The sequence below is a fragment of the Ictidomys tridecemlineatus genome, chromosome 4, assembly GCF_052094955.1.
Source record: "Ictidomys tridecemlineatus isolate mIctTri1 chromosome 4, mIctTri1.hap1, whole genome shotgun sequence".
Lineage (NCBI taxonomy): Eukaryota > Metazoa > Chordata > Mammalia > Rodentia > Sciuridae > Ictidomys > Ictidomys tridecemlineatus.
The window spans coordinates 466,077-597,645 of record NC_135480.1 but is presented as its reverse complement, the minus strand read 5'-3'; the positions used below and the strand labels follow the sequence as shown (position 1 = coordinate 597,645).

Below are 131,569 nucleotides of genomic sequence, written 5' to 3'. Positions count from 1 at the left end.
AGAGTTGGGGGTGTAGCTCAGGTAGAGCATCTGCCCAGCATGGAAGAGGCCCTGGGTTCAATCTCCAGCACTGCAAACCACCAACAACAATAAAGCCAGGCATAGTGGCGCAGGCCTGTAATCCCAGTGGCTCTGGAGGCTGAGACAGGAGGATCACGAGTTCAAAGCCAGCCTCAGCAATGGCAAGGCACTAAGCAACTCAGTGAGACCCTGTTTCTAAATAAAATAAAAAAGTGGGGCTGAGGATATAGCTCACTTGGTAGAGTGCTTGCCTCACATGCATGAGGTCCTGGGTTCAATTCCCAGCACCAAAAAAAAAGAAAAGAAAAGAAAAAGAAAAAAAATTCCCATGGATAGAGCTCAATGACAGAATGTATGCTTAGTACATATGGTACTCTAGCTTGATTCCAGGGCTTGCAAAACAAGCCAAGATTTACAGAGGTCAACAGATGGATTTCAGGGCCCAGGGACCCTCAGGGTGGACATTAACTGAAGGGCAAGTTGTTCTGGGAAGGGCAGCATCTTTCACTGAATTTAGAAGCCTGTGTCCAGAGGAGCCAAGACCTTCAATCATAAAATACAGATCTCAAACATGATGTTCTATTTACAATTACATACTTCTGAACCTACACTATCAATGAATGAATGTTTAAATAAAATTGTTAATATTCACTCATTTTAGGGCTGGGGTTGTGGCTCAGTGGTAGAGTGCTCACCTAGCATGCATGAGGCACTGAGTTTGATCCTCAGCACCACATAAATGTAAAATAAAGATATTGTATCCATCTAAAACTTAATATATATATATATATACACACACACACACATATATATATATATATATATATTTTTTTTAAAAACTCATTTAAAAAAGACAGTGCTTGGTTTAGAGATTTCTAAAAATAACTTCCCAGATCCCTCCTGGTGTTGCCTGAGGGAAACCCCTGCTCTACCTGGAAGGAGAGCAGGGAGTGTTGCAGATAAGGGCTCTGTCCATTGAGCAAATACTGCAAATTATTATCAATGCTAAGAAGGGAAACAGCAGAGGAGCAAAAACAGAAATAGCACTTTGAAGGCACTCTCAAGGGACCTGGGCTACAGGACAGGGAAGAAACTCCAACTGGATCTCTTGAAATCCTCTAGCAGAGCACGGAACTCTGTCAGAGGAATCTGGTGTACGCAGCCAGACCCCAAGCCAGTCGCTAAGTCCATGCTTTATATTTAAGCAGCCAAATATGCCTAATCACTCTCCAAGGCTCAGCTAGATAAACAATGCGCTTACTCAGTTAACAAGAGGAATTAAAGCCTGTTTCTCAAGTCACCATGAGAAAGCAGAAAAGAGGAAGGTGCTTTGGTATTGGGTGCTTACATCAGTGGAACATTTCATAATTGTCCTCAGTCTTATTGTTCACAGTGAACCTGAGGACCCAGAGTAAGATGACTGTGAACCCAAGTTCTCTCCAAGCCTAGACAATCTCAATTCTAACAACAGACCCTTTGCTTTGTTCGGTGCATGGTTCTGACCCACCAGGCTCAGCTGGGGAGGATGTCCATTTAAGTCCAGCACCTGCCACAAGTCACCAGCTACACACAGGAAGGCGAGAGCAACAGGCTGAAGGCAGGTGTCCAGCCAGTGGTCCTGAACCTGCACCAGACCCAAGAGCTATGCCTGTGCTATCAAACGCTGAACTCCTGGGATCAGTGATCAGTCCACCCACTGACAGACATTTCACAAGGGGCTCCTGGTGTCGTGGAAGCTCCCAGACTGGTATGGGGTCCTGCAGACCTTGCTGCTGAGGAAGGGATGCAGTCCCACCTCCATCTGGAGGCTGGGGAGGACTACTCCTGGGACTCAAGAGTCCACGGAGGATCTTCCCTAACAGCCAGCCTGCTCTTCCTTGACACACTCTTCCCAGACCCTCACCCTTGATCCCCAGGCCCTCTGGCGGGACTCCCTGGCGCCAGTCTTCCCTCATCCCTAGTCCCCTCTTCCCTGGCCCCGTCCCAGACTCCGCCCCTGACCCCAGACCCGGCCCCGGTCCTTCACCCTGGCTTCCAGTCCCCTCTGGCCCGACTCGCAGCCCCGCTCTTCCCGGACCCTTGATCTTTAGCTCCCTCTGGCCCGCTGACCTCCGAGTCTGAGCCCCCGGCTCCTCGGGCCCGACCCCTGACCCAGCCCCTGACCTCCGGCCCCGGCGTCCGCCAGGCCCCGCCCCGGGAGCCACCATCTGGGTCCGCGGCCCGGAACTGGGGACGCCGTGGCCGGCCAAGGGCGCGCGCACCGCGCGGCCCGCCTCGTGTCCCTCACCGTGGAAGTCGCCTGTGTCGGCCACCACGGTGGTGAACTGCTTCAGCTGGTCCAGCGCGGACTCCATCCTCTGGCGCTTCACCGGGGAGCCCGACATGGCGAGGCGCGGGCAGCGACGGCCAGGCGGGGGAGGGCGTCGGCCCACAATGCTCCGCGAGCCCCGGCCAATCGGAGACGGCGCCCCGCCCCAGAGGGAGGAGCGAAGAGGCCCCGCCCCCAGGCCGCAGGCGGGATCCCGGCGTGCCCGAGGTCCGTGGGGCGGGGTCGCTCGCCGCCCCTTTCTCAGCGAGGAGCTTGGCTGTGTTGCCCAAGCTGGCCTAGAACTGCTGGGCTCCAGCGACCCTCCTGCTTCAGCTTCCCGCGTGCTGGGACCCAGGGGCGTCGGTGCGACCCGACAGGTGCATTCCTTCCCGGGAGGCTGCTGTTTCCCGAGTCCGCGTTCTACGGGCGGGGACGGCGGGAGCGGGCGGGAAGCAGAGGCTGTCCCTGGCCAGGCTCACAGCACCGCCCTGAGGCAGCATAAACTGGAGGCACGTCAGAGGGGGACCGCGGGGCATCTGCCAGTGTGAACAGGTCTCCCTTGTGAAGGGCCTGGGGTGAAAGAAGAACCTGCCATGGCCGCATTGCTCACCTACACCAGCTCCAGTTCAGTGGGCCTGGAGCCCCAGTTTAGCTGGGGCCCTCAAAACCAAGGACCCTGAAGAAATTTTCTGGGTTGATGGAATGTTCCCCATCCTGACCAGCAGCATCACCCGCTACTCGCACCCAGAACTTGTGAATGTCCCTTCCATGACCTCCCCCAGGCTCCCTGAGTTGCAAAGCGGATGGATCCAGACAAGCTAGAGTTGTTCCGCGCTGTCTCTCTGGGGTAGGGGTCACTAGGGGCATATCTGTCAACACTCTTCCAACTGTACATTTTATCATGTGTACATTTTACCTGAAAACCCCTACAATCAAAAACGACACCACTGTCCTGGCATCCTTGGGCGGAAGATGATGGAGACATAGAAAAGTGCCTGCCCCAGTCAGGCCTGGTGGCACCTGTGATCCAACCACTCGGGAGTCTGAGGAGGAACGTGTCAAGTTGGAGGCCAGCTTGGACAACTCAGCAAGACCTTAACTCAAACTAATAAAAAATAAAGGGCTGGGGGTGTATCTCAAAGCTCTGTGTTCCATCCTCCCCAAAACACCCTCAGGACAGGGGCAAGTTTATACCAACAGGCACAGGGTGCCGGCTGGGCAGAGGGCAGCTGCTCGATCCTCTCTCTGTTTGCATTTCCCCATTATGCCCTAATTCTGTCCGAGAAGTAGAATGAGAAACCCCTGGGGAGGGGGGAAGCACTGGTCACCCTTCCTGCCTGTGGCAGATAATGTCCACCCACTTGAGATTTTCTCCCCCTTCACTTCATATCCCCAACAGCAGGGCCCAACACACTTTCCATCTGTGTGGGGTGAGCAGAGCCAACAGGTGGGTGTGTCCAGCACAGTTCCTTTTTGCAGATGGAGAAAGAACCACTGGGTCAGGAAGGGAGGAGGGACCCTGCTGGGCCAGGCTCCAGGAGCCAGGTCCTCTGTGGCTTGGAAACTTGCTTGACTGGGCTGGGCTGAAGAAAGAGGTGTCCAGGGACTTTGCACCTGAACTTCATGCTGACTCAGGGAACCGCCCAAGTTGTTTCTTTCTTCCAGCCCTGCATGAAGGGGCTGTGTTGCCCCCTAGGCCTCTGGGGGCCAAGCCAGTCACACCTTTGCTACTCGGGCATGTGACACCTGGGTTAAATAAGGTGGGTGTGTCTTGAACAGTGAAGACTGAGCTTCCCTGGCCTTGCTTGGCAAAGGCAGCCCTGTCACCCGGCCAGACCAGTTCTGCCCACTGAGAGTGCCTGCGAACACAACTGCTTGCCAGGCAGCCAGCTGGAGATGGAGAGCAGGCTTCAAATCCACCTCCCCAAGGACGGGGCCTAGGGGCATGGGTGGGATAAAGAACAGGGTGGGCCAGGGCATGGGGAAGGGTGGTGGGCAGTAAGGGAAAGTGGTCACTGTGGTCTGCAATCAAACTCGGTGGCTCCCTCAGGACACACATTCAGAACGTGTACGTGGCTGCTCCAGGGGTGGAGTTTGGGCCATCTGAGGTCAGAAGGCCACCCGTGCCCACGTGAGGGGTCGGTGGTTTCAGAAGGTTTGGGATAGACAAAAGTGGCCCCTAAGCTTCTGAGGAACCACTTGGGCAGTGTTGCCACGGGGGCCCACCAGCCAGAAGGGGTGTCTGCACAGCTGGTGGAGTGTGCTGCTTGGAAACACAACCTCTGAGATCTGCGGTCCACGCAGCCGAGCGGCAGGTCTGTCCGGGTTTCCCCTGTTTCCACCTCAAGCCACTATGTGCTACTGACAAAGCTGTTCACGGAATGGGAACTCAGGGATAGGGCAAGCTTCAAGGCAGGGGTACCAGAGTGCTGGTGAGACAGGGTCCCCACGGTCTCAGGCCTCAGGAGAATCCCAGACCAGCTGACAACTGGTGGTTGTCAATGCCCAAGGGGCACTCCAGTGCCAGCCTGAGAATTAAGTCTTGGAGGTGTCAGAGGGCAAACTTACAAGAACTTAATTTATTTATTTGCACCCCTGTTTGAACCCAAAGCTGCTTTTACTTACTGAACCACAGCCCTAGTCCTCTTTAATTTTTGAGACAAGATCTCATTAAGTTGCTTAGGGTCTTCCTGAGTTGCCCAGGCTGGCTGTGAACTTGCAATCCTCCTACCTCAACCTGCCATGTCACTGGGATGATAGGAAAGTGCCACCACAAATTCTGTCAAGAACTTAGTTTTACAGATTTTTAAAAAATATTTTGTTTATTTAGTTGTAGCTGGACACAATACTTTTATTTTATTTTTACGTGGTGCTGAGGATCGAACCCAGGGCCTCGCACATGCCAGGCGAGCCCTCAACCGCTGAGCCACACCCCCAGCCCAGGTTCACAGATCTCAATGGGCTTTATTTTCAATATCAGAGCTGGGCAACACTTCATTCTGTAAGCCAGAATTCATGTGCCAAGAGGCTGAGCAGGACAGGTGGGCTTCACAGACAGGGAAGAGCTGAGGGAAGCAGAGACAGCTGGGTCATTGGGAGGTTCCTGTCCTTGCGGGGACCCATGGGAGGCAGCAATGGGGAAATGCCTGCTGGGTTAGCATGGGTTTCATGTTTGTGTCGGGTGAGCTTTGTCATGCCATAGGAGCTGGCCTGCTTGGGAAGGTGGCGTAATCTCTCTGCCCCTGATCCCAAGAAGGTCAGATAACAGCTGGGTTTAGCCTGGCCATGTGGAACTTTCACTGAGTGGCCTCCTTTTGGTGTTCAGACTGGTTTCTGGGGGCCCAGAACAGCACCTTGGTCCTGAACAATGGCCTCCTGTAACTAGTGTTCTGGGCTTTTTTGTGGCACTGGGGATTGAACGTAGGGCCCATGTGCTAGGCCGGCATTCTCTGCTGAGCTACACCCCAGCTCTGTAACCAGGAGCAGGAGACAGAGCCAGGTTTCCGTGCGGGAAGCAGTGGAGGAGGGGGAGGAGGAGGAGGAAAGCACAGGAGCCGTGGAGGGTGGCAGCCAAGGACCTGCCAAGGACTTGTAAGTGGGCCTGGTGCTCCACAGTTGCCGTGCTTAGCTGGGCCACTTGGCCCATCTTGCTCAGTGTCCACATGCACAGCTCCTCCCAGGATGCCCTCAATGTCCCAACCCTGGTATATGGGGCAGAGCAGGTCATGGGCAGCCGGAACCACTCTCTCCAAGGAGCCCAGCAGGAGCTCCCATCCTATTGGGAATGGGTTGGGCACCGTTCGTGGGAGGGCCACCTGGGAAAGCCATCTGAAGAAGGCCCTGGGGCAGTGTCCACATACTGGGCATGCGTAGGGAGGGTCTGGGACTGCTGTGCCAGCCAGACCACGACCACCACAAGGCCCTGGCAGGCCACATCAGGGAGTCAAAGAAGGGGACAGAAAATGGGACACATAGCTGAGGGGATGGCAAGTCCAGGATCACTACCACATCCACCTCTTTGCTCAGCAAATGGCCAGGCACTGTGCTGGGCTAACGGTGGAAAAGGCCAGTGTGTCAGTTACCTGTGGCTGCTTAACCAGTGACCCCAAGACAGGCAGAGAACAGCAGCAAGCATTTCTTTCCTCTTTTTTTTTTTTTTTGTGATACTTGGGGATGAACCCCGAGTGCTCTACCACTGAGCTAGGTCTCTAGCCCCTTTTATTCTATTTATTTATCGGAGTCAGGGTTTCACTAAGTTGCAGAGGCTGGCCTGGAACTTGCAATCCTTCTGCCTCGGCCTCCCAGGTAGCCAGCATTACAGATAGGTGTGCACTCCCACACCTGGCAGCGACAATCATTTCTTACCTCTCAGTTTCTGCAGGTCAATAGCCCAGGAGCAAGAGGACACAATGATACACACCTGTAATCCCAGAGACCCAGGAGGCTGAGGCAGGAGGATCACAAGTTCAAGGCCAGCCTGGCCAACTTCAGTTGAGAACTTGTCTCAAAAAAAAGAAAAAGAAAAAGAAAACGGGGGAGACTATGGATGTAGCTCAGTAGTAGAGTGCCCTGGGTTCAATCTCCAGTACCAAAATAAATAAGTAAATAAAAAGGAAGAAAATTGTGGGTGACACAGACTCTAACACAGATCACTTTGGACACCATGCTGAGTGAAGAAAGCCAGCATGGAAGGACAAACACCGTGTGGTCCTGCCTGCTTGAGACCCCTCGAGCAGCAACCAGAGAGCAGGCTGGAGCACGAGGTTTGAGGAGCACGGGAATCAGCATCTGCTGTGGACAGGGTCAGTTTGGGGAGTGAATGTGGTGAGTGCCGCAGACTGTGTACCTGAGAATGGCCGAGAGTACGAATTCACTTGTGTGCATTTTACCACAGTGCGTAAGACGAGCAGCCAGGCCCCAGAACTTATTCTCTTGTTGTTCTGGGCGGTGCTGTGGATCGAACCCAGAGCCTCCTGCAAGCTCTGGGAGCCACACCCGTCCCCTCCTTGTGGTGAGAACCAAGGCGAAGCTCTTTGCTGCTGGTCTGCACCCTGCCCACACCGTGGTCTGCTGACAGCCAGCCCTGAGGTCTTCCTCCTTCCTTCAAGATGTTCTATACACACACACACACACACACACACTCACGTCACACCAGGGGTTCTGGGCTCACGCTGCTGTGAGGCAGCACATGCAGAGCCTTTCCCCAGCAGCCCCTCCCCAGAGGGACCCCCTGGTGCCAGCAGCGCCACCCCAGGGAACAGGTGCCCCCCCACCGTGCTGGGGCATCTTGCCACCTGTGCTGTTCCCCTAACCTCCCTGGCGACCATTTTGCATTTTCTACCAAGTTCGGGGGAGCCCTCTGGGAAGAGTGTGGGAAGCATTCTGGGTGGCCCAGTAGGCCTGAGGGGGGGATGGACAGCCACGGCCACAAAGACACACTTGTTCCCAGACACAGGCAGGCCTTGTCTGTGGAGCTGTTTGCTGGTGGCACAGCTGGGGCACAGAGATGGCCCCTGGCCATCCCATCCACAAAAGGGTGCTGCTGGGTGCGTGACTGGAGGCCCCTCCCCCTGCAGATCTGGGATCAGAATGTTGCCCAGTGTGCGTGACCCCTCCCCTCCTCCTTGATGGGATCCTCTGCCTGGGCCCCACGGGGGCTGGCACGGCCAGACACCCCCTCCTTCCTGTTGGCCTGTAGGGGAGGGGAGGCCAGTGCGGTGAGGGGTTAAGGATGAGCCTGTTGGACTGAGGGAAATTGCATTTGAATCCCAGTTAGGTAACCTGGTTCCCCTGTGTCTTGCGCTTGGTCCAGGCTGGCATCTCAGGGTGCTGCTAAGTCCACCCGAATGCTATGGCCAGTGTTTTGTGTGTGGTTATAAATGCACCCTCGGGGGCTGGGGCTGGGGCTCAGCGGCAGAGCGCTGGCCTAGCAGGCATGAGGCACTGGGTTTGATCCTCAGTCCCACATGAAAATACACAAATAAAATAAAGGCCTTCTGTCCATCTACAACTACAAGAAAAAATTTAAAAATAAATAAATGGTCACCCTCTAGTTTGCAGACCCTGGAGAGTGACAGCCTCACATTTAGGGTCAGCAGCCAAGGGAACGTGCAGGGCCAACTGCCCTAACACTGTATGATCTTTGACCCACTCCTGGGCGGATGGGGTCAGTGGCTCTGTCCTGCTCTTGAGGAGGGTCATGTAAAGTGGTGGAAAGTCCCTTGGGAAACACAGGGACAGGGCTGCAGTTGTGGCTCAGAAGTAGAGTACTTGTCTACCATGTGTGAAGCCCTGAGTTCGATCCTCAGCACCACATATAAATAAATAAAATAAAGATTTTTTAAAAAAATCTTAACATTAAAAAAAAGAAAACACTGGGACGAATCCGGGAGCCCAGGGGCCTAAGCCTGCAGGTCAAGCCAGGCCACCTCCAGACCAGCTGCTCCTGAGTGGGGGCTGGCTTAGGCCTCTGGGTCTGGTGCTCAGGGCCTCCTCCGCTGCTCAGGGGGCAGCATGGGGAGGGAGCTTCTGAGGAAGCAGGTGTAAGTCCTGCGGGGGGGTGCTGTGACCCAGCCTGGAGACAGCAGCCAGAACCCCTCCCAGGCTGGTGCAGGACGAGCCCTGCTGGTACAGGTGGGTGGGAGATCCTGCCGAGTGGCTGCCAGGGCCTGGTGGTTTCCAGCCAACCCCCAAGGTCAAGCCTCCCTAGTCCCACAGAGGTCTCTTTGGAGCAGGTGGAGTCCAGGGCCCCACCATCTCTTGAAGGAGCAGTCTGCCAAGCAGGAAACCCGGCCCTAACCCACTGCCTGTTAGGCCCAGCTCCCTATCTCTGGGGTTGTAGCCCAGGCAAAAGCCACCTCTGCTGGCCTTGGAGGGAGGTGACTGCCACATCCAGTTCATAGTTCAAAGGACCTGGGACGTCCCCAGTTCCCTTTGGCCATATCCTGCAGGAAACACTGGGCTCAAGGTGCCTGCCTGGGACGTGAGGCCGAGCTTTGGAGGCCCAGGGGCCAGGCCTCTACTCAACCAGCAGAGGACACAGCCTCTGCAGCTCAGCTCCACAGGTGCAACCCGCTCCCTGTAGTTAGCCCCACTCATTGCACTGGGATCCCTGATGGGGTCCAAGGCCACTGCACCCCAGGATTGGGTCCCCAAGCTTCCGGACACAGGGTCACTTCCCTCAACCAAGTCCGGTGCTGGGGCAACCTCTGGCAGCCACCTCGTGCAGCACACAGAGCCACCAGCAGAGGGTGCCAAAGGCTTCCAGGGGAATATTGGCCAGGCAGGCAGTACCCACTGCAGAGAGGGGCAGGAAAAACCATGGATACCACCAGCTGATGGTGAGCTGGGACTCACAGGTTCTAGGCTCTCTTTCCGATGCCTCTCTCAGCTTGAGCCTCACTTGTGACACACCCCTCCTGGGCAGACCTGGCAAACCTGGCTCACTCCCACCTGGCATGTGCCCCACGAAGGCCAGACTGGGTGATGGGCTTTGGGCCTTCTGGACATGTGGCCTGGGATGATGCAGTGAGCAGAGCGGGTAGGTGTTGCGGGGGACAGCTTCCTGGGCCCCTCGCCTCTCAGAAATGTCCCCTCCGCTGGGGGCCTTTTTGAATGGGTATAGAGGTGAGGGGTCTTCCTTGACAGGTTCCACCCACCTGGCCATGGCCAGCCCTCTGCCTGACAGCTCATAAAGAGGTGCAGATTCCTGTGTCTCTAATAAAATGTGAAATTGGCTGGGGATGTGCTCAGTGATTGACTGCCTCTGAGTTCAATCCCTAGTTCCCTCCCCGCCAAAAAAAAAAAAAAACCAGAGATGCAGCTTCAGGAGGCTCTAGGAGACAGACAGGTGGCTTCCAGGAGAAACTGGTTTAATAATGTGGCCTTAGAGCCCCCACCCTCATTTCTGGATGTGAGGCTCTGCCCAGGGCTCTAAGATCACCAGTCACCAGCATGCAGTGCTTAGCTGGCCTGAGATGTGGTCAGAGAAAGTTCCTGTCTGGGCTCTGCTGGATGGGAGTGGGTGTCTACAGCCCTCGCGCCTTGGTCTTTGAAAGGGTGAGGGCACAGCATGCCCCTAACCGGTGGGGCAACCGTGGCTTCCTGTCCTGGAGCCCCTGCAGGCCATTTTTTGGGGACAGCATCCTGTGGGGGACAAACCTGGAGTCCAGGTCACCAGCCTAAGCAGCCTGGAGCTCTGGCCCACCTGAGACAGGTGGGAACACCTGGGAGCAGGTGCATATGAAATCAAGCAGCAGGTGGTGAGTGTCAAACTCCAGAGGCCAGGAGCCGACATCAGCACAGGGAGGCCAGAGAGGCCCTGCCCACCTGGGGGGTCCTGTGGCCTAGGGCTGATGGATGGAGGCTGGCACTGCTAGGTGGCAGGTTTGGCTGGGAGAGGCCTTGGTTTGGGTGGGTGAGTGGCTTGCAGCTGAGAGGCCATCCATGGACCTGGCCCAGCCTGAAGATAAGCCAACCGCCTAGAGGCAGATGAGCACCCCATCCAGCCCATGTGAGTCCTCAGTATAAAATAATACACATATAAAATAATACTCCGTGCACTGGGAGCGGGCCCACCACCCGTGCTGCCTCCCTCTGCAGCAAGGGTGGCAACAGTCCACCAGGTCTAGCTGTCCTCCACCCTCCTCTGGTTCTTGGAATGAAACTTGTTCATGAGTTCTTCCAACTCCGACCCACTTTGCTGCTTCTAGGGAGAAGGGATGAGGAGCTCAGACAAGGGGCCAGAGGCCACGACCCCACTCCTTCCCAGCACCCCAGGAGCAGGTAGGTGGGTGTACTGTGAAAGAGGCACCGGAGCGGAGCGCTCACCTCCAGCATCGCCTTCTGCACTGTGAGTTGGCTGTACACGCGGATGCCCTCCTCCCCGCACACCCTCTTCAGCTCATCTTTGTTGAGGGAGAAGAGCTGGGGTCCAGTCAGGATACCCAGGTTCTCCACGATCCTGGGGGTGGTAGAGAGTCAGGGCGCAGGGGTGGGCATGGCGGCTGCGTGCACTGGCGTGCACTTGCTCAAACCCGCAGCCCTTCCGCTCACCGGCCGCTGAAGGCCTTGGCTTCTAGCCAGGCCCGGACTTCATCCGGGCCGGACTCAAAGGTGAGTGGCAGGTGCACTGGCTGGGTGCGCTCCACGCGGAAGTGCCTCTGCGGCTGCGCCTTGATGTGGCTAATTTTCTTCATGAGCTCATCGTTGACTTCATCCATGTGGTGGATCAGCTCTGCAGGAGCGGGTGCTAAGCCGTGGACCCGCGCAGGCCCTGGCTTCCCCCTGCCCTCCCAGGCCGCCCCGCACCTCCTTGCTCCCTCTCCATGTAAGCGCCCTCTCACCATCTTTGTTCCCTGCGAAGATAGGGGGCAGTTTATGCATCGGGCTGGCGGGACCCCAGTATTTCTGGCTGGCCTGCAGGGGCAGGTGGTGAGGTGGGTGCTCTGAAGACCTGCCCAGACCCCTACCTGACTTGTGGGCCGGCCCTTCCTTCCCTGGGCCAAGACAGAGGAAGGAGCCTCTGCACAGGCTCTGGCCCAGGGCTGGGGTGCAGCGGTATTCCCAGGCTGAGACTCAGCTGTCCCCCCAACCCCACCCAGGGCAAACGACTGTGTTGTGAGGGTGGGGAAGAACAGAGCCGGGCACCTGCTCCAGGGGGGCACCAATGTCCTCTGGCCGAACCTCATCCAGGATGTTGCAGGGCACATAGCCAGACTGGCCACTTCGGCTGCGAAGCTTCCACCACTGCCGGCCATCCTCCAGGACCTGCCGTGTCCCGGGGCCATCAGGTCTACCGTTTTTCCTGCCCTTCGACCCCCACCCTCCCCAGCCACGGGCACTAGTGTGGTTGCTGGGACTACTCACATGAGCCACACTTTGCAGAGAGGCAGAGAGTGCCCCAAGTCTCCCCTGAGCTCAGCCCTCAGGCCACTGTGCATCCTGGCCCCAGGCTTCAGTCCTGGCTGGGGGGGGGGCTACCCCTGCCTGGCCTTAGCAGGGTCCTGGAGGGAGGATGCTTCCTGGCCTCATTGTGGATGTAAACCACACCCTGCCCCAGCCTGCTCCACTTTCTGTCCCTCAGTGAGTGGCCTGGATTCAGGTTTGGCACAGTGGCTACAGGGGAAGGCTCCCGGGTGGCCATGAGTGTCAAGCCCCTTCTCTGTTCACTGGAGGGCCCCCCACTTGGCAAAGTGACTGCCCAGCATACACGGGTTCCGCACACCCTCGGGAATCCCCCAGACCTGGAGGGCCCTCGGCAAGGCCGTGCTGGGAGTAGGGGAGATCCTGCCCACGGACCCAGCTGGAACCCAGAGCTGGGGACCCTAGGGAAATAGGCTGTGCCCATCTCGTGGTTCCACAGTTGGGTCACCTTCCCTGGTCAGGCTGACCCCTCACCTCTAGGACCTCATCCTTGAGCACCGACAGCTCGTTGGCATTGCGGGCTGTGAAGTCGTAGAGAATCTTCACGTACTTGGCCGGGGCTGATGTTGGCTGGTGGCCCCTACAAGGACCCAGAGGGACTGGTGCAGCAGCTTCCCAGGCACGCAGCTGCCTGGCTCTGCTGCCCAGGTTGCAGTGGAGGAGGGGCTGTCGCTCACAGCCCGGAAGGGAAACTGTGACAGCCCTGGAGGTGGAGTGGACGGGAGGGCAAGATGCAGGGCCTGGCCCACCAGAGCTGCAGCTGGGTGCCTGGGGGTGACAGGGTCATGGGGCCAGGACATTTTCAGAGCCACAGGCCCTGGGTGCTGCACAGGGCACCGGCCTGCAGGCTCTCTGGAGGTCTGGACCTACATCCCCAGGGGCATGGGTGGAGCTGTTGGTGCAGAACAGGACTGCTCCCTGTCCCACTGCACTGGGAGGAGCAGGGTAGAGGCCGCCAGGGTGAACAGACAGCTGCTGAAAACACTTCTGTGTAGCTCCACCTGGGGGCTGGAGCTGTGGCTCAGCGGGAGAGCACTTGCTTCCCAGGTGTGAGGTCCTGGGTTCGATCCTCCTCACCACACAAATAAAATAAAGGTACTGAAGTTCTCCTGGGGACCACAGGCCCAATGTGGGCCAAGAGGATGGGCTTGTTTGGAATACGGATTTGCAGCCCCTTCCCTCCTGAAACAAGATTCTGGGACCTTGCAGGTTGCAAGTGTCCCAGGCAGACCCTGGGCCGGGAGTGAGGATACAGAAGTGGGGGGGCAAAGAGGGGTTCGCCCCTGGGTCCATTCTTTTTGTATGGTGCTAGGGATGGAACCCAGGGGTGTTCTACCATTGAGCTCCACCCCCAACTCTTCTGATTTTTTATTTTGAAATCTGGTCTCCCTAAGTTGTCCAGGCAGTTCTGAGAGTGAAAAGCAGCTTCTCATCTGGAAGAGGCATTTTAAGCCACTTGAAGGAGGTGTTTGCCACCACCTGGTGGCAGCACACCCCAGTCCATGCTGTGGAGGGCGTCACACCACCTCCCTGCAATGGGGCTTACCTGTGAGAATGTGGGGAGCTGACTGGTGGGAAGACGTCCCCCTGGGGTGTGGACTCAGAGGAGAGACTGTGTTTCGGGGAGTTTCTTATGGAGAGTCGGCTCACAGGGGTGGGCTGTGGGGAAAGCAGGGCTTGATGTCGGTGGAGGCCAGGCAGTGCCAGGCAGGGGCCCAGGACAAAGGGCACAAGGCAGACTTGGTGAATGACTGTGACCTGGCAGGCCGGGCAGGGGGCAGCCCCAGCTGTGGCTCCAGGAGTGGCAAGGGCAGCGGTTGGCAGCGGTTGGGGAGGCAAACTGCAGAGGGGTGGGGTCTGACCTGGTCATCGGGGCCAGAGGCCAGTCCTTCCATCTCCCAGGGAGCCTCCTGCAGCACATCCAGAGGCGGTTCCCAGCCACTGTGGAACTTGGGCACGTACAGGGGCACCTGTGGCTCCTTCGGCCACTCAGAGCTGGGGTGGGCAGTGCCGGGGTCAGCCAAGACTCCTCCTGGAGCTGGCCCACCCAGGACCCCATCCTGGTCCAGGCCCTGCCCTCACCCTGTCCATACCGGGGCCGGGTCCAGGTGTCCCCCAGGGACTCCCACAGTGACATCTCCTTTGGGACCAGGTGGCCACGTAGGAAGGCCACAGCCTCCTGGGACAGCAGCGGGCTGAAGACGGAGCGTGCCATGTCTGGGCCTCCGCAGGTGTTGACGATCTGGGGGATGGCGTGGCTCAGAGGGGCGACCCAGCCTGCAGCTGCACAGGGGCCACCCTGGGTCCCCGCCCCCATCCGCCCCACCTGCCCCAGCCCCAGCACCAGGTCCAGAGGCCCGAAGAGGAAGTGCACCAGCTCAGCCGCACTGGGGTTCTGGATGTGCTTCTGCAGCTTGGCCTGGAGGGAGCGGGCAGGTGACAGGTGGCAGGGAGAGGGCAGGTGACAGATGGTGTGGGGGAACCTCCACCCTCACCACCAGCACAGGGCAGGCCTGGACTCACCAGCAGATTGATGGCCAGCTTGGTTTTCTGGAAACAGTCGACAAACTCACCCTCAGAGGGGGGCCGGGCACGCAGCGTGAGGACACCCTCTGGCACAGGGTGGAGGCCGTGAGCCGGCTGGCCGGCCCGGCCTCGTGGGCCCTGCCTGCTGTCCGATGTTGAGCCCCCCCAGGCCAGCCGTCCCCAGCTCGGGGCCCTGCGCCGCCCTCCACGCACCTGCCGGCCCCTTCTTGCCCTTCTTCTTCCCTTTCTTCCGCTGGTTCAGCTGCTTGAAGGCCTCGGCCGCCTTCTGTAGCCGGGCCACGAACCACTCGATGTCATCCAGGGCGCAGTTGAGGATTTGCTGGGGTCAGAAGAGCAGGGGTGAGCTTCAGACCTCCACCCACTCTGGGGCTGCTCTACAGGCAACAGGCCGTCTGGGCCCATTGCAGGGGAGGCCGGGAGGGCCCAGCGGGGGGTGGGAGGGCACCCACCGTCTCCTTCTCTATCCTCTGAGCCAGCACCGCCCGAGGCTCCTCATCCTGCGATTCCCGGCGGCGGTAGCCTGGTGGGGACAGAGCAGCTGCCCAGGGGCCCTGCAGACCCTCCAGGGAACCCCGACCTAGCCCTGGGCCTACCTGGCTCTGTGACGGGTGCTGGCAGGCCCACGCGGTTCTTGGCCTGAGGAGAGTCCCCAGCCTGGCGCTGAAAGGGGATGGGAGCTGGGCTCTGGGGAGGCGGCAGGATGGACTGCCGCTGCCGGATCTTCTCCTGGTGCCCCCTGGAGGGGACAGGAAGGCCTGCTCAGCTGGCCACCACCCCAGTCCTGGGCAGCTGCCTCCTTGGTGCCCTCCCTGCCCTGGTGAGAGCCCAGCTCCCCGGGTCCCCAGGGCCCTACTTCAGGGTCTGTGGCCGCAACTTCTTCCCCATCCGGCAGTCGGCCAGCGCGCTCTGGATGTCCTCCTGCACCAGCTCCGCCTGGGGGACAGGGGCATCAGGCTGGCTCAGCGGGTGCCTCACCCGCCCCTGTCAGCTGCCTCACCTCCACCTCGTCGCAGTGGAAGAAGTGCACGTCGGGCCGGCTCTGCTCCGAGTCCTGGCACACCAGCAGCAGCACCGAGGGGTAGCGCAGCTGGTTCAGCACCGTCTGGCTGCGCAGCACGGTGGGCAGCGGGAAGTTCTCCAGCTCTTCCTGGGGACAGAGGGCAGGCGGTGACGTGGCCTCAGCCGGCCCTGGACACAGATGTGGGCCATGGCCACAGGCAGGGAATGGACCACAGAAGTGGCCGAGAAAGGGACCAGTGCCCTGCCAGAGGCGTGATGGAGCAGCATGTGCTCTTGGGACACAGACGTGGCAGGAACTTGCAGGGGCAGGACGGACCAAGTCCAGGGACAGGACTGACACTGCTCACACTGCAGACACATCTTGAGTACAGACCCCAGGGACACAGCCAGGCCTGCTGACTGCAGCCTGTGAGCCTCTCGCAACTGGACACAGCCTGGCCCCAGTGCAGGTTGCTGCCTGGGCTCTGGCCAGGTTGATCCTGCTGGCCCTTGGCCTCGTCCTCTTCCACATGCTCACCCCAGAGACCCGGCACCCATGGGAGCCCAGTAGACAACAGCCTGCTCTACCGCCTGACCTGGTTCTCAACGTCCAGCAGCCGCAGGGCCTTGTCGTCCACCTGCAGCAGCACCTCCTGCGCCCAGACCTTCTCCTTGGCACTGAGCTGCACCAGCTTCCGGATGGCGTCGTCCACAGATGTGATGGCCTCGCTCTTGTCCATGATGAATGTGGCCAAGTGCTGGGGGCAACAGTCACGACTGGGTTCAGCCGGGTTTGTGCCCAGGCCCAGGCCCAGGGCTGGGGGCCCCCGCCCACCCAGGGGGTCCCGCAGGGCCACAGCTTTATCTCAGGTGGAGGCGCCCCCATTCTGCCCTGGTTGACATCTTTGGGGTCACAGTGGTGCACTGATAAAACCTGAAAGCATTCCTGGCTGCCCGCCACCTTGGGCACTCCTCTGCCCTCCCCACCTCTTGCTGCTAGGCCCTTCTCCTCTCTCAGGACCTCACACTGCATCTGTGTGCTGGGCCCGAGGCCGGTCCTGCCCTCAGGATGCCCTCACCCAGAGCAGTGGGATCCGGGATTGGCTCCTCGGGGACATGGGTGGAAAGAGCGCATCGGGGGCTCTTCCGCAGCCTGGCCTGGCCTGCCCCAGTGAGCTGCCCTCTACCTCATCAGCAAAACCCTCCCACAGAGCTTCAGGCTTCCGTAAACAGTGCTGGGCCAGGTGGGTAAACTAGCTAGGCCATCAGACAACCCACAGCCACAAAAGCACTAGAGAAATCAGACGGTGATTTCTCACCACGTCTAAGGGAACTTTCTCCACGGGCACCTTGCCCAGCAAGGGGGAAAACACGCGAGCTCCGAAGAAGAGACTAACCAATCTGACAATAAAAAAAAGATTTCTGACTGGGTATCGCTCAGCCATGTAGTGCTTCCTAGCATGCACAGGCCCTGGTTCAATCCCTAGCACCAAAAAATAAAAAACAGCCAGATGCAGTTCAAGGCCAGCCTCAGTAATTTAGGGACACTTTCTCTGAACAAACCACACAATAAAAAGAAATAAAAAGGGCTGAGGATGTAGCTTAGTGGTGGAGCTCTCCCAGATTCAGCCCAGTATCCCCCGCCACACACGCAAATAAAGGATATTGATAATAAGTAAGTAAACAAATAAATACTTAAGTCAGAACACAATAACACTGCATCAGAAAATTGCCAAAGGATATGAGCACAAAGAAAACAAATATGAATAACTTTTTTTTAGTTGTACATGGGCATAATACCTTTATTTTATCTATTTATTTTTGTGCGGTGCTGAGGATCAAATGCAGTGCCTCGCAGGTGCTGGGCAAGCGCTCTCCTGCGGAGGTACAACCCCAGCCCTGTGACTTTTTAATACAGAAAATCATATGTAAATCTTATTGAATAAAAGAACCACACATTGAAACTCTGAGCCTTTATTATTTTAGCAATAAGTCACTGTCTCTTTCACCTATTCTACTGTCCAACCCTCAAAGTCACTAGGGTACATCGTGGTTCAGATGTGGAGACAGGCAATGTCACCTAGCACCTGCCAGCCTCCCATGCAGAGGCTGGTGACAGCTGTAAAGGCACACATCTTCCCTCCCAGCTCTGCTGCAGGTGGCCTGTGCAGGTGCAGTGTGGCGCTGGGCCAGGCTGCTCCCTGCAAAGCCACTTGCAATAACAAAGCCTGGGTGCGACTCACGTGGCCATCAGCCAGAGGAAGAGTGAGTGGGCGAAAACACACAGCAGAATCCCAGGGGGTTGTGTGGGGCGGAGGAAGCCCTGAAATGCACGCTGTTAGCACCACACAGAACAACCCACCACATGAAACCAAGCTGCCAGGCCACCAGCGAGCTTAGGACATCTCCCACGGCTGAGACCACACAGGGGACGCTCTTGGACCATAATGAAACTAAAGTCAGATGAATAGCCAAAAGTTAGATAGAAAATCCTCAAATGTTTGGAGATCAAGCTACATAGCTCTAAATAACCCATGGGTCAAAACTGAAGTCACGAGGAAAAGTGAAATATATTCTGGGGTTGGGGAGATATATCTGTGTATATATCTTGTGTTCTGTCCCCAGCACCACAAGAAAATTCTGAAGTATAATAAAAACAGGCATAATATATCACGATTGGTGGACTACAACTACAACTGCTGGCTCTCCCACCCCCGACTCCCCAGTGCTAGGACTGAACCCAGGAGTGCTCTAGCAGTGATCTGTATCCTCAGCCCTTTTATATATATATATATTTTTGAATTCAGGATTTTTTGGAGGAGGGGAGGGGAGTACCAGGGATTGAACTCAGGGGCACTCTACCACTGAGCCACATCTCTAGTCCTATTTTGTATTTTATTTAGAGACAGTCTCACTGAGTTGCTTAGTGCCTTGCCATTGCTGAGGCTGGCTCTGGACTCGTGATCCTCCCTCTCAGCCTCCCCAGCTGCTGGGAGGACAGGCACATGACACAGAGCCCAGATGAATTCAGGATCATGATAAGTTGCCTGGACTGGTCTTGGTCCTCCTGCCTCGGCCTGCTGAATAGTTGGGATTACAGGTGTGCGCCACCACACCCAGCTAAGGCAGTGCACTGAGGGAAATTTATAGTTTCTGATGACGATGTTAGGCAAAAAGTTAAGACTTAGGATCAGTGACCTAAACTTTCAGCTTAAGAAGCTAGAAAAACGTGCTGGGGTGTGGCTCAGTGGTAAGCACTTGCCCGGCATGCAAGGGCCTGGGCCCAACCCCCAGTACCACAGGGAAGAAAGCTACAAAAACACAATAAAACAGACCCCAGAGAGAGTGGAAAGAAGTGAATTAAAAGTAAAAATCAATAGAGAAGCCGGGCGCAGTGGTGCAGGCCTGTAATCCAGTGGCTCCAGAGGCTGAGGCAGGAGGATCACAAGTTCAAAGCCAGCCTCAGCAAAAGTGAGGTGCTAGCAACTCAGTGAGACTCTGTCTCTAAATAAAATACAAAATAGGGCTGGGGATGTGGCTTAGCGGTCGAGTGCCCCTGAGTTCAATCCCTGATACCCACCCCCCAATAAACAATCAATAGGGAAAAATCCAACAAAGTTAGTTATGAAAGAAATGTTAACATTGATAAATCCCCAGCAAGAGCGATCAAGAAAAATGCTAGAGACAATCCCTTCAAAACCAAGAGGACAGAGGGTACATGTCTACACTACCCCAGGCACCCACAGTCTGGCAATCCCACAGAGGCGGCCCAGCACTCAGCCTCACTGGCAAATCACCAGTATCGAAGGAAGAAACGACCAGAAGCTTCACAAACTTTCTGAAAACCGAGGTGAGAACTCTTCCCTCCTGCCCTGTGAGGTCGGCATAACCCTGACCCCCAACCTGCCATCAGCACTGTATGAGAAAGTTGCAGATCAATGTCTCTGGGAGACATTGACACAAAAACCCCTCAACAAAATATTAGCAAATTAGCCCATCAGCACATAAAAAGGGCAGTAGAGCCAGGCGCAGTGACACATGCCTGCCATGTGTCAGGACTCAGGAGGCTGAGGCAGAAAGATGGCAAGTTCAAGGACAGCCAGGCCCTGTCTCAACATAAAAACAAAAAACCAGCTGAGGACGCAGCTCAGTGGTAGAGGTTCCCTGAGTATGGGGGGGGGGGAAGTAGTATACCTTGAAGAAAATGAAGTTATCCCAGAAATGCAAGGTTGGTTCAACACACATAAAAGCCAACCAGGGAGCCAGGCACCATGGCTTACACCTGTGATCCCGGCTACTCAGGAGGCTGAGGCAGGAGGGTCACAACTTAGAGGTCAGCCTGGGAAACTGAGCAAGACCCTGTCCCCAAATAAAAATAAAAAGGGATGGGGGTGCAGCTCAGTGGTAGAGCACTTGCCTAGCATGAAGGGGCCCCAGACTCAATCCTAGCACCACCAAGAAAAAAAAAAAAAATCAGTCAAGCCAGGCACAGTGGTGCATACCTGTAATCCCAGCGGCTAGGGAGGCTGAGGCAGGAAGCTTGCAAGTTCAAAGCCAGCCTCAGCAACGGCAAGGCCCTAAACAACTCAGTGAGACCCTATCTCTAAATTAAATACAAAATAGGGCTGGGGATGTGGCTCAGTGGTTGCATGCCCCTGAGTTCAGTCCCTGGTAAAAACAAAACAAAACAAAAAACCCTCAGCCAATGTAGTTCACTACACCAGCAGTGGCCAATAAACCTCAATAGATTTGGGGAAAGTATCTAACAAAATCCAACACCCATCATGATCAAAAACTCAGCAAAAGAAATCGGAACTTCTCACATTAATAATAGGTATCCACAAAAACAGGCATCAGTAGGACACTGGACGCTCTCTCCAAGACTGGACCTCTGCAGACCCATCTTCATCTAGCATTGTACTTTAAACAGGGAGATGGGGCAAAAAACTAAATGAGTGATATGAAGACGGGAAATGAAGAGTGGTCTTTATTTTCTAGCAATCTGATGTGTATCTAGAAAATCCAAGCATTTCACAAGTCAATCACAAGTAATTTGCAAATGACTTGATTCACCAGTCTCAGGACACTTGATCGTCATACCAAAGTTCAACTGTGTTTCTATAGGCTAACAGCAGACAACTGTTAAAAAGAATACCATTTGTTTTTCATTAATGGGCATTGAATCCAGGGGTGCTCTACCACTGAGCCACATCCCCAGCTCTCTCTCTCTCTTTTTTTTTTTTTTTTTTAATTTAGAGACAGGGTCAGCATTGAATTGCTAAATGCTTCCTAAGTTGCTGAGGCTGGCTTTGAACTTGCAATCCTCCTGCCTCAGCCTCCTGAGCCACTGAGACTACAGGCATGCACCACTGCACCTGCACCATTTGTAATAACATATAAAAATCAAATGCCTAAGCAATAATTTAACAAAGGATATATGCAAGCTTCCTATAATGAAGACCACAAAACACTGATGAGAAATTAAAGAATACCTATTAATGGAAAGGTATCCCATGTTCGTGGATGGAAAGACACAATGTTGTTCAAGTGTCAACTCTTTCTAAAGTGATTCAGAGATTTGACTTGATGCCAATCAAAATTCTAACAGCATCTTTCAGGAGGAGAAACACACAAGTTGATTCTAAAATTCAGATGCAAGTATAAGGAACTCAAGCCAATCTTAGTTGGGCTTGGTGGTACACATCAGTAATCCAAGTTACTCAGAAGGCTGAGACAGGAGGGTTATTTAAGCCTAGAAGTTTGGGACCAGCTGGGCAACATAGCAAAACCCCATTTCTAAAACACAAGAGTGGGGGGAGAGACATAGGATATTTTGAAGATAAAGAACAAGGCTGTGGGACTCACAGGGCCTGAGTTCACGACTCATAAAGCCACAATGAGTTGAAGCTTGTACACAGGCTTATAGACGATTCCAGAAACAGGCCTGTCCAGATGTGGCTAATCAATTCCAGGAGGGGAGGAGAGCCTTTTCACTGTGGCTGGACATGCACACAAGAGAAAAGAAGCCTGGATCCCCACGCCACACCATGCCCCCAAAAACACCTGGATGCCAAGGCCACACTACAGACATCCAAAGGCAACAAAGGCACAGTTCCTCAGGAGGCAAAAAGCCCCCACAGAAGGAAAAAAAGGTGGTCTGATTAGACGTCACCAAGATGTCACATTTGTGTCCCTCGAAAGACAGTGATGCTTATGAGTGAACAAGCCACAGACAGTCGGGAGAAGGTGGTGCTGACCCTCACACCTGACTGCACGTATGAAGACGTCCACATGGATCAGAAGCACCTCCACCTGTATGTGGGCAGAAGCAGCATCAGGGGAGAGGCCTGGGGCCAGGTGGCTGGCAAAGATGCCCTCGCAGCCCGGGGCGGGCACAGTCATCCTCTGCCACGCCTTCTTAAAGTCAGTTCAGGAAGCTGAGGAGGCTGTAAACTACAGGGTCCTGTCGACAGAGACAGGGAGGTGGGGCTGCGACCTCAAAGGGTCTGGCAGGGGCTTGGGGTGACAGAGCCAGGCTGGGTGCCGCCGATGTGGTAACAGGACTGCACGCCCCACCACATTTACTGTACGGAAAGTTAGCAGCAAAAACACAGGCTTTGGCACCCTGCCTCGGCTCCACCTTGCTGAGGTAGGTCTCTGATCCTTTCTCTGGGAGGGGTGGGAAAACCTCATGTCCTCCCACACCCTCTCTGGCCCCTGCAACAGCTGGGATGAGCCAGGCCAGCTGCGACCAAAGTCCAGGGGCCAGGCTGGGTCCTCACTGAGGAGAGCAAAGTCCCACCCCTGAGAAAGGTGGTGGAGCTGCTGCGGAGGGGGCTGGCTGACCAGCCCACACTGACAGCTCTGCCTTGGGAAACTGCGTCGCAGTGGTCACTGCACAATGGCCCAGCCTGCCCAGAACACTGGTCATCCCAACACACTGGACCCCAGAGCCTCAGGTCCTTTGGATTCATCCTGAGGAAACAGGCTTAGACAGTGACTTCCTCAGCCCTGGGCCCAGTGAGGCCCACGGTGGGTGGCCCCAGAGAGCAGCAGCACTGTGGGCCTGAAGCTGCAGCTGGCTCTGCTCGCCCCTTACCTGCCTCCCCCTCACTCCTCCCCCAGGCCTGGATCTCGGCCAGGAGCCCGGCCAGCTCGCAGGCATGGAAGGCCCATCTGTAAAGTGTGTCTCCTGACTTCTAGGGGTAGGACAAAGCCCTCCCAGGCTGGCGGCCGGTCCAAAGGGCGCCGGGTGGCAGGGTACGCAGGGTAGCTCCCAGGCAGCACGGCCACCTGAAGCTCCCGCAGTGCTCCATAAAGAGTGTCTTTGTTTCAGCTTCTCCCGCTAATCCAGTTCCTTGTTTTGGGGCCAGGATGAGGACTTCCTTCCCAGAGGCTCCGGTGCACAGCCCCAGGGGGCCTCCCCCCTCAGCACCAAGTCCCCAGGGAAGGCTCCCAGACTGAAGGGCTTGACCCCACTGTGGCTCGGCCCGGGACCCGTGGGGGGCAGTCCCTGGCTCTGGTCTCCCCACCTGTCCCCGGGCCTCAGTTTCTCCACCTGCCCATGCACCCCGAAGCACAGGGTCTCACCTGGACATGGTACTGGGAGGTCTCGTGCATGATGACATTGGAGTTGGAGTACTTCTTCCTCTGCTCTGGACGGGGAGATGGTGGCCACTCAGCCCAGATCTCAGGACCGCCAGCCCCCAGTTCAGGTGGGACTGGACCCCAGGGGCGCGCAAGGGAGGGTGGAGTCAAGGTAAGGGGTGCTTCTCTTGGGCCCCTCATGAACACCAAGGATCGAGGTGTGAGACCCTCGAGGACCCTGCTCAGACCACGAGGACCCTCAGGAAGCCCTCTGCTCCATCCAGCCCAGGCTCAGCCCAGGGGGACACCCATGGCTCCGAGAGGGAGGGCAGCCAGAGGCTATGGGACTTGTCCTGGGGGACTGGAGGCTCAGCCTCACCGGAGGCTGGCCAACCCCGGAGCCCACCTTCCCAGGGGAGAGGTCTAGGCCAGGGCTTGCCACCCTCAGAGCCACCACCAGAATCCTCCTTTCTAGGGCTTCTTGCTGTCCAGACGGTGGGTGGCTGCAGCCTCCAAAGGCACAAGTGAGGGCTGCGGCCAGCCGGGAGGGCAGCCTGGCTCCCTCCTGGAGAGACACCTGGCCACCGGCCACCTGCCCGATCGAGTTGCAGAGACGCCCAGGGGAATCAATACTGTTGCTCTCTGAATTATTTGTAAAGGGCTCTCCCCTTACTGCTGGGGGAGGGGTGTTCTGTGCCAGGAACTTTGGGGACAGACCTCACAAGCTGTCAGAGGCCTCCTCCAGGTACCCAGGGCTGACCAAGCCTGAGGTCCTCTGGGCCAGGGCCAGGCAGTCCCCTACTTCCCCAGCCTGGCCCCAGCTCCAGCTTCACTCACCAAACAGATCCTTCGCGCTCATCTTAGCCACACCATCGGACCGGCCCAGGCTGCCACTGTGGGGGGGGGCAGGTGAGGGGGGCCACCACGCCCTCCCCGGGGGCCCTCCCCGGGGGCTGCCTGTGGGCAGTGAGGGTGGGCATGGGGCTCACTTGGCAGCACCAGGGCAGCAGCTCATGGCTCCTGACTGGCTCATGGTGTCCTTGGTGGCGGCCCGCAGCTGGGAGGGCAGAACTCAATGCCTGGCCCACACCTGAGAGGACAGAGGAACTGAGCTGACACCTTCTCTGGTCCTGGCCAGTGGCCCTGTTATTCCCAGGACAGGGCCTCCTCTCTCTACCCCGGGTCCAGGGCAGGAATTCAGTGACTTGACCAGATTCCACAGGGGTCCTCAGGAAGCAGAGCTCCCTGCCCTGCAACCCAGCTAGTGGCCACTGAGCCCCATTTTGCCTCAGACCTTCAGACTGCATAGGGTTCCCCCCCCAAGAGGCTGCCTAGGAGGCTCTGAAGAGGGTGATGGGGGGAAAGCATCTTCTCAGCAGAGTTCAAGTAGGTTCAAAGGCCCTGGGGCAGGTAGCAGCCAGCAGGAGTGGAGGGCAGGGGCATGAGGCTGGAGCCTGGGGAGGGGCACACAGTGCAGAGGGAGCTCTGGCTCCCGCCTTCCAGTCCTGCCCCACCCCAGGCACCTACCCCACAGGGGCCTCTGCACCCTGTGGTGAACACATAGCCCACACCTGTCCACCCTTGGCTCTCTTTGGGCCCTTGGAGAGCAAGCAGGGAAGCCCTGTGGTAGGGAATCCTGGGGTCCCTGGTGCTTAAGGGGTAGTCTCACCCTGATGAGAAGGCAAAATGGGGAAACCAGGGTAGGACCCTTGGCAGCAGGAGCCGGCCCAAGAAAGGACCTGGGGAGGTGGGCACAGGGTGGGGGTTCAGAGGGATGGGTGGTGTCCCAGCCTCCCTGTAGCAGATTCCCAGGCCTGACCACTGTCCAGCTGCACTCTGGGGAAGAGGACAGGTGGCTAAAGTGAACAGGGTCTGATCTGGGTTGGACCTTCCTGGGAGGGAAGCAAACCCTGGGGGCTTAGGTGGGGAGAATGCCCTGGGGGGACCACCAGTGCAGAACTGCCCCCAGGTCCCAGGTGGGACAGGTGGACAGCACCTCTGTGGCGGCTCCCTGGGGGGTCCTGGGTCCACTCAGGAAGCCATCCTCCTGACTTCAGTGTTTGGGTCTACAGGGTGGGGCCAGCAGCCTGGGTGCTGGTATGGAGAGCTGAGGGCAGGCTGGGCACCCCAGGACTTTCTGGTTTGACTAGGTCCTGCTGGGGAGCACTCCCAGGAGATGTGGGAGCCTGGGGGCTTTGGTCACTGCCTCATCCTGGCTCCTGCTCTGCCCCGCCCACATGCCACAGGGGCTTGGCCAGATTGCCCTGTCCACCTATCCGTGGAGAATGTTTGGAATGCTCGTGACCTCAGAGGGTGAGTCTGAGTGTTTGCTTATGGGGATTCCTGGCAGGCTGAACCAAGGGCACTGGGCACGTGGGCCCAGGTACACACACCTGGGCAAAAACAACCTCCAGACCCAGGCCTGCAGGCACGCAGACACACAGGCTGGGCTGCACAGCCCTCCCCTCAGCAGTGGGGGAGCGGGGGCCACTTAGAGGCCTGGGTGAAGCCTGCTCCCAGTGGGCTTCAGCTGGGGGTGGGGAAGCCATGTAACTCAGAATAGGTGGAGATGGATGCCCAGCCCTGGCCCTGGCCCCTGGGCTTCAGGCTGTACTTTAGTTTTATGGAGGCCATTTTCCGGGTATGAAGGGAGGACCCAGTATGTCTGGGGCCAGGCGAGTGGACAGTGGAGGGAGGAGGCCCCAGTAGGGCAGAGAGGGTGGAGGAACTGGCTCCAAGTTCAAATTCCAGCTCCACATGCTGAGTGACCTTGGGGAGGGGTCAGCTTAGTCATCAGGGCTCCTAGCTGCCCTCATGGGAGTCGGGTGGGGCCCTGGAACAGGGCAGTCCCTCAGGCCCTTCTGAGACCTGAGGAAAGAGCTCTGTCCAGGTAGGGGGGAGGAAGAGACAACTTGGAAACTTCTAGGGGGGAGGGTGGATACACTTGAGGAGACCTGGGCAAGCACAGGGTGCTGAAGTCTGGCTGGATGGAAGCACTGGGCCCACAGGGCCTGGGTACTGGGCAGGTCCAACAGAGGCCTGGGCATAGGATGGCAGTGCAGATGGGCTATCCCCACCAGGGGCCCCCTCCTTGCACAGCAAGGATTGTGCACTGGAATAGGGGCAGAGGTGGTCTGTAGGGTGTGCCTACTTCCGCCCCTGCAGGGGGGGGGGGAGACACTCTCACACAAAGGGGCAGTTCTAGAGCAGCCCTGCCCAGGGACCAGGAACCTGAAATGGCCAGATTGGATTCCCACAGGTCCTGGTAGCTCACCCTCCAGGATGGGCCAGGCAGGGCTCCTGCAGCCACACCCCCAGCCTTCCTCCCTTTCAGACTCCACACCTCACCTCTGACCAGCAGCCTGACCCAACCTGATGCCATCCTGGCCCAACCCTCCAGAGAGTTCCAGGGCCTGGGCTGTGTGCCCACCTTCAGGGTCCTACCATGGAGGAGGCCCCAGCCTCCTCCAGGGGATGAGAAGCCCCTTCTCCGGATGCAGGGATTCCTCCACCTAGCCCCAGGGCTGGGAGGGCATGGGACCTGCATGGGTGAGTCACCGACCACTGGCTTAAAAATATCCCTGCACGCGGGCCGCGCCCCGGACACTGGCAGACCGGGCCGCAGTGGACGGGTTCTTGGGCCAAGAGCCCCCAAACCTCCTGCGCCCCCGCGCCCGGCCACCCCGGTCCAGCTATCCCCAGCGCCCCAAGCGCCCAGCTGCCTCCCGCACCCGGCCCCGCCAGAGCCCCGCGTCCCATCGCCGCTGAGGAAACTGAGGCCCAGACGGATGAGCTCCTTCCTCGCCCTCACCTGCTCCCGGCAACTGCGTCCTCGCTGTGGCCAGTCCCCCGTCCGTGTGTCCGCCAGTGTGTCCGCGCCTTGGCCACCGCACTAGGTCTCCGCTGGCGGGCGGGTCGCTTCGCGGGGCGGGGCGGGGCGGGGCGGGGCGGCGAGAGGACGAACCTGAGCGACAGGTTACCGAGTCACCGGGGAGCGGGCGCGCGGGGGAGGCAGGGGCGGGCCCGGGACGCCCCGCCCCCGCCCGCCTGGCCCGGCTTTGCGCACGGAGTTCCTGGCGGTCCCAGCTCACTGGGGCGCTGCGCGGCCGCCCCAGCCCTCCCCGCGGACGTTCCGGGCCCCTAGCTTCAGAGCCCTTCCTCTTCAGCTGGCCCATCTGGTGTGGGATGCTGGGGCAGAGGCATCAGTCTGAGTGGAGGTCAGAGGTAGGAACTAGCTAGGACCCACAGCCCTAGCTCCCAGTCCAGGAGTTCCTAAGTCCCCTTTCTCTGCACCCCACCTCATCGCGGGCACCTCCAAAGGGCGGGAGTGTCTGGTGGGAGGGGACACCTGTGGCCCAGACTGTCCTGTGAGCTTCTGGCTCTGTCTCATCAGGCGGTCTCCCAGAAGGCCCTGAGCAATCCTGTTGCTCTGCACAGGACAGGGTGGGGTGCACAGAGAGCGAGAAGCCAAGGTTGGCTGGCAGTGGAGGAGGTGAAGGGGATAGAGACATCCTGGGCACATGCAGGGTCCCCAGGGATCCAGCTCTGTTCCCAGGGTGGGGGCAGAGGGAATGAGTACTGTCAGGAAGTCAGGACTGCTGGTGTTTGCCCTGGGCTGGCATGGAGCAGCCATGGGGAGGTGGGCACTCTGCCCTGGAGGGCCAGAGCCACTGCATCTCTGTGGTCTGCACTGAACCCACAGGTGAGCTCAGCAGAAGGGTGGCAGGAATGGCCTTTGTCCTCCAGTCCCAGCACCTGCCTGAGTCCAGACAAGACCTGCTTCCTGGTCCATAGCCTTTGCAGCTGAACTCAAGAACCTGGCCTAGTCCTGCTCCACATGTGACTCCATCCTGAACCAGTGTGCAGAGTCAAGCACTCTGCTCTGCCCTGGCAGGGGCAGGCATACACCCATGCCCTCGCCCTTCGGCAGGGTGAGGATCGGGCAAAAGCAGGAAGTGGGCACCGCAGGGACAGCTGGGGCAGGTCCCAAAGCCACTCTGGGCCGCCTGGACCTGTAGTGTTTGCAGATGGTATGGAACAGGTGACCTTCCCCTTTGTGTGCCAGTGAGAGGGGGGTGTCAAGGGCTCCAGACTCAGATCTGTTAACTGAAAGCTTTCTGCCCGGTCTGCAGAAGGAACCCGCAGCCCTTCTGGCCATCCTAATGGATGGTGCCCCAGCCACAGAGATGCTTGGGAGCACTGGCCTTTCCCTGCCTGCGTGTGGATCTGCTGCATGGGCACGCTGAGTGGGAGAATAGGTGTCCAGGCTGCCTGACTTCCACTCTGGGTCAGACGAAGCCAGCTGAGGGCCCTGGGTGAGGACATGACAGTGATGCTGGCTCTGGAGGAGGCCCAGGACACTGGCAGCCTGCCACCCTCAGCAGTGTACAGAGGAGCAGTGTTCCGACCAGGCGTCAGGATGGAGGGCAGCGTGGCTGGAGGTGAGTCTGGGGATGAGGTCATGAAGGAGCAAGTGGGGGAAGGTGGGGGGGCTTTTAATAGCAAAACACGGGGAGGGTAAGTGGCTACAATTAGGACAAATTCCTGGAAATGTGAACATTTATTTACTTTAAATAAATAGTGAAGAAAAAGCCAGACACTGGAACGTAACATTATTCCAAATGCAGAAAACAACAGATGAAGGCAAGCTACTAGGAAAATCGGCTCAGACCCTACATTATGTGGCTGAAGTCCCCTAGCTCACTCAGAGACCCTACAACTGGAGCTGCTCTGTGAACTGGCCACTGTCCCCACAGCCTTGCTCCCCTGGACCTCAGAGGTGCCCACAGGGAAGGGAGAGTGTTGGGGTGAGAATCTGAAGCTGATTGGCTCACTTGCTCTGCTCTCTGTGGAAACCCCAGCCCACCATTCTGCCCAGGCCTGGGGGGGGGGGCGCGGGGAGGCAGACGGGCACTCACACAGGCACTCACACACAGGGCCACCTGCCTGCAGCTCTGGAGGAACTGGTGGCAGAGAGAACAGGCAGCGTACAATGTCAAGAACCACTGTGTGAGAAAGCACAGGAACGGGCTGCAGCTCGGAGGTGGAGGCTGCTTCTCTGGGGTGCACTGCAGGGCCGCCCTCTGGCAGTCTCTTTTCTGCAGGGCTTCTCCCTCCTCTGGTGGCCCCACTTACAGGGCCTGAGTGGATGTCCCTGTGCATCACACCCCATGGCTGTTCTCACACCTGGGCCCCCAGAGGTTTGTTGTGCTCTGGACCCTGCCAGACACCCAACAAAAATCATTTGTGAACTACCCAGGACCGTCTGTGGCAAATCAGTAGGAGAAACACCACCTGCTCGCTCAGCAGGGCGGGAGACTGCTGGGACCTGGCAGGGTATGGAGGAGGTGGCTGCAGCACGGCTGAGCCAGACGTCTACCTGACGAAGGCCGCAATGGCCACCACCTGAAGGGCAGCCTCCAGGCCGTGGAGCACCAGGAGTCCAGCACTGAGGACAGCGTCTGCCCAGAGCACCAGGGTCTGCCAGAGCAGAAAGTGGATGGAGAGCAGGCCGCTGCCCACTGTGAGGGCCAGGCTGGCAGCCAGGGGCCCCTCAGCCTCTGTCAAGTTGCCCTGTGTGCCTGAAGAGCAAGCAGATAAGAGTGAGGTGTGGTAGGGCATGGGCCTGGGGCAGGACCCACCACCCAGTCCTGGTCCTGCTGAGGACAGCATGAGCCACGGCTCACTGTGGCCACCCCCAGAGCTGGTGCCTGCCTGACCCTCTGGCCAGCGGTGGGTGTGGGGCAGACTTGGGTATCTGAAACCATGGGCATCTGCCACCCTTTTGCATTTAAAACTTCCAAAAATATTTTACTAAAGCCAGTTCTGGAAAATGTCATGAAGACTTACAAAAACAGACCAATGGGCCAGTCATGGAAAATGCCCATCCCAAGTTGCCACCGGCTGACCCCAACAGCTCAGGTGCCCCAAGGGCCCTTAGGGCCAGCAGCCCCCTGCAGGCCAGACCCTAGGTAGGCACAAACATGGTGTCCACACCCTCCAAGCAGCAGAGCTGCCCTCCTGAGGGCTACACCAGCATCTGCGCTGTCTGTGTTGGCAGCTGCATGACATGCTGCCCCTGCCCCACGGGGGTCCCAGTTCTGACGCAAGAAGGTGGTCAGGGGCCAGCCTCCTCTCACCTGGGCTTCCTATCATTTCCTGGTCACCAGGGGCTGGGGTATGCATGAGGGCCTGAGGTTGGCACCCGGCAGTGCAGCATGCCTAGACATGCCCATTCCTGTGCCCACAGCAGGGCAGTGTGAAGGGTACAATCCATCCCCAGACAGACACCCTCATTGTGTGTGTCTATGACCAAGCCCACAGGAAGGGCACAGCGGGGCTGGAAGCCTGGAGCTTGCTGGTCTTGGTGGTCAGCTATGGGGTGGGGGAGGAGGTTTTGTGCTCTATCTCCACACCCCTCGAGTTCTGTTTAAGAGCATACCCTTGTGTGAACTGTGCAGTGGAAGAGGGAGTGGCCAAGAGGCCCTTGGAGGAAGTAGCACCTGGATCCCAGCCCGACTGGAAAGGCTGGGCTTTCTGGGGACCTGCTGAGCTCCCCAGACGACCAGGGAAGGACAGAGGGTGCAGGGGTATTCAGGAGCCCTGGCTCTCACAGGTAGGCTGTTCTGCTCTCATGTGCTTCTAGATGGGAGCACACACAGTATCACCTGTCCTCGGGATGGAGCTTCTAAACCAGCAGTTAGTGATAGCGTAAGGTGATATTGCATCACACCTAGGCAACAGCCTCCGCCCACTAGTCTGACTGAAGACCTCACCAAGAACTGCACCAAGGGGTCACATCCAAAGGTTCAGTGCTCGAGACAGCACTTGTCACAGCTGGAATGCATCCACCCCAACACTCACCCAGGCACAGCCGAACTGCTTCCAGGACCCCCATCAGCAGGAGTAGAGTCAGGTCGAAGACCAGGCGGTGCCAAGGATAGCTGAACACCTGACCTAGGAACAGCAGCCTCGGGTCAGCTTGAGCAGCAGTGGGCTCCGGGGCCTGCCTCACACTCCCGGCTTACCTTTATAGATGATCATCAGGAGCGTGGCTAGGAAGTACAGGGTGTAGTACAGCCCGCTGAGGTGAGAGAGTACTTGGAGGGGGATTGAGGAGAGCTGGTGTGTGGTCAAGGATCTGCAAGCTGGCAGACTGGGGCACACCCTTCCTGCTGCCCAAGTCAGAGGGGCTGGCTCTGTCATCTTTCCCAGGGACACACTAGCGGGTCCAGTTTAGGCTCTTGCAGATGGGCCCCCACAGGTGGCCATGGAGACACAGCTGCTAGCTCCCTGCCTGTAGGGGCTTCCATTGTGCTATGGGCCCCCAGTGGGCATGAGGGCCCCCTCCCATCCCCGCAGAGCTCATGGTGTGAGCACCAGTGCTTTGTGGCTGCAGGGAGAGTGGGGGGAGCTTTCGCACACTAGTGGTCCCTGGTGACACCACCGTGACCCTAGTTACAAGGGAGGAAAAGGAGCCTTTTTTTCATTTTACTTGGAGAAAACCTATTCCTCACTTTGGGGCAGCTAAATATCCACTAGCAATTTCCTGATCTCTGAACACTTGATATTTGGAGGGAGGGGTTTCACTCTGTGCCACAGGAATGCCACCTGGCCCAGTGGGAGGTGAGGAGCTACCAGCTGAGCTGGTGGATGGGTGCAGAGCCCACCTGCCCCATTAGAGGAAGTTCTGTCAGCTCTCTGAACCTCCCTCCTGAGAGCTCATCACGATTTAAGGAGAGGTGGGGTAGGGCATGGGAAGAGCAAAGGGGCAGAGAGCTGGCCGCAAGAGGTCAGCAATCCAGCCATGTGGGGTCCCTTCAGGAGCCAGCACTGGCCTGGGGAAGCAGGATGCAGCAGCAGCAGGATACCCCCGCGGAGAAGCTTCTGCCTGGAAGAGAGAGGGTGGCCAGTGAGTCCTTTCAGAATGCTTTCCCGGACCTCGCTCGGCAACACGGGGTCCCTCATATCCTCTTTTGATCTCATATTCATGGAAGGAAGTGACCAGTGACCATCGTAGTGGACCTGCAGCTAGGTCCTTGCCCTCACACTTCAGGGAAGCAAACACCTCCCAACAAAACCAAATGGTAGCTTCTGTCTGTGTGGTCTGTGCGTTTGCCCGAGGCGTGCAATCAGATGGGTGCCTTCTGTTATGAGACATTGTTTTCCACGTTTGATCAGACATTCACCTTCCTCTGCAATATTTTCACTTCCCAAAATCTATCCCCAGGAAGGAGAAAGAATGTCCTAAACCAGCCCTCCAGTTGCAGAGTCCCTTGGGCCAGCCCCACTCCCTCTGTGCTCTTGGCTTCTGTCTTGGGATGACACAAGAGGGGTAAGGGAGGCCTACTCAGTCCTGGACTCTGAGGTACTGAGTTCAAAGATCCCTCTGCCTTGCCGCTGCACGGAACATGATCAAGCCAGACTGCCGGGCTTAAGAGGCTCACACCAGTGCTTCCATGGTACAAGCATAGATGCTTCTATACGTGTGTGCACACGTATAAAAATTCAGAATTTGGATCAACTCTTCTATAAAGTCACTGTACTGCTAGGCAGCCCTTGGTGTCATTTCCTCTGTAGTCTGGGGAGGGCAAGTCTCAGCTTTGGTGAGATTTGTGGGCGATCTAATTTCTTGGGCAGATTGGGACCCTTTGTGCCAGAGCTGTGGACTTTAAAGAGGGCAAGAGTCATACGTTGGTCAACCACAGGGCATTAGTAACAGACTCTGGGCAGGGCTCCTAGCAGACACGTGTGGGAGCAGGAAGCCAAAACAGAGTGACAGAGTTGTATTACCTTTCTGTAAGGCTCTTTAAACCCGATATGTTCTTTTCCAAGCCTCAGCTACACTAGGCTACCTAGATACCTGTTATTATTTTGGTTGGTTTCACATTAATTGAGGTTCTCCTCCCTCCTGACCCTTTTCTTAAAAGTTAAGTGTCAGGGCTGTGGCTCAGTGATAGAGCACTTGCCTGTCATGTCAAGGCCCTGAGTTCAATCCCCAGCACTGCAACAAACAAACAAACAAAGCCAAATAAAATCAAAGAAACTATCTGAAATCCGAAACATTTCAGGCATCAAGTGTATCTGCTAGTTCCCTGATGTTAAATTGAAAGGTGTTTCCTTTTTATAGGGATTTCCTTTTTACCACAGAAGTTAGTCAGGTTATGGGAATCAAAGCTAGTCCCAGATCCAGTGGTGGCTAGGTGGCCCCAGCCTATAAGCCTGGTGGTGCTGCAACTCAGCAACATACCCACAACTTGTTCCATGCAGGGATATTGGGGGAAAAGGAGAGATGGACACACAAGCCTGCACTGGCTGAGAGCTTCTCACCTAGGCTGAAGCCCTGGTCCAGCCAGCTCACATGCCCTTTTGCCCAGGGACCCCAGGCTCCTGAGCTTCAGATGCTGCCACTACACAGTGGGAACCACATCTACTTCTTGCTGCCCTTGGCTCCCACTGTGTGTCACAGATGTGCACAGTTGTGCCAGAAGTGAGCTGCAGGGTATCATAGGGTGTACAGCGTGTGTGTGGGTGCTGGGGCGAGATGCAGCTGTGCCTGGGGGGTGAGAGGGATGCTGGGGTGAGCAGCAGGTGTGCCCAGGGGTGAGTGGGGTACTGGGGTGAGCAGCTGCTGTGCCTAGAGGATGAGAGGGGTGCTGGGGTGAGCAGCAGGTGTGCCCAGGGGCAAGTGGGGTACTGGGGTGAGCAGCTGCTGTGCCTAGGGGATGAGAGGGGTGCTGGGGTGAACAGCAGGTGTGCCCAGGGGCGAGTGGGGTACTGGGGTGAGCAGCTGCTGTGCCTAGGGGATGAGAGGGGTGCTGGGGTGAACAGCAGGTGTGCCCAGGGGCGAGTGGGGTACTGGGGTGAGCAGCTGCTGTGCCTAGGGGATGAGAGGGGTGCTGGGGTGAACAGCAGGTGTGCCCAGGGGTGAGTGGGGCACTGGGGTGAGCAGCTGCTGTGCCTAGGGGATGAGAGGGGTGCTGGGGTGAACAGCAGGTGTGCCCAGGGGCGAGTGGGGTACTGGGGTGAGCAGCTGCTGTGCCTAGGGGATGAGAGGGGTGCTGGGGTGAACAGCAGGTGTGCCCAGGGGTGAGTGGGGTGCTGGGGTGAGCAGCTGCTGTGCCTAGGGGATGAGAGGGGTGCTGGGGTGAACAGCAGGTGTGCCCAGGGGCGAGTGGGGTACTGGGGTGAGCAGCTGCTGTGCCTAGGGGATGAGAGGGGTGCTGGGGTGAACAGCAGGTGTGCCCAGGGGCGAGTGGGGTGCTGGGGTGAGCAGCTGCTGTGCCTAGGGGATGAGAGGGGTGCTGGGGTGAACAGCAGGTGTGCCCAGGGGTGAGTGGGGCACTGGGGTGAGCAGCTGCTGTGCCTAGGGGATGAGAGGGGTGCTGGGGTGAACAGCAGGTGTGCCCAGGGGCGAGTGGGGTACTGGGGTGAGCAGCTGCTGTGCCTAGGGGATGAGAGGGGTGCTGGGGTGAACAGCAGGTGTGCCCAGGGGTGAGTGGGGTACTGGGGTGAGCAGCTGCTGTGCCTAGGGGATGAGAGGGGTGCTGGGGTGAACAGCAGGTGTGCCCAGGGGTGAGTGGGGTACTGGGGTGAGCAGCTGCTGTGCCTAGGGGATGAGAGGGGTGCTGGGGTGAACAGCAGGTGTGCCCTGGGACGAGTGGGGTACTGGGGTGAGCAGCTGCTGTGCCTAGGGGATGAGAGGGGTGCTGGGGTGAACAGCAGGTGTGCCCAGGGGCGAGTGGGGTACTGGGGTGAGCAGCTGCTGTGCCTAGGGGATGAGAGGGGTGCTGGGGTGAACAGCAGGTGTGCCCAGGGGCGAGTGGGGTACTGGGGTGAGCAGCTGCTGTGCCTAGGGGATGAGAGGGGTGCTGGGGTGAACAGCAGGTGTGCCCAGGGGCGAGTGGGGTACTGGGGTGAGCAGCTGCTGTGCCTAGGGGATGAGAGGGGTGCTGGGGTGAGCAGCAGGTGTGCCCAGGGGCGAGTGGGGTACTGGGGTGAGCAGCTGCTGTGCCTAGGGGATGAGAGGGGTGCTGGGGTGAACAGCAGGTGTGCCCAGGGGCGAGTGGGGTACTGGGGTGAGCAGCTGCTGTGCCTAGGGGATGAGAGGGGTGCTGGGGTGAACAGCAGGTGTGCCCAGGGGCGAGTGGGGTACTGGGGTGAGCAGCTGCTGTGCCTAGGGGATGAGAGGGGTGCTGGGGTGAACAGCAGGTGTGCCCAGGGGCGAGTGGGGTACTGGGGTGAGCAGCTGCTGTGCCTAGGGGATGAGAGGGGTGCTGGGGTGAACAGCAGGTGTGCCCGGGGGGTGAGTGGGGTACTGGGGTGAGCAGCTGCTGTGCCTAGGGGATGAGAGGGGTGCTGGGGTGAGCAGCAGGTGTGCCCAGGGGCGAGTGGGGTACTGGGGTGAGCAGCTGCTGTGCCTAGGGGATGAGAGGGGTGCTGGGGTGAACAGCAGGTGTGCCCAGGGGCGAGTGGGGTACTGGGGTGAGCAGCTGCTGTGCCTAGGGGATGAGAGGGGTGCTGGGGTGAACAGCAGGTGTGCCCAGGGGCGAGTGGGGTACTGGGGTGAGCAGCAGGTATGCCTAGGGGATGAGAGGGGTGCTGGGGTGAGCAGCAGGTGTGCCCAGGGGCGAGTGGGGTACTGGGGTGAGCAGCTGCTGTGCCTAGGGGATGAGAGGGGTGCTGGGGTGAACAGCAGGTGTGCCCAGGGGCGAGTGGGGTGCTGGGGTGAGCAGCTGCTGTGCCTAGGGGATGAGAGGGGTGCTGGGGTGAACAGCAGGTGTGCCCAGGGGCGAGTGGGGTACTGGGGTGAGCAGCTGCTGTGCCTAGGGGATGAGAGGGGTGCTGGGGTGAACAGCAGGTGTGCCCAGGGGCAAGTGGGGTACTGGGGTGAACAGCTGCTGTGCCTGGGGGGTGAGAGGGGTGCTGGGGTGAGCAGCAGGTGTGCCCAGGGGCAAGTGGGGTACTGGGGTGAGCAGCTGCTGTGCCTAGGGGATGAGAGGGGTGCTGGGGTGAACAGCAGGTGTGCCCAGGGGCGAGTGGGGTACTGGGGTGAGCAGCTGCTGTGCCTAGGGGATGAGAGGGGTGCTGGGGTGAACAGCAGGTGTGCCCAGGGGCGAGTGGGGTACTGGGGTGAGCAGCTGCTGTGCCTAGGGGATGAGAGGGGTGCTGGGGTGAACAGCAGGTGTGCCCAGGGGGGTGAGTGGGGTACTGGGGTGAGCAGCTGCTGTGCCTAGGGGATGAGAGGGGTGCTGGGGTGAACAGCAGGTGTGCCCAGGGGATGAGTGGGGTACTGGGGTGAGCAGCTGCTGTGCCTAGGGGATGAGAGGGGTGCTGGGGTGAGCAGCAGGTGTGCCCAGGGGTGAGTGGGGTACTGGGGTGAGCAGCTGCTGTGCCTAGGGGATGAGAGGGGTGCTGGGGTGAACAGCAGGTGTGCCCAGGGGCGAGTGGGGTACTGGGGTGAGCAGCTGCTGTGCCTAGGGGATGAGAGGGGTGCTGGGGTGAACAGCAGGTGTGCCCAGGGGTGAGTGGGGTACTGGGGTGAGCAGCTGCTGTGCCTAGGGGATGAGAGGGGTGCTGGGGTGAGCAGCAGGTGTGCCCAGGGGCGAGTGGGGTACTGGGGTGAGCAGCTGCTGTGCCTAGGGGATGAGAGGGGTGCTGGGGTGAACAGCAGGTGTGCCCAGGGGCGAGTGGGGTACTGGGGTGAGCAGCTGCTGTGCCTAGGGGATGAGAGGGGTGCTGGGGTGAGCTGCAGGTGTGCCCAGGGGCGAGTGGGGTACTGGGGTGAGCAGCTGCTGTGCCTAGGGGATGAGAGGGGTGCTGGGGTGAGCAGCAGGTGTGCCCAGGGGCGAGTGGGGTACTGGGGTGAGCAGCTGCTGTGCCTAGGGGATGAGAGGGGTGCTGGGGTGAGCAGCAGGTGTGCCCAGGGGCGAGTGGGGTACTGGGGTGAGCAGCTGCTGTGCCTAGGGGATGAGAGGGGTGCTGGGGTGAACAGCAGGTGTGCCCTGGGGTGAGTGGGGTACTGGGGTGAACAGCTGCTGTGCCTAGGGGATGAGAGGGGTGCTGGGGTGAACAGCAGGTGTGCCCAGGGGCGAGTGGGGTACTGGGGTGAGCAGCTGCTGTGCCTAGGGGATGAGAGGGGTGCTGGGGTGAACAGCAGGTGTGCCCAGGGGTGAGTGGGGTACTGGGGTGAGCAGCTGCTGTGCCTAGGGGATGAGAGGGGTGCTGGGGTGAACAGCAGGTGTGCCCAGGGGCGAGTGGGGTACTGGGGTGAACAGCAGGTGTGCCCAGGGGTGAGTGGGGTACTGGGGTGAGCAGCTGCTGTGCCTAGGGGATGAGAGGGGTGCTGGGGTGAACAGCAGGTGTGCCCAGGGGTGAGTGGGGTACTGGGGTGAGCAGCTGCTGTGCCTAGGGGATGAGAGGGGTGCTGGGGTGAACAGCAGGTGTGCCCAGGGGCGAGTGGGGTACTGGGGTGAGCAGCTGCTGTGCCTAGGGGATGAGAGGGGTGCTGGGGTGAGCAGCAGGTGTGCCCAGGGGCGAGTGGGGTACTGGGGTGAGCAGCTGCTGTGCCTGGGGGATGAGAGGGGTGCTGGGGTGAACAACAGGTGTGCCCTGGGACGAGTGGGGTACTGGGGTGAGCAGCTGCTGTGCCTAGGGGATGAGAGGGGTGCTGGGGTGAACAGCAGGTGTGCCCAGGGGTGAGTGGGGTACTGGGGTGAGCAGCTGCTGTGCCTAGGGGATGAGAGGGGTGCTGGGGTGAACAGCAGGTGTGCCCAGGGGTGAGTGGGGTGCTGGGGTGAACAGCAGGTGTGCCCAGGGGTGAGTGGGGTACTGGGGTGAACAGCAGGTGTGCCCAGGGGTGAGTGGGGTACTGGGGTGAGCAGCTGCTGTGCCTAGGGGATGAGAGGGGTACTGGGGTGAGCAGCTGCTGTGCCTAGGGGATGAGAGGGGTGCTGGGGTGAACAGCAGGTGTGCCCTGGGACGAGTGGGGTACTGGGGTGAGCAGCTGCTGTGCCTAGGGGATGAGAGGGGTGCTGGGGTGAACAGCAGGTGTGCCCAGGGACAAGTGGGGTACTGGGGTGAGCAGCTGCTGTGCCTAGGGGATGAGAGGGGTGCTGGGGTGAACAGCAGGTGTGCCCAGGGGCGAGTGGGGTACTGGGGTGAGCAGCTGCTGTGCCTAGGGGATGAGAGGGGTGCTGGGGTGAGCCACAGGTGTGCCCTGGGGTGAGTGGGGTACTGGGGTGAGCAGCTGCTGTGCCTAGGGGATGAGAGGGGTGCTGGGGTGAACAGCAGGTGTGCCCAGGGGCGAGTGGGGTACTGGGGTGAGCAGCTGCTGTGCCTAGGGGATGAGAGGGGTGCTGGGGTGAGCAGCAGGTGTGCCCAGGGGGGTGAGTGGGGTACTGGGGTGAGCAGCTGCTGTGCCTAGGGGATGAGAGGGGTGCTGGGGTGAACAGCAGGTGTGCCCTGGGGTGAGTGGGGTACTGGGGTGAGCAGCTGCTGTGCCTAGGGGATGAGAGGGGTGCTGGGGTGAACAGCAGGTGTGCCCTGGGACGAGTGGGGTACTGGGGTGAGCAGCTGCTGTGCCTAGGGGATGAGAGGGGTGCTGGGGTGAACAGCAGGTGTGCCCAGGGGTGAGTGGGGTACTGGGGTGAGCAGCTGCTGTGCCTAGGGGATGAGAGGGGTGCTGGGGTGAGCAGCAGGTGTGCCTAGGGGATGAGAGGGGTACTGGGGTGAGCAGCTGCTGTGCCTAGGGGATGAGAGGGGTGCTGGGGTGAGCAGCTGCTGTGCCTAGGGGATGAGAGGGGTGCTGGGGTGAGCAGCAGGTGTGCCTAGGGGATGAGAGGGGTGCTGGGGTGAGCAGCTGCTGTGCCTAGGGGATGAGAGGGGTGCTGGGGTGAGCAGCAGGTGTGCCCAGGGGCAAGTGGGGTACTGGGGTGAGCAGCTGCTGTGCCTAGGGGGTGAGAGGGGTGCTGGGGTGAGCAGCAGGTGTGCCTAGGGGATGAGAGGGGTGCTGGGGTGAGCAGCTGCTGTGCCTAGGGGATGAGAGGGGTGCTGGGGTGAACAGCAGGTGTGCCCAGGGGCGAGTGGGGTACTGGGGTGAGCAGCTGCTGTGCCTAGGGGATGAGAGGGGTGCTGGGGTGAACAGCAGGTGTGCCCAGGGACAAGTGGGGTACTGGGGTGAGCAGCTGCTGTGCCTAGGGGATGAGAGGGGTGCTGGGGTGAACAGCAGGTGTGCCCAGGGGCGAGTGGGGTACTGGGGTGAGCAGCTGCTGTGCCTAGGGGATGAGAGGGGTGCTGGGGTGAACAGCAGGTGTGCCCAGGGGCGAGTGGGGCACTGGGGTGAGCAGCTGCTGTGCCTAGGGGATGAGAGGGGTGCTGGGGTGAACAGCAGGTGTGCCCAGGGGCGAGTGGGGTACTGGGGTGAGCAGCTGCTGTGCCTAGGGGATGAGAGGGGTGCTGGGGTGAGCAGCAGGTGTGCCCAGGGGCGAGTGGGGTACTGGGGTGAGCAGCTGCTGTGCCTAGGGGGTGAGAGGGGTGCTGGGGTGAACAGCAGGTGTGCCCAGGGGCGAGTGGGGTACTGGGGTGAGCAGCTGCTGTGCCTAGGGGATGAGAGGGGTGCTGGGGTGAACAGCAGGTGTGCCTAGGGGATGAGAGGGGTGCTGGGGTGAGCAGCAGGTGTGCCCAGGGGCGAGTGGGGTACTGGGGTGAGCAGCTGCTGTGCCTAGGGGATGAGAGGGGTGCTGGGGTGAACAGCAGGTGTGCCCTGGGGTGAGTGGGGTACTGGGGTGAGCAGCTGCTGTGCCTAGGGGATGAGAGGGGTGCTGGGGTGAACAGCAGGTGTGCCCAGGGGTGAGTGGGGTACTGGGGTGAGCAGCTGCTGTGCCTAGGGGATGAGAGGGGTGCTGGGGTGAACAGCAGGTGTGCCCAGGGGCGAGTGGGGTACTGGGGTGAGCAGCTGCTGTGCCTAGGGGATGAGAGGGGTGCTGGGGTGAACAGCAGGTGTGCCCAGGGGCGAGTGGGGTACTGGGGTGAGCAGCTGCTGTGCCTAGGGGATGAGAGGGGTGCTGGGGTGAACAGCAGGTGTGCCCAGGGGGTGAGTGGGGTACTGGGGTGAGCAGCTGCTGTGCCTAGGGGATGAGAGGGGTGCTGGGGTGAGCAGCAGGTGTGTGTGTGGGGGGCTGGGTGAGCTGCAGGTGTGCGTGGGATGAGTGGGGGTGCTGGAGTGAGCCACAGGTGTGACTGGAGGTGCTGGAGTGAGCTGCAGGTGCGTTTGGGGGGGGTGCTGGGTGAGCTGCAGGTGTGCCCGGGTGTGATGGGGGTGCTGGGTGAGCCGCAGGTGTGCCCGGGGCTGAGTGGGGGTGCTGGAGTGTGCCCCAGGGTGTGCCCCAAGCGAGCGGGTCCACACTGTCCCCGCCCCATCTCGCACCACCACGGAGGCTTCGCTGGGGTCAGCATCAGGAATCCGGACCGAGAGGCCCGCGGCCGCCGGGCCGGGCAGCCAGATGCGGGGCGGCGGAGGCACCAGGCCAGCCCGCAGGGCCCTGCGTGACTGCGGTGCCACTACAGCGACGAGGCGCGGCCGCAGCCCCGCCCGCCTCACCTGGGCGCGCGGCCGCCATCTTGCCGCCGGGTCCGCCGCGATCCCGGCAGCCCACGGGCCGCGCCCTCCCGCCATCTTCGCTCCTCCCGCCGTCCCCAGGAGCGAGCGTCCGACTGCGGCCGAGCCCGAGTCGCCCGTCCGGCAGCGCTCGGGAGCTTTCGGACAGGAGGAGGCGGGCACAGAGGTTCGGCGGACTCGGGCTCGGGCGCGCTCGGCGGACCTCGGCTCGTCCTCGGGCCGGCTCGGCTCCCGGAGGCGGACGGAGCGGGGGCCGCGAGGCGCCCTCCGCGAGTCGGAGCCGCAGCGGAGGCCGGCGAGAGTCAGCCCGGAGCCAGCCGAGCTCGCCGGCCGGCCGCGACTGCGGCTCAGGCCCCGGGGCAGCAGGGAGAGCGCGCTCGGGAACTCTCGTGCGGCCTCGGAGCCCTTCGGGCCGACTCGGGTCCACACTTCGGGCAGCTTCGACCCTCCTCGGTTTCAGGCTCTGGGCGTCGGCTCGGCTCGGCTCGGCTCGGCTCGGGCTGGGCCGCGGCTGGGCTCCTCTTCGGCCCCGGCTCGGGCGGCGACTTCGGGCGGCCTCGGCCCGGCTCGGGCGGACTCTTCGGCCCCCACTTCGGGCTCGGCGCCCGGCGCTTCGGGCGGCCCCGCTCGGCGCCTTCGGGCGGACTCGGCGGAGTCCGGATGGAGGACTCGGACTCGGCGGCAAAGCAGCTGGGCCTGGCCGAGGCGGCGGCGGTGGCGGCCGCGGCCGCTGTGGCGGCGGCGGCCGCGGCCGCGGCGGGAGGCGAGGCGGAGGAGCCGGTTCTGAGCAGGGACGAGGACTCGGAGGAGGACGCGGACTCGGAGGCGGAACGCGAGACGCGGCGGGTCACGGCTGTGGCGGTGATGGCAGCCGAGCCCGGGCACATGGACATGGGCGCCGAGGCCCTGCCTGGCCCCGACGAGGCCGCCGCCGCCGCCGCCGCCTTCGCAGGCAAGTGCGCCCGCGCCCGCTGGCCTCGCGCCTCGCCAGTTCCCGCGCCTCGCTGGTTTCCGAGCACCTGCCCCGAGCACCTTTCCCGAACACCTGCCCCAGGCTGCAGGCCTAGGAGCACCTGCCTGGTGCAGGTGCCCTGTACGCCTGCCTTCCTCCACCGTCCTGGCCCTGCTTTGCGTGCATGCCTGTTTCCATGTGTGTCACTGTTGTTCTTCATTTTGTGCCCCTTCTGGAACCTTCTCAACACCTGCCTCCTGCCCTTTCTGCCCTCTCTTGGTCCATCCTGGAAGCTGGTGGCATAAGATGATCAAACATGGGTTTTGTCCTTAAGGAGACCCAGGCGAGTGGGCATGTCCAGTTGCCTGGAATGCTCCAAGTGCTCAGGGCAAGTTCAGGTGTGGTATTGAGCATGAGTGATCAGGAGAGTCCTCATCCAGAGGCAGCAATGCCTGTCTCAACCTGGCAGGCATCTTCCTGGCTGCCTTTCTTGTACACATCTTCTTTCCCCTCCTGCATTGCCAAGTTCTTGTTTGTGCCGCTCGTATTTTCTTGACACAGCATCCTGGATTCCAGGTTCAGTAGCACAAGGAGCCTTGAGCTGTGTAGCATCACCCTGTGGAGGTAGTGCAACCCCAGGATGCTCTCTGCCGTCAACATGTCCCTGCCCCACCCCCCACCCTGTAGAGCATCAGTCAGGTCCCTTCCCATTTGGAGCTCCCAAGTGCCCCAGCAGGACTTGAGGTGAAGCTCCAGCCCTGGAGGAGCACTGATTGGCTGCTCTTCTCGCATCCTGAGGAGTTCTTCAGGTTTTGGACACAATGCCTGTCCTGCTATGTGGATTTCATGATAGCTGTGGCGATCAGCTCTAGTTGACATTCAGCTCCTCGGGGTTGGGCAGGGCCCAGCTGTCCAGGTTCCACTGGTCCAGTGCTGCTGGTCTCCAGTGATTTGTCAAGCTGCTCCCAAGACTGAGGAGACCTCATGGATTTGTTGGTGCTGTCCAGCATGAACTCTGGATTGGCATTGGTATTTGGGCCATAAAATTTTTGTCCCTCTTTGCACATTTTTCTGAATGTACAAAAGGAATGTGATGCCATTCATCATGATGTCAGAGAAATATGTCTATGTTGTATGTTTCTTCTGTGGGTGAGAGAGTGAGTGATGCTGGTGATACAACCTAGGGCCTGATGCATGCCAGGCAAGTGCTCTGCCACTGAGCCATACCCCAGATTTTCTGCAGAATTTTAAGATTCTTTTAAAGATGGACACCATATCTTTAATTTATTTTTATGTGGTGCTGAACCCAGTGCCTCACATGTGCGAGGCAAGTACTCTACCACTGAGCGGTTCTGCAGAATTTTATAGCTGTGTTTTTATGTGTCAGAGCATTCCAGTTTTTTGTTGTTGTTGTTAAGAGATGCAAAAATCAGGGGCTGGGATTGTGGTTCAGCGGTAGAGCACTTGCCTACCACGGGCGGAACTCAGTTTTGATCCTCAGCACCACGTAAAAATAAAGGCATTGTGTTGTGTCCATTTACACCTAAAAAAATTTTAAAAAAGAGAGAGAGAGAGAGAGAGAGAGATGCAAAAATCAGATAATGCTCGGGTGTAAGTGATGCAGACAGACAGGATGCCCACCACTGGGCACATGACTGCTTGAGCTGTCTTCAGGCTTGTATCCAGATTCGGGTCCTCAGCTTAAGTGGTCAGCTTACTTTTGGCTGAGTGGTGAGAATGAGTTAGCTGCCCCAGGGTGGCCTGATAGTGGGGACTGAGGTTAATGGGTGTTGTGGTGCAGGTTGGTGGGTGTGGCTAATGGAGGGAGGAAGACTAAGCCATCATTTGAGCATCTGCCGTATGCCAGAGAGTACCCTGGGCATGGGACATTCGAGAGCCCTAGGCAGCAGAAGGCAGTACTTGCCTCTGCAGAGGTGAGGAGGGCTGGTGTGAAGGGTGTTGGCAAGGAGTACAGCCCATGCGCAGGAGCCATGTGGCCTGTCTGGGTGATGGTAATGGCAGGGCCCAGCAGACCTTTGTGGAGCCCTTCAGTGTGTTTGGGCTCCTGGGAAGGGCCGACTGCCATGTCCGAGGGGGTGGGGCACAGCAGGTCAGTGTGCTTCTCAGGAGGAAGATTTCTGGGGAAGGCCTGGAGACCTCAGCAGGGGCAGTGAACATGAGGCTGTGGTCCCCTGTTGGGGCTGGAGCTGAGGCAGCAGAGGGACCAGGAGGGACATGGCCAGACCTGAGGCTGCTCACCGTTGCTGGAGTGGGAGGCATTCCCAGAGGCCAAGGCCAAGGAGTATAGTCTGGACTGGACTCGACTGCGGCATTAGCCTCTTTGCAGAGGGAGACAGTTGTGGAAGAGCTGGGGCTGGCTGGGGCAGGAGAGGCCTTGCTGGGAGTGGTGCTTTCCTCCCCGTGGAGCTCAGGTGACTTGGGCATGGCCTGGCTGTGTCCCCTGTGCATTCTGTGAGTGCTCCAGGTCCCAGAGCTGGAGCACCACCACACCAGGCAGGAGTGCTTATGCTCCCGTGTAAGGACCCTTGGCCTGCCTTGTTTGTAAAGTGAGGTTTCTTGTATTGCAGAAGTGACCACAGTGACAGTGGCCAACGTGGGGGCCTCTGCAGACAACGTCTTCACAACATCAGTGGCAAATGCGGCCTCCATCTCAGGACATGTTCTGGTAAGCTCTCTGGTGCCGGTGGCTCATGCTGTGGCTGGCACCCTGGGCTCCACACAGCCTGGTTGCCAAGTCCCTGCTGCAGCTCAGTGCTCAGGAGCCTACGGCTGGGCGGGGGGAGGTCAGAGAGGAGGTGCTGCCGTGAGGTTGGCCAGGAGCCTCAACTGGAGCTGAGGCCTTGTGGTCACCTCACTGCTCAAAAAAGGAAGGTACATAGCAAGTCTGACTGCAGGAAGCGTGAAGCCCTGAGGCCTTGCAGCCTACGGCAAGTCTGGCCAGTAGCTGACCCACTTGCTTATCTTGTCCACATGGCTCCACAGATGCACAAGAGTCGGTGTGCCTCCCAGCCCTGTTCTCCAAGCTCACCTGCCTGCCATGCTCACTCCTGTCCTCTTTTTTTTTTTTTTAGAGAGTGTGTGAGAGAGAGAGAGAGATTTTTTAAATATTTATTTATTTTAGAGAGAGAGAGTTTTTAAATATTTTTTAGTTTTTGGCAGACACAACATCTTTGTTTGTATGTGGTGCTGAGGATTGAACCCGGGCCGCACACATGCCAGGCGAGCGTGCTACTGCTTGAGCCACATCCCCAGCCACTCCCGTCCTCTTAAGACAAGCTGCGGGAAACCATTCCTGCTCCAAATGACAAGTGTGCCCAAGTTCTTAGCCCTTCCATGGTTCTGCTTTCTGTCTGAGGTCTTCTGGCACAGGTGGCAGAGGCTGGGAGGGCAGGGTCTTCAGAAAGGGGGCTGCTCTCACGGAGCATTTTATGCTTTAGCGGACGGATTTGCAGACACTTTGCTGAGGCCACACAAGCTTAGCCCTGGCCTATCCTTGTTCTTGGCTCTGTGTTTAAGTCTCTTGGGGTCATCTCTAAAGGATCTGGGGTGTCTGGATGAGCAGCTCTTTCCTGCTGATAAATGGCAGGAGCCTTCCTGGAGGCTGCCTCCTGGTAGCTAGATGAGAGGCCTCTGACTGCTCAGCCAACTCAGCAGAGGTGTCCTCTCCTCTAGTCTGGTAGGACAGCCCTTCAGATTGGGGACAGCCTGAACACTGAGAAGGCCACGCTGATCGTCGTCCACACTGATGGGAGCATCGTGGAGACCACTGGGCTGAAGGGTCCAGCGGCTCCTCTCACCCCAGGTACCAGCAGCACCCGCTCCCCAGGCCCTCTGGAGTGTTCTTTTGTTTTATGTAGAAAGTTTGGAATTCCAAATGGTAGATTTAAGTACAAAATATGGCGTTTCCCAGGCAGAGGAGGTACAGTCCCTAATTGAAACAAGCGCACACCTGGGGAGGCAGTGCAGCCCTGGTCCCGTGCCCTGAGGGCTCTGCTTGTGCTGCTCTCGCCCCACCACCTCTCTCTTCCCAGGTCCTCAGTCTCCTCCAACCCCCCTGGCTCCTGGCCAAGAAAAAGGCGGCACCAAGTACAACTGGGACCCCTCAGTGTATGACAGCGAGCTGCCTGTGCGCTGCCGGAACATCAGTGGCACGCTCTACAAGAGCAGGCTTGGCTCAGGTGAGGTCACGCGGGACCACTGCGGGGCCAAGGACGGCTGTCACTGCTCAGCACCCACTCGGGCTGAGCTGTGGGGGCCGCCCTGTGACCAGAGCCCAGGTCACAAAAGGCACTGGGCAGGGACAGGCCTGAGAATGAATCCGAGTCATAGTGGCCTAGAACCAGAGAGGAGGTGAGGGAAAGGTAGGGATGGAACATGCTCCCCCAGAGCTGCTCAGCACAGGACTTGAGGACAAAGGATTCTGGAAGAACCCAGATGCTAAGACAGATGCTAAACCTGCGGCACTGTGGATCTTGCAGTGACCACATGGGGAGTGGACAGATCAAACAGGTGGTCAGAGGCACAACCATGAATGAACTCATGGCGATTTGCCTGGGTAGCCTGTCAGGGCGACTCTAGGGAAGGTGATCAATCAGAGACCAGGCAGGGCTGAGAGGCATCCAGGAAAGAGGTGGAAGACGAGAACACTTGGGAGGGGGACCTGGCTTGGTGTCAGCCAACTGTAAGTCAGCAAGGGACCTTTTCTCCTTTCAGGTGGCCGCGGGCGATGCATCAAGCAGGGTGAGAACTGGTATAGCCCGACTGAGTTTGAAGCCATGGCAGGAAGGGCCAGCAGCAAAGACTGGAAGAGAAGCATCCGCTACGCGGGCAGACCCCTGCAGTGCCTCATCCAGGTACACAGGCCTCCTGGTGTCTCAGCACCACTCTTCAAGGCGGTAGCACCAACTAGTCTCAGAAGGCCTGGACTGCGGGGCACCAGGGCTCAATCCAGTGTGGCCGGGCAGGATCTGACACCAGCAGCTTGCCACGTAACTGGGTGTGTCTCTTGCCATTCCCAGCTTCCCAGCAGGATGATGCTGTGGTGACCTGCAGCGCAGTGGGGCTGTGGGAGCTGGTAGTGCCTGGCACAGGGCAGGCCTAGGGAGGGACCACTGCCCACAGGAAGAAGCCCAGGAGACAGCTCCTGATGCGTTGCATCCCCCTGACATCCCTGGAGGACTTGCCATTCCTGCTCAGGCTGGCTCTTGTGCTGCACTGATGGAGCGGCACCTGTAGGCTCTTGCTCCCAACAGAGAGGTGGAGCCTGTGGCCAGAATGCATTGAGACGCCAAGAAGTTTCTGGAGATCATCATCTCTCCCATCTCAGATATCTGTCCCTGGGAGTGGTGGGTAGTGACAGAGCCGCTGCAGTCCTGCGAGGAGTGGGCTGCTGGGGTGTGACTAACGCTCCAGGCACTTCTGTGTTTCAGGATGGCATTCTGAACCCTCATGCGGCCTCCTGCACCTGCGCAGCCTGCTGTGATGACATGACCCTGGTAAGTGCCAGCGTGTGCCTGCAGCCAGAGCCCCTCCATCCCTGTACCTCTGCCAAGGGCACCACCATTCTTTCCTCTGGGCATGTTTGTCCCTGGGCATGTCCCTGGTCACTTGCCTGACTGCAGAGAGTGGTGGCTTCAGGAGGGCATAGAGGCCCAGCAGTGAGAGAGGCTCTGGTATCACTGTCAGCCCAGAACCTAGAACACCCCTTTCAAATTAGCTGCAGCAAACTGGCTGCAGTGGTCACACCTGTAAACCCAGTGATGCTGGGGCAGGAGTACTGCAAGTAAAGGACAGCCCCAGGATGGACTGATGTGCAGGCAGGACAGTGCCCCGGGGTCTGTGTGCTCCAGTGAGTTACACAGGGGTGGACTGGTGGACTGGTGGGCAGCTGGGAGCAGGGACAATACCTCGGGGGTCAGTGTGCTCCAGAGAGTCACACAGGGGTGGACTGATGGGCAGCTGGGAGCAGGGACAGTGCCATGGTGGTCAGGTGTGTTCCAGTGAAGCAGGTAGGGATTTGTGCACTGGAAATGGAAAGTGCAGATGGGGGAATTCAGAGATGTGGATTATCAAGAGACATACCACAGTCTGGGGTTGTGGCTCAGTGGTCGAGCACTCGCTAGGACGTGAGAGGTCCTGGGTTCAATCCTCAGCACCACATAAAAATAAATAAATAAAATAAAGATATTGTGTGCAACTACAACTAAAAAACAAATGTGTTAAGAGAGAGATACTACAGCCACGTTGGGAAACAATAGGAAGATTCTAGTTTTTCAGATTGATGGATAGCTTAACATTTCCTGTTATGATCCCGGTAGATGCAGACAAGCTGACTCCAAAATGTTTGTGGAAAAGTAAGGAAGATGAAGTAGTTGAAGCAGTTTTGAAAGAATCTGCATGGTGACAGCACCCTGCAGGTGTCAGGTCCTAGTTGTCTGTCGGACGGTGGCGTTTGCAGGCCTGGGGTCTGGAGGGCAGACCTGGGTCTTTGCAGGAAGTAGCGCTGGGACCTCAGACGCCTGGGCAAGGAAGCGGTTTTGATGGAACTTGACACTGAAGGAAAGGGAATTTGAGAAGGGTCACAGACTGAGGGCAGGAGCCCTCGGAAGGGAGCTGGCCCATCATCTCGTGGCCTAGGGCGGGTCCTTCTGGGGACTGGGCTGCGCTGTCCAGGCTGCGGGTTGCCAGGAGTTCTCTTGAGCCTCTCGCCTCCCTTCTTGCCATGCCACTCTCAGGGTCCCTGGGCAGGAGCAGGAAGCCGGGATGCCTCTGCCCTCAGCATGGCACCTTTCTCCACAGAGTGGTCCCGTCAGGCTCTTCGTCCCCTACAAAAGGCGCAAGAAGGAGAATGAGCTGCCTGCAGCCCCAGTGAAAAAGGACTCCCCCAAGAACATCACACTCCTTCCTGCGACAGCGGCCACTACCTGTGAGTCTTAGTAAAGACCACTCTGTCCAGCAGGGAAGTGCCCTGTCACCTCCAGCTCCACCAAAGTCAGAGAACCCCTGTACACAGCATGGGAGGAGGGGCCACCTGGCTGCGTGGCTCTGGCCCCTCAGGCAGACAGAGCATCGGGGCAGAGGATGTGGCTGGGAGGCTGCACCCTGTAGTGGCCAGAGCAGAGCACAGGAAAGGGGCCAGAGATGAGATGCACCCTCCGGGGCACAGTCCTGCAGATCCTCCACCTGCCATGCCCACTCAGGCACAGGAATGTCTGAGGCCCAAGCCCTCACATCCCTTGGCTCCGCAAGCCCACCTCTGATGCTGTGGCATTGGGACACTCTTGTTTCTTAATTCAAGAATTATTTAAGATTTTGTTTGGCTTTTTAGGTGTGAGTCTGGTTCATAGTCAGAGCTTCATGGGATGGGGTGGAGTGGGGTGGAAGTGTGTCCTTGGCTGTCTGGTATTCTCCCAGGGCCTCTGAGTTTGCTGGCTGCCCATTGTCCTTCCTGCATCCTGATGTCCCTGAGCTCACTCTGGCTCGGCTCCTGGGGACTTTCTGAAATCTGCCCTCTCAGGGAGTGGCATGTGTACAGGGCCTGGCTGGGCCATTTGTAACATGTATGCTTGCCTCTCCAGTCACTGTGACGCCCTCTGGACAGATCACTACCTCGGGAGCACTGACGTTCGACCGGGCATCCACCGTGGAGGCCACTGCTGTGATATCTGAGAGCCCAGCCCAGGGTGACGTCTTTGCGGGAGCCACAGGTGTGCCTTCTCCCACCTGCCCTCTGCCCTTACCCCCAGGGTGCATCCCCCTCCACCTGAATGCCTCTTATGGCCTCTGTGCAGGCCGGGCACAGGTGGGCAAGCTGTGGCTGTGGGCTGGTGTGACCTGGCCCAGGGTGGGCAGAGCAGGAGCTGCTTGGCATTTGCAGCTCCTGCCTGAGGTTGGGCTGAGCCGCAAGTTGTCATAAACATGCTGGAGTCCATGCTGGAGAGAGAGGAAACGGGCAGGTTCATGTTGGTCAAGTCTCACTTCACCAAGCACCTCGAGCCCCTGTGGTCATCAAGGCAGACACGACACCCCCAGCTGTCCACAGCACCTGTGGCGGGAGCTGCAGCTGCGTGTGCAGCCTGGCGAGGTCTGCTCCTTTGTACCCAGCTGACAGCTGAGTGCCCATCGCTTTCTCACCACAGTGCAGGAGGCCGGTGTGCAGCCCCCGTGCAGGGTCGGCCATCCCGAGCCCCACTACCCCGGCTATCAGGACAGCTGCCAGATCGCACCCTTCCCAGAGGCTGCACTGCCAACCTCTCACCCCAAGATAGGTGAGTTTGTAGGAATTCACGTACGTGCAGGTCATTACCCTCAGAGCTGCTTCTGTGAGGGTTTCTAAGTGAAACAGGCGCTAGGTCAGAGCTGGCAAGGTCTGGCCCACTGTCTGTGTTTGTAAATAGTGTCATTGAACACAGCCGTGCCCTTCAATGTGTGTGCTCAATGGCAGGCTGTTCCCGGGAGACCAACATGCCAGGGCCTGAACAGGCATCACCTGGCCCCCTGCGAGGAGGGGTGTGTTTGCAGGCTCTCGTCCAAAGAGGTCAGGCAAGTCCTGGGCGGGTTGTCTCTTCAGAGCTGGCTCAGGGCAGCATCTTTGGAGAACCGAGGCCAGCGTCTGCATCCTTGCGGCTGAGAGCCCAGGATCCTGCCTGTGTGTGTGTGTGTGTGTGTGTGTGTGTGTGTACACCCAGGGAAGCTCTACCACTGAGTGATGTGGACTGAACCCAGGGATGCTCTACCACTGAGCTACATCCGCAGCCCTTTTTAGTTTATGTTTTGAGACAGGCCTCACCAATTCTCTATAGGTGCTATTTAACTGTGTCTTCCTTAGTGAGGCCTTGTCTCAAAAATGAGCTAGGATGAAGCTCAGTGGCAGAGTAGCCCTGCCAGTACAAAACAAATAGCCAACCTGTGATCCTTCTGCCTCAGCCTCGAGTCAGCCACCCCTGGCTATCTTTTATCTTTTTTTCTTTCTTTTTTTTTTTTTTTTTTTCTGGTACTGGGGATTAAACCCAAAGGGCTTTATTTCTGGGCCACTCTTTTTAAAATTCTTAAAAAATTTTTTATTTTGAGACAGGGTGTACTAAGCTGCTCAGGGCCTTGTTATATTGCTGAGGCTGGCATTGAACTTGTGATCCTCCTGCCTCAGCCTCCTGAATCACTGGGATGGCAGGCCTGCACCGCCACAAGTGGTTCCACCTGGCTATCTTTTAAAAACTCAGAAATAATCTCAAGTGTACAAAAAGGTTGCAAACACAGTATAAGAACCTTTCTCCTAAACTATTTGAGAGTGAGTTGGTGACATACCCTGGAGAGCATCGCTGTTTTCCTAGAAATGGGACTTGATGGGACACTCGGGAGAGCATTGCCTATGGCCCCCAGACTTGGTGAACTGGAGGTTCCACCCTCCACGCCTGGAGCTGGGGAGAGCTGAGTGGGTGGCCCTCTCCTGGGGACACATCTGAGGATGTGGCTGCTCAGGGCCTCCCTGGAGCCCAGGATCTCTTCCAAAGTCAGCAGGCAACCCTGACTTTGGTCAGGAAGGACCTGTAGGAGGCCAGCCGAGGCCAGTCAGTGTGGACGCAGTGCTTCCTGTGGGTTCCCTGATATTACCTGTACTCAGCAGGGTCCCCTGAGGGGGCTGGTGCAGCCCAAGCCCTCAGCTGCCTCTGGTTCTCTGCCTGTTGGGTTCTGGCCCGGAATGTGCTGGAGATGTTTCAGGTCTCTGTCCCTCTGGAGCCTGCCCCTGCTTAGTCCCCAAATCCCATGAACATTGTGTGTCTTAGCCAGGTGCAGTGGTGCACAGCTGTAATCCCAGTAGCTTGGGAGGCTGAGACAAGAGGATTGTGTGTTTTGAGCCCACCTCAACCATTTAGCAAGGCCTTACTCAACTCAGTGAGACCCTGTCTCTAAAATACAAAATAGGGCTGGGATGTGGCTCAGTGGTTAAATGCCCCTGAGTTCAATCCCTGTTCAAAAAAAAAAAAAGACTACGTCTGTCCCAGACCGTCTAGTGACCTCGCAGTGGGAGCTGGAAGGAACTGGGTTCCCGAGGGCGGGAGGTTCGCCTGGCACTCGCTGGTGCCCCAGTGCATGTTGCTATTGCGCCAGGCCTGCCCCAGGACTGCCAGGTGGGCCTGCCCATTCGCACAAGTGTCTCTGTCCTGCAGCAGCTGGGGGCTTGTGGGGTCTCTAGGTCCAGTCCAGGGTTCCAGGGTTCCTTCAGTCTCCTCTTGGCATCTGTGTGACAGGCTTCTCTAGCCAGGAGGAATGCTACTTTGTGTCCTTAGTGAATCCCTGCATCTAACTGGTGCTAGGAAGGCCATCCTGTGCACAGCCATGGTGCTGCAGCCCTGGCTCTCCTGTCTGTGGCCCTGGCTGAGTCTCCTGGCCCCACTTGGGTCCTGCCCTCCTGGACAGTCTCCTGCATCTCACGTTGCCTGCCCCAGGGACATGGGCCTGCAGGTGCCCACCCTATCTGCGCACACCAGGGCTCAGCCAGGCTTCTAGTGACAGCATTAGGAAGGTGCCCTGAGAAGCTAGGTAGGCATGTTGGAAACAGACGGGTGGCTGTCCCCGAGTGTGGCAGGAGATGTGGGCCACAGAGTGTGCCCTCTGACCTTGCCAGCCAGCGCTCACTATTCCCGTCTGTCTCATTTCCCTGCTGCAGTGCTGACGTCACTGCCTGCCTTGGCCGTCCCACCCTCCACGCCCACCAAATCTGTCTCCCCCACGGTGGTCACTGGGCTGGAGATGTCAGAGCAGCGGAGCTGGCTATACCTTGAAGAGATGGTCAACTCTCTGCTGAGCACCGCGCAGCAGCTGAAGACACTGTTGGAACAGGCCAAGCAGGCCAGCTCCTGCCGAGAGGCTGCAGCGACCCAGGCCCGGATGCAGGCTGATGCAGAGCGGAAAGAGGTAGACAGCAGCCATCCTCCCGTCCAGGCCAGCTCTGTGGTCCCCATGAGGTCCTGCTGCCTCCAGGATCCCTGGGGTGGATGGCTTTTGGGTTCTGTAAATAAAATTGGTTACTTTGGGCTGGGGATGCAGCTCAGTGTAGAGGTATGTGTGAGGCCCTGGGTTCCATCTCTGGGACCAGGAAAAAAAAGGTTTGCTTGATACAGAGGGAGAACACGCACGCCCAGGGGACGTTCTGCTCCCAGGTGACCTCGGTGCCCACACCCCTGACTGGTCAGGATGTGCTGCCTGCTGCAATAGCAGGTCTACCAGGGCCTGGGGGCTTGACGCCCAGCCTCACCCAACTCATCAGCACTTGTTTCGTTTGTCTTGTGCTGGGTTGGAACGGGGCCCCAGGCAGGTGCCCCAGGCAGGCACTCTGCCCACAGCACCCTGGCCCTCCTTGGCCCCTTTGTCCAAGGACTTAGATGATGGAGGGCTTGAGGACCATGCAGCGTGGGGAGGAGTCTGGCAGGCCTCTCCACCCTGGTAGTATAGCGGCTGCTGGGCCCAGGAGGTGGTGGGAGGTGGCCAGTCAAGGGCAGGAGGAGGTGGGGGGAGCTTGGGGGCAAAGGGCTTTGAACTCTAGCCTCTCCAGTTAGCAAATGGGGCGGGAGGCAAGCAGGCGGTTCTCGGCTGTGCAGGGAGCCCTGGTACCCGTTCTGCCTTCTCGGTCAGAGGGGAGAGATTCAGTCCTCATCTCTGAGGGGTTCGAGATGAGGGGCAGAGAGCATTTAAAACACGTTAGGCAAGTACCATCCTGAACAGACACACTGTGCTGGACCACTGCAGGGGGGCTCATCCTCTAGCCAAAAGATGGGGGCACTCCTGGGCCTGGTTGGTTTAAATATTGGGGTGCAGTGTAGTTGTGGGCTTTGCCAGGGTGTCATGGTCACAGGGGACACACCAGGCAGCTCCTGGTGCACTGTCCAGCAGTCCCAGCCCTGGACACCAGGCTGGCCCGGTTTCTGCCGTCAGGTCAGCTCTAGCCTCTGGCACTTTGGCCAGTGGCTCAGGCAGTGTGCACTTGGGGCCTGCACTTCCCAGGTGTGGGGCCCATCCTTGATTTGCATGTCATTCCATGGGCTGTCTGGTTCAGTGGACTGGGGTGCTGAGCGTCGCCTGGGGTCTCGGGTGCCCTCCGCGGTGGGCGTCAAGAAGGTGCCTCTCAGTCTTCGGCAGGAGCGCAGGTCGTGCTCTGTGCAGTGTGTGCTCCACCTGGGTTTCACTGACTAAGGGAAGGGGCCTGCTCAGCCTGCTCAGGTTCCTATTGGTCTGCACCTGGCGACGGCCAGCCGCGTCTTCTGGGGTGGAGTCGCAGGCCCTGGGCCTGCCTTTCTCTGCAGAGGGCTCTGTCTCACTGGAGTCAGCCCAGAGGACCGTATTGGGTATGGTGGAATCCTGGTCAAGCTCACCATGTTATCAGCATCTGCAGAGGCGGTGCCTGGCCTACGGGTCATGTGACTGACAGTGGCCGCCCCTCTGGTTGCCAGCAACCTGGCTTACCCGAGGCTTCAGGGACTCCTGTGCCCGTGGTGCAGAGCTGCCAGCTGAGATGTGGTTTCCTTCAAGTGCCCCAGGTCCTCAGAGACAGGGCCGGCATGACATGCGGGGCCACCCGTGTAGGAAGCAGGGCCAGTGTGGGCAGTACCTGGTGTGCCAGACAGGGCAGCAGACCTGGGGTTGGCTGGTGAATTGGTTCAGGAATCTGGAGCAGGGGCTGTGGCTGTGGGCATCTTCTGCAGGTTCTTGGGGCAGGTGGGTGGTGATAGAGCTGGAGCCCGGGAAGCTAGTTGGCCTTGGAGTGGGACCTGTATTGCAATGGGAGTTGTGGCTAGGCAGACACCCCTCTCCAGGGTCAGCAGGCTGAGGGCCAGAGCCTCAGGACGTGGGAGGAAGGATTTGCTAGGGTGGACATGTAGCACCATTGGTTGAATACCTCCTGTGCCCCAATCTCCACTACTGCCAGTCACAGGCCCAGCGGCCTGTAGCAAGAGCTCTGCAGGTGGGGTCAGCACTCGCAGCCGCCTCCCTGTTCTGCCGGGCCAGGAGACGGGCCTCTCCACGGCCCTCTTTCTTTTCTCTAGCTGGGCTGCTGTCATCGCCCAGGCACGTGCTCGCAGGTCCTATCTCCTGCCGTCTCTGGGGACTGGTCACCCTGTCCAGGGGACTCTGCCCTCCCATTCTTGGGCTCCTTGGACTTAGAGCTTGGACTTGTTCCCTCTCTGGCTTGTGCAGTCTGGATCCAGCCAGGAGGTGTGACCCTGCTCTTGAGAGGTTCATGTAGAGTCCCTGTGCTGCCCAGGCTGGCCCTGAGCGCCTGGGCTCCGGGGCCTCTGCCTCTTCCTCTTACATGCGGAGACCATGGCTGCACCCTCGACTTCACGTGAGTGTTGGGAGCCAGTGGGGCCAGCTGTGAGCTCAAGTCTGGTGATCAAGCCTGTGCCAGGGCTGGGGCTCCCAGAACTGGCCTCAGTGCCCACTGGTGTGTGACCCTGGCCATGTGGTTAGTGGAGACAGCTCAAGGCACTGAAGGGACTTGGGAAGGTTGAGGGCCTCATCCCTAGCTGCTTCTGGGCATGGCCTCATGCACATATGACCCTGCTGACCAAGTCAATGGTGGCTTGACTGCTGTGGGGACATGGCCACAAGGCTGGACAGGAGGGCAGTCACTGGGGCCTGTGAAATGGTGAACTGGTTAGAGCTGCATATCCCTGGAGATCCAGCTCCGCAGGCCTCTTCGGGGAGGGGTGCTGCGGCACAGGGGTGGCACGGCCACGTGTGGCCTTCAGAGCAGAGCAGAGTCTGCAGGCCATGGGGCAGCAGGAGGTAGGCCCCCTTGCCAGCGTCAATCTGCTGTTTGGAACCCAAGAAGAAATCAGATTTAGTCCAGCTGAGCTAGTAAGGGGATTTTTGCCAGTTTTAATGGAAACCTTGCATAATTAGTTCTGCAGAGACTAAACGGGGCAGAGCAGATGCCCTGGGCTGTCCAGGGTACAGCGTCCAGCAGGCATTGGCTGAGTGGCCGTGGGGTCTTGAGTCTGAGCTGCAGCCCTGGCTTGGGGTTGGCCAGGCTGCCGTGGCCAGTCCCAGTCCCTACAACCTACCCCTGCTTCTTTGGCTCTTTCTCAGCCCCTCTCTGGCCCTCACAACGTCCTCCGTGCAGGTCCAACCTTCCTTAGTAAGACGTGCAGGCAGGAAGAAGAGCCTAGAGGCGTGGGCTCATGGTTTCCTGAAGAGTGCAGCAGGAGCAGGGCCCCGAGCCTCGAGGTGCATGGGCGCATGGCTTTGGCCTCTGAAGCCCTGGCCCCCACCTGCCGGGTAGCACAGTGGACAGGCACCAAGAGCTGCCCACAAGAGGGCGGCTGCCTGTGACCGCCCTTGGACGCAGGCAGGACACAGGATAGCTGCAGCCAGGAGTATGGCCCTGTGCTGTTGTCTGTCTCCAGTCACTCAGAAGACAACCACTGGCCAGCCTACTGTCACCACCGAACCCAAGTCCCAGCCAGCTCCTTGGAAGCCCCTGCCTGGTAGTGGTGGAGCCACCCAGAAATGCTGTCCCCAGAGCCTCAGGAGGGAGCTGTCCCTAGGAGCTGTGTTATGGTGGGAGGAGGGCCAGGCAGGGTGAAGGCAGAAGGGTCAGGCACAGAGGCCCTGTGGTTCCCACCCCGGGCAGACCCACCAGGCCACAGGCAGAGCCGCCCGTCGCCATGGATCTGAAGTGCGCCAGGCTGGCCGCAGCGGTTTCTTGGTTTCGCAGGCAGGGCGGCTCTGGCCCAGCCCTGGGACACGCTGTTGGACTGATCCCTTGATCTGCTTAGGCCTGCGCCCCGGCTTTCAGACCCACTGCTGGGTGGGGGCTTCTGTTGGTGTGGGTGCCTGATCTGTGCAGTCCTGGGCCAGTGGCCATGACGGAGCACACTCAAGGCTTCCCCTGCCATGGGGTGCCAGCAACTGCCTGGCCTGTTTGTCAGGGCCCTGTCTAGCCACCTGTTGTGAGTGATGGGTCTGGGCCTCCTGATCTCAGTTCCTGGGTTCTGGGAAGGCCCTAGCAGTTCTCCCGAAGCCCTGGCCACTGCCATCTCACTCCTGCCCTTTGTGCAGCCCCTGTGGAGGCCAAGCCTCTGTGTGGGGGAGGGCTACTGCCTCTGGTTCAGGCCCCAGCTCTGGAAAAGGAGCCCCTGGAACTGGCCCTGTGGATCCAAAAGGGTACATGGCCCTCTGCTCTGAGCCTCCGTTGTCCCTGCAACAGCCATGGGGCCAGCAGGCTGTAGAGCCCCCCAGGCCTGCGGAGAACCCACCAGGGAGTGCGTGCCCCTTGAGACACAGGAGTCCCCTACAGTCCCCAGGGGCAGCCCTCCAGCTGGGGCTGCTTCAGGGGAACCGTTCAGGGACAGGTGAGGGTGGAGGTGGGATGAGGACACGGTGTGCGGTGGCCGGAGGTGCCTGTGTGGCTGTGGACGGCAGTGGCTGTGGCAGCTCTGAGACGGGCTGTCTGACGGAAGCTCCACCTGGCCGTGGTGACTGGAGAGTTAATGGGCAAGTTGCAGGTGACTTTTTCTTCTCACGATTCTCGGTGGCTCTTGGGAGGAGCTGCCTTGCCACCACCGCTCTTAATGAACTCCAAGCCAGTCACCTGGGCAGAGCCTATGAGGCGCTGCCCCTGCTCCTTGTTGCTGCTGCAGCATGATCAACACCCTGGCCACCTGGGTGCAGTGCAGACAGACAGTCTCCTGGGGCCTGGGGTAGCAAGTCTTAGATGCCTTCATTGTTGGGCCAGAGGCTGGGGCTCCCTGTCCGGTGCAGACGCCAGTCCTCTTGCTGGCTGCCTGCTGTCCCGGGACTCTGAAGGCGGGCCTCTGAGGCATGGCCCACCAGCTTGAGCTGCTTGGTGTGGGAGTCCAGGGGCTGCAGCCTCCCAGCTGGGGGCTCCCACAGGCCCGACACTGTGTGCGTCCATGGCCTCCTCATCTCTGTGCTTTGAGACCTATCGTGAAAAACCACTTATAGTGGCCTGAGATTTCCCACAGGTGTCTGGAACCTTCTAACAGGGCTGGTTGGCATGGCCAGGCGGTGCGCCGTGGTTGTCCCCAGGGCACCTGCACTTCCTCTACGTGGAGAAAGCCTGTTTAGAATAAGCTGGTCCTGAGGCCCAGTGCAGCAGCCACCCCTGTACCCCAGCAGCTCGGGAGGCGGAGGCAGGAGCACTGCAAGTTTAGTGCAACCTTGTCCAAAACTGAAACTTTAAAGGTCTAAGGACGGGGCTTAGTGGTAGAGCACCCCTGGATTTGATCCCCACTGCCTCCAAAAATAATGGGAGGAGCCGTTTGTCTGGGGTCACCGGGTCGTTTGAGTTCCTTGTTCCTCACCCCTGCAACCTGAGCACCTGGCAGCGTCCCCTGAGGGCCTCTCCCCGAGGGGTGGCTCTAGCAGGACGAGGACCACATCCCTCTTCCCACATCCCTCGTGAGTTCCCGACAGCCTCCCCACCTGGGCCAGGGGGTCTGCCTGGTGTGTCTCTGTGGAGTGGCTCTCTCTGTGGACCTGGTCTCCCAGTGAGTCCAGGCAGTGGGCAGGCAGAGCTAGGGAGAATTCTGGAATTCCTCTGATGGGAGATTTGCTCCCCCCCCATTTGTTGGGTCACTTATTTCTAGCAGGAAGGGCCCAGGGCTGGGATCCTGGCTCTGGAGTGCTCTGGCACACCAGCACGGGCTCCTGACTCTGGTGCTACAGGACACATGGGGCTGCTGCATCCCTGCCCCAACCCTGAGTCCCCGCTTCCCGAGAGCCTCTGGCTCCTGGGATGGTGACCCCAGCTCCTGTAGCCTGTGGCTCTGTGTGTGGCCTTGTTTCAGGGGCACCTGCCCCTCAGGTGTGGGTGGATTCTGAAACCTGGGTTCTCCCTGGAGTCTCTCCCTGGGTCTCAGGTTCTTGAAGCCTTTTGCCATCTAAGGTGGAGCAGGAGCACGTGGTCAGTGCCCAGATTCCGCCAGGTCCTGCACTCTGGAGTGAGTGGGTGCTGAGGTGCTGGTGGCCGTGAAGACAGTGCCTGGCAGAGGGTGGCTGGGCTTCAGAGCAGAAGGCCCAGGCCGGTCTGCAGAGCCGAGTGGAGCAGCATTGTCACCTCTAGTGCCTGGCTTCCTCGTGTGGGGCCATAGTCAGATCTGAGGTCTCCACGGAGCCCCTCCCGCCAGGTAGCGCATCTGGCCTGCAGCACCCGCAGATCAGGAAGAAAAGCTCTAGTCACACAGCTTGACAGAAAGGCGCAGGCAGCCTCCACTGCAGAGAGCCGCCAGGCAGCGGCCGAGGAGACAGCAAGGCACCTGTGCCAGGGCCACATGTCCTGGGGGGCTCGGCCACCCGGTGCTGGTCTCCCTATCCTTCCTGTGCTGGTTTTCCCTAGTCGCTCGCCTGGAGCGGGACTCCTTGGAGCCCGAAGTGGACTTCCTGGGCCCGTGCCCGGGGAACGCGCTGCTCAGCCTGGGGGCTGCTCGCGGGGGCCCAGCTTCTGTGCACTGACGTTTCTTGTCCTCCTTGCAGCAGTCCTGCGTCAACTGCGGCCGGGAGGCCCTGAGTGAGTGCACCGGCTGCCACAAGGTCAACTACTGCTCCACCTTCTGCCAGCGCAAGGTAGTGTCTCTGAGGGCCCACCCTCCCCGGCACGGAGCTGAGTGGGCGCCTGGCAGCCCTCTGCCGTCCTATTCCTTGGGGTCTCAGTCCTCCTCCATGGCTGTCCAGAGCCTGCTGCTGCCTGCAGCCTCGGCCCCATTCTCTGCAGAGGGCCAAGGGCTCCCTTGCCCCTCGGCCTCCCTGGTCCCCAGGGTCCTCCTCTGCCTGTGATGACAAGGACCAGTCTGCTCCTGTGTGAGCCATGGGTGGCAGTTCAGTCCCAAGGACGGGTCACTGCATCCTATGGCAGTGCCCGGGCCAGGCAGGCCTGGAGCCAGGCAAAGGGGCAGCTACCCTTTCTGCATGCAGGGTGGGCTGCTGGTTCTGAGAGGCTGAGGGAGGTGTCCCCCGCCCAGCAGTGCTGAAGCCTCCCCGATGTCGTCTGTCCTCAGAGTGCTTGGAGGCAGGTAAGGAAGACTTGTTCTGAGGTGGCCAGGGCGACCCTGCTCTGCACTCCTCACCTGCTGGCTGGGCACTGCTTTCTGCAGGTGCAGTCAGGGTGAGTGCTGTCAGAGCTGGGCCTGCCTCGCCCCTCCTAGGCCAGCTGGTAGCCGCTGGCCACATTTCTGTGGCCTGGTCCTGGGGAGCACCTCAGCCTCGTCCTTGTGGCTCACCTCCCAGTCAGAGCAGCGTGCCCTGTTCTTCATAGGGCATTTCCTAAAGGACAGGCCTGCTGTGGGAACGTCAGGTCTGCCTTCCCGCTTGCTCTGTGGGGACTAGAGGGAGGAGGAGAAATGCTGACCCTGGTCTGATGGCAGTGCCCTTCCCAGCCTGGAGAGGAAGGCCAGGAGCAGCTTGTTCTCACACAGGCCTGTCCCCGTGGCTCCTGCTCTCTTGTTCTGCTTTGTGCCCATTTGAAACTCCCCCTCAGTTAAAAAGGCAGGACAAGACACCTGGTCCTAGGTGGCCCACCCTGCCTCTGCAGGTAGCTCCTGCTGGCAGACCCCTCCACCAGGACCCACGGCCAGGGGCTCTGTGAAGCCCACCCATCTGGACAGGAGTGCACAGGTGGGGCAGGCCAGGGGTGGGCCAGGCCACGCAGAGCCAGGCTGGAATGGCCTGGGGGCCTTCAGGTGCGCAGTGCCCACTCTGGCAGGAACCCAGGCCGTCCTGTCAGCCCCTGGAGGGGCCACGGCTGCGTCGCCCTCGTGCGCCGTGGGCAGGCACAGCCTGCTTCCTCTGCAGGCTGCTCACCCAGGGGTCGGGAAGCAACGCTTACAGCCTGTGTTCCTGAGCCCCTCACCCTCCTTTTGCACTGAGTCGACCACCAGGGTCGTCCGCTGCACTCAGGCGCAGCCACCTGAGCCAGCACCAGCGTCCTGGCTGTACGCAGGAGGGTGGCGCTTCTCCCCAGTGCTAGGCACACCACCACAGTGACCAGGTCAGCCAGGTGACAGGTGCCCTGAGGTCACCGGCAGGTGTGCTTGTTGACAGAAGACCCACGTCCTGCAGGGAGCACCTGAGGTTGATCCTCCCTCAACACAGTCCATAAGACCCACGCGGTTCTCGAGTTAGTGGAGAGGGTCTCGGAGTGACCACCAGACAGGACCTGAAGACCAAGCCGGCTGCTCTTCCTCACCAGTCGCAGCTCCTGGCCTCACTGACCGGGGCTCTGCTCACGCCCATTTTTCAGCTCAGACCCTGAGGGAGCCATGTGTGATCTTTATACCACAATGTCCACCCAGTCCAGGCCCCCGGGATTTCTGCCTAGCTCCAGGGAGAAGGACTTTCCTGTGGCCTCTGCTGTGCAGACCGTGGCCTGTGGGACAGTGAGGTGGCCAAGCTCCTCTGGCATGCCCATGTCCAGCTCACCCCTCGGCAGCGCTGGGTGCCCAGTGGTTCTTTCCTCAACGCCTCTGTTGGGGGTTGGTTGGCCATGTCACAGGGCTTATCTCTGAACCCAGCCCTGCCATGCTGGTCACAGACTCTCCAGCTCAGTCACTCTGAAGGATGGGTGGTGGGAAGCTGGGGTCCTGCCGTGCTGCCTCTGGTCCCCCGCAGCCTGTGGCTTCTGAGACCTCCTCTGACTTCTGGGAAGCCGCGTGCTGGGCGGGGCTGCACCTGACCGTGGTGACTCGGGGGCTGTGCGTGCCCGAGAGTACCCGATGTCCTTAGGTGTCTGTCAGGATGTCCTGGGCACACCTCAAGCTGTCCTTCTGACTCTGTCCCACGTAGTTGGTTTGTCCGTGTCTTGTACCTGGTATTGAACCTGGGGCCCTCATCACCCAGCCACATCCCCTGCCGTTTTGCTTTTTATATTGAGACAGGGTCTTGCTGAGCTGCTGAGGGCCTCACGAAGTTGCTGGGGCTGGTTTTGAACTTGCCATCCTCCTGCCTCAGCCTCCAGAGCTGCTGGGATAGCAGGCGTGGCCTGCGCGCTCAGCCAGGGTACTTTGTTTGGGAGCTGTTCTGCCCCGACCTCGTTTCCCGGTCACTCGCTGCCAGTGTGAGGAGAAAGTCGACTTCTGCCGCCTGTCCCCGTGTCCTGACTCTGGTGTGTTCCCAGGCTTCGCCAGGCTCCTCGGGGCTGGCCCCTCCGCTGTGGCCGGACGCCTTTCTCTTTCTCTTTCCCCCGCTCTGAGTGCGCCCATGGACCCTCCAACGGGTCACTGGAAAGAGGGGCGAGAAGTTCCCACCTGGCCCCACGACAGGGCAGGTCCACTCTCCACCCGGTGTGAAGTGGCCTCAGGGTTTCTGCGAGTGTCTTTATCAGAAGAGGACACTTCCCCGGTTCCCAGCCGTGAGGGTCACGGGCTCAGTGTCGCAGCCAGGCGGACGCGTCACCCGGCGCCTGACGCATCTCACCAGGACGGGGCGGGGACTTTGTGAGGCAGACTGTGTGTCCTGGTGCCTCGCAGGTGGACGCTGGGCCGGAGGGTGCCCTTCTGCTCTGCCTTTGGGCGGCCGGGAGCCTGCGAGGCCCTCTGGGCCTTCCTCAGGCAGCTTCCTCACGCCCCCCTTCCCTCTCCGTCCCTCTCGGGCCCGGGTCGGCAGTCTGTGGTTTCTGGGCATTTGTCCACCCCACAGTCGTCGGATGTTTGGTGTAAAGTTGTCCCACATGTCCCTTAGGATCTTTGGGGTTTTTTTCTTGGAACTTGGAATTAAACCCAGAGTGCTTTACCTCTAAGGCACATCCCGTCCCCTGCACACCCTCCCTTGTTTTTTTAATTTTGAGACAGGGTCTCATTAGGTTGTTAGGGTCTCCGTAAGTTACTGAGGCTGAACTGGAACTTGTGACCTCCTGCTTCAGCCTCCCGAGTTGCAGGGGTTCTGTGGACCACTGTGCCCAGCTGGATCTTTTAAACGCTTACGTGGTGTTGAGCCAGTGTTTTCATCACTGTGACCAAAAGACCTGAGAAGAACAACATAGAAGCTGGGCACAGTGGCGCACACCCGTAATCAATCCCAGAGACTTGGGAGGCTGAGGCAGGAGGATTGTGAGTTCAAAGCCAGCCTCAGCAACTTAGTGAGGCCCTAAGCTACTCAGTGAGACCCTGTCTCTAAATAAAATATAAAAAATAGAACTGGGGATGTGGCTCAGTGGTTAAGGCCCCTCAGTTCAATCTCTAGTACCAAAAAAAGAACATAGAGGAAGGAATGTTTATTTGGGGCTTATGGTTTCAGAGGTTCAGTTCCGTTGGCCACCTCTGCTTCTCTGGTGAGGTGAGACCAAGCATTACTCTGGAAGGCTGCGGAGGTGGAGGTAGGAGGCAGCTCAGAACCTGGCATCTGGGAGCAGTGAGAGCAATGTGCACCAGGGTAAAAGGCACACCCCAGGGGCCTGCTCCTGGCACGCCACTGCTGCCATCCACGTCCTTGTCCCCATCCACGTCCTCAGGCTGCGCTTCTCCTGAGCACCACGAACACGGGACCGCCTCCGTCCCTGTGCGTCCTTGCACACGTGAGCGCTCCCTCCCGTCCAGACCCCCGCGTCGGTCGAGGGTGAGGCCTCTTTCCTGGCTGGTCGCCTCTGCTGATCTGTCCGCGAGCCGGCCCTGGGGTCTTCCTGGGCCAGGGTCTTCTCCCTGGCCTCCCCTGTGCTGTCCCTCCTCCCTGTGTGGCGCGTTGGTGCGAGGTGAGCATGTACGTCTCCTTGACATGCGGCTCAGAGGGACGCAGGCTGAGGCCCTGCCGCAGCTGTCGCATGCAGTCAGGTCGGCTCTTTCCCTTAGGGCCCGACAGTTCTTCCCAGGGCTGGCACAGAGTGTCCACACCCAGAGACAGGCGGACTTTTTTAGCTTAAGTTTTCCTGGGATTTCTTCTGTGATGAATGAGTTACTTAGAAGTGTGTTGATTTTCGAATATTTGTGAATTTCCTGACCTGCCTGCTGCTGTCCACGTCCAGCTCCCTGCCTGTGTGGTGTGGAGGACACCCTTGCAGGGTGCCTGCACCCTCAGGCTTCCTGAGCGTGTCCCGGGTGCAGTGTGCAGGGCTGGAGGTCTTTATGGCTCGGGCTGGTGCTGGTGTTGAGAGTAAGTGTCCAGGTTCCTCCTGTCTCAGACTGATGGCTCTAGGATGTGCACTGGGGCCTGTTGTGGGCAAGCAATGTGTGGTTCTCATCTTGGACTCCTGACTCGGCCTCCGCCGTTCTGGGTGGCCCTGCACTCCGAGGAGCTCCTGGGCTGCCTGGCCACGGTCTCCCGGGGCCACACGTGGAACTGAGGGCGCTGAGCAGCAGCTGTCCGTGCGTCTGCACTCAGCGTGGCTCCTCTTTCTCCTCCTTCTCTTCCTCTTTTTCTTTTGAAAACAAATTCATTTTAAAATATAATCAGAAAAATCATGTTGAAACTTGGAATCCTTCCTTTGTGAACTTAACTGGATCCTATGATCTTAGATTCTAATTTCAGCCATGCAGTCTTTTCCTACTCATTTCATTTCCAAAATTCTCCCCATCATCATTTGCATGTCAGTAGCAGTTTCGTCAGGAGTCCCATCTGTCCCAAGTTCCTGTGGGCTAAAGGCGCCATTCTTTTCTGTAGTTCACAAACACTGCCAAGGCCTGTTCTTCATGAGTTTCCTGACCCTGTCCCTCAAATAACGCAAGTCCTCCAGCAGCCCTGCCACAGCCTCGGGGTATGAGCTTGAGAAGCGAACGCTGGGAGGCGGGGAGGCCCACTCCCCTGCCGGGTGGTGGGTGCTGTGTGTTGGGACAGGTTTTCTGGTGGGCGCAAGGATTCCGTCACTGCTTCACTCTTCACGGTCCTCGTGGTGTGTGGGGCCCGTCGTGGCTGACCTCTGATCTCTGTTGCCCCAAGAGCCTGGGCAGGTCTGGACACAGGCGGGGTAGCTCACAGGAGATGGCCTCTGGGCGAAGGCCGCGGCCACCCCCCCCCCACGGCCCCTCCAGGCACGAGCTGGCAGCAGCATTGGCCTGTTAACACGGTGTCCCTCCTTTCAGGACTGGAAAGACCATCAGCACGTGTGTGGCCAGTCGGCAGCTGTCACCGTTCAGGCAGAAGAGGTCCACGTGGCTGAAAGTGTGATGGAGAAGGTGGCCGTGTGAGCCGCCCCACCTACCTTACCTGCCGAGAGGCCTCACAGTGGAAGCCCCCACGGACTGTGGGGGTCGTGAAGGGAACTTGCTGGACAAGTTATCCACGGACTCCGAGTGGACTTGGAGTGGACCCTGCCCTGCAGATGAGCTCTTGCCACCCAGCAGCCCTGAGGAGGTTCTGTGGCACTGTGGGCGGGACAGGGTCCCTGCCCTCAGGGTGCTCTCCCCGGGATCATGAGCGTCAGGCCTGGCCAGGTGTGTGTGTGCTGTGACGGTGCACACCTGCTGTCTGTCGACAGAGTTGTAAATAAAGTCCCACCCCCCGACGGCCACGCCAGTGCCAGCGTCACAGGGCCCTGGGAACAGACCGCCTGGCAGGCTCGGTCCTGTGGTCTGGACTGCATGGTGCTGGCTGCAGCTCCCTGACCCACCATGGTGAGGGTGGACACAGGGCTTCTTCTGCTGACCACCTCTGGCCCCATTGAGGCCTCTGAGGTGACAGGGTGTCTGCCCACTGCCTGTGCCTGGCACTCACCCAAGGGCCCTCTGTCACCCACCTGCAAGGCCTGAGAAGTCCTTTGGTGGAGATGGATCTGGGAGGATTGTGGCCACCTAGCAGTGCATCTGGGCTCCCTGGCCTCCAAGTTGTGCCCACCAGCTTGGAGGCTGCTCAGGGGCCCAGAGGCAGCCAGTCCGCCTGTGTCCAGGCCCTCTGCATGTAGAGTCCTGACCTTCACTGTGTCCACGCTGTCCCTCCTCACTGCCCAGAGCCGTGCTGACAAGCCTCAGCAGGACCAAGGGCCGGAACCTCTGGGGAGACCCACCGGCTGTTTGGGCGTCCCTCTCCGCCGTTTCTGTGAGCCCTACACCGCAGGCGCCCAGAGTCCTCAGCCCTGTGCCCTCCCCTGGACCAGGGATGGTCCACTCCTGCTGCCCAGAGTCCACACCCAGCATAGCCCTGGCACCCACTGGGATATGATCTGCAGGGGCAGCAGAAGGCTCTGGCAGAAAGGGTGGGGAGCCAGGAGGCCACCGTCAGTGAGCCCTGCCCAGTCTCCCGCGGCTCCGTCGTGCCGGGCACCACCTGGGCGTTCCAAGGACCTGGGCTGGGCCCTCTTCCCACCAGTCGGGTCCTCATGGCCGCTGACTCTTTTCTGCCTGTGCTGAGCCTGGTCCCCCTAGACACAGGCCCTCCAGGGGGGATGAGCTGTCCCGACCTCCAGAAGTCCTCTCTGGTGGCCACGAGGGCATCGCGTGGCCCTATCCTGCCAGCCAGGCCATGGAGAGGCCACAGTGAGGTCCCGTGGCACAGCTGTGGTACAAGAGGGTGGGCTCTCCCTGCCGAGATGCCGGCTGAGGTGGCAGAAGACTGCAGTCAGCAGAGGGCCAGCCCAGGGCGCCAAGCAGGCGCATTGGAGCACTGTCTGTGGGGCACTGCCACCCTGGGCACCGTGTCCTGGAGGGATGGGCCAACCTGTACTTTGCCTTTCAACTGGAAACCTGAGGACTCGTGTTTTGGGGTCTCCAAGGCCCAAGGCTTGTGATCAGGGGGTCTCAGCATGGGCTCTGGGATGTAGTCCCCCAGCTGTGTCCAGCTTCCCGTGACCTCTGTCCACCTCAGGGCATTCTGACCTCCCCTCTGTCCGAAGGGCTCTCGGTCCGGGTCAGCAAGGGCCAGGCACATTGGGCCCTTAGGTCCCCAGGGACAGAGCCCAAGGGAGCCCCAGTTCCAATTCCGGTGTCAGCACCACACAGGCTGGGGACACTCGGGCCGGCAGAAATACATCCATGACCTCGTCCGCTCCCTAAAGGGGTCAGGGCAGGCTGTGATGTGACCGCACACAGTAGACGAGGCTGCGGCACCGGACGGTACTCGGGTGCCCCAGCTGCAGAGTGCTCTGGCGTGCTGAGGTGCCTACAGCCATGGCCCTAACGGCCCTCAGGGCATGGCCCAGGTGCTGAGCCCAGAACTTCACTGTCCACACAAGAACGCAGGCCCTTGTGGCAGTTTGAAGAGGCAACACCCTGGACATGGGACACACAGGACAGCTCCTGCCAACAGGGCTGACGGGAACTCTCCCATGACCACAGACAGGGACAGCCACGTTGAACTGTTCTAACAGGAGCTGTCCCTTTGCCCCCGGGGCCAGAGATGCCTAGGGACAGGCAGCCTGGTGTCCTCTGCCCAACGCTGGCCCTGCCGTCTTCTCCCCGAGGTTGCCTGGGACACGAGAGACAGGTTTGCGGAGCACACGGCTGGCCTTAGAGTGGCACTCCTTCAGGGAGCCCTGGGTGGACCTCTGCCATCCCCAGTCCCTTCCCTAGCAGGCACCTTCTGGCCAGGGTTGCAGCTGGTGGTTGCTGCTGTTTTGGTTTTTTGGCCTCCAGGAAGCTCTGAAGAGAGTCCTCTTGCCATTCCCACCGGGACAGCAAAAATCCCACCCACCTGGTCCTCAGAAGCAGGAGCTGGCCGGGACCCTTGGTGGGTACCTTTCACTGGGTGCTGTGCCCCCACCCTCAGGGCAAGCAGAGGTCTCCCCTCAGGACCATCACCCCAAACACTCTCCTGTGGTAAAGGGGGAACAGCTCCTGGATGCCACCCTGGGTTGGAGCTGAGGGGACTGCCCCAGCTGCAGGACCTCCTCACTCTGGGGAGGAAAGGGTCAACCGGCTGGTGGGGTCCTTGGGTCAGAAGCCCCTCCTCCTCACACCCGTCCCAGGAACCTGCACAGCATCCGCAAGGAATCTGTTTAATCAGAAGCACAGCAGGGCCCCGGGGCTCTGCAGCTGGGGCGCAGTGCCTTGCGGAACACTGTGCGGAACTCGGTGTTGAAGACAGTGTAGATGAGCGGGTTGAGAGCGCTGTTGACATAGCCCAGCCAGGTGACAGCGCTGACCAGGCGCGGGGGCACGAAGCAAGCCCGACACAGTGCCCCTGTAATGTGCACCACGAAGAAGGGCGTCCAGCATACCAGGAAGGCCCCTGGGGGCGAGGGCAGTCAGCCAAACCGGCGCCCCACGCCGGACCCTCTCCCATTCCCCCTCTCCCATTCCCCTCTCCTCCACCCGGCCGCCCAGCCCCTCCCACCCCCTCTGCACCTCAGCCCCCTTCCTCCGACCCGCGCCAGGGCAGGAACCCACCAACCACCACCGGCAGGACCCTCATGGCCTTGCGCTCTCGGCTGGTGATCTTGGCACGCCTTTGGTGGGCCTGCGTCGGGGGCTGGGGCGAGAGCTCTGCTTCAGGAATGGCGTCGAGAGGCGGGCAGCCGGGTCCGCAGGAGACCTGGTGGAGGACCGGCCCGGGCACCGGACAGTCAGGCCCGCAGGGTCCCGGGTGAAGGCTGGGTGCAGGTGGCGGGCCGGGGCCGCTGGGCCCGCGGGGCGCGCGGGCATGCAGCTTGGCTCGCCGGGCCGCTCCCCAGCGCCGGAGGCCGCGGAACGTGGCCCAGTAGAGCAGCAGCATGAGCGGGCAGGGCAAGAAGAAGGAGCACACGGACGAATAGACCACGTAGTCGCGGTCCTCCAGGCGGCAAACGGCAGGGTCGCGCCCGCGCACGTCATTGAGGCCGCACAGTACTGGCGCCGCCACAGCTGCAGACAGCAGCCACGTGGCACCGATGAGCAGCAGCTGGCGCCGGCCCTGGCGGTGGTAGCGCAGCGGCACAGTCACGGCCACGAACCTGCGGGGCGCGGGCGGCAGCAGTGAGGCCCACGGAGCAGCTGGCGCGGGGGTATGGGGTGGGGGGACAGCGGGGGCGCCCACCTGTCCACGCTGATGGCGCACAGGTTGAAGATGGAGGCGGTGCACAGCATGACGTCCATGGCCATGAGTGCGTCGCAAAGTCGGGGGCTCAGCAACCACGTGCCGCCATGCACCTGGGTGGCCACGCCAAGGGCGCAGCAAGGAGAAAAAAGTCCGTTATTTGCTAGCTGCAGACTTTCTGACCCCCACTTTTTTGAGGGAGCATGAACTGAGTATCAGGGGAAAGGAAATCTGATGTGAGCCTCGGGCAACTGGGGACACTCACTGGCCTGGACAGTCCTCTGACTGGTTGGTTGACTAGGTCAGGGGCAGGGACAGAAGCCAGCCTCCTGCCTCAGCTCTCCCTTCCTTAGGACACGAAGCCTGGGGAACATATGGGGGGGGGGCTCTGATGTCCCTGGCTTCAGAGGAGCCCCAGGACTGGATGGCCCTGAACACAAAACCGCCCTTTCCACCTAGAGCTCTGCTAAGAGTGGGCCTTCCTGAACAGCCGGTGTTGCTGTGTGGGACTCTGGACAAGCTACTTCTCTGTTTACTCATCTGTGAGCCCAGGGGTGGTGGCAGTATCCACATCCACAACTTGTGGGTGGCAGAAGCCAAGGCAGTTGTGAGGGCGAAGGAGTTTAAAAAACACAAAGAACTCACGCACAATGCCCAGCACAGGATCACGCATGGGGGTATCCCTCTGCAAGGGCAGGAACAGGGTGCCACCCCCCCTCTAAATCCCTTCGCGCTGATTTGGGACATTAGCAGCTTAAGAGCCGTCACCGTGACGTCCGCAGCTAGGAGGAGCCGAGGTCGTGTGTCCTTGCGGTACTGGCCTGTGCCCCAAACGACAGAACAGCCCTGTCCACCTTAGTAACCTATGTCTCCCCTCCCCCACAATCCAGGACACCTAGTTCCCAGCAGGGCCCTAAGCGGCTTTTCTCTGGGCTCAACCACAGAGGAGAGAGGTTGGCACTACAGTGGGACCACCCAAGGACCAGACCTGGCCTGGGTGTGGGTTTCTCACAGGGGTTCTGCCCCTCCCACCGGCCTCCCCTTGGATTCGATGTCCAGTCCAGCTCACTGCTCCTGGAGGACCCCAGGCCTTGTTCACCAGCGCACGTGGAGGGCGCCGGTGTGGTGTGGATGGCCTTAGGCAGCGGTGTGTGCGCGCGCCCTGGGGGTACTGCGCGGGGCTGAGCCCCCATCTGGTGGTCTGTCCGGTGGGCTCCTCCGAGTGGAGGGGAGGGGAATCCGGTTGCGGAGAGGGCGGGGTTTGGCCAAGCCGCCAGTTTCTGGAGTCTCTGGCTCCAAAGACAGGGGCCTCTGGGTGGCAGAAGCCAAGGCAAGTGGAGAGGGGGAGGGGAGAAGAGAGACACAGGGGGACTGACAGCAAAAGGAGCAGAGACTCCAGGGACCGAGGACAGCTGAGGACCAGGGGGCGAGCAGGTCAGGCGCCCCTGCAACCGTCTGCTGCAACTCGATATTCCGGATCAAAGAGGCGACCTGGGTGCTAAGGGGCTCAGCGGGGACAGGGACGGGACGCAGGAGCCGGCGGGGACGCAGGCTTACCTCGGAGTAGACGAAGAGCGGCAGTACGAGGAGTGCGAGCAGGAGGTCGGCGGCCGCCAGGCTCACGATGAAGTAGTTGGTGGGCGTCTGCAGCGAGCGCTCCGACGCCACGCTCACGCACACGAGCGAATTCCCCGCCAGCACCACTCCAATGAGCAGCACGCCTCCCACCAGTGCTGCCGCCCCCGCTGCGCCCAACGCCGCGCCTGACCCCGGGGTCCCGGTGCCCGGCCCACGCCCAGCCAACAGCCCGCCCGCGTCCGCGGCGCTGCGGTTCCCCATGGCCCGCCGGCCAGGTGCGCCCCGGCAGGCGCGGAGCGAAGCCCCGGCCCTTCCCGGAGCCCCGCCCCTGGCACGCCCCGCCCCGCCCCGGATCAGGGGGCCCAAGCGGCGCCCCGCCGCGTGCGTGTCTCGAGATCTCGGGGTTTTGCGCTCGGTGAGTCCCGCAGCCAGGCGAAAGCAGCGGCCGCGCGATGAGAACTGAGGGAGGTGATTGGCACAGGCAGCCCCAGACGGCATCGGGCGGTGCGCGGGTCTACACTCGAGATCCCAGCTGGGAAGGCGGGTCGACCGAACCAGACCCGGTGTGCGTGGGTATCGACCCCCACCTGGCACCCCTCTCCGGGTACCTCCTAGAAGCGCCTGGCTCCGAGGCGGATCCGCGTCTCCTTCCGCTCTGTCCACCGGCCGGGCGCCCGAAGACCCGAGCTCTGGCTCCGCCGAAAGCCGCTTTGGGCGTCTCCTTCTTCCCAATCCCCGAGGCTCCAGGGCTGTCTCTCTCCCTGCCCCGAACCCCGTCTGGCCTGGGCGGTGCAACCCCGCCTGGCGCCCGAGTCGCGCGCTCATCCTCCTCCAACACTCTCCAGATCCTCAGCAACGCTGCAGCCCGGCCCCGCGTACCCGGCCCACCTGGCTACCCTTAGCCCTTAGTCCCCGCGACCAGTGACGACCGCGCAGACCTCAGGGGCTACCGAGAACTCACTCAAGAAATGACACGGCCAGCGCCCGACTACAGGAGCCGGTTCCGGTGGCGGGGGTGGGGGGCATCCCCAACAGGAGAAACTACACTAGAGTCACCTGAAAGACACATTAAGAGGTGGCCAGGGCTGGGGCTGCAGCTCAGTTGTAGAGCGCCCGCCTCGCAAGTGTGAGGTACTGGGTTCAATCCTCAGCACCACATAAAATAAAGACCTGGTGTGCATCTATTAAAAAAAAGAGGTGGCCCGAGGAGGCTGTGAGCGTGGAGGACCAGAACCGTCCCTGGCAGATGATAAAAGAGCACAGGAAGAAAGTACATGAAAACGTCTTAGGGAGATAATCTTCTCTGTGGACTTCAGGTTGGGGTGACGCCAGACCCGAGTGATGTTTTCTGGGGCCCCTTGGCTAAAAGGCTGAACTCTAGGTGGGTCTCCAAGTGCATCACTCCATCGCCTTCTCCAGCACTGGCTCCCTGGGATGGCAGAGACGTGCAGCACCAGCCCATCAGGAGGGGAGGGTCCTGACTTGAAAGATTTCAGGGTGTGGACTGGCAGAGAAACGGGTGGTACTCACACCACAAGGACTGGAGAGTCTGGGCTGTGGGGTGGGACGGGCGGCTGGTGCCTTTGGGCAGCCCTGGGCACAGCCAGCAGCCTTCCCTCCCCCTGAAGGCTTGAGCAAGAGAACTCGGCACAGCCACTGGGGCATTGCTGGCACAGAACCGAGACCCAGAGCAGGGTGGCCTTGGGTCTAGAGTGGGACACAGAGCTTCTTCCTGCCCCCATTGTCTCCCACCTGCCACTGTTTGAGACGGTGAAGAGGCTCTGTCACTCCAGCAGAACTCAGGAAGGAATAAGAGCACTGGTTTTGGAGCTCGGTGGTGGAGTACTCCTGGGTTCACTTCCCAGTGTGGGGTGGAGACAGGACGAGAAGGAATGTGGCTGGACCTATAAATGACAGTAAGGTCAGACCCTCCACGTACGTCCTTGCTAATTTTCAAACTGTTCTGACAGTTTCTGAGAGAGGAGTAGTGAGGTACCCAGGGTGAGAGTTCTCCTCCTCCTCCCCTTTTCTTCTTTCTTCCTCCTCCTCCTTCAGTTCTATCATTTTGCTTTGTGTATTTTGAAGATTTGTCACGAGGTGCCTATACATTCAGACCTCACTTTTTATATAAAAACTAATCAACTGTAATCCTCCTACTGGGGAGGCTGTGGCAAGAGAATTGCAAGTTCAAGGCTAGCCTCTAAACAATTTAGCAAGGCCCTAAGCACCTTAGTGAGACCCTGTCTTGAAATAAAAAATAAAAAGGGCTAGAGATGTAGCTCAGTAGTAGAGTACCCCTTGGTCCAGTACCAAAAGAAAACAAGTAAACAAAAGTAACTCCAATTTAAGTGAAAAAAAAAACCCTATGAAAATTATGGAGAAAATGTGGGAAAAATATTTCAACCTGGGATTAGACAAAGAATTTTAAAATCTGACACCACCAGCATGGATCCACAAATGGAAACACAGAAGAACGGGACTGTCAAGACTAAGAACAGCCAGGTGCAAAGGGACACACCTGTAATCCTGACTATGTGGGAGTCTGAGGCAGGAGGATGGCAAGTTCAAGGTCAGCCTGGGCAATTTAGAAAGACCGCATCTTAAAGAAAGAGCTGGTGGTGTGGTGTAGCTCAGTGGTAGAGCACCCCTACATTCCATCCCCAGTTCCACACACACAAAAAAACAACAAAACCCCAAAACTTGTAGCCACAGAGTAGAAAAGAATATTAGTGAAATATTATCCAATGTCTTGTGTATATGTGTATGCAAGTAGAATAATATGAGGTCTTTATAAAACATATAAAGAAGTTTCAAAATTCAATGATGTTGGGAGAAGGAAAATTGCAGAATAATCCCCCCTTGGAATCTAGATGCAGAAATCCCAGTGAAATGGAAGCTGACCAGAGCCCAGCAGCATGTTTTAAAGGATTACATGTCCTGATGCAGGGGAGCTCACTCAGGAAGACAAGTGTGATTCAGGAGATGAAACTCAATAATGGGGACTGGGGTTGTGGCTCAGCGGTAGAGCACTCGCCTTGCACATGGGGGACCCTGGGTTTGATCCTCAGCACCACATAAAAATATATGAATAAAATAAAGGTATTGTGTCAACTACAACTAAAAAATAAATATTTAAAAAAAGAAACTCAATGGAATATATCACAATAAGAGAAGGAAGAAAACCAGGTGATTGTCTCACTTGGTGCAGAAAAAGCATTTGACATAATTCAGTGCCCTTTCATGATTTAAAAAAAAAAAAAAAAAGACCGATTAGGAGCTGGGGTCTGGCTCATCCGTAAAGTGCTCACCTCGCAGGCATGAGGCCTTGGGTTTGTTACAAAACAACCTGGGTAGAAAGATGGGTCCCCAACAGGAGACCCGTGGCATGCTCCCTGCAGCAGTGAGTGTGGCTCCCCAGGTCCGAGGACTTGCAGCTTGTAGCTTCTGCCAGAACACTGTCTGCAAGCCCTAGCCACAGCCGGCAGACAGGAAGAGCAAGTGATAGACGCCCAACAATGAAGAGGCAGGACCGAGCCTGTTTCAATGTGCAGACTGATCTCATGCATAGGAAGTCTTATGAAAGTTACAGTAATAATTCAGCAAAATTGGGGGCTGGAGTTGCCACTCAGTGGTGGAGGGTTTGCCTAGTGTGTGTGAGGCGCTGGGTTTGATCCTTAACACCACATAAAAAAGAAAATGATATAAAAGGTATGTGTCCGTCTACAACTGAAAAGAATATTTTTTAAAAATTCAACAAAGTTGAAAGATATATAGTAAACATAAGGGCTGGGGTTGTGGCTCAGCGGTAGGGTGCCTGCCTAGCACGTGCAAGGTCCTGGGTTCCACCCTCAGCACCACATAAAAATAAATAAGTAAAATAAAGGTATTGTGTCCAACTGCAACTGAAAAATAAATATTAAAGAAAAAATAAAGTATGGAGCTCGGGTTGTGGCTCAGCGGTGGAGCACTTGCTTGGCATGTGTGAGACCCTGGGTTCGATCCTCAGCACCACATAGAAAGAAAGAAAGATCTATCAACAATTAAATAAAAAAAAAATAAATAAAGTATGGAGCTCGGGTTGTGGCTCAGTGGTGGAGCACTTGCCTAGCATGTGTGAGACCCTGGGTTCGATCCTCAGCACCACATAAAAATAAATAAAATGAAGGTACTGTGTCCAACTACAACTAAAATTTTTTTAATAAATAAAAATAAAAAATAAAATGAACATAAAATCAGTTGTATTTCTTTTTTTTTTTTTCTTTCTTTTTTTGCGGTGCTAGGGAAACACAGGGTCTTACACATGCTTAGGCAAGCACTGTACCGCTGAGCTACACCCCCAGGCCAAAATCAGTTCTATTTCTATATGACAGCAAATAGTCTGAGAATTAAATGAGGAAATTATCCCATTTGTAATAGCATAAAAAATAAAATAAAATTTCCAGGAAGGATGGCTGGCAATTGTGACTCCCAGGGAGTCAGAGGCTGAGGCAGAAGACTCTGTCTCAAAGTTCAAAGTTTCAAAAAGGACTGGAGATGTGGTTTAGTGGTAAAGCGCTCCTGGTTTCCATTCCCAGTACTGGGAAAAAAAAAAAAAAAGATAAAATATCTAGGAATCAATTTAACCAAGAGAGTGAAACCTATACACTGAAAACTGTTGGTGAGAGGAGTTGAGGACCTGCACAAGTGAATCCAGTGTTCCTAGGTGGGGACAGGTTGTCAGAACGACTTGTTGCTAGCAGGGCACTGTGGCCCATGCCTGTGACCCCAGGGACTCAGAGGCTGAGGCAGGAGGGTCACAGGTTCAAGGTCAGCCTCAGCATAGTAATGAGGCCCTGTCCCAAAATAAAAAGCCTGGGGGAGTAGCTCAGTGGTAATAAAAGCAGATGGGGTATGGTGGCTTATTGCCATGCCAAGTGGATCTACAGAACTGATCTACTATCCACATCTCGACAGGGCTGGGCTGGGGCTCAGTGGTAGAGCACTCATCTAGCACAGGAGAGGCACTGGGTTAAATCTTCGCACCACATTAAATAAATAACTAATAAATAAAGGTACTGTGTCCATCTACCACTAAAGATTTTTTTAAAAAATTTCAACAAGCTTTATTTTTATGAAAATGGAAAGGCCAATTCTAAAATTCATGTAGAAATGTAAGGAACCCCAAATAACCAAAGTGATCTTTTTTAGGGGGGTGGAGTAGGGATTGAACTCAGGGGCACTTGACCACTGAGCCACATCCCCATCCCTATTTTGCATTTAGAGATAGGGTCTTACTGAGTTGCTTAGTGCCTCACTATTGCTGAGGCTGGCTTTGAACTCACGATCCTCCTGCCTCAGCCTCTGGAACTGCTGAGATTACAGGCATGCACCACGGTGCCTGGATGGAACACAGGGGTGTTTAACTACTGAGACGTACCCCTAGTGTCCCCCTTTATTTTGAAACAGTGTCTCAGTAAGTTGCTGAGTTTGGCCTTGAGATCCTCCTGCCTCAGAAACCAAAGCAATCTTGGAAAAGAAAACCAGAATCTTTTTCAAATTTTCAGTTTCAAAATTTTAAGCACTGGGCGCAGTGGTGCACGCCTATCATCCCAGCAGCTTGAGAGGCTGAGACAGGAGGATCTTAAGTTCAAAGCCAGCCTCAGCAACTGCGAGGCACTAACAACTCAGTGAGACCCTGTCTCTAAATAAAATTCAAAAATAGGGCTGGGGATGTGGCTCAGTGGCCGAGTGCCCCTGAGTTCAATCAATCCCCAGTGCCTAAATAAATAAATAAAAATTTAAAAAAATTAAAACGTAGAACCAAACATCAGGAATTAAGAGACTGAATCTGGCTTAAGGATAACTTATAGCTCAGTAAAAGAGATTGAGAGTCCAGATATAAACTCAGACATCACAGTTAACTGATTTTCAACAAGGCTGCTAAGACCTTGCTCAGGGAACACTCTCCTCCACTAGTGGAGTGGAACAGCTAGATGACCACCCGTAGGAGAGTGCAGCTGGACCCTGAGTCACACCGTACACTCAAAAGGGTCAGGGATGCAAAGATGCGATCTGAAACATGAGGCAGGTTTCATGGTCCTGGAACAACCAGAAGCACAGGGCAGGAACAGCAGCGGCAGCAAGGCCACAGGGTGTCACAAGGACGTGACAAGCTGGGGTACCTCAGAGATGCTGTCAGCCAGAGCCAGCCAGGTGGGGGCGCACCCCTCAGCCTCAGCTACTAGGGAGGCCAGGCAGGAGGGTGCTTAAGCCCAGGAGTTCTGCCGGGACCATGCAGTGCCCCTCATCTCTACACTAAAGAGTAAGATATTCCGAAGAGATTGAGAACAGGACCCAGAGAATGGGAGGACACACTTTCAATCGCATGGCTCAGAGAGTATGGCACCCAGAATGTATGAAGAGCATGTACCGCTCAACAGCAGAAAGGCAATCCAGCTTCAACGTGGAGACGACACTGGCCCAGCATGCATGGAGCCCCAGCTTCCATTCCCAGCTCCACAAAACAATGACAACAACAACAACCATCTGGACAGATAAAGAATAAGCAGAAATAGCAAGAAGCACCCGAGGCACTGCGGCTGGGGCTCAGCGGTAGTGCACTGGCGTGTGTTCGATTCTCAGCATCACATATAAATATATAAATAAAATAAAGGTCTATTAACAACTTAAAAAAAAAAAAGGAAGCACCTGAGAACATGCCCGACCTCAGCCAGGTGTGGGGGCCACACCTGGGACACCTGGGGTTCCAGCAGCTCTGGAGACCAAGACAAGAGGGTCCCAAGTTCCAGGCCAGCCAGGCAACTTAGTAAGACCCCATCTCAAAAAAACAAACAAAAATGCTTGTGGGGGGTGGGGAGTCTGGGGCTGGGGCTGAGTGGCCAAGCGCAGGTTTGGAAGGCATCCATGGGAGCACCTTCTCCTCCGCCGCCAGCGTGGAGGAGGAAGCTGCTCTTTCTTCCTGGAAAAAGAAAACCACGTGACCACAAAGCTCTCATCTGCCCACGTTGCTCCCTGGGGGGCCAGAGAAGGTCAGTGGGCCTGTTCTCTGCGCGGTCCTGCTGCCCTGTCTCTCCAGGCAGCTGCGGCAGGCCCCTCCAGCTGTCCACCTCTCTCCTACCCCGCTCACCTCCGAGGCACCTGCACCCACTTCCAGCCGCCAACCACGGCAGAGCCCTCCTGGGCCTTAGGGAGAGGACCCAGGGCTTCACACGTGCTGTGACCTACGCCTGTCCCGAAGGCGCCCGCGGCCGGGATGTCCCTCTTCGCTCGGGAGCCCCAGGGGATGGCAGTGCCCGCTCGTGGCACCCGCCATCCAGCTGGTCTACTCCCTGCTGCCCAGCCGAGGGGCGCCGACTTGGCGCTGGGGGCGGGAGGAGTCCCGGGCGACAGCTGGGGGGCGGCCTTGACCTTCTGGCGATCGATGGCTCGGAGCCGGGGCGGTGCTGGGCGCCCCCCACTGGCCCACCCTCCCGCTCCGGGACCGCTATAAAGGGCCGCGCGGACTGGGGCCGGGGCCGCCAGAGCGCCCAGCACCGCCCGCTGCGCCATGGCTCCCTGGCCACTGCCGCCGTCGCTGCTGCTGCTGCTGCTGCTGCTGCTGCTGCTGGGGGGCTCCACCGCGCGCCCCGCGGCCCTCAGGTGAGCCCGCGTCCGCGCCCCTCCCGCCCGGCGCTGCCCACCCCGTCTGACCTCGCCTCTCCCCAGGGCTCCGCGACACTCTGACGGGACGTTCACCAGTGAGCTCAGCCGCCTGCGGGACAGCGCGCGGCTGCAGCGGCTGCTGCAGGGCCTGGTGGGGAAGCGCAGGTGAGCCGGCAGGTGAGGGCGGGAGAGCAGTCTGGACCGGGCCCCGGCGGCGGGACATGCCCGGTGCCCCGGCTCCAGGACTAATTTTGATTTGGGGTGGAACAGCGAGCAGGACACCGAGAACCGCACCTCCTGGTTTCAACCCACAGAGGGCCAGGTGTGCCTGCTGTGGTCAGATGAGCCAGCCCTGCAGGCCTGGTGAGCACCCTCAGCCTTCACCCACATCCAGCCAGGCCTTTCTCCCGTCCCCTGCCACCTCAGGGCTGCTGCTGGCCAGGCAGTGGTCTCTAGCTGCCATCCCAGCCCTCGGCTTCATGTCTCTGCAGGATGCCACCCAGAGCCCCTCTGCATCAGGTCTGGTCTCCCTGGCTGCCTAGTGTGGCTAGGCCTGGTCACAGTTCCAGAGGCGGCTGAAACCACCCAGTGGCCCAGATGAGGACAGAGGAGGACCAGAGAGGACCCTGGGGCTGGGAGGGGCTGTACTGGGCACTAATAAAGGAAGAACTCAGACTCGCCTCAGGAGCCCACTGTGCATATCTCCTTACACCAGGGCAGCCCCTGCACATCAGGCTGCCAGGAGGGAGGAGGGCCCTATCCTCCTTCTCCAGGTGACCACACCCAGCTGCCCTTTACACCTGGGTGACCTTCAGGCACTCGCCCTTATCGCTGGCCTCAGGGCCACCTCCTGTCCACTGGCTGAACTTCCAGCTCCGCTCCCCCCACTTTGTAATCCACTTAGTGAACGTGCAGTGTTCAGGGTGCTGCTGTCTCAGGGGCCATGTGGGTCAGTGTGAAGGGAGGGGCACAGACGCTCAGGTGGGGCAGGAAGGAAGGGAGACACCCAGGATGCGTCCCCTGGAGCAGGAGGACTGGAGAGGATATCCTGGTGACACATGTCCAGGCCAAGGGTGGTGTGATCTCAGCAGGGCCTGTGCAGCAAGGGACAGTGGTGTCAGCCCCAAGGGGTGGGCTGCAGCAGGCATGTGGGTGCACCAGAGGGTGGGTGGGGCCTGAGGTGGGACTGCCCAGTGAAGAGGGATCAGGAGTCTCAGGAAGGCCATTCAGGCATGCGGTGCCCCACAGCCTCCCCCTTCCTCAGACCTCAGTGGCCTCTCCCAGCTCTGAGGGATTTGGAGGCCAAAGAAAGGAAGGGGCAGGGTAGGTGGAGCTCTGGGCTGAGGAGCCTCACCAGGACTCTGCTCTGTCGGTTACCAGGGCCCCCCGGAGGGCACAGTGGTCCCTGAAGCCCTTCACTGGGCCCTGCCAGGCCCCTGGGAGCTAACTAGTCTCCGAGGCAGGCAGCGGTGCCGCGGGACAAGGGGCTTTTCCTGCAGGACGGATGCAGGGATGGCCAAGGACCTGGAAGGGACACTGGGTCTGAGCCCCAAGGAGTGGCCGCCAGAATTTGGCCTTGATAAAATTCCAGTGGCAGAGCCTAGCAGGACAGCCTTGATCAGGGGTTGGGTAGAGCAACCCAAAGCCTGGCCTAGTCCCTTCCCCACCTGTGCCCACCCCTAGCTTCAGCAGCCCTGCCCCCCAGATCTGCACCCGCAGCCCCAGGTCCATGCCCCCCAGCTCTGTCCCCACAGCCCTGCTCCAGCCCTGCCCCCGCAGCTCTGCACCCGCAGCCCCAGGTCCATGCCCCCCAGCTCTGTCCCCACAGCCCTGCTCCAGCCCTGCCCCCGCAGTTCTGCATCCGCAGCCCCAGGTCCATGCCCCCCAGCTCTGCACCAGCAGCTCCAGGTCCATGCCCCCAGCTCTGTCCCCACAGCCCTGCTCCAGCCCTGCCCCCGCAGCTCTGCACCCGCAGCCCCAGGTCCATGCCCCCCAGCTCTGTCCCCACAGCCCTGCTCCAGCCCTGCCCCCGCAGCTCTGCACCAGCAGCCCCAGGTCCATGCCTCCCAGCTCTGTCCCCACAGCCCCAGGTCCATGCCCCCCAGCTCTGTCCCCACAGCCCCAGGTCCATGCCCCCCAGCTCTGTCCCCACAGCCCCAGGTCCATGCCCCCCAGCTCTGCACCCGCAGCCCCAGGTCCATGCCCCCCAGCTCTGTCCCCACAGCCCTGCTCCAGCCCTGCCCCACCAGCTCTGCACCCACAGCCTCAGGTCCATGCCCCCAGCTCTGTCCCCACAGCCCCAGGTCCATGCCCCCCAGCTCTGTCCCCACAGCCCCAGGTCCATGCCCCCCAGCTCTGTCCCCACAGCCCCAGGTCCATGCCCCCCAGCTCTGCACCAGCAGCTCCAGGTCCATGCCCCCAGCTCTGTCCCCACAGCCCTGCTCCAGCCCTGCCCCCGCAGCTCTGCACCAGCAGCCCCAGGTCCATGCCCCCAGCTCTGTCCCCACAGCCCCAGGTCCATGCCCCCCAGCTCTGCACCCGCAGCCCCAGGTCCATGCCCCCCAGCTCTGTCCCCACAGCCCTGCTCCAGCCCTGCCCCACCAGCTCTGCACCCACAGCCTCAGGTCCATGCCCCCAGCTCTGTCCCCACAGCCCTGCTCCAGCCCTGCCCCCACAGCTCTGCACCCGCAGCCCCAGATCCATGACTCCCAGCTCTGTCCCCACAGCCCCAGGTCCATGCCCCCCAGCTCTGTCCCCACAGCCCCAGGTCCATGCCCCCCAGCTCTGTCCCCACAGCCCCAGGTCCATGCCCCCCAGCTCTGCACCCACAGCCCCAGGTCCATGCCCCTCCAGCTCTGTCCCCACAGCCCTGCTCCAGCCCTGCTCCCCAGCTCTGCACCCATAGCTCCAGGTCCATGCCCCCCAGCTCTGTCCCCACAGCCCTGCTCCAGCCCTGCCCCCACAGCTCTGCACCAGCAGCCCCAGGTCTATGCCCCCAGCTCTGCACCCACAGCCCCAGGTCCATGCCCCCAGCTCTGTCCCCACAGCCCTGCTCCAGCCCTGCTCCCCAGCTCTGCACCTGCAGCCCCAGGTCCATGCCCCCCCAGCTCTGCACCCACAGCCCCAGGTCCATGCCCCTCCAGCTCTGTCCCCACAGCCCTGCTCCAGCCCTGCTCCCCAGCTCTGCACCCGCAGCTCCATGTCCATGCCCCCCAGCTCTGTCCCCACGGTTCTGCTCCAGCCCTGCACCCCAGCTCTGCACCCGCAGCCCCAGGTCCATGCCCCCCAGCTCTGTCCCCACAGCCCTGTTCCAGCCCTGCTCCCCAGCTCTGCACCCGCAGCCCCAGGTCCATGCCCCCCAGCTCTGTCCCCACAGCCCTGCTCCAGCCCTGCACCCGCAGCCCCAGGTCCATGCCCCCCAGCTCTGTCCCCACAGCCCCAGGTCCATGCCCCCCAGCTCTGTCCCCACAGCCCCAGGTCCATGCCCCCCAGCTCTGCACCCGCAGCCCCAGGTCCATGCCCCCCAGCTCTGTCCCCACAGCCCTGCTCCAGCCCTGCCCCCGCAGCTCTGCACCCACAGCCCTGCTCCAGCCCTGCCCCCACAGCTCTGCACCCACAGCCCCAGGTCCATGCCCCCAGCTCTGTCCCCACAGCCCTGCTCGAGCCCTGACCCGCAGCTCTGCACCGGCAGCCCCAGGTCCATGCCCCCCTGCTCTGTCCCCACAGCCCTGCTCCAGCCCTGCTCAGCCCTGCACCTGCAGCCCCAGGTCCATGCCCCCCAGCTCTGTCCCCACAGCCCTGCTCCAGCTCTGCACCCACAGCCCCAGGTCCATGCCTCCCAGCTCTGCACCCGCAGCCCCAGGTCCATGCCCCCAGCTCTGCACCCGCAGCCCCAGGTCCATGCCCCCCAGCTCTGTCCTCTCGGCCCTGCTCCAGCCCTGCACCCCAGCTCTGCACCCGCAGCCCCAGGTCCATGCCCCCCAGCTCTGTCCCCACGGCCCTGCTCCAGCCCTGCTCCCCAGCTCTGTCCCCACATCCCCAGGTCCATGCCCCCCAAGCAGCTTGCAAGCTCCTCTATGCCCTGTGTTTGGAATCAGTGGTTCTCATTCCCAGTGGATGCCTGAATGTGGCCCAGATCAGGCTGAATGACCACTCCACATCCTCCTGCTGGTGCCCTGCGTCTGGCCGGCCAGCGGGAGTCCCCTTGGTGGAAGCCTGTGGTAAAGGGCCATAAAGTGGGGCGGCGCTTGGCAGGGGCGAAGGTCGCCGAGGCAGGAACTGTACCAGCCCTGACGCCAGAGAGCTGGACCCTCCCGTCAGATGACAGCGGCCAAGATGGGGGCTCAGGCCCTGCGATGGCCTCCCCTGCTGCTGGCGCTGCTCACCGTGCTGCTTGGCCATTCCCCGGGAGCCACAGCCCAGACTCAGGGTACATGCTGGAGGTGGGGGGGCGGTGGGGTGGGGGCTGGGAGGCACTGACCTGTCCTCTCCAACTTCCCAGTCTGCTCAGTGGACAAGACCTTCCTCCAAGTGCAGGAGAACGAAAACATCACGGAAGCCCTGGTGAACATCTCCGTCCCAGATGGCCAGCAGGTGACCCTCGGATCCTCGTCCACCCCATCCGCATTTCGGATCCTAGAAAACCAGCTCTTTCTCAGCGTGATTCCTGATTATGAGGTGCAGGCAGTAGCCGGGGTGGGGTGTTTCTAGGGTCCCCTGCGGGGAGAAGACCTGGGGGTGGCCAGGGCTCTGCCTCCCCAGGCATTGACTGACCCTTCAGGCCCCATCCTGGGCCGGGCCTCGTCCATTAGGGAGCAAGGCTGCCTAGCGTCTCCTCCTCCTCCCCTGACTTACCACCCATGACCACCTGGGCGAGCTCTGCCCTCAGCCTCGGGCTCCTGGCCTGTGGAGTGGGACGTGTGCCACCACCAGGCAGGTGACCTGCAAGACCGACTTGCCTCCACAGGAGAATACGATGCTGGAGGCACACCTGGAGTGCAAGAGGGGGAACACCGTGGTGAGTGCACCTGTCTCCCTGGCCCTGGGCCCTCCTCTGTGACCTCACCCAGGGAGTGTTTCCAAACTCCAGCCCTCCCGGCTACACCCTCACTTCCTCCAGCCCAGACTCGGCCCTGAGTTTCAGACTCACAAACCCAGCTGCGGACACACTGTCACGGACATTGGCCCAACAAGCTCCCGAGACTCCCCTGAGCCCCTGGCCCCAGCACCTGGAAGCACCCTGGCCTGCTGACTGCTCCACCAGGCTTCCTTCCCACTAGCCCGCCCTCAGGAGCAAGTGTGGGCTCCGCCTCAGGCAGCCCCAGAACCCCCCCTTCCTACCTCCACATCCCACCAGGGCCTTGGTCACCAGCTTCCCCTTTCTGGAACCTTCCTACTGGTCCCTTTCCTCTCTTGCCCCTGGTCCATCCGTCCCCTCTCTGGGTGGGAGGTCTCAGGAGAGCCTAGGAGACCCAGCCCCGCCCGGCACAGCCCAGCACTTCCACAGCTGCCTTCGCACTAGGAGTCCAAGCCCAAGGGCTGCTGTGGTGGGCCAGGCTGGGTGTGTGGCCTGGCCTGGTGCGCCCGTCCCCTCACCTGCTCAGGTGGGCAGGGAAACCTTTCCTCTTTGGTGGACTCCATCCACCCTGCTGTGCTGCAGTGGCAGCCCTCCTCCTACATTCCCACAAGCTGGAAAGCCACAGGAGCCGCCCCACCCCAGCTCCACCATGAGCAGCCCCTGCCCTGCACCAGGCCACACCGCCGCAGTCCCCACAAGTATCTCAGCAGTCGTCTCTAATAGGTGGGCACCTGGGGCTGGGGCTGGCTCAGTGGCAGAGCACTTGCCTAGCAGGTGTGAGGCACTGAGTTCCATCCTCAGCACCACATAAAAATCCACAGATAAAATAAGGTCTGGTGTCCATCTACAACTAAAAAATATATATTTAAAAAAACTTTTAAAAAATAGGTCGGGACCCTTCATTTTAAGCACAGCTCAGTGGCAGAGAGCTGGCCTTTGCCTCCTGTGTGAGGGGACCTGGGTTCCATCTCCAGCACCACAAAGAAAACAAGACACATTCTCCTGCCCTGTCCACCGGAGAAGGGCGGTTCCCCTCGCCATCTGAACCCTGGTGTGTCCACCTGTCCTGGGCCTCTGAGAGTCTGCCTCGGCTTGTCTGAATGGGAGCAAAGTCCAACCCAGGGGCTGGCGATCTCCCTGCAGGTGCCTTCCACTCTGAAGGCCCCTCTCCCTGCTTCGTTGTTCTTGAGGAAGCGTGACATCTAACACGTGTCCTCTTTTTATCTATCTAGATCTATTTTTTAGTGAAAGGTGGACACCATGTCTTTATCTCATATCCACGTGGTGCTGAGGAGGGAACCCAGTGCCTCACGCGTGCGAGCCGAGTGCTCCACCTCCGAGCCCCAGCCCAGCCCCCAGGGTCCTCTTTTGAGGTTCTGCTGGTAGCCTCCTCAGGCCACTTATCTGTCCCCGGAGTGCTTGCCACCTCCGGCCACCTTGGTAACCTACCTGTGTGGTCTGGGAGCCCCAGGGCTGAGTCTGGTCCCTGGTGATGGGCCCTGCCCTGCTGGGTCACCATCACCTTCAAACAAACAAGCAGAAGGGAAAGTGGGCGAATGGACGACCACCCGGGTGGATGGACAGGAGTGAGGCAGGCGGGAAGGCAGGCAGCCGGGAGGGCTGTGGCCAAGGCTGTCGACCCCCAGGTGACGCAGCTGAGGGTGTTTGTGGTGGTGCTGGATGTCAACGACAATGCCCCAGAGTTCCCCTTCACCACCAAGGAGCAGGACGTGCAGGAGGTGAGTCGGGCGGAGCCAGAGCTGGCACTGCCTGGCCTGGGCACTGGGCGGGTGTGGGCCCAGAGGGCTAGTGGCTAGGGGCTCCTCCAGGACACTGGTCCACAGAGGCCATGCCTGTGTCTGCCCCCAGGACACCAAAGTGAACTCTACAGTCATCCCTGAGGCAGAACTACAGGCCACGGACCGTGACAAGGACAGCACCTTATTCTACACCCTACAGGAAGTGACCCCAGTCAGTGGTACCCCAGCCCTGCCCAACACTGGCCCTTGGCTTCTGAGCCACTGCTCCTTGATCCCCCAGGGGCTCAGCTGTGGCTCCCTCTCCCCAGGGCGCTGGCAGCTTCTTCTCCCTTTTGGGGGTGAACCGCCCTGCCCTGAGGCTGGACCGGGCCCTGGACTTCTACCAGTGGCAGAACATGACCTTCCGGCTGCTGGTGCGGGTGAGTGGTTCCCCAGTGAGTCCTGGATGCTCAGGCCCTGTTTGAGGTCCCCTACCTGACACCGCAGAGCTGTTACAGGACACAAGGGAGGAGCACCAGGAGCCCAGCCACACAGCCACGGCCACCCTGGTCCTGAAGGTGCTGCCCGCTGACCTGCGGCCACCCTGGTTCTTGCCCTGCTCCTACTCAGACGGCTCCGTCTGCATCCAGGCTCAGTACCGGGGGGCCATCCCCACAGGACACACACTGGTAATGGGGGCCCGCCGGCAGGGACGGGCTGGAGTGCAGAGTGGGGTCTGGGAGGCTCAGGGCGGGAGCCTGGGGCCTGGGCTCTCCAGGGGCAGTGGCCGACTTCAGTGACGATTTTGGAAGAGCTGTGAATGAGCATTTTCTCCCAAACCGCCCACCCAGCCTGGGGTAGTGTGTGTACCAACCACCGCAGCGTGGGAGCCCTGCCTGGTGAGGTCAGCCAGAGGTGGGGCTGGAGGGGCCAGCTGGGCCGCCTGAAGGACAGCTGAGCAAGGCCCCTCCCTAGGGCTGGCCTCCCAGGCAGGCCTGATCACTCTGTGCCTCCCGACCCATGACCCACGAGGTGCCTTGAATTCGCCTGTAGCTGCCCTGACCACGACAGGCACTGCCCGGCCCTTCTCCTCTGCCCGCTGTGCTCCAAGCCTGTGTTTCAGACCCCGAGGAGCAGGGGAAGGGCCGACTGGGGCCATCGGCACCAGCCCCACCATGACCCCCACCCCCACAGCTGTCCCCCCTCATCCTGCGTCCGGGGCCCATCTATGCTGTGGACGGAGATCGGGGCATCAACGAGCGGGTCATCTACAGCATTATAGGGGGTGAGAAAAGACCTGCCCCCGCCCATGGTACCACAGACCCCTGCCTTGGACTCAGGCTGAACCAGCCAGGATCCTGGACCTTAGGGAGGGGACCAGGGTCTAAGTTCTGCCCCACCTCCTCTCAGGAAACAAGGACAACACATTTGCCATCGACCCAGACTCTGGCAACCTCACCATGACCAAGAGTGTCCCCAGCCCCATGACATTCCTGCTACTGGTCAAGGTGGGTGCCGGCATGGGGCAGCAGGATGTCAGCTGCACTTTCACTGGCCTGCTGGCCACTACTGCCTCTCCTTTCCCAGGGTGAACAGGCTGATCTGGCCCGTTACTCGGTGACCCAGGTCACTGTGGAGGCCCGCCAGGCCCATGGGAGCCAGCCCCACTTCTCCCAGAGCCTGTACCGAGGCACTGTGGCCCCTGGCTCTGGGTCTGGTGTGGCTGTCAAGGATGCCACCTCCCCCTCTCAGCCTCTGAGGATCTGGGCTCAGGACCCCGAGTTCCCGGTAGGCGGCCCCCTCCTGCCCATCCAGGAACCCCGTAACCTGGCCCGGTCCCAGGGTCTGCTCGCCCCCGGGTGGGTGGGCTTGGGGTGAAGAGTGGGGGCAGCCCAGGCCCAGGACTCACTGCAGCCACACCCAGGACTTGAACTCGGCCATTACCTATCAAATCACCAACTGCTCCGAGTTCCGGATGGCCGGAGAGATGGTGCTGACTGCCACGGCAATAGAGCAAGCCGGGGTCTTCTACGCAGAGGTAGGGAAGTGTGTCTGAGGGTGGGGGACTGCAGAGGGACTCTGCAGGGACAAGCCCCCCTTCCCACCCCAGGTGGAGGCCAGGAACACGGCGACTGCGGGTGTAGCCACCACTGTTGTTGAGATTCGCGTTTCAGAGCAGGAGCCCCCGTCCACAGGTAAGCCTCTGGGGGGCCCCCTCCAGGATGGCTCCTACCCGGGGCAGGTGGGCTGGGTGCAGAGGCAAGCCTGGCACTGTCCCTGGCTCCCTAGGCTCCCCAGAGCCCCCCACATCCCCAGAGACTGGAAGAACAACTGGGCCCTGGAGCAGCACCACTTCGGAAGCCCCCAGGCCCCCTGGGACCTCTCAGGGACCCTCAACAACCAGCTCTGGGGGTGGCAGTGGCCCTCATCCACCCCTAGGCACAACTCTGAGGCCACTGACCTCACCCACACCCGGGGGACCCACCAGCCTGGGAGTGGGCACCTCGACCCAACCAGCCACGCCCGGTGGGGGCTCAGCACAGACCCAGAAGCCTGAGACCCCTGGGCCCACGGCTCCCGGTCCGGGAGCGGGCACCTCCCCTCAACCAGCCACACCCAGTGGGGGCTCAGCACAGACCTCAAAACCAGGGACTTCTCCAACGACCACCCCCGATGTGGGAGCAGGCACGTCACGACCAACCACGCCCGGTGGGGGCTCAGCACAGACCCAGAAGCCTGGGACCTCTCGGCCCACGGTCCCTGGGCCCAGCAGGAGCCCCCCACCCTCAGGTAGTCCCCACCCCACTTGTCCTAGCTCAGAACCTGGGTGGTCCAGGGTCGCCTCTAGGACAGAGTCCCAGGCAGGGGTCTGTCTGGTGAGAACAGTCAGCCCAGGAGCCCCCAAAGCTGCACTAGGAAGGTGTGGGGTGCAGGGCAGGGGGCAGATTCGAGATCCAGCGAGCTGAGTTGCCAAGGCCGTTGGTAATTTAGGATCTTAAGACAGAGAGCACCCCTTCAATGATTAGGAGAGATACAGGCTGAAATTCATACTGGACAGCTGCATCAGGTTTGTGGCTAGGCTAGAAGCTGAGGCAGGATTTCTTGAGCCCAGGATTTTGAGGCCAACCTGGGCAACATAGTGAGCCCTGTCTTAAAAAACAAAACAAACAACAACAACAAAAAAACACTGATTGTATCACACGCTGGGGGTACTGGTACACCTGAGGCCACACAGGAGTTTGTGGCCCAGGGGACCTGTGTGCTAGCCCTGTACTAAGGAGTCTTGGTGGGTTTAGAGCAAGCAGAATCAAGTTCCAGAGGTCTGCCGTGGTCTCAGGACCTATCTGTGCAGTGAGCAGGGTACAGCACAGGGAGCCAGCCTCCTCCCAGATTCCCAGAGACAGTGGCATAAGGCAAATCCCTGGGGGCTATGGAACTGGAAACGAGTCAGGAGCAACTGAACACTGTTTCTGGTCCAAGCCCAACATACATTCAAAACGGATGCAGAGACTACGTGAGACTGAATTCCCTGTAGCCATTCATCCTGTTGTATCCGAAGTTGCTTCCTCCCTGGAACACCCTGTCCTAGGGGGACCCTGGGCCTTGGTGTGCTCACAACATCTCCCTGGTGGGGGCCAACAGCACCTGCCCCTCAGAACCCACAGCTCTGGTAGGGGGCAGCCAAAGGCTGGCTTGTTTTCAGGATGCCTGGCTGGCACAGGCTGGCACAGGCTGGCGAGGTGTGCCACAGTGGATGACCATGTCTTCTGCAGGGACGCCAGGAAGCAGCACAGGAGGAAGTGTCCCAATACAGGATGACCAGCACTTCTCCATAGTGGACATGGCAGTGCTGGGAGGGGTGCTGGGTGCACTGCTGTTGCTGGCCCTCCTGGGCCTGGCCATCCTCATTCACAAACACTATGGTCACCGACTGAATTGCTGCTCTGGCAAAGCTGCGGTGAGATCCCTTGTGGGAGCTAGGGCCTAGCAGGGCAGATGACAGTGACAGAGACAGACAGAGGGGCAGAGGAGAGAAGTGGGGAGGGAGGGAGACATGCAGAGGGATGAAACATGGGGCAGAGAGAAGGCAGGACGTAGAGTACGGCGCTCTTCTGTAATCGCAGCAACTTGGGAAGCTTAGGTAAGAGGCTAATAACTTCAAAGCCAGCCTCAGCCACAGTTTAGCAGGATCCAGTTAAAAAAAAATAATAATAAGGGCAGAGAGGGGGCTGGGTGTGTGGTTCAGCGGATAAGCACCCTTGGGTCCAAGCCAAGGTTCAAGGGGGGGAAAAAAAGAGGGGGAGATAGTGGAAAGGTGTAGAGATAGAGGTGGAGATGGCGATAGGAGAGCTGGAGGAGATAAGGGGGTGGGGAGTTGGAATGGGATTGTCAGGGGACCAGCAGGGGACCAGGGTTTAGTGACTCTGGGAAGGAGCAGCCAGTGTACACGCCAGGGTCACAAAACAGGGCAAGGGCAGAAGCCTACAGAGGGGAGGGACCAGAGTCCCGCTGATATCCTTGCTGTGCCCACAGGAGCCCCAGCCCCACGGCTTTGACAATCAGGCCTTTCTGGGGGACCAGGAGGCCAACTGGGCACCTGCCCCTAGCCCCAGTCCGGGGCCCAAGTCTGTGGAGGTGCCACCGGAGCCGCCCAGCCCCGGGTCCCCTGTCCCTGAGCCTCCCAGCACGGAGTCCCCAGACCCAGGTCCCTTCGCCAGTGCCCCTGAGTCCCCGGTGGCCGCCAGGGCTGTGGACAGCCCCTCAGCAGTGAGATCCATCCTGACCAAGGAGCGGCGCCCCGAGGGCGGCTACAAGGCCGTGTGGTTCGGCGAGGACATTGGGGCCGAGGCCGACGTGGTTGTCCTTAACGCACCCACCGCGGACGCGGACGGCGCGGGCGACTCTGACAGCGAGGACGCTGGCCAGGGCTGGGGTCCCCGCGGCGCGCCTGCGCCGGAAGACGACTCCACCTACATCTAGCTAGACCTCTCTGCTCGCCCGCAACGGGCCTGGACCCAGGGTCCACTCGCCGCCCCACTTCTCTCGCAGAATAAAATTTCACTTTCGAATCCCAGAATCCGAGGCGATGGGCGGCTGTTCGAGAATTGGTGCAGGGAGGTTGGCCACACCTTCCAGTGGCTCCAGGCGGACATGGAAGAGGCGGGCGGTGCTTCTCGTAAACCAGCTGCTGCCCCGCCCGCGCCGCCGGGCTTCCGGAGGCCTTCTGGACCGCTGGTAGCCAGGAAGTTCCTCTCCTGGTCTCACCACAGTCCAGGGGGGCGGGGGGCGCACCAGAGATCTCCACCTGGCGCCTCACGACCCCAGCGGAGACTCCGTGGGGGTGGGCTGGAAGGAGCCAGCGCAAATCCCCGGGAAGACTTGCTTGGGAGAGGGATCTCGCAGGGGAAACAGACTCCTTCGGAAGTCTATGAGGTCGGCCGCGGTGGGGGCGAACCCCCTGGGCGCCGCGGAGGGACAGGGCCCAGCGCCAGCACTGAGACGTTCGGCGCGGCGGCTGGGAGCATCCCAAGATGACTGGAGCTAGCAGCCGGGGTCTGCTGCCCAAGGACCCTGGGGTGGGGGAGCCGGTATTAGGGGAGTACGGGCCACCGGGTGGGGACCGAGCTCCCCGGCTTGACTTCCAGGGCTCACCCCAGGCCCGAGTTTTTCCAAACTGCCCTTCAAACTGTCCCTGTGGGTCACTGACATTTTTCCTTATGAAAAGTCTTCGTGAATCCTTTCCAAAAGCTCTCATTTCAAGAGTGGCTGTCGGAATAGCCAGCAGTCAGTCTTAAGACTCCACGAGTTTTATGCAAAAACAACAAAACCCCACTTTTGTCGGGGTCTGATTTTTGCACCGATGTTCGGGATCTCTGGTTTACCCTAGTTTGACCCGCGCCTGGGGCTGCTTCCCTGGGAAGCAGCAGGGGAGCCGCCGGGGCTGAGCCCGGAGGGCAGGCGCAGGCGGACCAGGCGCTCCTGCCGCCCTTCGGGGACTGCAGCGGTGCTGCCCAGAGCGAGGTCGGCCCCGACCGAGTCAGCGCCGGGGCTGGGCAGGCCCGGCGGCTCGGGAACCTCCCACGGGAGCATGTGACGCCCGCCCGCGATGCACCTGCAGGGCTTAGGCCCGGCCCGCCCCCGGCCCGCCCCCGGCCCGCCCCGGCCGGGGCACAATAAAAGCACCGCTGCGTCCTCTCCGGGAGAGAAACGTCCCGTCCCGGCGGCTCCGGCACCCAGGTATGCGGGACCCCTGGCCCACGCGGAACAGAGGGGAGCTACGACCCACGTGGGAGTCCCTGTTCTCCCCACGAGCAGCGGCCGGGAAGGGGCCGCACCAAGGGCTGGGGAGCCTGAAGGAGGCTCCGCGAGACCGGGGTGGGGTGGGGAGTGGGCTCGGGCTGAGGATGGGGCTGGGACGTGGACGGTGGGTGGGCGGCCGGCCGTGGGAGGGCGCCTACCCGCCGCCCCGCCCTCTAGGTTTCGGTTTCCCGCGAAGCTCAGTTTCGCTTTCCTAGACTCTGACCCTGCCCTTCCACACCGACTTTCCCATCTTGTCTTTGCAGGGTCCAGCCTGTGAGCTCTGCCAGGCCTGGACGCTGGCTTAACATCTGTGACTTCACGTGTGTGCTCTCGCCACATCTGTCGTCACACCTATCTCCACCTTGGCCCAGGAATCCACACTTGGGCAACATAGGTGGTTAGAAGCCCTCAATCCACATCTGTGACTCTCAACACCTGGGTCACACTTGTGGCACCTTGGCCACACTGTGGCCACACTGTGACACCTGGAGTGACACACGAGGAACCCGTATCTCACCTGTGATAATACCTGCCACTGCCCCTGCCCAGAATCTCAGTGAAGGGCCCCCTGACTCCCAGACTGACCGTCTATAAAGAACAATGGCTGTAGTTCCTCAGAGGTGAGAACTGCCAGCCTGCCTTCCCTCCCACTCCATGTGATCCCTGGGCCTGGCGCTTGGCCCTGACCACGCGTGGCCACCCCACCCGCAGGGGGGTCCAGCGTGTTCTGTTTGGAGAGTGGCTTCTGGGTGAGGTCAGCAGCGGCTGCTACGAGGGGCTGCGGTGGCTGGACAACGCCCACACTGTCTTCCGGGTGCCCTGGAAGCACTTTGCTCGCAAGGACCTAGGAGAGGCAGACGCCCGCATCTTCAAGGTGGGGCCCAGCCCCACTCCCACGGAAGACCTGTCTGGGACCCCAAGGCTCCACCCCTCGGCCTGTGTTTTCTGTTTTTTTCCCAGGCCTGGGCAGTGGCTCGAGGCAGGTGGCCACCCAACACTGGCGGGGGCGACAGGACACCCCCAGAGGCCGAGGCTGCAGAGCGTGCGGGCTGGAAAACCAACTTCCGATGCGCACTGCACAGCACACGGCTCTTCCGGATGCTGCAAGACAACTCAGGGGACCCTGTGGACCCACACAAGGTGTACGCGCTCAACCCTGTGCTGGAGTGGAGAGGTAAGGAACCCCCCAGGTTGGACAGGAAGGTAGGTGGATGGGTAGAGGGCTCCGCCTTATCTTGGCCTCCAGGTTAGGTGTCCAGCCCCATGTTGGGGTGTCCTGCTTTAAAGCCCCAGGCCTTGCCACCAGGTGCCAGGTCACTGAGGGGAAGAGGTTAACAGCAAGGAAGGAGCAGGGTGCTGGGACCTGGGGGTACTCAGGACATTCACAACCAGGTCTTATGCCAGCCCCAGGTCCAACTGGCCCCCCACTTTTGGAAGGCCCAGCTGTCTATCAGAGGGAAGAAGAGGCTCTTGAAGGTGCCCTGCCTACACAGGTACAGGCTCTGCCCATCTCTGCCCCTGGTTGTTGGGGCTGGGAGCTGCTTACACCAGACTGTCTTCCCCTTGCAGGGTGGGCCCCTAGGACCATTCCTGGCAGGAGACACCAAGCTGCAAGCCCCAAGCCCTTTGCCCATCCCAGCAGGTGACACAGGGGACCTCTTGCTCCAGGTTCTTCAGCACAGCCTCCTGGGGGACCCCCTGATGGAGGCTGCAAGGCGGGTAGACCCAGCCCCTCCGGGGCCTTCTGGTGAGGGACAGCAGAGGCCATTCTGTTCTGCAGGGGCTGTACTGAGGGAAGGGGGCAGACAGGACAGCACAGACCCTGGGGAGAGGGAAAGGGACCCAGTGTGCTGGGGTGGGCCCTTGAGGAGGATGTGGGGTGTTGGGGCACCATGAAGGGCAAGTCCGGCAGAAACAGAGCCACCCCAGCTGGGTAACTTGGGTGTTGCACTGTCACTTTCAGGCCCAGAGCACCCTTTGGAGGCGCTTCATACAGCACAGGCAGTGGAAGCTGTCCCCAGCCCCAGGCCTCAACACGTGGCCCTGATGACAGGTGAGAAGCTGCGGTAGGGATGGGGAGGAGGGGGTTGGGGACCGGAACCAATTCAGCCCTTCCCAGATGCAGGCCAGGGTACGGCCCCAGGGTACCTGCATGCAGCAGAGCCTATGACAGTACCCTTTGCTAGCAGGGCACCCCAAAGGGAGGTGGCTGGGTACCGCCTGTTCCGCACACACCTGTTACTCACAGCTTGGTGTATGCAGATCCCAGCCCAGGTGCCCTGGACGTGACCATCATGTACAAGGGACGCACAGTGCTGCAGGCAATGGTGGGGCACCCCAGCTGTGTGTTCCTGTATGGACCCCCTGGCCCAGCCATCAGGGCCTCGGAGCCCCAGCAGGTGGTCTTCCCTAGCCCTGCTGAGCTCTCTGATCAGAAGCAGCTGCACTACACAGAGAAGCTATTGCAGCATGTGACCCCTGGCCTGCAGCTGGAGCTGCGCGGACTGGCACTGTGGGCCCGGCGCATGGGCAAGTGCAAGGTGTACTGGGAGGTGGGCAGTCCCTTGGGTTCTGCCAGCCCCTCCAGCCCAGCCCAGCTGCTGGAGCGCAACTGCAACACAGCCATCTTCGACTTCAGCACCTTCTTCCGAGGTCAGTGAGGCACCTGCCTGGGAAGTGGGCCTAGGACTCTAGGTATTCCCCTGGGGGCCTTGCCCACCCTGCTCACCAGAGCCATCGCCTGCAGAGCTGGGGGAATTCCGGACACGAAGGCGCCAAGGCTCCCCACACTACACCATCTACCTGGGCTTTGGGCAGGACCTGTCAGCAGGGAGGCCCAAGGAAAAGAACCTGGTCCTGGTGAAGGTGAGGCCCGGGGCCAGGAGGGTGAGAAGGGACTGCCTGGACCTCAGGTTACCAGGCCCCTGACAGATGCCCCCCTGCAGCTGGAGCCATGGCTGTGCCGGGTGCATCTGGAGGGTGTGCAACGTGAGGGCGTGTCTTCCCTGGACAGTGGCAGCCTCAGCCTGTCCCTGTCAAGCACCAACAGCCTCTACGATGACATTGAGCACTTCCTCATGGAGCTGGAACAGCCAGCTTAACTCCCTATCCCAGCCGCCCCCAACAGAAGAGTGCCGAGAACCAGTGCTGTCCTGTTCTCCCTGCTGGCACTACTGACCAAACATGCAGGGCCCTGGCAAGGGAGGTGAAGCCCAGGAAGCACACTGCAGACCTCCCCTGCATGCCCACTCTTCTGTCTATCGCGCACTCAAGCGACACACTGAAGTGCTAATAAACCACTCGCTGGATACAAATGCCCCTGAGATGGGTGTGGGGGAAAGCTGCTCCACCAGGAGAGCTGGGGAGGTGCCATCATGTGCCCAGTGGTGCCTGTCCTGCCTGGAGGTCTGGAGCACTGTGCTCTGCCTCCTGGGAAGCAGATGTTGGAGTGCAAACCTGAAACAATTACCTGAAGGGGCAGAAGGCCATTTTAAAACTGAAAATAGAGAAATTGCTAAGAGAGAGACAAAGGAGGCCACCTGGAAAAGGATCCAGGAGTCCCTCCCTGCCCCAGACTATCACCAAAGGCTTCACCTTCCAAGTACTGAGGCCACAGGAAAGTTTCTAAAGATAAGCCATTTTTGATAAATTAGAACACAATGGAAACAGTGTATCTATAATATACATATAAAAAAGTCCAGTTTTCAACTGTGAGCAAGACAGGTGCAGACCGGTGTCATCACGGGAGCCCAAAGGCAGGAGTGCTGGTGGCCCCAGGCCTTTGTCACAAAGGCTCAAGGGTCTCAGGCCTCGGTCCCCTGGGCGGGCGGCTCCTCCCCAGCCTCAGTCTTCCTGTGCTTACGCATGTGCCTATACTTGTCCACGTAGGCCTTCACCAGATTGGCCACCTTCACAGGGTTGATTTCACCACTCTTGCTGTGGCAGATCTGGAGAGTGAGATCTGGTTACCCAGCATGCTTCAGGCCAGACGCTGCAGCAACAGGGCCTGAGCCCAAATATCCAGGCCTCCATCCCCACAGAGCAGGGCCCAGGGTTCTGCCTACAGGGTCGTGCCATTTGTCTACCACCTCAAAGGGTTGCTGAGGGTGCCCCAAGTGTCACAGGTTTGTAGACATATCCCCCAGGGCATTTACCACCTGCAAGCTGGGCATGGATCGGGCCATTTTAAATGTCATGTGTTATTTTAGCTTTTTCAAAAGCATGAATGTTCATGAGTGAGGGGCAGCGACAGAGAGAACTGACCCAAGGCCTCAATCAGGACATGGTCTGGCAGGCCAGGCCCAAGCTATACTTACGGACCCTGAAAGTCTGTATTGGCAAGAAAGAGCAGTGACCTGCCTCCTGCTGGGCCATGCTGCCCAAGACCTCAGGGCTCCCCAGCAAGGGCACCGGTGCCTGTAGCCCACCTTCTGCACGGCTTTGCGTAGGATGTCCTTGTACTCCTCCTTGGTCACCTCTCTCTTCTGGTAGAAGGGTTTGATGGCCAGCTTCACCTCCTCCACAGCTCGCTCCTGCATGTGCAGCTTCTTCATGTACTAGGAGGGAAGACACCCGTGACACCAATGGCAGGGGAGGGCCTTTGGTGCGAGGCCCCATGGTACTGGGAGCCATTTCAGCCCAGAAGCAAGAGGCAACCCCAGTAGCTCCCACCATGACGGAGCCCCCCGGGCTGGCTTCTGCTCCTCAACTCAGCCCCAGGAACCCTGGGAAAGGCCAGTGGCACTCACTTCCTCCTTCCTGGTCTTTTCTGCGGCTGGCCTGGGAGTGGCCGTCCTCTCCTCCAAGTCAGTGGTGCTGGCTTGACCAGCTGGCTCTGAGGCTGTAGCTAGTGCGGTGGGCACAGGGGCCACACTCTGGGCCACCCCACAGCCCGCGAGAGGAAGGCTCCCTTGTAGGATAAACTGGACTGAGGGTTGGCTGATCAGCGTGTACGGTGGGATGCTTGGAGGCTGAGCCAAGCCGGGAGGCATGTTGGAGCTGTAAACCTGGACAAAGAATGACCCACTGAGTGCAGAGCCCTGAGGGTTGGCAATACCCCTTTGCAGCCCCACTCTCGAAGCACAGGGGGGCAGGGCAGAAATGAAATGGCACCACAAGGCCTTGGTCCTAGCTGATGTGGCCATGTGGCTCATGTCCTCTAGCCCGGCACCTACCTGAGAGGGGTTCATGTCAGGGAATCCAGGCTCTAGGAGTATGTGGCTGGGAGGTGGCAGCTCAGAGATCAGCGCCTGAGTGTCGCCTATGGGGCCCCCATCCTCAGTGTCCCAGGCTTCTTCCCGCGGCCTCTGTGGCCTGTGAAGTGGCGTCCCTGGGGGTCCAACACACAGGGGAGGTGGGTGCCCTGGGACCAGCCTCGGCCAGAACACAGCCTGCTAGCTGGAACCCTAGAGAAGCACTGGCAGTCGGGGACCACAAGGTCAAGCCCAAGGACCTCCCTGGGCCTACTGGGGCTAGGCCCTGAAGAGCCAGGGAGGTGGGGGCCCCTGGGTGGCTGCTCCCTGCCCCACCCACAGGGTGCTCCACCCACAGGGCACCCTGCCTGCTCAGCCACAGAAGCACATACTCACTTGAGCCTCTGTCCGGGACCACGGCGGCCCCCTCAGACTCCTGGAGGTTCCAAGTGACGCGTTTCACCAAGGCACGGGACCGCAGCAGGGGGGCTTGCACTGCTGCTTCCTCAGGCCTGGCCACCTGGCACACCCTCCCACTCCCTGAGGGGCTGTCCTCCTCTACCGGTGCCACACCCAGGGCGCTGGGAGCCATGACAGTGTTCTCTGCCAAGTCTGGCCTGAGTGGGCGCTGCTCTGGGGGTCCCTCTGCCGGGGGCAGGGGGTGCACAGCGTCTTCACTGTGGATTAGTGACACCTCCCTCTGGATGGCAGCCAGGGTGGGGTCTTGTGCCTGCGGGGCTGGGGGCCGTGCAGGGTTGGGCAGGAAGCTTCGTTCTGGGGAGGAGTCAGTGCTTTCGGGGGAAGGAGGTGAGCTCATGTCATCCAGCTGGATGAAGATGGCTTCACTTGAGAAGTCCTCGAAGACGTGGCCCGCCTCCACAGAGGCCCCATAATCCAGGTCCTCAGGTGCACACTCAGCTGGCTCCTCCAGGACAGGGGGTGCCTGTGGGAGCACCTGGCCAGACACCCCCACCTCTGCCACGATGCCTGCCTCTGCTGGGACCGGTGGAGTTACTGAGTGGTCTCCACCCTGCCTCAGCTCCTGCTGCAGAGCGGGCACTGGGGACGCCTCCTTGGCAGTTCCCTTCCTCTCCGGGGAGCGGGGCCGCTTCTCTCGGGAACGTGGCTGCCGGGGCTCTCGTGCCCTGTGCTCTGAGCTGGGCGACCGTGACCTCCACTTCCTTCTCTCTCGGGCCCGGCCTGTGCTCTCCTTGTTGGGCCGCTCTCGGCTCCTTTCCCGCTGGTGCTTGTGCCTCCGGGCCCTCTCCAGGCTGCTGGGTGGAGAGCAGTCCCTCCCACGAGACCTGGACCCCGACTGTCGCCTCCTCTTTCTCCTGCTCCCATACCGCTCGCAGGAGGAACTGGCGGGGCTTCCTGAGCGTGACCGGGACCTCCTCCGGCCTCGTCCCCTGGAGTCTCTCCTCCGCTCCCTACTCCTGTCCTGGGCCTTCCTCCTCTTGGCTCTCTCCTGGCTGCTGGCGCGGTCACTGGAAGACCTCCTGTGTTTGGCCTTGGCCTGGCGCCCCCTGGAGTGCTCCTCAACCGAGGGTGAAGCTGAGCGTGAGGTCCTGTCTCTGGAGCCAGAGTGGGTCCTGGAGCGTGTCCGCCGGTGCTCCTTGGTCCCCCTTTTCCTCTTGGCCTTCTTCCTGCTGCTGGAGGTGGAGCGGGAGCGGGATGGGGCCCGCAGCTCCACAATCCTGTGGGTGGCTGCCTGTGGTGCATCTGGGCTGGGGGAGGCCTCCGGCTCCAGGATAGTCACACAGGTTACCATCCGCTCCTCAGAGCCAAAGAAGGTGCCGTGGGCAGCACCATCTTCGTCATCCCAGGGGTCCTGGGGGGATGGTCTCTGTGCCCGGACAGCAGGGTCCCGGCTTTCTGTAGGCTCCTCACCTAGCTCTTCTTGCTCCACATCAGAGGCCCCCTCAGTAGCACCCTCACCCCGGACCTTGAGCACACTGGACACAGGTGTACCAGGGGGCTCCGCCTCGGTCTCAAAGACACTTTCCACAGTATAGGAGGTGACACAGCGCACAGCCTGAAATGCCGGGGCCTTGGGACTGTTGATGGAGATGGTTCTTGTAATCTCCGATGGTAGGAGGCTGGGGCCAAGACTCTCAGGGCTGCTGCTGGGAGGGCTTGAGTCAGAAACTGTGGGGTCAAAGGGGTCATATATCTCACTCTTGAGCTGCTTCGTCTTCTTGATAGAGAATAGCGGGGAAGGGTTCTCCTTCCTCTGTACCTTGCTGTCCACAGGCCGGAAAGTGTTGCAGAAGCCAGGGCTGGACAGTCGGCTGCAGTGTGCTGTGTTTCCAGGGATGTTGATTCTGAAGCTCTCAAAGGTGGACCCAAGACCCTTTCCTCTCGAGGGCCCCAGGGAGGCTAGGCTGCCATGAGAGCTGGGAGCTGGGGGCCGGGAGCTGCCTGTGTGTGACCCAGAGTTCTGGGGGCCCCTGTTGCTGGGCTCGTTCTCTGCCCGGCCTTGCGCTGGCTGCCCAGGGCCCTCCCTGCCTGTTAGGCGACTGATGCAGGTGCTGGGGATCTCCACACTCTGTCCTTGGGGTGGGGCTGCGTCTTGCCTGCTGCCAGTGCCGTCCCTTTGGATCTTCGGTATCCTGGGCAGTTCGGAGATGGCGGTCCTCCGAGGAGGTGGTTTTGGGGTGTGACCTAGGGCTACACTTCCTAATGGAGAGTTGGAGCAACTGCTGGAGATCTTAGATGAGGCAGAACCGAGAGATAAGGACTGCTTGCTGGTGCCATTAAACCAGGGGCTGCCACTTTGTCGCAAGCTAGGCCCACTCCCGTTTGACAGGTTCTGAGCCTGGCCTGATCCAGGAGCCGGGGAGGCACCCGGCCGTACAGGCACCCCTGCTGAACAAGCAGGGTTATGTGGGGCCGACCTGGCCTGGCCGCTCAGCCCTGAGCTCTGCGGCCTGTCTCCTGTGAGTCTGCTAGCCGGGATCCCCGAGGATGGTACTCCAGTCTGCAGGCTGTCCCTGGGCCTGGACCTTTCCTCACCTCCGGACACACCCACCGAGTTCCGCTGAAGAGAAATTGGAGCTAGAAACAAAAAGGCCAGACGCCAGTTGTGCCACCACTGATTTAGGAAATTTGATGACTTGTACTATCATCAGAGCCGACGCTGGGCCACAGGAAGGGTAGCCCACGCAAGGCAGACCCCAATAGTGTGCTGCCTCCCTCCTTGCTGAACCAGAGGAGCACCAGGGGCAGGACTGCCACCCTCGTTTTGTGAATGTGAAACCTGCTGATGTGTTCTTTCTCTTTTGCTCTGGGTGACACCACTGTGGATCAGCACCACACTGGCCTGGCAGGCAGGAGGGTCTGTGAGCTGCTCTGCAAAGGCCACCGTTCCTACACAGGAAGCGATGGAGCCTCGCACCCTCCCTCTGCTTATGTTTGGGCCTCTGGTACCTCGGTGCTCTCACCCCCAGCCAGAGCACAGCCCAAGGACAGGGCTTCCACTGCCATGGCTGCCGAGGAAGGGGCCTCTCACCTGCCCTCTTGGCACTGAGAGAGCCGTCCCGGTGGATGACCACGTCCGCGCTGCTCATCATCAGTAGGCTCTGGCCTGACAGGATGCTCCCCAGCAGGTCTGGGACAGGTGCCTCCTCCACGCTCTCCTCCTGGGTGGCAGGGAGCGGCCTCCTGTGGACAGAGATGCACAGCGGGCCCTGCCATCTAACCGGCCTCCTCCCCACCAAATCTTTGTAGCTTTATTACAAAAATCACCTGACACTAGTGCCTCACCCCACTGCCAGGCAAAAGCTGGCAATTAAGTACCTCTGCCTGTTTTGTTTGTTTAAGTCTATGATTTATTTTTACTTTTTTGGTCCCGGGGATAGGACTCAGGGAGCTCTACCACCAAGCTACATCAACAGTCCTTTCGGTTTTTTATTTTGAGTCTAAGTTTTTTTTAATTTTGGGTCTAAGTTTCCCAGCTTGACCTTGAACTTGAATCCTCCTGTCTCAGCCTCCTAAGTAGCTAGGATTACAGGCATGGCCACTGTGTCCAGTTTTTCTTAAAGGAGTCACAGAGAATAGATTTAGCCAGGTGGTAATCATGGACCAGCCCAGGGACAGCCTGCAGACTGGAGTACCACCCTCAGGGATCCCGGCTAGCAGACTCACAGGAGACTGTCCCTGCCTAAGGCCCCTTCCCTTCTAAGGCAAGTGGCCAAGCAGCCGTACCACTAGAGGCAAGGCTACAGCCAAGACTGGGGTCACCACCCTGTCCCTCCCAGAAGCCTCTACTGCCACACACCTGGAGAGCCCCACGGAGACGGGCCTGGCTACGGGCTGGTGAGACTGCAGAGCCGAGCGGGACAGGACCCTCCGCTTCGTACTCAGAGGAGAGGCAGGGTTTGCAGACAGCTCTTCACTGTTAGAGGAGGACACATGGCAAGGGAAGGGGAGCCTGTGCCCCAGGCTCAGCCCAGGCGCAAGAGACCCCTCCAAGTTTTGTCGCCTCACTGAACCCGAGGAGGGTTGGGGGCAGGGACTGCTACCCTCATTTTGTGAATGTGAAACCTGAGGCTTACCCATGCCCATGGCTCCCAGGGGGAAGGGGAGTGGGCACCCACACTGGTGGTCGCCCCACACAGTCACCTGTCAAAGGGGTCCAGCTCGTAGGGGTCCCCAAACAGCGACAAGGAAGCTGCTCCAATATCTGCCCGCATCAGCCCCAGGGAAGGGTCCACTGGCTTGTACACTGATGGCATACAGGTACCTCGGACAGGCCTACAGAGGCCCAGCGTCCGTGCAATTCGAGAACGAGCCGTGACTTCATTCTGAACCAAAGTAACGAAAAAGAATAAATGATCATTGACATTGCAACCTGAAGAGAGCAACAGGGAGAAGCACCTGTCAGCAGGACTCACCCTAGGCCGAGCAGACACCATCCAGAGCCATGGGCTGTGTCTGCACCAAGGTGCGCCTCGGAGGTTGACCTGAGCACACCTGATGTTCCAATGAAGGCATAAACTTGGCCGGCTACTGGGTGGCACTAGATTATCTCTATCATCTCTTTCCTTTTTTTGTGGTACCAGGAATGAAATCCAGGGGCACTGAACTACTGAGCCATATCCTCAGTCCTTTTGAGACAGGGTCTCACTAAGCTACATAGGGCCTTGCTAGGTTGATGAGGCTGGCCTTCAACTTGCACAATCCTCCTGCCTCAGCCTCCTAAGCTGTTGAGATTACAGGTGTTTGCCACTGCGCCCACTTGTCCCTATCATCTCAACAAGAGGGAAAAACCTCAACCAATGATTGAAACAGTTGTCTGTTGACAACCACGTGAGCAGCAGACGTGGACTCGAAACATCATTTCCATTGTACTTATTCATGAAATGCATGAACCAAGAGTCACATGTTCCTTCCTCTAGACTCTAGACAGACAGGGGACAGAGCAGTCCCAGAAGAAGAAAGGAACTATAGAAATAGGCAGATGAGGGCTGGGGCTCAGAGGTAGCGCACTTGACTAGATGTGTGAGGCACTGGGTTCAATGAATAAAATAAAGGTTCACCAACATCTAAATATATATATATATATAAAAAGAGCTGGGGTTGTGGCTCAATTGGTAGAGTGCTCACCTAGCATGTGTGAGGCACTGTGTTCGATCCTCAGCACCACATAAAAATAAAATAAAGGTATTGTGGCCACAACTAAAAAAAAAAAAGGCCAGCCGCAGTGGTGCACGCCTGTAATCCCAGCAGCTTGGGAGGCTGAGGCAGGAGGATCACAAGTTCAATCCCAGCCTCAGCAAAAAGCCAGGTGCTAAGCAACTCAGTGAGACCCTGTCTCAAAATAAAATACAAAAATAGAGCTGTGGATGTGGCTCAGTGGTCGAGTGTCCCTAAGTTCAATCCCTGGCAAAAAATAAACATGTTGTGTCTGCCTATAACAAAACAAAACTAAACTTAGGGGAAAAAACAGAAATAGGCAGATGAAGAAGGCAAGCTCAGGGTGGAGCCCAGGAGCCTTTGGAGCGCCCTGGGTGTAGGAGGGGGCGGCACTGACATTGCCAGGCCCCAGAGGTTGAGGGCAGCGTGAGCTCCGGGAGCCACAGAGCTGGGACCAGCATCCACCAGACACGCTCCCCTTTGTCACAGCTTCAGTGGCTCCTTACTCCAGATTCTGATCTCAGTGAATTACCAGACCAGATGTTCAAACTGCATTTAAAAGTAAAAAGTGCTTATATAAATGTTCACCACAGACACGGATCAGGACAACCATTTTGAGTATAAATTCCAGGGATGCGGTAGACACCTGGTCGAGGGCTGCAGTTCAGTGCTCTCTCTCCCAGATGTCAAAGTGGTGAACGCCTGCCTCACACTGAGTCTAAGGCTCCTGAGAAGGGCCTGCTGGACACAGGCTGCTCATACTCCAAAGAGGGGCTACTGATGCCAGCAAGGGTGTGTCCTTGCCCATTCTACTGGCTTCCGATTGTCCACCTACTGCCCTGGCAGCTGGCTAGCCCAGATGGTGATCTCTGCCCCAGGACAGGCTCCAGGGCTGTTGCACAGCCAGCCTGAGGGCCTAGAATGTCTCTGCACCTTCCAGCTGCATCAAGGCCCTGGCTGGACTCAGGGAGCCACTGAGGAGCTAGGCCTCCTCCTAAGCCCCGCAGGGTAGCCCCAGCCAGCAGAATACCAGGACGCCACCTTCACCTGGGCCTTTGGGACTCTCCCTTTCCTCCTCTTCCCGTGACGCTGACGCTTCTTAGATCTTGTGCTGGCACCTTTACTTTTCGTAGAAGACCTGGACTGTGTTTTCCTTCTTCCCGGCACTTTCTTCCGTCTCCCTGGAAAGACAATGAGGAATACCTGTGCCCTGTGCCGGGTCCCACCCCACAGGACTCTGCATGCTGGCAGGGACTGATTCTCTCTCCCTTCTTTCTTCACAGTGCTGGAAAATGAACTCGACCTCACGCATTAGGCAAGCGCTCTACCACTGAGCTCACACTGAGTCTAAGGCTCCTGAGAAGGGCCTGCTGGACACAGGCTGCTCATACTCCAAAGAGGGGCTACTGATGCCAGCCCTGGCTTGGACTTTTAAAATGCCAAAATAAGCCATAAACCATTTAAAGAATAATGTATCTCTAAGGGGAGAGGGAGGGAAGGGGGAGCAACAGGAAGGGCCTCAACTTCCCTGAGTAATCTAGATCTGACTTTTAGACTCCTTCAATATTTTATGTGATTATGAAACGAGAATGGATTAGAAGAAACAGACACTGATAACCAAGATTCAAGGCAACAATGACCTCACCGTGGCCACTCGTGACGTGGTCACTGACAGCTCTAGACTGGAGAACAGTGAGTACACTGCACCCTCTGCGACAAAATCCAATGCCAAGGACCCCCTCCTCTCCACTGCCATGGACTCTTGCTCCAGGGCCCCTCCAAGACTCAGAAGGGGAGGGAAGCCAGTCCAACATGCTTGTTGGCCCAGTCTGCCAGGGCCAGAAACCCTAACTGACCTGCTCTGGAGGACCGCAGACCTGGTGAAGGAAGAAGAAACATCAGCCTAGGGCAGGCTGCAGATGGTGCAGGAAGGCATGTCTTCCCCAGGGCCTCTAGCTAGTAACCAAGCGAGGAGTGTGGATGTACCCACCTGCAGTTTCCCTTCCACGGCCTCAGTTACATGCAGTCAACCACAGTCTGAGCAGATCACATGGAAAATTCCAGAAAAAGTGCACCTAAGTTTTAAACTGGCATCGTTTTGGGTAGCATGGTGAAATCCTGAGCCATCCCACTCCACCTGGCCACGACTGGGTACCTGGCAGCTGCTCTGGCAAGCAGATCCACAACACCCGTGCCAGAGGGACCCTTACGAAGGAGCCCATTGGGTAGCACAGGGGAGCAGGTACAGTGCAGGAGATATTGTGAGAGAGACGACATCCACGTGACTTTCGTTATCGTGTACTAACTGCCATGCTTCATTTCTGAGTTACAACTGCCATCTCTTCCTGCATCCAACCTTTAAGTTCAACTTTATCATATGGTCTGGATTGTGGCTCAGTGGAACAGCACTTGCCTAGCATGTGTGAAGCACTGGGTTTGATCCTCAGCACGTGGGGAGGGAGGGAGGGAGGGACGAAGGAAGGAGGGAGGGAGGGAGGGAGGGAGGGAGGGAGGGAAGAAAGAAGGAGGGAGGGAGGGAAGGAAAGAAGGTTGGTTTTGTGTCCATACACAACTAAAAAACTTTTTTTAAACTAAGAAAAAAAAAAGTTATCATAGGTGATGAATGCAGAGAAAAGGCATGGTATGTCCAGAGTTTGGTGCTATTAATGGGGTGTTTTAGAACAGGTCCCCTGAATAAGGGGTACGGCTGAAATGATGGAATGGTGCTGCCTAGTAATTGAGACAATGCAGCTTTCTGACAGAGTGTACCCTACCCCAGGGCACCGTCACAAATAAAATCTAGCCACAAGAACTCACACAGCTGGTCAGGCCTCTAAGCTCCAACCAGAGTCTTTAAGCAGGCTGAAGGACAGGACACCAGAGATGATGAGCACACCCCATGGGACAGAAGGCCTGGTCCCCACAGGTGGAAAACACAGGACAAACATACACAGCCCCTGGGCCCAGCACCAATCTGATGCAAATGCACACTTGCTTTTTGAAATAAGACCGTGCTAAATTGTCCAGGCTGGCCTCAAACTTGACAGTCTCCTTCAGCCTCCTAACAGCTGGGATTACCAGCATAAGCTATCATGTCCTAACTAAAATTTATAAAAAATTTAATCACATGGGGCTGGGGTTGTGGCTAAGTGGTAGAGTGCTTGCCTAGCATGCACGAGGCACTAGGTCTGATCCTCAGCACCACATAAATGTAAAATAAAGACACTGTGTCCACCTAAAACTAAAAAAAAAAAATAATATTTAAAAAAAATTAATCACATTCATGACACATTAGAACTTTCAACTCTGGTTACCTCATGGTATTAGAGTTGGTGCTCATTTTCTCAGATTTAACACTGGAACTGTAGTTGTTTTTAAAAGGACTCCCTCTTTGGGGCTGGGATTGTGGCTCAGCGGTAGAGCACTTGCCCAGGACGGGTGAGGCTCTGGGTTCGAACCTCATCAACACATAAAAATAAACAAATAAATAAAATAAAGGTTAAAAAAAAAAAAAGGCTCCCATTTTTAGGAATATACTCCAAGATATTTATAGATATAATGATGATACTATGAAGGATCTACTTCACATAAATGAAAAGGCAGGAGTGGATGGAATGGAGATGAAGGAAAACTGGCTGTGAGCAGACACAGCCCGACGGATGGTGGAGTGGGGCTTACTACTGCCTCTTCCCGTTCATGTGACAGAGGCTTATATTATAGGAGGCACAACAGCAAACTAAGCCAAAGAATACCAACACCGGGGCTGGGGATGTGGCTCAAGCGGTAGAGAGCTCGCCTGGCATGCACAGGGCGCTGGGTTCGATCCTCAGCACCACATAAAAATAAATAAATAAACAAAGATGTTGTGTCCACTGAAAACTAAAAAAAATAATTAAAAAAATTCTCTCTCAAAAAAAAAAAAAAAAAAAAAAAAAGAAAGAAAGAAAAAAGAATACCAACACCCACACAGGCACAGCAGGACACATCATGCAAAGGCAGCCAGACAACTCTGCCAGGCTGTCCTCCTTGATGTCCTTGGTGGGCAAGTTGGCACAAGAGCAACAAGGCCACCCTTGCATTTCTAACCAGAGTGAGGGCAGCAGGCCAGTGCTGCCACCCTAAGCCCAGTCGTGTGTAACGGGAAGACACAGGATGAGACATGGAAAAAGGGAACACGGGTGTGCAACATGTCCTGCCTCACTGGTTTGCACAGCCTGGAGCGTGGCTAGGTGCACAGCTCAGCTCTGGTGTTCGCGGGCACTCACCACTGTAGGAAGGAGCCTTGGGGGAGCCCTGGATAGTCATGCGTGCCCAGGCAGAGTGCACTGGGAGACGCCAGCCTGCGTGCCCATGGACACAGTAAAGCGACACCCCGACCACACTGCAGGTGGGAGAACGAGCAGCACTTGGGACGCTCCCATTCTACTCAGGCGAGTGTGAAACAGTGAGAACTGGAAACAGGTTCTGCAGTTCCAACCTCTCTGCAGACAGGAAACTTCTGCTCACAGAAGGACCTGTGAGTGCATTTGCCACAGCAACTTCACTCTTCTTTTTCTTTCTGGTACTAGGATTGTCCTGGGCACTCTACCACTGAGCCACATTCCAGCCCTTTTTGAGATAGGCTCCCACCAAGTTGCCCAGACTGGCCTTGAATTTGCAAGCTCCCTGCCTCAGCCTCCTGAGTGGCTAGGATGACAGGAGTGGCCACTGTGCCCACGTATACTTGACTGAGTAAATTAAGTTGCAGAGGGAGGAAACAGAGGTGACCACATCCCTGGGCTCTGGGGCAGAACTGCTGGTGGGAGGCGTGCCCATCCTGCCAGGCTCACCTGTCTTCCTCTTCCGTCGCACGGGGCCTCGAGGCGTCAGGGGGCGCTGGTACACTGCTGTGCTCAGGCCAGTTGCAACAGCCTCGATGGTCTCATCCAGCAGAGCAGACATGAGGTACCTTGGCACGTGCTATTGCAAGATTCAGCACTGGTTAGTGGGCGTGTGCACTGAAGACCACCTTTCTGAGGCAGGGATGGTGCCACTACAGACCCTGCACAGAGCCCTGAACACAGCCCACTAGATGCAGCAAGAGAAGTTGGGATATCCTCAGGCTGCAGCGCCATCCTCCCTCCCACAGCCCAGGCCCCACAGCCATGAGGACAGTGATCCCTTGCAGGGCTTCTGGGAAGCAAGCTTTGGGCCAGGACAGACTGGGAACGTTAGGCAAGTACCAAGGAACAAATGAAATTCCAAACAAGGAGAAGGAAGGGGACAGGTGGGAGCAAAGAGCAGAGCCCCAGGTGAGCCCTGGTGGAGCAAGGCACCAGGCAGGTGTGCAGGCAAAAGAGCCTGCAGGGGCCAGGAGGGGCAAGTGAATGAGAGAGAAGAGATTCAAGTGGTGAGAAGGACAGCACCCAAGATGCAGTGGACACCAGAAGGAACAAAGAGCCAGAGGGATGGACTGTGTGGGCTGCAGATGGGAATAGGTCACAGCTTTTCCAACACATCTGGAATTCAGGATACGCCTACCCCCCCACCCCCCAAGAGTAGAGGCACATCTAATCAGAGAGTGTGACACTGAGCACTGGGAGCTGTGTGTGCCAGAAAGCATACTCAGCTCCCTCAACAGGGCCCTGGGGTGTGGGAAGGAGTCTCCTGAGGTCAGGTGGATTGCTTGACTGCTCATCATCAGGGTAACCCCCAAGTCCTGATCCACTTCTGAGACCACAGCACACTGGCCTGCTGGGCTGACTGCATGCAGACCTGGGGCATGGGGCATCTGTCTAGACTAGCATTGCCAACATGTCCACTCTGCATTTCAGTACACCACTGGGGCCACTCTGGGCAAGACAACCTGGCATCAGCCCACCCACCTGGACCCTCCTGGCTGTGGAGATCCGGTTCCGGTTCACGGTTGCTCTCACTCTCTCACTCTGACGTGTCCTAGCGATGGCCCGGGTCCGGCCTGTGTTAGGCCGCAGCCTGCTGGTGGTGGGCACCACATCGGCCAAGAGCTGGGAGACCTCCTCCTCACTCACAGGACCGGCATCTCGGAAGAAGAGAACCCTGGGCTGCTGGGCCAGAGGCACTGTACATCACAGGCCCACCCAGGGGGCTACCCTGCCAAGGCAGGCCAAGGCAGGCCAAGGCACAGGACAAGGGCTCCTCCTAGGCTGGATCCTCCCAACCTCCAAATCACCAAGCCCACCCCCCCACCCCCCGCAGATATACCACAATCCTCCAGGTCCTACCCAAGAAGGTATCAAGAAAGCCATTATCTCTGACAGAAGCCCTGGGGTGCTTCCCACTCATGAAACCAACTCAACCCTGTGGCTCTTCTCTAGGACTGTAGGCCCCATGGGGAAGGACCCAAGAGTTCCATGGGTCAGGGACAGCGCGTTACCAGCGGCAGAAGCAGTGGAGGGCACTGCACACTCTGGACAAAACCACTCATCCACGGGCACCTCCCGCAGAGGGGGCTCTAAACACTCCATGTGGTACCTGTAGGACAAGAGGGTACAGGGGCTGTCAGCCTTGGTCCCTGAGCCCCACAAGCAAGTAAGCTGAGAAGACAGTATCTACATGTGAGCCACCTGCAGTGCACTCTGGTGTGGACAGAGCTGTGTCCCCATGGGACAGGAGGGATATCTATTTTGGTTGATGCTCACAGTTCACTTCCCAAGGCAAGTCACAGAAACCAACCTTCCCTGCTGTTCTCTGACAATAGATGACCCACTTCAGAGGGGACCTGCCCATGCAGGCAGGGGACCCTGAGGAATCCCACAGGGGCCTTGCTGTCAGCCCTTCACTCAATCATTATGTCAAGACGGGTATCCATGCTTCAATTACACCTACACAGTGAAGTTTCCCTAAAGACCCAAAAGAACAGGGTTCCGAGAACTTCTGACAGCTGAGCAGTGAAGTTCCTGCAGGGGTGCTGGCAGAGGACAAGGAAGCCACATCTGTCCCACACCTCACCCTGCAGCAAGCTGTGTGCATGCTCTGTAATGCAACGGTGTAATGCAACGGTAAACTGCCCTTCTCAGCTCTGCAAGCTGCAGGAGCTGCTCAACTGCACACTTCATGTACCTGAGAGAACTGAGTACAGAAAGTGGGTCAGCACATTTCCATGTGGGCTGGGACCAGCACATAAAGCAGGGGCAGTCTGGGGGCTCAGCCCCTGCTGTGTCTCTGATGCCACCTCCTGTGCCAGACCTGAACTGAACACTAAGCGCTAACTGCAGCACTGACTGCTTGATGTCGAGCAAACCGCCACGTCTGGAGTGGGAAGTCGCTATGAGAGTTTCACAGGGAAAACCGGAGTCTGAGTCTACGTTTATTAGTTGAAGCCCTAACCCTGCTGTGCTGTCTGGAGACAGAGTCTTTAAGGAGGTCTTTGCTAAGCAGAGACTCAAAGATGGGGCTCTAATCCGAGACGACTGGGTCCTCGCAAGGAGGGAAGGCCAAGCAAGAAGACTGAGAGGAGGAGGGGCCTCACCAGAACCTCCACAAGACCTGACAGCCAGTGGCTCTTGCCGGGTCCCCACACAAGATAGATGTGAGGCAGACCTGCAGGAAGCCAGGCCAGCCCCTCTGGGAACACAGCACTCTGAGACACACTAGTGCTAGGATTGAATGCTGGGAAGAACCCTGGGTAGATTCTTAAAATCTTTCCTACATGTTCTCTGGGGAAAAAGTCAAGAACCGTTCACAACTTCTTTCAAAGGCTCCGGGGACAGGGCTGGGGTTGTGGCTTAGTGGTAGAGTGCTTGCCTAGCACATGTGAGGCACTGGGTTTGAGTCTCAGCAACACATAAATAAATAAAATAAAGATATATATATATTTTTTTTTTAAGAGAGAGTGAGAGAGGAGAGAGAGAGAGAGAATTTTTTTTTTAATATTTATTTTTTAGTTCTCGGTGGACACAACATCTTTGTTGGTATGTGGTGCTGAGGATCGAACCCGGGCCGCACACATGCCAGGCGAGCACGCTACCGCTTGAGCCACATCCCCAGCCCAAGATATATTTTTTAAAAAAAGGGACTCCAAGGACTCAGTAGGTTCAACTGGTGCCCCCCTGCTGAGCTCCAGCTGCCTTCAGAGACGCTGCTGCTCCATCCCAGCAACCTCAGCAAGTGGAAGTCACTTCTGCAAGCAACAGATGCCAACCCATGGCCAGGCCAAGCCTGCATTACTACAACTAACTCCAGAGAGGAGGACAAATTTGGACATAGACCAGGAGGTGGCTGCAAGGTCCACCCCCAGTTACAGTGCAAGGACCTGCAGCTCAGCCCAAACCAGGAGCTCTAGGCTCTTGTGAGTGCAAAGGGCTGGCAGATATGGCTACCAAGAGTGGACAAACTACTGACAGTGGGTAAGGGACGGGTGTGGTGATAAGTGGCCCAGCAAGCTTGTCTCTCTGTGAACCTATAAACTCGGTTGTGATTTTTATTTTTATTTTTTTTAATTCAGAGATAATCTGCAACTTGATGTATAAAATAAAAGGAACATTTGGGGGCTGGGAGTGTAGCTCAGTGGTAGAGCACTTGCTTAGGACGAGTGACGCACTTGGTTCAATCCTTACACCACATAAACATAAATAAATAAAACAAAGGTAGTGTGATCATCTACAACTAAAAGACAAAAATTAAAAAAGAAGAAAAAGGTACATTTATAGGTAGCCTTGATTCCTATGAATAATTAACTTTTGACTTGTAAGTTAAGACTTAACTGTAAAATTTAGCACACAGCAAATGTTAACAGTATGTGGATGCACAGAAGTACAGAACCATGTAATTATTAGTTTTCCTTTTTTAAATCCACCAAATTTTTACATACTTGAGTTGTTTTATCTGCTAAATAATCCAATGACATAAACCAATATATTGGATTTACAAATGTAATGTACGTTTACAAGGAAAAACTGTAATGATGTTGTAAAATCCCCAGGAATCACTGTTGAAAGTTCCAGAATCAAAACCAAATACTGATTTAAAGAATGAGGAGGCTAGGCTTGTGGCTCAGTGGCACAGCATTTGCCCAGCATATGTGAGGCACTGGGTTCAATTCTTAGCATCACATATAAATAAAGTTCCATCAACAAGTAATAAAATATTAAAAAAAAGAACTGTAAGCTTGCTGAGCACAGTGGCACATGCCCATAATTCTAGCAGTTGGGAGTCTGAGGCAGGAGGATTGCAAGTTTGAGGACAGCCTGGACAACTGAGTAAGTTGTTATTCAAAAATAACAAAAATAAATATATATAACAGGGTTGGGGGTGTGGCTCAGTGGCAGAACACTCGTCTAAATGTGTGAGGCACTGGGTTCCATACCCAGCACCAATTTAAAAGATTAAAAAACAAAACAGGCTTGTGGTCAAACTCCTCAGCACCTCTCCAGCAGGCACAGGGGTCTCACCCTGCAGCTAGGGCTAGGCCTGGCCAGGCCCCTCCTCCACGTGCTGGAGCAGCAATGGCAGGGCTTGTGCACGGAGGTCTGAGTGCTGAGTGCTGAGGTATCTATCTCCATGCAGCCCGATTCCTTGAGCTTTCGGCTGATGCTCACAGTGGCAAGTGATCAAGTTATGACAGTGTGTCCAGGGTGGTGCACTAACAGTGTTTTGAGGACATTCTACTTGGCTGTACCCCAATCCTCCAGACTTACATCAATAGCACATGACAGAGCTGGTGGCAGTGGTACACACCTGTGGTCCCAGCTACATGGGAGGCTGAAGTGGGAGGGTCACTGGAGCCCAGGAGCCCCAGGCCAGCCTCGGCAACAAAGTGAGACTCAGTTTACTTTCAAAACACAAAAACCATAAAACAAAACCAAAACCACAGCCAGCACATACTACCCTCAGTACCACTCTCAGCAGCAAACACCTTTAGGAATCCTGAAGAGTAAATAATCAATAGGGTCAAGGCCTTCAGTGAACTGTGGGGAAATGTGGATTTAGGCTGAGTCTCTAAGGAAGGAGGGAGACAGCACAGTGCAGGTTTGAGAGCTGAGGTACAACCATGCCCAGTTCCCTGCATGGCACTGAGCTCCCACAGGCCATGACAAGGACACAGGTGACCCAGGTATCTCAGGAAGAGCAACAGGGGCTGGTGAACAAATGCAGGTATGAGTGGAGGGGCGGGGGGAGCAGCTGAGTCAGGCAAGTCAAGGCTACGGCTAGGTGACCATGACCATTAGCCAGAGGCCCACCCCAATCCTCTAGTCTGAGGACATTACAGGTCTACCAGTTCCTCAGCTCTTTCCACATCTTGAGATATATGCCCAAGAACAAGTTACCCATAATCCCTTCACCACAATTTTATAGTAGAAAAACTCTTTAAAAATCAATAGGCAAAGCCCTGGCAGGAGATCTAAACCCAAGAGATTAAACAACGGGGGACACCAGTAGATTCCTGCAGGAAGGGCCATGTGAATGCACAGCAGGAGTCCCTGGCTCTGCTGCAGGGCTAGGGTGCACAGGGAAATCAGAAGCACATCCAGGGACAAGGCAGGCAGTGGTCACTCTGCTGCAGGCTAGCCACAGCCTCCTTCCCATGTTCTTCCCGCTCTCTTTTCTGTCTTGGTGTGTTCTGTGGCCCCAGCATGTTTTCAGGAAAGTAGACATGCAGACAGCAGGAGTGGGGAGAGCCTGCAGTGCCTGCTGTCTGCTGGACTTGGTGCTCCTGCTGAGGGCAGGCAAGCTCAGCGCTTGAGGCAGGAGCTGTGGTGCCCCTCATCCCGCAGTCTGCAGCAGGCACATGGGCAGACCCACCACCCTTACCCAGCGTCACAGCCATCGCAGAGCAGGAGCCGGTCCTCACGGTCGCTTCTGCCACACACCTCACAGAAGGTCGGGTCCTCCTCTTCCTCATGGGCTCTGGTGCTCTCCACTGGAATCTGAAGAGAGAACTGCCGGTAGCAATGGTGGAGACCCAGAATCTAGGTCAGCTTGTGGGATGATGTGCAGCTAACCGAGAGTGGCTCTACCGACCTAAGATCTATCTGGGCCCACAGGCCTGAAGTCCTGAATTAACACAGTGATCTCCACGTTTTCTAAAGGCCAATAATTGTAAGGAAAAGTGGCTCAACAGAAGGAAAGCACAACACATGGGGAGGGACCTGCAGTCCAGAGTGGGCAGGCAGGACACTGCTGGAGGGAGCACCTCGAGGCTCACGTATGCTTCAGGAGACTGAAGACGTGAAGAGCAGAGGGCAGCTTTAAAGCAGCATGCCTCGACAGCAGAACTGGGCAGGATGAGGCTCAGTGGCAGAGTGCACACCAAGCACACGAGGCCCTGGTTCCACCCCAGCACCACACACACAGCTCAGAAACCACTAATAAGTAAGTAGACGCAGAAACATGCCTGCCAGAACACGACACCTTGGTGCACATAGGCTGCCATGTGGTGAGAGCACACGCCCAACTCCACCCTCTGGACACCAAGGTCTTTAGACACTCAGGTATCTGTGAACATGCTTTCTCCAATGGGATGCTTGTGTCAGGATAAAGGAGTCAAGGACACCCACCAACCCTGCACCTGGCCTGCACAGCTAGAATTGGCCCCAGACCTCTCTCCAACAAGAGTCCCACATGCCACTGGCACCTCCTTTAGGTAGGAGAAATGGCCTACATAACACATGTGCGAGCTGACACTGCCAGAGACCTCAAGCCACCCTCAAAAAGGGTTACATGATGGCCTGGGATACAGAGCCAGCAAAATATAGCAGCCACTTGCAGCCCAAACCCAAGAGGCTAGTGCAGGCACAATGCCATCTGTCCCAAAGAAATGTGCATCCAAGAGAGCCAGACTTCTACATCTGTGGATTCTTGGACTTTGTTTGTAAAAGAGTAGGTGTGTAGCTGCGAACACATGCCAGGGCTATCTAGGGTTCAAAGGCTCTGGGAAATCCCCACAGGCCTTTCAACATTGCTCATCACCGAGAGAAGAATGCTCAGGGTCAGGGCACTTGCCTAGCATGCAGGAGGCCCTGGGTTCTATCTCCAGCACCACACACACCACAGAAGAGCAGATAAGCAGAGGCAAGTACAGGGGAACAGAGGCAAAGACTGCCTCCTTCCAGTCTCAACAGTAAGTAATTAGCTCAATACTCTCTGAAATCTGGCCCCTCTCCCCTCAGCAACCTCCTCTCTCCTGCAGCTGCTGAAGCCCTGTGATGAGGAGGGTGCAGAATACAGATCCAGGAACCACAACATCCCAGTCACTGCCGCACCCACAGCCTGAAGTTCAGACAGGCTTCAGCTCTGGGTTTATGCTTGTGGCTGCAAAGGGCACTTCAGTGCATTTCAGAAAAGCATATAGCCAGCACCTCCTCACTTGAGGAAAGCAAATCACCTTTTAAAAGCATGCTCCTTCCCACAAGACAGGCACACAAGTAGGAAACAGCCAACATCTACACTTACCTTCTTTAAGATTTTACCACCAAATTGAGCTCGAATACAAATACATTTAAATATTGTTCGATCAACTGGACAGGAGTTGGCATTCTGTAAGAAATAAATACTGCATCAGAATCCTGCAGAATCACCTTCACTGTCAGTACTGTCTTGGAAATTCATTTTGAAGTCAAGTTCTTTTTACACCAAAATTGTTCAACTGAACACTTCCACGTGCCAGGCCCTGTGCTGAGATGAAGGACACTGCACAGAGATTTGCCTGCCTGTGGAGCTGCCACCCAGGAGGGAGAAGAAAGCCGTGTGCCTGTCCCAGTTGAGATGCCAGTGGCAAGGACTAAGAGCGCAGGTGGGTGGGAAGGAGCAGAATGGGCGGCACTTTAGGGGCTTCCCCTGCCAGAGTCCCAAGACTGCTGCAGGCTTCCCAGAGTTTCTTTAGCATTTGTTTTCCTAGTGTGGATCCTAATCAGACACATGTTGCACCTGTTTTCTCCTTGCCTTGCCCAGTGTCTTAAGAATCCTCTACTGAGGCATCCTGTAGCAGTACAACATGCTCATTTGGGCTGTACATTTTGGTGAGTTTTGACAAATGTGTATTTCCCAGAACTACCATCCCAGGTCTGCCATCTCACCCACCCTGCATCCTGTTCCTACAGATAGTGCAGGAGAGCCTTCCCTGGTGTGTGTGTATGTTTTGGTATCAGGGATTGAATCCCGGGGCGCTTAACCACTGAGCCCCAGCCCCAGTCCTTTTTCGTGTTTTATTTAGAGACATGATCTGAGTTACTTAGCACCTTGCTTTTTTTGTGGGGAGCTGCTCTGAATGATCACACCTTCCAGTCCTGATGCACCAGGCTCTGATCAACCACTGCACTCGTTGTGGCTTGGGCAGGGACCCGCTCGGACAGCAAGGCCAGTCTTCTGAGTAGGCCTACCTCTAGGGTTGAGCTACACTCACCTGTTCCTTTGTAATTCACTCGTTTGCCCTGTTTGGGATAGAATGTTCCATGGAAACTCCCTTTGTGTGTCCCCTTCTCTTGCTCTGTCTTTGGACATGGCCTTCCTAGATGTCAGTCAACCCGCTGACAGCAGACATCACGAAGCTGGGCTTAACCCCCTGAAACCTGACCCCTTGCCTCATTTGAATGGCTTCTCCCCAATGAAAGGGTTCAGCATCTGTTCTCTCTTTCTATGACCCCTAAGGTCAGAGAAGCCATCACAGGACCTAAAGGAAAAGGTATTTCTCTGTTTCTGTGTGATTATTCTGCGCAGCCTAGTTCACCTGGAGTGACCCTGAGTGTTTTAGACATGGAACATGACAACTTTTGCTGAGGCTGGCTTTGAACTTTTGATCCTCCGGCCTCAGCCTCCTGAGCAGCTGGGATTACAGGTGTGCATCACCATGTGTGGCTATTCCTTGGGGTTTCTTACAAATGGAATCACAATGTGAGCTTCTCCCACGGGACTCTGCCCCTTTCAGTGGGCAGGGGTGGCCATAGCCACATGCTGTCTGGTCACCTGCCATGCCCATCTATCTGCATGCCAGTCTATGTGGACCTAGTCTGCACACCAGAGGCCTTATACATGACATTCCCCATGAGTCTTGTGAACTGGGGCCAGCAAAGGGCACAGCCAGTGTTGCTGAGTGCCCTCCTCCTGACCTTCAGGCCTAACACTCTGCTAAGTGTGACAGAAATCCCTGCATTTTCTTCCAGAAGTCCCAGAGTTCTGCTTTCCAACTCTAGGACCTAGATCCACCTGGCAGTGTGGGGTGGGGTGAGCTAGCCCAACATGCCACCCACTGTCTGCCTTCTGCCTGGTGCTCCAGTATGTCAAGGCCTCTCAGAACCCTGCACTCTCTGTGCATCTGGCTTACATTCTGGACCACTTCAGTCACATCACTTCAGTTTTACAAATCCCAACATCCAGGAAGCTAGGTCTCCCTTTTCAAAGCTATCTTGGCAGCTCTTGCTTTCCCAGCCTCCTTTAGGAGCTTCACCGTCCATCACATGCCATGGGCCTCCCAGCAGGACTCGTAGAGCCTGTATCACTGTGACCACCTCTGTGAACAGACTTCCCTTCTGGAAAGTGGTCTTCTCCATTCAGTTGCAATTTTTTTAGAAAAGCTGTTTAAGTGTTTTATATATCTGGTTTCTTTCTTTTTTCCTTTCCTTTTTTGGGGAGCAGTACTGGGGACTGAACTTGTGATCCTCCTGCCTCAGCTTCTGGAGCTGCTGGGATTACAGGTGTGTGACACTCTGTCTGGCTATTTCTATGTCCAATTTTTTATCTTCATGAACCTTATGTCTAGCAATCTGGTTAAATACAGCATTTCAACAATTCATTTGTAAAATTTTACTGACAAGCTTATTCCTTGCACGTGCCTTCTCCTGATACGTAAACCTTTAATTTTTCTTATTATTTTTCAACAAGTATCAAACAGTTAATATATAGCAAATATGTCGTCTGGCACCGCAATTTAAACAAAGGCTTTGCTTGCCCAAAGAAAAACCTAACCTTGAATCTAATCTGGGTGGCACCCACCACAGAACAGGAAGTAAGAGAGACAGAGGAAGGCTCGAGCTCACAGAAGTCACCCCAGCACACGGGCCACAGGGATGGCACAACGCTGTTACTCCCTCCCTTGAATCAACCATGCAGATGTTCCTAAGCTGTGGGGACCCGGGACAGAAGAGGAGGGGCACTGGCAAGATCTTGTTGATATTGTAGCTAGCAGCTAAGGTGAGAGCATCCTGAGGGGGGGAAGTAGCCATGAGACACTGACTTACCCTGGACCACTCGACAATGCAGTCCAAGCAGAAGTAGTGGGCACAGGTCTCTGGTGTGCCCACGGCCTGGTCTCTGAACACATTGAGACAAATTGGGCAGCTCTCCACATCCTCATCAGAACTGAGAGTGCTCCTGGCTTCCAGCTTCCCCTGAGCATCTGTTGCTGCCACCAACGATTCCACTTCATCTTCAGAATCTTGGGAACCTTGAAAGAGCGGAAACATTTCAACATTAGCAAACGACAGAAACACTGGCTACAAGTGGGCCCAACCTGTACTCAGGACAGGGGACTCCACTCGGTCCTAGCTCCTGATGGGACACATAGCCCTATCCACCTGCAAGGCCACAGTCATGGGGCACCCATGACCCTGAGGAGTCTGCCCTGCAGCCACGTATACCACCATTCCTTACCTGAAGCTTCTTCAACCACAGCTGCTTCTAAACCAAGGGGACAGGGAGGCAGGCTAAGCAGCCATCCCAGGTCCTCCTACCGGAGCCCCAGGATGCAAGGTGGTCCCTAGGGACCAGCACAGGTCTCAAAGACAGATCTCACTGAACATGCTGCCACTACACAGCTGCATGTGTCTCCAACAGTTCTTTCTGAACATGCTGCCACTACACAGCTGCATGTGTCTCCAACAGTTCTTTCTAAAAACACAATCACAACAGGACCATCTGCCTTCAGATAAGACCTCTTTCAGGGCCCCTTCTTCCTCTTCCTTTGGGATACAGAGGGCACAGATTTCTAAGTGGGCCACTGGGTTACATCAGATGAGGACTATTTCTAGAGGTCTGGTGATGGGGCCTGATCAGCACGTAAGCAGGATGCTTTCAATTGAGCCCAGCAGCCAACACACTCAACATGTCTTCTCTTCGTCCGGCACTCCACCAGAGCAGTGCCAAACACAAAGGACCCACGTTCCCGTGTACCACAAAAGCCGCTCCCACCAGCTCTAAGACTCTGCCCCTGTGGTCAGGACCAGAGGAGGTGCTCGCATGTCCTCTCCAGGGCTCTCCTGCTACCCAGAAAAAGGAGAATTATCCCCAGCTGCCCAACCTCATCAGGTGAGTGCTTTTTTTTTTTTTTTTAAACCTGGGAATTGAACCCAGGAATTCTACGACTGAGTTACATCACCAGTCTTTTGAGACATTCTCACTAAGTTGCCAAGGCTGGACTCATACTTATGATCCTCCTGCCTCCAAATTATTGGGATTACAGGCAAGAGCCACCACACACCTGCCAGATGAGCTATTTTGAAGTAGAATTTCTCTAGCTACTTGCAGAGACAGTAATCAGAGAAGAATGCTCCTGCTGGGCCGGAAAAACTGAACTAGCTAACACATGTGGCCAAGGCAGTGAGTGGCCCCCAGGAGCTGAGGACGGTCCCACCAAAAGCAGCCAGAAAACAGCACTTCAGTCTTTCAACCCTAGAAATACTGCCACCAGGCAGAGCTTGGAGGAGGACCTGAGCCTGAAGGGAAGTGTGGCCCGACCAATGCCTTGCAGTCAGCTGGTGGGTACCAAGACTGACCAGCAGAAACACTGTTCCTGAGTCTGTGGTGCCTTGTCACACAGCACTGGAAAACTAATAAAGGGATATGCACAACATTTTGGAAGATAATAAATGGACAGTAGATTGACAAATGCCCTCAGCTTTCCTGCTTAGTGCCCACAGCAGAAGTAGGAGATGCCTGGTGATCAGATTCTTCCTATGAATCCCAAAGGCAAGGAACTGGTGACCTTAGGGCTGCCTGAGCTCGACACAGTGCCCAGCCCACAGAGCTATGCCTTTGGGTGTTGGACAATGACCCCTAGCATGAACAAAGAGGAGAAGGTGGGCGAGGCCCTGAGCAGTCTTCCTTGCTGGGGCTACTAGAGAATACCTTGGACAAACAAAGGACCACAAGGTGTAGATGAGCACTAACCCCAGCGGGACAGCAGGTGGCTGGCCTGAGACACCAGGGCATGGAGACTCTGCCAAGTGTTCAAGGAGAACTGCATGGAGACTACTCTTGAGAGGAGACAGGGCCGCATGCCAGGCAGAGGAGGGCTGTCCTGGAGCAGAGCAGCTGTGAATGACACTGCACGATCACAACAATCATCACAAACAATAATGACCACACTGTCTGGAGAGCTGGAAAAAACAAACCCTGGGAATGAGGCAGCGGGTCCAAGTTCAGTTGTCATCTCTTACGGTAAGATTTGAGAGACACTATCTCAAGCTGGGAATGCAACAAACAATAGGAAAAGCAACTGATGTGTTTCAGGAGTCAACACCAAGGCAGGAGACCCAACAGGCAGAGTAGACACAGGCTGCCCATGGCAGGGAGCCTTGGTACACAGAAGCCCTTGAGGGACTTCCTCCTCAGCCACTGGGGCACCTCCTGCCTGTTGTTCCTCCCGCTGGCGTGGGAGGAACACGGTGGGGTGCCTGCCCACACTCAGCTGAAGTTCTGGTCTCTGCCTATCGTCCTACAGTAACAAACACTCCATCCCTGACCCAAGTCCACCCTGCCCAGCCAGCTCCTGTCCTGTAAGCTGTGGTTTAACTTTGTTTCTCGGGAAGCTTTCCTCCCCTACCAGGCCTGGAGTCTTCCCCTCCAATGCCTACCAGCTCTGGGTCAGCAGGGATCCTGGGTAAGCTTACACCTGCCTTCACTCCAGCCACAAACAAGAGTCTCTGGCACTGAAGCCTCCAGGAATGGTCAACAGGGAGTGACTTCATAGCACTCACTGTCCTCTGCCCTTAGCTCAGGCAACGCTAGCACCCATGCCAAGATCTGCTGTAGGTGGGACAAACCCAACTCAACACTAGGAAATAGGTACAAAAGCCCCATCAGTGACCTTTACACCCAGGTCAGAATCTGCAATTCTTGCTCAGAATTGGAAGTCCAACCTGAGGTAAGCACACAAAGCTGCTGGCTCACAATGCATCAATCCTACTCCACAAACAAGGGTCACTTTTCTGGAACACTCAAACACTAACAGCCATCATGAAAGACTGAGGCACACTTTTGGACTTTCCACAACAGGAAGGCAGAGGTGGGCCTGACTTCTATCTACACTGAGGCCCTCCTCTGGGGAGGGCAGCACCTGCTCAGGGCAACACAAGAAGCCACAGCACATATGCCCTTCAAGCACTGGTCCTGCAGGAGTCTGCACACCCCTCAACCACTGTATGTGGGCCATAAACCTCTTAAAATCCCTGAGACATGCTTGTCAGCTGTCAGACAGAACAGAGAATGCGCCACTGCATGGAGTCACTGCCGCACCCATGTGGAGGTCTGATGGTCCTGGGCACATCCCCTGGGGCACAATAGACTGTCCTGCGCCTGAACGGCAAGCCCATGCCCTCGTGGCGGGGGACAAGGGCTGCCAAGACCTCTATTTATGGCACCAGCTTGCAGTCTGGTTGCGTGTGCCTGCAGTGTGTGCCCCTTGATGTTCTAGATATTTTAGTTTCACCCTAACAGAAGAGAAGCCTGGAGGACCATGTTGTTGAGCTGAACTTCCAAACAAAAGACTGCAGCAGAAATGAGCCACTGTCCGCGGGCTTCAGGAGTGGAGAGCAAAGGCTCTCCCCACAGCTTAGTGAGTACAGCTACCCAGGTTCTGCCAAATGCTGTCCCCACCCAGCCCACTCAGATGCCAGCAAGCTTACCTGATCCATCTTCTGGGTCTTCCTCCTCAGAGGCTGCCTCCTCATCCTCTCTGTCTGTGCAGTCTCCATGCTCACTGCCCGTGTCGCCCTCAGAGTCCCCACTGTGACCATCGCTGCTTTCTTCTAGACCTATGTCACCAGGGAAAATCACAGACCGTGGGGGCCATGTCAAAGCAAGGCAGCATAGAGCCAAGGATGCTCTGCGCACGCACAGGAGAGTACAGGACACCTGCCACAGGGCCACTGGGACAGGTGGAGATGAGTGAAGGGAAGAGGGGAATGCCCAAAGTCTTTTTGTCCTGCATGTATTGCCTGCATTAAAACTAAGACAAAAGACTGGTGCAGGAGACTAAGGCAGGAGGATGCTTGAGCCAAAACACCAAAAATAAACAACATGACAAAAAGAATCAATGTACTACACTCCTACAATTTAAATTCAAAGAATAACTTTTTTAAAGGGTTGAAAGCTGAAAACTGACGCACACAGACAACCTCCTGGAACATCAATACCCGAAAAAACTCTAGGCACCAGAATCCACCAGGGACATCCCTCCTAGCCAGGGCTCACCAGCACTGCTGGTCAGGTCTGCAGGGCCCACTCGGGGGCATCCATCCGGACACGGGCTCTGTGCCACAGGCTGGTCCAGGCTGTCGTCATCCATTGTTGCACATTGGAGCTCAGCTCTGAAAGAAAGAGGAGCCAGGGGATCTCCAAAGTGTCAGAGCTGCAGAGCCCCAGAAAGAACAACAGTCACTCTCTCCTGTCATGTTCCTGGTGCTGGAACCTTTCTGTGCATGTTGTGTTTGAGGCATGAGACCACACATGCAGCAACTCAACCATACTGAAAGATACTACAGAGCCAGGTGGTAGCCACACCTGTATCCCAGAGACTAGGGAGGCTGAAGCAGGAGTATCACAAGTTTGAGGCCAATCTCAGCAACTTAGCAATACTCTGTCTCAAAAAAGGATGGGGATGTAGCTCAGTGGTAGAGTGCCCTTGTATTCAATACCTAATACCAAAAAAGGAAAAAAAAAAAAAAAAAGACACTGGCTCCTACAGAGCCATATGCAAAGCCAGGTCCAAACACTTGAGGATTTGCCACATGTTGGTACAAGCACCTCAAGGTGTCCCAAGGCCAAAAATGAACAAAATGGATATTTCCTGGGCTGAGGCATAGTGGTACTTGTCAACTGAGGGCTGGTCACCAGGAAGCTGTCTGCCTTCCACGCCGTGGGCACGTCACTCTTGGCCAAGGCTGGGCCAGCAGTCTCTATTTAGCTGACCACTATCAGGAGGCAGCAAGACTCAGCAGAGGCACCTGGGGCCTTGATCACAAGTCAGTCCGTGGAGTCCTGGTAGTGCCCAGGCTGGGAGGCAAAGCAGACCAAGATCACACTGCTAGGCCCAGTCTTCAAACATGGCTCAACATAACCCTCCTTGTACCCGAGGGCCTCAAACTTTGATCCCCACAGAAGTCCAAAGAAGAGCCCTTTCTTGTCAGCGCTGCTCCCTTCAATTTCTAGGTGGCCTTGGAGGAGAATGTGGAGTTCACTCAGGAATCACTCAGGAACCCAACAGAACACAATGAAGTCCACTGCAGCACCACAGGCTTCCCATGAGACCCCCACCTCGGAGGCAGGAGAATGGGGATGGGCTTGACTCTGCAGTCAGACTTACTTCCCTCCCTAGGCTGCAGAGACTCCGTGTCCACTGCAGTGGCTGGGAGTGGGCTACAACCTCTAGAGTCACCTTCTCACCAGTCCCCTATCACCTCCCCACATGATGGGCACTACAGAGCTCCAAGTCCTCCAACGCCTGCTAATCAGCGAGGGAATGCTCCTTTGAGGAAAGCGCCAATGGACAAATGTCACTACTATCAAAAAATGGCGAACCAAGACGTGGTTTTGCCAAATTAACTTTTCCTCTCCCTGCTGCCCCAAAGTCAAGATAATTGGCCAAATCCCCACTCAGAGAAGCGTCTGCACCCTGCTGCTGGTGAGTTCAGAAATCTGGCAGGGAGTGCTGGCCAGATTCCTGCTGGAAAACTGACCCTGAAGGAGGCACAGGCAGGCAGGCAGATGAGACCATGCTATAGCCCATCCAAGATGATGACAACTCTCCCGCACTGAGACCCAGCATTGACCACGGATCTCAGGTAAAAGGATCTGTAAAGCTCTGGCCATGGCTGTGACCCTTCCCATAAAACCCAGGCCTCCTGCTCCACTGCCTGCCCTGCCCTGACTGCACGCAGGTAAGGAAGGTGGAGAAGCATACACCAGCCCAACCAGGGTATACTTCAGGGAGACCAAGAAATGTGAGCCCAATACGACCTAGGTAACAGCAGGGCAGAGCTGGGAGCAGTTCTAGGGCCTAACTGGTGGACAGCAAATCCCTCACTTAAATGATGTATTACACACAAGGTCAAACATATGAACACAGAACTCCTGTCTTCTCTCCTGATGGACTGTGACCAAGAGCCACAAGAAGGGACAATGGCAGGACCTGTCTCAGAGGGCTGCCTGGAGAAATCAGTGAGGCAGCAGCAGAGCTAGCACATAGGAGTTTGCCAGAATACCAGCTTGGGAAAGAGGCTGAACTCCAGGAATGCATGCACCTGGGGGCTATGTTCTGAGGGGTCTGTAGCCTCCACTCAGCCTGAGGCCCACAGCCAAAGAACACTATGGCCCACTACCACGGCGTTGGAGGCTCAGGTTGAGAAAGCTGAGCAAAATTCTTTCTGGATGTCACAAAACCCAAGTGGAGGCAACAACTGGGGCCTGCACGCAGGAGAACAAAAGAAGCCAGCAGCCTCCAAAGATACCTCCGGAGCAAGGAGCAAGGACAAAAACCACAATCCGGGGCCACCAGTCTTCCCTTCCCCACCAGAAAGCCCAGCCAGAACACGGTGCTAGGGTACCTCTAGCTTAGTTCTTTCTAGTCCCCCAGCAGCTCCAGCTTGGGCAGGCCCACAGGGGTTCATCATCCCCACTGCTAACCATCAGAGACCAAGGCCTAAACCATTCCTGCAGAAAAGCCCATAGTCCTTCCTGGTTGTCCTTGGCAGAACTGGCAGAACACTCTCAGAGAGATGCTGTGACACTCCTGCTCAGCCTCCAGGTTTCTGGGAGGTCAAGAGAAAAACAAGAAAACTGAAAAGGCTATTTCCCCCTTCAAACTCGGAGGAACCACTGAACTTGCAATTCCAACTGTTATTGAGGAACCAAAAGGGCTACACTGGTGCCAAGACCAGAGCCTGGGTGCCCATTCTGGGCACTGTGCAAGCCTGCAGCAAGTCTAACTTCTTCACTCAGGCTTTGTCCTTCCCCATCCACCTCCTACCATAGGAGACAGGAAACCTCAAACTGTAAACTGTCATGAAACTCAACAACTTGGAGACTGTAAAGTCTCCAATGAGTTGAAATGGACCCCGTGGTACAGCGCAAAAAGGTGCCACGTGCTGTTACTTTGACTCAGTCTTCTTCCTCTAATAAAGAAAACCAAGTGGTCCCTGAGAGAGGGAAAGTATGTCAAGTCCCAAGCCAAACCCACCTCAGCCTCAAACCCTATCCATGCCACCAGTGGTCAACATGCCTCCCCAGCAAATTACTGTTGTCTACTGCAGAAACAAGGGCACACAAGCTCGGCAAAAGCTTCTGAAAAGAGCAGGACAGTTGAGTGAAAGGATGAGGGAGCAGCTCTGGCTCTGCCTCTCTGCCTGTGTGAAGCTGGCAAGTTACTCAGCCTCTCTGGGCTCGGAGCTACTCCTCGGTAAAACACGGACGACCGCCCTCCCGAGAGGCTGCCTGGGGACGGCTGAGGCTGAGTAAGAGACGTGCAGCTCTGCCGTCATCCACAGCCCCGGGCAAGAGCGGACCAGGCCCACCAGGCCACAGCCGCACTTGCCCCGCGCAGCCCCGTCCCTGCGGCCCAGGCGTCCCGCCGCGTGAGGCTCCCGGGCCGGCGCCAGGCCTCGGGGCCCGCCCGCCCGCGCGCAGGCCTCCCCGCCCCGCAGGCCGCAGACAAAGCGCGCGGCGCCCGCGGGCGGCCAGCACGGCCTGGCGCGGCAGGGACGCCGGGCCGGCGCGGTCGCCGCACGTACCCGGGAACCTCGCGCCTACAGGGCGCACCCGACGCTCCCGCCGCCGCCCTCGGAGCGACTCCGCGACGAGGCCAGGTCGCGGTCGCCGTCGCCGCCGCCTCCGCCGCCGCGCGCTCCCCGACCCGGAAGTGCACAGCCCGACTTCCGGGGCCCTCCGCCCCGCCCGTTGGCGGGAACCACTGGGACAAGAACGGGTGAGAACCGCGGTCGGGGCGTCGAGGCTCGGCAGGCCCTTACTCCCTAAAAAGCACTGGTTAGTGCAGAACCGGCGTCCAGGAAGAACATGGTTCCGAAACATTCGTGCGGCTTAGCCCTCGCGGGCGCGCCGGCCGAACCGTGTCCCCCGCTGCCTCAGGTGGTGCCGTCCGACCGCCCCGAGCGAACGGGAGGGCCTCCCGCGGCCCAGAGCCCCGCCCAGGCCCCGCCCCCTGAAGGCCCCACCAGACCCGAGTGCCCGGGGCAGGGCGTCCCGCCTCTGCGGCGCGCAGCTTTGCTCGGGCCACTGTGGCAGAGATCTTGCGTGGACTCAGGATGGACGCTGTGTGCGGGCTCTTGAGCTGCTGGAGCACGGCAGAGAATGAGCCCCCATCCCCGTCCCCTGCAGCCCAGGGGAGGGAGACAGTAAGCCAAGAACACTGTAGAGAATCAGCTGTAGGGTGTGGGTGAAGGTGATTTGTGCTCCCACAAAAAGACTGCGGAGTGGGCTGGGGGCTCGGAGCCAGAGCTTCGCCTAGCTCGTGCGAGGCCCTGGATTCGTTCCTCAGCACCACATAAAAATAAATAAAATAGGGCTAGGGTTGTGGCTCAGAGATGGAGCGCTCGCCTAGCACATGAGAGGTCCTAGGTTTGAACTTCAGCACCACATAAAAATAAATAAATAAAATAAAGGTATTGTGTCCAACTACAACTAAAAAATTGAATATTTAAAAAAAGACTGTAGGGCCGGGTGTGGTGGCACACTGGGGTGCTGCACAGGTGACTGGCCCTGGCTTATGGACCCCTCAGGCCTCTGCATAAAAGCAAGCCAGGTGCAGGGCCACTGCGGGACGGGGACCCCATCCAGGACAGGACCACTGGTTTGGAAGGAATGGCTCCTGGTAGATGTGGTAGAAGACAGCTGTGAATGCCATGGAAGGGAAAGGGAAAGGAAGACTGAGGGCAGGGAGATGAGAATGTATTCAGGGGAGGGAGTAAGCTGGGGGAGTCCTGTGGGTACCGGACAGTGCAGAGGAGATGTTGAGAGGGCAAAGGCTGCGCTGCAGGTAAAATAGGGTGGTGGGGGAATAGATCTAGAACCACAGGCTTCCAACATTAAGAGGTCCAGAGTCCTCAAAAGAGACCAATAAATAAATAAGTAAATAAACATTTCAAGGGTGGTGGGAATGGAGGACTGACAGAAGCAGGAGAGAGTCTGTAACCAGGAGAAACAGGCACTTGGATCAAGGAGAGAGTCCTTGGGGGAGTGAGATGGAGGTTGCTGGCCCCCATATCCCAGAACAGCAGCACAGCAGTGCTGGGGGCAGGGGCTGACCAGAGGATAAAGGGAATGATAAAACAGCACAATGAGCAGCAACCAGGTTGCAGCCACTTAACTGTGAAGGGAGGTAAAAGTGGGTGGAGGCAGTGCAGAGGGAGCAATGTTGAGAGGGTTTTTTTTTTTTTTTTTTTTTTGTCTGTTTGCAATGGCTGAAACATCACCGATGCTGTAGGCTAAATGGAAGGAAGGAAGGATGGTGCCACAGAAGGGTACTCAGGAATAAGCTCTCTACTCTTGATGGGCCAGAGACCAGGATCAGGATGGGTGTTTTCCTCAAGAGTCACCCAGGCACTTTGAGTATCCGTTATCTGACCTCAGGCAAGTCCCTCTCTGCTGCCTGTGCCTTAGTGTCCTTGGCTGTAAAATGATGTTGATGGTCATATGTACCCCAGAGGTCATTGTGAGGATTGAGTGGGTGAGTACTGGAGAGAGTTTTGGATGGGTCCAGCATGGTAAAGAGGGGGTGGCACCCTAGCCCTCCTTGCAGGAACGGTATCTGATCATCCCTCCTAGTTTGGACTTCACATGTGTCAGCCCTTTTCTGTGAATGTACCTGCCTGCTAAAGACAGTTAGATATAGGGGTGCTCATATACACTGAGGCTCCTGGGAAGGAGGAAGACAGGCAGGTCAATTCAGCATCCCCCTGGACAGGGACCAACCTCTCCCACCTTCATTCACAGCTGCCCCTAGGACACAGCTGGAAAAATTGCCAAAATAGACACATTCACACATAATGAGATGTGAAGAACATCTCAGAGAGCATCTTTGAGCAGTTTACAACCTACCCAGCTATGCCAGTTCAAGCTTAGGAATAAAAAGTGACCACAAAGAGTACCCTGAGGCCAGACTGGACCCCAACTGAGCATAGAAACATATCTGTTGATGCCCTCCCTAAGGTGTAAAATGACACCTTACCTGCTCGCAGGTAGATGCCTCACACCCTGTCAAGCACAGATATCTCCCATATACAACTCCCCTCACATTAGTCTTGTTACCTCTTATGCACACCACTGAGTTGCCCACCTGCCAGCTCTCACATGCCATGGCCTGTGTGCACACACACATGCATTTTACCTACATAGACCTGCACCCTGCTGGATTTCTGGTTTGTGCTGATATGATGCTTCTGCCTGGTGCAGGCACAGACAGGCACAGATATGGTGTACAGGAGGGTAGAGCTAGGGTGGGAGCTCCCTCAGTTCTGTATAGCCCAGGCCACCTTCTCCCAGAGTTCTGTCCAACCCTTTCCCTCTGCCATCAGGTCTGCACATATGTGAGACTGGGTGAGCCCAGGCATCACCTCCTGCCCCATTCTACCCCATCCCCAGGAGCAGGGATGGCCTCCAGAGCCAGGTAGATGCCCAAGAGAGGCTGAAGCAAGGGCAGGTAGAGGGAGGGAGTGGGAAGAGAACAAGGAGTTGAAACTCCCAGAGCCAGGAAGGGACAGGCAGCTCTATGTTCTCAGACCAGGGAAGGCCAGTATAGGAGTGTCCTCTGACCATAACCCGGGTAGCTTAAAACAACAGAAATTTATTCTCTCACAATCATGGAGAACAGAAGTCCCTGGCCAACAGGTTCTGGGAGGATCTCTCCTGCCTTTCTCAGTTGTGGCTGGAGCTCCGTGCATCCTTGGGTTGTGGTCATTTTACTTCATAGTCTCTGCCTCTGTCTTCTCATGGCCTTCTCCTCTGTGTGTCCTCTCCTTTGCCACTTATAAAGACACTGTCATTGGATTTAGGGCCACACAGGTAATTAAGGTTGATCCCATTTCAAGATCCTTCACTGAAATAATCTACAAAGACCCCTTTTCCAAATAAGCACAAATATATAGGCTCTGGATTTCAGGATGTGGATATAACTTTTTTAGGGGGACACCATTCAGCCCACTATGGATGGTGAAAGGAGGTGCATTTTAGGTTGGCAGGACTCGGGGTTAGGTGAAGGAGGCAGAGAGGCACTCGATTTTCCCCTGTCCTCTAGTTCCTGATTTCTTCCCTCAACTTGTGTTCTGCTCTGAAGATATGGGCCTCCTCAGGGATCCCAGTGGTTCCTAGGAGTTCCTTCAAGACTCATGTAATCCAAACCTTGTGGATTTCTCAATTTTTTTCTTTGTTTTTTTTTTTTTTTTTTTTTTTTTGTACTGGGGATTTAACTCAGGGGTGGTTTACCATTGAGCCACATCCCCAGCCCTTGCAAGCAAACCTCCTGCCTCAGCCTTCCAAGTCACTGGGATTACAAACAAGCCTGTGTCAATAAGTCTGGCATGATCTCTCAATTTTTTTTTTTTTGTAAAAGGATTGAACCCAGGGGCATCCAACCACCGAGCCACATCCCCATCCCCTTTTCATATTTTATTTAGAGACAGGGCCTCACTAAATTGCTGAGGCTGGCTTTGAATTTACAATTCTCCTGCCTCAGCCTCTCGCTAGAGTGGCTACACTGGCATTATAAGTGGATGCTAGGGTGCCTGGTGATGATCTCTCAATTCTTGGTGGAGTGGAACTGAGTCGACCCCTGGCTCTTCTCCCATCTGTAAATGACCACACCCTCACCACACTAAGCTTAAAGTTGTCTCCACTATCCAAGCTCCCAGGTCTGGGCTGGGTCAGACACCTCCTTGGATGGCAGGTGACAGGCTGCAGCCCAGCCTGTGCAGGGGGCAGTGGAAGAAGGGAGAACAAAGAGTGGGGCAGTGGGTTTAGGAGCAGGTGGCTGAGTCTGAGTGGCTGGTCCCTGGGTCAAGGACCTGAGTGATAGGAGGATAAAGGGGCATTAGCTGAGCCTACAGCAGGGAGGCCAGGCTCTGAGGCATGTGTGGCAGGTGCTGTTTGGTTGAGGGAGACAGGAAAACAAAGAGCTTATGAGGACCCCTGCTTTAGGAGCAAAAGTAGAGCAGGCATCTGCCTGCTGGATCAGGGGTCCTGGGTAGCCCATGATTCCACCTCAGGAACCACCTAGGCCATGGTAGGGAGCGCACTGAGCAGAGAAGGGCCCAGTCTCTTTTGGCCGCTACCTTGGGGCTCTGCTACAGCAGCTGGCCCTGTGTGTCTTTGGGTAGGTGACAGTCTGCTCCCTTAGACCTTTTGAGTGCCCAGCAAGTACTCTTCTGGGTCCCTGGAAAAGACAGGAGAAAGCCCACTGAGAGCCCAGCACCCCTCGAGATGTCCCCTCCAGGCTAGGACTCTTCTGGAGCTTTCCTTGTCGATAGATCCCACTGGAGGGACCCGGAGTCCCCAGGAGTCCCCGGGACTGCCCGTCGGGGGGTCATCTGAAAAACCAGACCAGACAGAGCTGGCGCTCCCTCCTGGAAGGCAGACTGAATTGCTTGTCCTTGGGGGCTCCCAGGCCTCCCAGGAGTCGGCAAAGGGCGGCTCAGGCAGGACCGGCGTTCTGAGGGCGCCGAGTCAGGGCGCGTGCAGGCGCCTCCCGGGTCACAGCCCAGGCTAAGTGCGCTCTGGGTTCTCCGAGAGGGGTGGACCTCTGACGGGGAGAGCCCCGAATCGGCCAGGCAGTAATACTGCACGGGGTGTGTGTGACGGGGGCAGCCTCTGGCTTGCAGGAGGTCCCTCCACAAGGGGCCCTCCTTGCCCCACGATCCACCGCATTGGGCGGGCGGAAGACAGAAACTACGGGCAGCGCACCCAGCCCGGGGCCCAGACGCCAGGAGAACCCGGGCTGTACCAACGCGAGCGGGAGGGGGACCGCCTGGGCCGTACCACGCGTCCTGCCAGCGGGGGATGCCTCCCGACCAGGCCACCCCGCGACGCCCCGCCTGGCAGGTGGCAGCCCCTCCCCAGGCCGACGTGCAGAAAAGAACGCGCCGGCCTCGCCCCCGGAGGACCGCGCGGCGGTGGGCGGGGCGCGCTGCGCCCCCCTGGCGCCCACTGGCTGTGGCGCGGCAGGGCGGGCCCGGCTTGGCCGACCATTGGCTATAGGATAGGTATTTTGCATACGGGGCGGGGCGGCGGGGCCCCGGCGGGGCTCCGCCGGGGGCTCGAGGGTAGCAGTGGCTGCCGCTGAAGTTGGTAGAGAGTCCGCGACGGCCCAGTGCCGGGGTCTCAGGTGACGCACGAGGGGTCCCAGGCTGGCGGGCGGGGCTCACCTCGGAGGCTGCCCTCCCCTGGGGAATTTGGGTATCGGGCAAGGCAGAGGTAGCGTGGCTAGGATGCCCAAGTTGGAGGGGGCGGGGGGCGACCCCTCCACTCGCCCGCCCGCTGGACTGTCCCTCCAGGCGCAGGGCAGCCACTGCCCACCGCACACTGCGCTGCTCCGGACCCACTGTGCGTGTGACAGCGGCTGATCTGTCTCTGGGCAGCGCGAAACCCTGGCCCCCTCGGTGACCTCGGTCTAGCGGGCAGGCCTGGCCACATGAGGGTTGGAGGGTGCACACCTACACCCTGGGGGGAAAGGGCAGCTGGCCCTTAGGTCGGGACTGCGTCTACAGGCTTTTCTGTCAGAGCCCAGCAAGGACAGGTGGGGGAGGAAAGGGTGCCACTCAGGGGATTCTCCGCGTGTGGGAGATGGAAGATGGGGCCAGATACCCTCTTGGAGGGAACTTTCTTCTTCTTGTGTCCCAGGGTACCAGGCTATGCTGAGTTCCCAGGAGCCTTCATCAAGCTGGGCAGCAGGGGTGTTGTGATCTTCAGCCCACAGGACCCAGGCCTACCTACAGGAACTGCCTCTGGGGACTTCCTATGGAAAGGGAGTGCAGCTTTGATTCTTCTGCAAATTTCTGCCATTTCAGTGAGGCAATCAGGACTGTGGACTTCTTTGTGGGGCCCAGGGACCAGCCCCTCAGAGAGTCCCTCTCTGCTGGGTATGCTCAATCCACCCTGAAAATCTGGCTGAGGAGTGTCTAGAGCACCTGGTCTGGACATCTGTCCTTTCCTCTGGGGGCCGTGATGGTTGATGGCTATGGCTGGAGCCAGGTCACCAGAGAAGGAGGAGGAGGCTTGGTCCAGACCTCACAAGTACTGTGATTGGCTTTGGAGGGCACTGTGCTGCTCCCAGTGTGGTACCATGCCTTGAAGTCTCAGGAGGTGAAAGGAGGCTA

At 58.0% G+C, this 131,569-nt stretch overlaps 9 protein-coding genes across 27 annotated transcripts in view; 4 read left to right on the top strand and 5 right to left on the bottom strand.

The window, feature by feature from the left end:
* Window positions 1-2,468, bottom strand: part of Taldo1 (transaldolase 1) — a 9,198-nt gene extending 6,730 nt beyond the window's left edge. The window contains exon 1 of the mRNA XM_005341625.5: window positions 2,309-2,468. Coding sequence (XP_005341682.1) covers window positions 2,309-2,405 — 97 coding nt within the window. The 5' untranslated portion in view covers window positions 2,406-2,468. The remainder of the gene's footprint in view (window positions 1-2,308) is intronic.
* Window positions 2,469-10,179: 7,711 nt separating this feature from the next.
* On the bottom strand, window positions 10,180-27,347 carry Eps8l2 (EPS8 signaling adaptor L2). 6 transcript variants are annotated; one of them, XM_040283898.2, is made up of 21 exons: window positions 27,198-27,347; window positions 24,376-24,476; window positions 24,224-24,279; window positions 23,390-23,454; window positions 16,396-16,557; window positions 15,798-15,947; window positions 15,654-15,733; window positions 15,394-15,536; window positions 15,250-15,320; window positions 14,993-15,119; window positions 14,777-14,865; window positions 14,580-14,672; window positions 14,347-14,495; window positions 14,116-14,248; window positions 13,800-13,912; window positions 12,728-12,833; window positions 11,978-12,097; window positions 11,674-11,746; window positions 11,384-11,564; window positions 11,159-11,291; window positions 10,180-11,036 (listed from the first exon to the last, which is right to left on the bottom strand). In XM_040283898.2, the coding sequence occupies exons 2-21, from the start codon at window positions 24,417-24,419 to the stop codon at window positions 10,956-10,958; spliced, it is 2,169 nt and encodes a 722-aa protein (XP_040139832.2). In that variant the 5' UTR covers window positions 24,420-24,476; window positions 27,198-27,347; the 3' UTR covers window positions 10,180-10,955. The 6 variants fall into 6 exon arrangements, with proteins under 6 accessions (XP_040139832.2, XP_077901379.1, XP_005341680.1 ...); XM_078045253.1 differs by having other exon boundaries at window positions 12,014-12,097; XM_005341623.4 differs by having other exon boundaries at window positions 14,598-14,672.
* Window positions 27,348-28,927: 1,580 nt separating this feature from the next.
* Window positions 28,928-41,152, bottom strand: Tmem80 (transmembrane protein 80). The gene is made up of 5 exons (XM_078045275.1): window positions 40,986-41,152; window positions 32,241-32,276; window positions 31,414-31,507; window positions 31,250-31,342; window positions 28,928-29,967 (listed from the first exon to the last, which is right to left on the bottom strand). Exons 1-5 carry the CDS (start codon window positions 41,058-41,060, stop codon window positions 29,762-29,764), a joined length of 504 nt encoding a protein of 167 aa, XP_077901401.1. The 5' UTR covers window positions 41,061-41,152; the 3' UTR covers window positions 28,928-29,761.
* Window positions 41,153-41,531: 379 nt separating this feature from the next.
* On the top strand, window positions 41,532-65,419 carry Deaf1 (DEAF1 transcription factor). Of its 3 annotated transcripts, none has more exons than XM_078045257.1 (12): window positions 41,549-41,955; window positions 44,544-44,641; window positions 45,649-45,778; window positions 46,008-46,154; window positions 46,690-46,829; window positions 47,406-47,471; window positions 48,775-48,901; window positions 49,554-49,682; window positions 50,115-50,243; window positions 52,643-52,890; window positions 59,473-59,559; window positions 64,998-65,419. In XM_078045257.1, exons 1-12 carry the CDS (start codon window positions 41,664-41,666, stop codon window positions 65,100-65,102), a joined length of 1,698 nt encoding a protein of 565 aa, XP_077901383.1. In that variant the 5' UTR covers window positions 41,549-41,663; the 3' UTR covers window positions 65,103-65,419. The 3 variants fall into 3 exon arrangements, with proteins under 3 accessions (XP_077901384.1, XP_077901383.1, XP_021576683.2); XM_021721008.2 differs by having other exon boundaries at window positions 41,649-41,955; window positions 59,470-59,559; XM_078045258.1 differs by lacking the exon at window positions 50,115-50,243 and having other exon boundaries at window positions 41,532-41,955; window positions 59,470-59,559.
* A 2,410-nt stretch (window positions 65,420-67,829) lies between these two features.
* On the bottom strand, window positions 67,830-70,768 carry Drd4 (dopamine receptor D4). 4 transcript variants are annotated; one of them, XM_005341650.4, is made up of 4 exons: window positions 70,417-70,768; window positions 68,860-68,972; window positions 68,235-68,776; window positions 67,830-68,076 (listed from the first exon to the last, which is right to left on the bottom strand). In XM_005341650.4, the coding sequence occupies exons 1-4, from the start codon at window positions 70,696-70,698 to the stop codon at window positions 67,844-67,846; spliced, it is 1,170 nt and encodes a 389-aa protein (XP_005341707.2). In that variant the 5' UTR covers window positions 70,699-70,768; the 3' UTR covers window positions 67,830-67,843. The 4 variants fall into 4 exon arrangements, with proteins under 4 accessions (XP_005341707.2, XP_040139826.2, XP_077901385.1 ...); XM_040283892.2 differs by lacking the exon at window positions 70,417-70,768 and adding an exon at window positions 69,505-69,979; XM_078045259.1 differs by lacking the exon at window positions 70,417-70,768 and adding an exon at window positions 69,509-69,979.
* Window positions 70,769-77,315: 6,547 nt separating this feature from the next.
* On the top strand, window positions 77,316-78,758 carry Sct (secretin). Its single transcript, XM_078045276.1, has 4 exons — window positions 77,316-78,075; window positions 78,142-78,243; window positions 78,349-78,441; window positions 78,570-78,758. Exons 1-4 carry the CDS (start codon window positions 77,984-77,986, stop codon window positions 78,655-78,657), a joined length of 375 nt encoding a protein of 124 aa, XP_077901402.1. The 5' UTR covers window positions 77,316-77,983; the 3' UTR covers window positions 78,658-78,758.
* Window positions 78,759-82,319: 3,561 nt separating this feature from the next.
* Window positions 82,320-89,971, top strand: Cdhr5 (cadherin related family member 5). Of its 4 annotated transcripts, none has more exons than XM_078045252.1 (15): window positions 82,320-82,507; window positions 82,580-82,755; window positions 83,045-83,095; window positions 84,802-84,894; window positions 85,025-85,126; window positions 85,224-85,334; window positions 85,413-85,583; window positions 86,089-86,179; window positions 86,305-86,402; window positions 86,482-86,682; window positions 86,819-86,932; window positions 87,005-87,089; window positions 87,334-87,684; window positions 88,668-88,852; window positions 89,428-89,971. In XM_078045252.1, exons 1-15 carry the CDS (start codon window positions 82,399-82,401, stop codon window positions 89,872-89,874), a joined length of 2,385 nt encoding a protein of 794 aa, XP_077901378.1. In that variant the 5' UTR covers window positions 82,320-82,398; the 3' UTR covers window positions 89,875-89,971. The 4 variants fall into 4 exon arrangements, with proteins under 4 accessions (XP_077901378.1, XP_040139823.2, XP_040139824.2 ...); XM_040283889.2 differs by having other exon boundaries at window positions 87,184-87,684; XM_021721002.3 differs by having other exon boundaries at window positions 82,321-82,507; window positions 87,544-87,684.
* Window positions 89,972-90,099: 128 nt separating this feature from the next.
* On the top strand, window positions 90,100-94,508 carry Irf7 (interferon regulatory factor 7). The gene is made up of 10 exons (XM_013365839.4): window positions 90,100-91,131; window positions 91,458-91,814; window positions 91,906-92,068; window positions 92,155-92,368; window positions 92,599-92,687; window positions 92,764-92,941; window positions 93,158-93,247; window positions 93,457-93,846; window positions 93,941-94,059; window positions 94,140-94,508. The coding sequence occupies exons 2-10, from the start codon at window positions 91,795-91,797 to the stop codon at window positions 94,293-94,295; spliced, it is 1,419 nt and encodes a 472-aa protein (XP_013221293.2). The 5' UTR covers window positions 90,100-91,131; window positions 91,458-91,794; the 3' UTR covers window positions 94,296-94,508.
* Window positions 94,509-94,815: 307 nt separating this feature from the next.
* Phrf1 (PHD and ring finger domains 1) lies at window positions 94,816-125,128 on the bottom strand. 6 transcript variants are annotated; one of them, XM_078045246.1, is made up of 19 exons: window positions 124,979-125,128; window positions 121,446-121,561; window positions 120,878-121,006; window positions 119,142-119,285; window positions 117,215-117,420; window positions 114,435-114,518; window positions 112,794-112,909; window positions 108,418-108,515; window positions 107,888-108,063; window positions 106,853-106,982; window positions 103,065-103,204; window positions 101,010-101,191; window positions 100,666-100,782; window positions 99,898-100,049; window positions 96,783-99,443; window positions 96,369-96,523; window positions 95,943-96,200; window positions 95,622-95,750; window positions 94,816-95,141 (listed from the first exon to the last, which is right to left on the bottom strand). In XM_078045246.1, the coding sequence occupies exons 2-19, from the start codon at window positions 121,537-121,539 to the stop codon at window positions 94,998-95,000; spliced, it is 5,115 nt and encodes a 1,704-aa protein (XP_077901372.1). In that variant the 5' UTR covers window positions 121,540-121,561; window positions 124,979-125,128; the 3' UTR covers window positions 94,816-94,997. The 6 variants fall into 6 exon arrangements, with proteins under 6 accessions (XP_077901372.1, XP_077901373.1, XP_077901374.1 ...); XM_078045247.1 differs by having other exon boundaries at window positions 103,071-103,204; XM_078045248.1 differs by lacking the exon at window positions 100,666-100,782.
* Between the last annotated feature and the right edge of the window lie 6,441 nt (window positions 125,129-131,569).

Coding starts and splice junctions, on each gene's coding strand:
- Phrf1 (XM_078045246.1), bottom strand. CDS start 121,539: ATGGATGACGACAGCCTGGACCAGCCTGTGGCACAGAGCCCGTGTCCG. Junction 119,286..120,877: donor AGACCCAGAAGATGGATCAG/GTAAGCTTGCTG, acceptor TGTCATTCACAG/CTGCTCTGCTCCAGGACAGC. Junction 108,516..112,793: donor TGCGATGGCTGTGACGCTGG/GTAAGGGTGGTG, acceptor CTTGTCCTACAG/GTACCACATGGAGTGTTTAG.
- Cdhr5 (XM_040283889.2), top strand. CDS start 82,399: ATGACAGCGGCCAAGATGGGGGCTCAGGCCCTGCGATGGCCTCCCCTG. Junction 86,403..86,481: donor CATTCCTGCTACTGGTCAAG/GTGGGTGCCGGC, acceptor CTCCTTTCCCAG/GGTGAACAGGCTGATCTGGC. Junction 88,853..89,427: donor GCTGCTCTGGCAAAGCTGCG/GTGAGATCCCTT, acceptor CTGTGCCCACAG/GAGCCCCAGCCCCACGGCTT.
- Eps8l2 (XM_040283898.2), bottom strand. CDS start 24,419: ATGAGCCAGTCAGGAGCCATGAGCTGCTGCCCTGGTGCTGCCAA. Junction 24,280..24,375: donor TGCTGCCCTGGTGCTGCCAA/GTGAGCCCCATG, acceptor CCCCCCCCACAG/TGGCAGCCTGGGCCGGTCCG. Junction 15,321..15,393: donor AGCACCCGTCACAGAGCCAG/GTAGGCCCAGGG, acceptor TGTCCCCACCAG/GCTACCGCCGCCGGGAATCG.
- Deaf1 (XM_021721008.2), top strand. CDS start 41,664: ATGGAGGACTCGGACTCGGCGGCAAAGCAGCTGGGCCTGGCCGAGGCG. Junction 48,902..49,553: donor TGCGACAGCGGCCACTACCT/GTGAGTCTTAGT, acceptor TTGCCTCTCCAG/TCACTGTGACGCCCTCTGGA. Junction 50,244..52,642: donor AACCTCTCACCCCAAGATAG/GTGAGTTTGTAG, acceptor TCCCTGCTGCAG/TGCTGACGTCACTGCCTGCC.
- Sct (XM_078045276.1), top strand. CDS start 77,984: ATGGCTCCCTGGCCACTGCCGCCGTCGCTGCTGCTGCTGCTGCTGCTG. Junction 78,244..78,348: donor GGCCTGGTGGGGAAGCGCAG/GTGAGCCGGCAG, acceptor GGGGTGGAACAG/CGAGCAGGACACCGAGAACC. Junction 78,442..78,569: donor GAGCCAGCCCTGCAGGCCTG/GTGAGCACCCTC, acceptor ATGTCTCTGCAG/GATGCCACCCAGAGCCCCTC.
- Tmem80 (XM_078045275.1), bottom strand. CDS start 41,060: ATGGCGGGAGGGCGCGGCCCGTGGGCTGCCGGGATCGCGGCGGACCCG. Junction 32,277..40,985: donor GATGGCGGCCGCGCGCCCAG/GTGAGGCGGGCG, acceptor TCTCTCTTCCAG/GCAGAAGCTTCTCCGCGGGG. Junction 31,508..32,240: donor GGGGGTATCCTGCTGCTGCT/GCATCCTGCTTC, acceptor ACCACACACCAG/CTCTCCTCAATCCCCCTCCA.
- Drd4 (XM_005341650.4), bottom strand. CDS start 70,698: ATGGGGAACCGCAGCGCCGCGGACGCGGGCGGGCTGTTGGCTGGGCGT. Junction 68,777..68,859: donor TGCGCCATCAGCGTGGACAG/GTGGGCGCCCCC, acceptor CGCGCCCCGCAG/GTTCGTGGCCGTGACTGTGC. Junction 68,077..68,234: donor GGTCCTGCCGGTGGTGGTTG/GTGGGTTCCTGC, acceptor CCTCGCCCCCAG/GGGCCTTCCTGGTATGCTGG.
- Irf7 (XM_013365839.4), top strand. CDS start 91,795: ATGGCTGTAGTTCCTCAGAG. Junction 92,369..92,598: donor CCCTGTGCTGGAGTGGAGAG/GTAAGGAACCCC, acceptor GTCTTATGCCAG/CCCCAGGTCCAACTGGCCCC. Junction 93,847..93,940: donor CTTCAGCACCTTCTTCCGAG/GTCAGTGAGGCA, acceptor CATCGCCTGCAG/AGCTGGGGGAATTCCGGACA.